Source organism: Schistocerca gregaria, chromosome 2 (assembly GCF_023897955.1).
Source record: "Schistocerca gregaria isolate iqSchGreg1 chromosome 2, iqSchGreg1.2, whole genome shotgun sequence".
NCBI lineage: Eukaryota > Metazoa > Arthropoda > Insecta > Orthoptera > Acrididae > Schistocerca > Schistocerca gregaria.
This window is the reverse complement of record NC_064921.1, coordinates 317093541-317211875: the sequence shown is the minus strand read 5'-3', so window position 1 is coordinate 317211875 and position 118335 is coordinate 317093541. Positions and strand designations below refer to the sequence as shown.

At 41.1% G+C, this 118335-nt stretch overlaps 1 protein-coding gene across 3 annotated transcripts; it reads right to left on the bottom strand.

Annotated features, from left to right (window-relative positions):
• Positions 1-33020: 33020 nt before the first annotated feature.
• On the bottom strand, positions 33021-113563 carry LOC126336943 (tumor protein D54). Of its 3 annotated transcripts, XM_050001119.1 has the most exons (6): positions 57754-59124; positions 55893-56005; positions 50570-50718; positions 36619-36678; positions 34921-35083; positions 33021-34752 (listed from the first exon to the last, which is right to left on the bottom strand). In XM_050001119.1, exons 1-6 carry the CDS (start codon positions 58046-58048, stop codon positions 34609-34611), a joined length of 924 nt encoding a protein of 307 aa, XP_049857076.1. In that variant the 5' UTR covers positions 58049-59124; the 3' UTR covers positions 33021-34608. The 3 variants fall into 3 exon arrangements, with proteins under 3 accessions (XP_049857076.1, XP_049857078.1, XP_049857077.1); XM_050001121.1 differs by lacking the exons at positions 36619-36678; positions 57754-59124 and adding an exon at positions 113226-113563; XM_050001120.1 differs by lacking the exon at positions 36619-36678 and having other exon boundaries at positions 57754-59105.
• Positions 113564-118335: the final 4772 nt, after the last annotated feature.

Genomic DNA, 118335 nt, shown 5'->3' with positions numbered 1-118335 from the left:
CATCTGTCAGGGAATGAATCACAACTCACAAAGTGTACTCACTTGCTTTAAAAGTTCAGGACTATAAATTCGTGTTCTATGTTCTAATCTGATTGGATGTTTTGAATGAAGTTAATTCTTTAAGCAAAATGATATAGTCTGTCAGGTAATACTCAGGTATGCATAATTTCATTAAAGGGTTTGATTAATACAGTCACAGAAAGTCTCATAGATGAACGCATTTGAGTGATTTTGCTGAAAGCTGTCTAAGTGGCACACAAACTAAATATTGAAGTAGATTTCCCTCCAGTAAATTTATTTTATTCAAGAAGAAACCTAACACAATTTCTGTAAGAACATCACGACGACGTTTTGTTAGACCCAAAAATCAATTACGAAGTTAAGTTCTTCTTACAAGTCTAGATAAGACATTAATTTCCATGACAAACAGATTTGAAGAGCTAAAAACTTTAGATGATATATCTGGCTGAATTGATGAAACATTGTAAAGATTTATATCTAAACCTTATAGATGTTTCAAGGACTGAAGCTGATATTGATAGTATTGATTTGTACAATGAAATTAATGCTTTAAAACTACATTTTCTAGATAATCAGTCTTGCAATCTACATAAGATTCTACAATATATTTCTACAAAAAATTTAATGTCACCTTTCCCCAACACAGCAGTAGTATTAAGAATATTTCTTACCCTATCATTTACTGTTGAATCTGGCGAAAGAGAAGAACCATTTCAAAATTAAAAATTATAAAACATTAGGCCTAGTTAATATCATAATACATCAGCCAAGGCTTCCTAGTTTGTTTGTTATTTCAATAGAACATGAGATCTTAAGACAGTTTAGATACTACACCAACAACAGAAGATTTTGCAAATATAAAGGTAAGAAAACTTCAGTCTTAAAGCAACTTTAATTCTCAAACTAAATCAACAAACATACACAAATTAAAATATTCTCAGATTTAGTAAAATGATAGTTTCAGTCACAGATAACACCAAACAGATTATAGCAAACAGAATCTCTGTTTCTAAAATTTTTTTGTTTAAGAAAATTCAGTGTCGTTAACATACTAATAACAGTAAATTGTTTGATAATGAAAAGTGTTTCTTTGCCTTATCTGCAAACTTCTAAATAAGAAAACTGAAAGCCCTTTATGCAGCTCTGGTCTTGGAAAAGAGGTTTGATGGGTGTCGGGGGGATGGGGAGGGGGAACAGACAGCATTATCAGATTACGTCTGTACCCAGGCACCAAAGGGGCTCATGACAGGCCTAACCATGCAAACTGTGTTCAGAGTGGAAAGTTAGGTCCACGTGAGATCAACAAGTGGTGTGACAAATATGGCCAGAAACATAAGGCTCCAGGAACATGGGGATCCTGCACCATAACTGGTCGTTGCTAATGAAAGTGTGCCTGTAATATATAGGCTTAAAAACAGCATTGTCACTGATCATGACGACATCCTCTCAACTTCTCTGATGAGCTGTATGACTGTTCATTTTAGTTCAAACTTTAAATATTGTGAGGCATATCCAGTGGCTCTGAGTGAACTTTATTTCTAAACTAGCCTTTTTCCTATGGCTTCACCTATGGATGCATTAGACACATCTCCTCCCCCTTTTTTCTGTCCACCTCTTTCTCCATATGTCTGTCTACCTCACCCTCACGGTTCAATCTGTCTATCTCCTTCTCCCCTCTCTCTTTGACTATTTTCACCTCCCTTCTCTGTGACAATATCTTCCTCCCTTTTTGTTTCCTTCCTCGTCTCCCTCTCCTCCTTTTCCACCTGCCCACCACACCTCTACACTTTCCACCTGCCTCATGCATCTCCCCCCTCCTCCCTTTTCTCTGTCCATTTCCTCCTCCCCCTCATTCTGTCCATTCCCTCTTCTGTCCATCTCATCCTGTCCCCAGTTGTGCTCTTCAGCACAGGCAATGCTGGAAACGGAAGCCAGGTTACACACCAGGGGCTTGAAAAATCGTTTTTTTTTGCCCCTGATTTACAGGTCACCATGAAAAGCAGGACAATAAAGCAGGATGATACTACTAAAACACAATACACCTGTGATGCAAAAGCAGTCTACACGATGGGGTCTGGGAAACCGTTTCTTTCCCCTGACAAGTGGGCTGCCCTGCAAAGGAGATTGCTTTAACATGCCAATAATGTTCCCATACAACATGCCCATTGTGCAGGGCAGCCTATATGCCAAGGGCTGGAAAAAAAACACTTTTTCCTCATATCCCTGCTCTTCATTGGAGCTAGGAGGTTGTAGACATGACAGCAATGTTACTTGTGAGGCCTGCTGTTACCGTGCCAAATTTGGTTGAAATTGATCCAGGGGTCTGGGAGGTGATCTCAGGCATAAACACATACACTCAGCTTATAAAACCGACAGATAATAGTTGTTACTGCAGCCGTTAAATTTTGTTTCACTGATGTCTTCAGTCTCCTATGTCATTGTCACATTGTCTAGAGTCCCAAACATGTCCTACTATTGAAAACCTGATTGACCTAAATTATTAAAAGACAGTTTTAACAGAGTAATGCTGTCAGTTTTGACTTTCTGTTTAAAACATGATTGAAAGTAATGACACCTTAGTAATTTAGTTATTCTTTTCCATAATAATCAGACATAGTGTATGTTACTAAGACCCAGCTGAAGTAAAAGTAAAGTTAATTTAACTAAAGTATTACTGGCATACTAATATTCAGTCCAAAAATACACATTTTGCACATTTCATTTCATCCTATTTGTCAGAGTGTAATTTTGTGTTGGCTTGCTTGGTTTGTGTTCTAGTATTGCAAATGTGCTGAATGTTTGTCGTTATTTGTACAGTAAATGTGTGTTCTGTACATATAAGTAAATGTTACTGTGAGATTACGTAATCCTTATTATAACAGTGTTTCCACCAGTCTATCATTTCAGAATGAGCATTTACTTTTTATTCCAAATTATTGCCATTGATTTCATGAATGATTTAAAGCAATTACTAACATTTTAATTGTTATTCTGACCATATTGTTGTGCAGGTTATAGGTGGTGTGTGTGTGTGTGTGTGTGTGTGTGTGTGTGTGTGTGTGTGTGTGTGTGTGTGTGTGTGTGTTTGTTTTTGTTTCTCCATCTGTTGCAACACATTTATTTAAACATATGTAATTATTGCTGCTCTCACTATTGATTATATAACAAACAGATCTTGTCCAATTGGATGGGTGACCGTTTAATTTTTCAGATTAATTCCTTTTGATTTTGCTTTGAGCTACTTTTTGTTTTTGTTTCATACTGCATCGTGTGTGACTGTATTGTTTCATATACATTATTCAAAACTGAAGTATGAAGAGGATACCAGAAGTTATTTGTAAGAATACATTGTTATACATTTCTTCCCGCTAATATGTTATCCACTTTGGAAATGGTTGGCTTAAAATTTTCTTGTCGTGATTAGGCTCATGTGATCTCTGCCAATGAATTTGCATTAAGCGATTAATACAGAATGACTAATTTTTTCCTACAGGTTTTTATTTTTACTTTATTTTAACTTTATTTTATTTTAATTTTTTTTTATAATAGATTTGTGGTGTTAACTGTGACTTATGAGCAAGCCAACTACTTCAGGTATTTTGACCTCAGGTTTTGAATAACTGGAAGAAATTTTTTAAACTTTGTAGCTCGCCACATTAATATTAGGTGTTTGATCTATATGGTTTAGTACACAATTGAAATCCCCAGAACAATCGTTGGGGTTCCAATATTATTTGTAAGTTTGGCTATTTCTGTGGCAAAAATTCCTTGTATACATGTTTGGTGTAAATCTTAATAATATGAATTTCTAAAAAGGCAACTGCAATCTGATTCATTAATAGCTAATGGTGCACAGTATGGCCTGTCTCCAAAATCACTGCCGTGCTGGCTTCTCTTGTGAGATTCAGTATTACATTATATTCTGACATTGATTAATTTAGGGGTGGTAATTTCCTCTAATAAAATACAGCTGACATTGTTGGAAATTTATTATCTTCGACACCAATTTGGTTCTCTTTATGTTAACTGTTGTAAGAATGTAGCAACCTTGCATGCCTTTAATTGAACTTATCTTCCATATCATCCACCAAACCTGATCTGTGTTCATGATCAGATTTGTGCTTCTCCATATTTTGCTCCATCACTGACAGGGAATGATTCTGTTCTTTTCCCCTTTTGCTAAGCCACGCCATTCTTAGTGATATTGGTGTCTCTTTCTCCATTTGGTTTGATGGTCAGCCTACAGTGTGCATTGTAATTTCCTTCCTCGTTCTTTATCCTGAGTGTCAGGACACACTCTCACGATGTATTTGGTGCCACTTGTTACCACTGACTTGGTATAGTCAATGTCAGCCATATCATCTAGACACACAACCTGCGAAAGTCATATTTTTTTGTCTGGTTCTCTGATAATTTCACAATCATGTGGGTCTTGTGAAGCGAAAGCTTCAGCCCTTCATGATTATGTTCCCTGCCCAGTTTCCCCTCTTCTATTCACCTTTAATGAAATGTTACCTGTTCCCTGATAACACATCTTCTCCACCTTGCCTGCACACTGTGAATCAGTCTGCATTGGTTTTTGTCAGTATTTACACACATTACATTTCCAGATTTCCAAGAGTTACTGATATGGGCTTTGCATAGCTATACTGTTTACTCCTACTAATTGAAAACTGTACGCTGACTGATGGATAGTGTTGGTTAAAGGGAAAATCTAAATTGTTACCCCGTGTCGTGTTCCTCTTCAAGTAAGTCCCTGTTGTTTGGGCGTCAGTCACATTTCTGATGCCCGAACATCAGGGACTTACATGAATCGAGAATAGAAAATAGTGCATTGAGAATGGCTAGCCACTAGCCGAAATCTGGATTTGCATAATAAAATCTACCAGATGATGACTGATTGTTGCATTCTATAATTTATAAGCCACGTAACAGTTGATGAGTACATCCACTTTCTGAATGGAAGGTAACCTAATGAGAATTGGATATGTTGGCTAATCAGGAAACTGTTGAATGGTGATTGCATAGGTGAGCAAGATTTAGTACTGTCAGCCCTGAAGAGAGAAGGTCCCCACTTTGGCAAGGAGAATGTCTATGGCACTAGTCTGGAAGGGGCCAGTGGCCAGTCTGAGTCCACAGTAATGGACTGGGTCTAACAACTGGAGATGGCACCGAGTCATAAACCAATTGAAGAGGGACTGGACCAGAGACTGGTTGATATCAAAGAGAGCAGCAGGATCTGCATGTTGAGAGGTGTGGGTAAGTAAGCAGAAAGATTAAGCTCTCATATGCAGCTGGTTTTCAGTTGTCAAATATGAGGAAGCCAATTCAGCTTCCTGTCAAAAAGGAGTCCCAAAAATCAGGAATGTGCAACAATGTTCAATTGCTGGGTACCTAAGCACAGTTCTGTGTCCAGTTCATCAGTGGTATGATGAAAATAATGCATGACCCTCACATTTGCAGTAGAGAACTAGAAACCATGGAAAAGGGCCAGGCAGAGGCCCCTCAGATGACACCTTGGAGCTGACATCTATCCACAGCTACAGAGTGGGAGCTGTACCAAATGCAAAAGTTTGTGACACATAGCATGGGGGTGACCAGTGAACTGACAGTTGTCACTAGCCCATTGATGGTGTTGAGGAAGAATGTGACATTCAGTATGAAGGCCAGGGGTAGCCATTCTTTTGGACCAGTGGAGTGCTGATTGAAGTACCAACAGGAGCTCAGTGGGATAAAAACTGTTGAAAGCCCTAGTCATGGAGATTAAGTAAAATGTGATGGCACCATGCCATGTCATATGCCTTACGCAGGTCAAATAAGACTGAAATGAAGTTTTACCATTTAGAAAAAGTCTTTCAGATTGCTGTTTTCAACCTAACCAGACGTTTCCTTTTGGATCATTCCACCCAGAAACCACACAATAGGAGAGCAGAAGGTCCCAAGACTAGAGAACTCAGCATAATCTTAGGCAACTATCATTTCAAGGAGTTTACAGAGCAGCTTGATGAGGCAAGTCGTCTGGAAATTGTTAATGGATTAAGGACTGGAGTGATGATACTACACTCCTGGAAATTGAAATAAGAACACCGTGAATTCATTGTCCCAGGAAGGGGAAACTTTATTGACACATTCCTGGGGTCAGATACATCACATGATCACACTGACAGAACCACAGGCACATAGACACAGGCAACACAGCATGCACAATGTCGGCACTAGTACAGTGTATATCCACCTTTCGCAGCAATGCAGGCTGCTATTCTCCCATGGAGACGATCGTAGAGATGCTGGATGTAGTCCTGTGGAACGGCTTGCCATGCCATTTCCACCTGGCGCCTCCGTTGGACCAGCGTTCGTGCTGGACGTGCAGACCGCGTGAGACAACGCTTCATCCAGTCCCAAACATGCTCAATGGGGGACAGATCCGGAGATCTTGCTGGCCAGGGTAGTTGACTTACACCTTCTAGAGCACGTTGGGTGGCACGGGATACATGCGGACGTGCATTGTCTTGTTGGAACACCAAGTTCCCTTGCCGGTCTAGGAATGGTAGAACGATGGGTTCGATGACGGTTTGGATGTACCGTGCACTATTCAGTGTCCCCTCGACGATCACCAGAGGTGTACGGCCAGTGTAGGAGATCGCTCCCCACACCATGATGCCGGGTGTTGGCCCTGTGTGCCTCGGTCGTATGCAGTCCTGATTGTGGCGCTCACCTGCACGGCGCCAAACATGCATACGACCATCATTGGCACCAAGGCAGAAGCGACTCTCATCGCTGAAGACAACACGTCTCCATTCGTCCCTCCATTCACGCCTGTCGCGACACCACTGGAGGCGGGCTGCACGATGTTGGGGCGTGAGCGGAAGACGGCCTAACGGTGTGCGGGATCGTAGCCCAGCTTCATGGAGACGGTTGCTAATGGTCCTCGCTGATACCCCAGGAGCAACAGTGTCCCTAATTTGCTGGGAAGTGGCGGTGCGGTCCCCTACGGCACTGCGTAGGATCCTACGGTCTTGGCGTGCATCTGTGCGTCGCTGCGGTCCGGTCCCAGGTCGACGGGCACGTGCACCTTGCGCCGACCACTGGCGACAACATCGATGTACTGTGGAGACCTCACGCCCCACGTGTTGAGCAATTCGGCGGTATGTCCACCCGGCCTCCCGCATGCCCACTATACGCCCTCGCTCAAAGTCCGTCAACTGCACATACGGTTCACGTCCACGCTGTCGCGGCATGCTACCAGTGTTAAAGACTGCGATGGAGCTCCGTATGCCACGGCAAACTGGCTGACACTGACGGTGGCGGTGCACAAATGCTGCGCAGCTAGCGCCATTCGACGGCCAACACCGCAATTCCTGGTGTGTCCGCTGTGCCGTGCGTGTGATCATTGCTTGTACAGCCCTCTCGCAGTGTCCGGAGCAAGTATGGTGGGTCTGACACACCGGTGTCAATGTGTTCTTTTTTCCATTTCCAGGAGTGTATTTCGCCACTGTGAAGGAAAGACACCATTGAGCTAAATATGATTGAAGACTCTGAGGAGAGGTAGCTGTTGAGTAACAGTCAGATTTTGTATCACCTGAATGGGAATGGAATATAGGTCCACAGCCGTGTTATGATACGAGGCAAGAGACTGAAGCAGTTCCCAGTCAGTGAAAAGTTGACTATATAATTCGTCATGCCAAGGGAGGAAGGAGAGGTTGATGTCTTCGATTCATTGATTAAACAAGTAGAAGGCATCCACATAAGAAGAGGATTCTGATGTTGTCACACAGTGAGTCACTAGGTGTTCAGCAAGAGCTGGCACATCAGTAAAGAGAGTATATGGGAGGAAAAGACCTGGTACAGATGTGGATCTTTGGTGGTCCAGAAGACTGTGGGTCTTGGTCCAAAAGAGGGATGAAGAGGCATGTATTCCCAGGAGGAAGACATAGCATTCTCAGCATTCTTTCTTACTGTGTTTAATTAGATAGCACGCCTTAACACAAAGTTACTTAAAAGAAATAAAGTTGGTCCGCGGGGGACATCAGTTGAAATTTTTAAAGGCTCTTCAGCAATCCTAACTATCTGCTGCAACATCTTTGGTCCACCATGGCACCAAATGGCAATTGAGGGGACTACCAGAAAGAAGAATAACAGTTCCAGTGGTGTTGGTGATTGTGTCAGGTACGTCTTTCGCAGCATCATCGATGAAATCTGATTGAGAGGGAGTGGAGGTAAGAGCAGAGGCATACAACTACCAGTTGGCTCTATAAAACACCCAGCATGGTAGTTTATCTGTCTGATGGTGGCAAGGAAGTGACAGGGTTACCAGAAAATGGTCACTGTCACAAAAATCGTTATGTAGTGACCAGTGTAGTGAAGCCATGAGATTGGCGGAAAAGATCATTAGATCGATAGCTGGGAGGGCGCCATGCCTAGCACCGAAGTGGGTAACAATACCATCTCTGAAGAGACACAGATTGTGGTCATTAAGAAACTGATGGAGTAGAAAGCTCCTACCAGACGAACTGATACTCCCTGCAGGGGAATGGAGCACACTGAAGTCTCCAAATAGGAGGAAAAAAAGGAGGAAGTTGTTGAGTTAAGGTGGTCTCTTACTGTAAGTAAGTGGCTTGCCTGGAGGTAAATAAATATTACTGGTTCTAAAGAGGTTCAAATGGGAATCCATTCTTTGATGACTTCTGTATGAACCAATGTACAGATCCCTCAAATGCTCACTTGTGGCTAGCATGGTACCGATAAAATGCATGATAATGATGGAGCATTGGGGAATGGGCATCACTGAAGTGTGTTTCCTGCAGAACAACGCAAACTGCAGAAGAGGACAAAAAAAGGTTCTGTTGTTCTGGCAATGATAGTTATATCCACTGATGTTCAGCTGAATGATCATGTTACGGGTGTCCAGGTTAAGTGTGGAGTCAGCAGGTGGACTGCTCACACTTCAGGATCACTGTCCATCACTGATGGGGACGGAACCATGTCAGTGAGCATTGATTCAGAATCAGCTAGCTTTGAGGGATCCAGTGCATCCCGAGGAAACTTGTCCTAATTCTCCTTCTCCTCCTCTTCCTCCTCCTTTGCAGCCTCTTGTGCTTGCAAGGATCTGTCTGTGATCAGCATTGAGATGGATGAAGAGTGGGCAGTCCTGTCACCCACAGGCTGCAGTGTCTTCAGCCACTGGCTGGTTTCAGTGAATTTCCAGGGAGAGGACTTCTGAGAAGGAGTCCTATCACCAGTAGACCCCAGAGGAGGAAGTTGCTCCTCCGGCTGGGTACAAGAAATGTTTCTAGAAGATGATATCATAGAAACCACAAGAAAGGAAGGCCAGGAGGGGTGGGTGGGGGGGGGGGGGAGGACTTGGTATAGAGAAAAATAAGGTGGTAGGGGTAATAAGGGCTGTACCTTTTGCACAATTGGTTGTCCCATCAACAGGCTGTAAGTGTACATATCTTTTTGCCTCAGTATACAAGGGCTTATTAACAGATTTATACCCCTGTCTTTTTTTTTATTTCTTAGAGACTGGGCAAACTGGTGAATGTGGAGAATGGTATTCCGTGCCATTGAAACACAAAGGTGGTTGTTCATAAGCAATACCTTCATGGAATGATCCTCTGCAGTTACTGTGTTAAGGGTTTGCCATGCAGCGGGATAATATGTGATCAAAGTGGTGGTGCGTAAGGTTTCATGATATAACTGTACACCAGGACTTTAAATTTTCACAGGAGCACATTTCCTTCAAAGGCTAAGATAAAGACACGAGTATCTGTTTGATTATCTTTGGGACCTTTTTAGATGGAACGGTAAAAATGTATGACTCAGCACTAAAGACTGACTTGTAGCTCCTTGTCTGTTTGGAGCATAAGGTCTCTGAGGACAATGATTCCTTTGACCACATTCAAAGTGTTGTGTGGGTCAATGGTCACTGATATGTCACCCACATGTTCACATGCCTGAACAGCTGTAGATTGTGCAGCAGAGGCAGCTTTAAAACATTGAATGCAATGTGGCCACCAATGGTCACAGTGGTGGTGGTGGTGGTGGTGGTGGTGGTAAGTTCATATGGGACCAAATTGCTGAGGTCATCGGTCCCTGGGCCTAGACACAACTTAAACTAACGACAACACGCACACCCATGCCCGAGGGAGGACTCGAACCGCTGACAGGAGGAGCCACCTGAACCCTGGCAAGGCACCTCAGACCACGCAGCTACCCCACATGGCACCACAGTAGAATCACACTTCTGATGCAATGTTGCCACCAGGGGCCACAGGAGAGCCTCATGCCTAATGCACTGGGCCTGGTCTGGTAGTGCAAGTTCCACCTACCTGAAGTGCTTACATCTTGTGAGCAAAGTGCTGTACACATTTCCTCTTGCTGCAGCAACCAAAACAGGGCTGTTAAGGGTGATGCTCTGACTGACTGACTGACTGACTGACTGACTGCATTTCTGCATTGACTCATGATTGACCTGCAAAGCCTTACTTCTGATAGTAGTGTCGTCGTCGTCTTCTTCAGTCCAGAGGCCAGTTTGATGAATTCTGTACTAGTTTGTCCTATATGACAATCATCTTTGCATAATTATTGAAACCTACTTCTACTTGAACCTGCTTACTGTACAGTCCCCACTCTTCATTACATCACCAAACTTACTGTGCCTTGATGTCTCAGGATTTGCTCTATCAACCAACTGCTTCTTTTGGTTGAGTTGTGCAACAGATTATTTCTTACTCCCCTTCCCCATTTTATTCAGTAATTCTTAGTTATCTGATCTACCCATCTTCAAAATTCTCCTGTAGCATCACATTTCGAAAGCTTCTATTCTCTTCTTGCCTACACTGATTATCACTCACATTTCACTTCCTTTCAGGGCTACACTCAGAGCAAATACCTTCAGGACAGGCTGCCTAATACTTAAATTCATATTTGATGTTAACAAATTCCTCTTTTTCAGAAATATTTTTCTTACAATTGCCCAAATGCATCTTATATCCTCTACAATTCAGCCATCATAACTTATTTTGGTGCCTAAATAACAAAAATCATCTCCTACTTTCTGTTTCTCATTTCCTTATCCAATTCCCTCAGCATCACCTAATTTAATGTGAAAATTAGAATTTTTTAGTTACATATTTATTACAATAACATATTTTACAAAACATGTGGCTATGGTGCATAGCTTTTAATGACACAATTTTTTTTTTTTTTAATTTGACTGAGTGTGATGTCTGCTAACTGTCTCTGTTATCCACAATCCTTGCCTTCAGGTTTTCAGGAAGCAATTTTCCTTGGTCCAGAGAACTCCAGTCTGGCTTTGATGTGAGTTTTTTAATACTTAAAATATGCACTGAAGAACCAAAGAAACTTGTACACCTGCCTAATATCATGTAGGGCTCCCACGAGCACACAGAAGTGCCACAACACAACCTAACATGGACTCAACTAATGTCTATAGTAGTGCTGGAGAGTACTGACACCATGAATCCTGCAGGGCTGTCCATAAATCCGTAAGAGTACGAGTGGGTGGAGATCTCTTCTCAACAGCACGTTACAAGGCATCCTAGGTATGCTCAATAATTTTCATGTCTGGGGTATTTGGTGCCCAGTGGAAGTGTTTAAACAGAGGAGAGTGTTCCTGGGGCCACTTTGCAGCAATTCTGGACTTGTGGGGCATTGCATTGTCCTGCTGGAATTGCCCAAGTCTGTCAGAATGTACAATGGACATGACTGGATGCAGGTGATCAGACAGGATGATTGCATATGTATCACCTGTCAGAGCCTATCTAGACATATCAGGGATCCCATATGACTCCAACTGCACATGCCTCACACTATTACAGAGCCTCTACCAACTTGGACAGTCCCCTGCTCACACACAGGGTCCATGGATTCATGAGATTATCTCCATGCCCATACACATCCATCCACTTGAAACAATTTGAAATGAGACTCTTGTGACTAGGCAACATGTTTCCAGTCATCAACAGTCCAGTGTCAGCATTTATGGGCCCAGGAGAGGCATAAGGCTTTGTGTCGTTCAGTCTTCAAGGATACACATGTTGGCCTTCGGCTCCAAAAGTGCATATCGATGATTTTTCATTGAATGTTTTACATGATAACATTTGTTGATGGCCCAGCATTGAAAACTACAGCAATTTGGGAAAGGGTTGCACTTCTATCGTGTTGAATGATTCTCTTTAGCCATCGTTGATCACATTCTTGCAGGATCTTTTTCCAGCTTCAGTGATGTTGGAGATTTTATGTCTTCTTAGATTCTTGATATTCACAGAACACTTGTGAAATGGTCGTATGGGAAAATCCCCACTTCATCGCTACCTCGGAAATGCTGTGTCCTGCGCTTGTGCGCTGACTGTAACACCACATTCAGACTCACTTAAATCTTGATAACCTACTATTGTAGCAGCAGTAACCGGCCTAACAACTGTGCCTGACACTTATCATGTAGGTGTTGCCAACTGCAGTGCTATCTTCTCCCTGTTTACATATCTCTGTATCTGAATATGCATCCCTGTATCAGTTTCTTTGGTGCTTTAGTGTATTTACTGTTTCTCAGTAAAAGTAGGTCATATGGCATTGTTAGCAGATCCACTCTTGTGGTTGGCAGGAGAGCCAACACCGTGTTACTAGAGGAGGCCGAAAGGCACGCGATTTAGCTCACGCAGGCTGGCGTGAGGTTTGGAACAGGACAAGGAATTTAGAATCTAGAAACAACGGACGTAGCTGGTGGAATACTTAACTTTAATCCATTAATGACAAACATCGGTCTGGACAGTACATGATTCACAATATCAATAATAACTGATAATGGCGCCTTGCTAGGTCATAGCAGATAACGTAGCTGAAGGCTATGCTAACTATAGTCTCGGCAAATGAGAGCGTATTTAGTCAGTGAGCCATTGCTAGCAAAGTCAGCTGTACAACTGGGGCGAGTGCTAGGAAGTCTCTCTAGACCTGCCGTGTGGTGGCACTTGATGTGCAATCACTGATAGTGGCGACACGCAGGTCCGACGTATACTACCAGACTGCAGCCGATTTAAATGCTACCACCTAGCAAGTGTGGTGTCTGGCGGTGACACCACACCCACCTAATTAGAAAGGTTTCTCTGTTCTTCGCCATACAATAGCACTTCTCCTCTGCTAAGTATGAGAGTTGTGTCTTTAAGAGAATCTGGTAAGTATATATGACTTTAATGTATATTATTTTTTGTGTGTGTGTTTGTGTGGGGGCAGGCGGGTGCACACACACACTCACACCGTGAAGAGATTTGGAATTTAATACAGGATACTGGCACAAAATCTGGTGATCAGGAAATTTATACGTTAAAGGCGAAGAGAAAGATTTTTTGTAAGTGTCTCTACTTTTAAAGTTTTATAAAATAGTTATCATCCATGTGTGGCAAGTTTTGAAGTTGCCTTACAGTGGTTGAACTACGAGTGTTTTGAAACATTGTAGCTTGTGATTTCATTGGGGCAATTACAATGCAGTAAAGAATAGTGGTGCTTAATGAGGCTCTTCCAATCATGTATTATACTAGCAAATCATAGAACATGAGAATATTTTTTACTTTGAGGCAGGCAGTGAAAATAGAATTTTGACTGTTAAATGGTAGAACAGAGAAGGGGTAGTGCAAAAAGTTGACAAGTAAAGGATGAACAGGAAATCATTTTTTTATAAATTCAAAATTCAGGTAAACAATAGATTTCTCCTGCCATCAGAATTCAAGATGCAAGAGCTCCACGCTAATGGGTGATTCCATGTAAAACTAAGCCTGAAAGTTTTTAAATTTTTTCCTGGCAATGGCAAGAAAAGCGTTTCTGAAGAAGAGAAATTTGTTAACATCGAGTATAAATTTAAGGGTCAGGAAGTCGTTTCTGAAAGTATTTGTATGGAGTGTAGCCATGTATGGGAGTGAAACATCGACAATAAATAGTTTGGACAAGAAGAGAATAGAGGCTTTCAAAATGTGGTTCTACATAAGAATGCTGAAGATTAGATGGGTCACTCACGCAACTAATGAGGAGGTATTGAATAGGATTTTGGGAGAAGAGGAGTTTGTGGCACAACTTGACAAGAAGGGACCAGTTGGTAGGACATGTCCCGAGGCATCAGGGGTTCACAAATTTAACATTGGAGGGCAGCGTGGAGGGTAAAAATCGTAGAGGGAGACCAAGAGATGAATAAGCTTGCATGGAGAGCTGCATCAAACCAGTCTCAGGACTGAAGACCACAACAACAATATAGTTAAATTATGTCATAGTTTTCTGAATCTACCGAAGTTAAATTTTACTGTCGTGAAAAAACATTATTGAAGTTTACAAAACTGTGTTTGAAAATATAGCTAAAGAAACAGTACTTCTGTAGATGATGGAGGGCAAAAAGTTTGCTTTTTATATTGGCAGCTATTTAAGTTTAATTTGCAGCCACAGTAGTTTGAATTGTTAATTTTCAACAGCACAACTTCATCTTTAGCACGAACTTGGGGTTTTAAAGAAAGATAAGGTATTAAGTATACAGCTAATTTCCAAAAACAGCTATGCATTTATTGTCCCAGCTGCAAAAAAACATGAAAGAGTTTACTCTGTAACTCAACAATTCTGTTAATTTTTGGTTAGGAGTGAAAAAACTCCATCATTTAAAACTTCTTGTCATTTTAAAGTTATGTTGGTATAATCAGAGCCTTGATGGTTTACAATAATACTGAGGTGTTATTTATTCAGAAAATGGAAAAAACAATGTCAGCATAGAATACAAGAAAATACAGAAAAAAAGTTGCAGGAAGATGCCAGCAAATGCAACACCCACAAAAAAAGAAAGAACTGGGCAGAAAATGAAGGGAAACAAGAAAATAAAAACTTTCTTCAGTCAAAAATTTTAATTCGACATCATAAGAATGAAGCTGAAAGAAAAAGGCTGTGTAGGCTTTAACAAAAACCTGTTTCAACTGAAGATGAGTCAGAGACCTGTGCTTCCTAGATAGGATCTTCTGCCCTTCAGCAAAGCTGTTTCTCAGGTAAAGGAAGTGTTTCTTTCAGCACCTCAAAAAAATAAACAGCAATCATAAAACAATGCTTGTATGGAAAAGCCCGCCTAAAAAGGTCAAAAGCACATTTTCTTATAAGACAAGAAAAAAGTGGTAAAAATCAGCAGGCAATTACCAGTATAAAGCATGTCAAGTACATTCTAGACCCAGCAACTGGGGAAAGAGTTAGCTTGCAGGAATATTAAATGAAGACAGTAAAGGAAGCTTTTTTTTTCACACACAAAAGAACAAGAATATCCAGACACTGAAATCAAGTTTTTCAACTTGCACCCCATGTACATTCCCCCATATATAAAGATTCTGAGATGAGTCATGAACAAAAGAAAGAGATCCTGTGGCCTTGCTGGCCAAGATGGTGTCTGGCAAGCACGAAGACAAGCTGTAAGTACTCCCACTATATGCTGGCGGGTATTGTCTTGTTGTCTTGCCGAAATATAAGCCCAGGATGGCTTTCCATGAAGGGCAACAAAGCGAGGTGTAGAATATCTATGACGTACTGCTGTGCTATAAGAATAATGTGATGACAACCAAAGGGGTCCTGCTATGAAACAAAATGGCAACCCTTACCCTCACTCCTGGCTGTCAGACAGTAAGACAGGTCACAGTCACATTCCGAGGTGGCTCCAGATATGTCTTCAGCCTGGATCTCATTGGCTAGAGAAGAATCACCTTCAGCAACGAGTCCCACTTCGAACTGATCCCTGATGACCAGTGAAGATGTGTCTGGAGGCACCCCAGACAGCAGTGCGATACCATCCCGATTATCGCCCACTGTACAGCTCGACATCAAGGAGTGATGGTCTGGGCTGCCATTTCGTAGCAGGACCTGTTTGGTTGTCATCCGTGGCACCCTTACAGCACAGCGGTACATCAACAATATTCACCCACAAGGTGAGAGAACCTGTAGGTTATTTTCGTGCTCGCCAAACCCTACCTTGGCCAACGAGGTCACCAGAACTCTCCCCAGTTGGAAACATTTGGATCGTTATGGGCAGGGCCCTCCAACCAGCTCAAGTTTTTGATGATCTAATATGCCAATTGGACAGAATTTGGCACAATATCCCTAAAGAGGACAGACAACAACTTATCAATCAATTCCAAGTCGAACAACAGCTTGCATTAGGAACAGAAGTGCACCAACACATTACTGACTCACTCAATTATTGAGGCTCTTTCTTTTGAATAAATCATCCAGTTTTTCTGAAACTGTATTCATTTGTGATTCTTAAGTTTCTCCAGGTGTATTTGATAATCAAGGCCGGTGTGTACCAGATTCCGTGTCAATATGGCAAGTCGTATATTGGTCAGACGATGCGTACAGTCGAGGATCGATGCCGTGAACACCAGAGGCACACTCGGCTGATGTATCCGAGCTAGTCGGCGGTCGCTGAACATTGTTTGTCGGAAAATTGCGCTACGGAGTATGAACGCACGAGGATTCTGGTACAGCATTGTTAGAGAGGCCATCGAAATTTGCACCAATGATGACCTCATAAACCGTGACTGTGTCTACAATCTTAGCAAGGCTTGGGAACCAGCAATTGGGTTAATTGGGAGTAAATCGAGCAAACGTATAGTTGTAATGACCACAGCGGACAGAGCCATCACACCGACGTCATCTCAGACACCGTCACAATCTGTTCCACTGCGTGACTGTGGCGCGGACGGCGGAGGGAGTGCGCTGCGGGCGGAGGGTATTTAAATCGGCTGCCGCCACGACCGAAGCCAGCCATAGCTTACGGATCTCCATACCGGCACGTTCACAGGAGCTCAGTCCATCAGTTCACCTGATGATTGCGACATGTATGAGCGCCGAAATATTGTGCCTGTTGGGCACTGTAGACCGGCAGTACACCCGTGGATATTTTGATTGTATTCATTTGTTTGTACATGTACATCACATCTACCAACTGCCATCCCAGTCTGATAATTCTTTCATGGTCCATTGTATTTTTTGTCTTAGAGTGCATATATTTTCCGTAATTGCTCCAATACTAAGTTAAAGTTAACATCATAAGTATTTTTGATATTTTGTTATTGTTCAGCCTGAAATGTTACTATAACTGGAATAGTTTGTGTTCAGATTAGGAGTGCTGTTACTACAGAATTCTCAACTGCTGCTTCTTGTTTAAACATTCTGACAAACTGTATTTTTTTTGTTAACGTGGACTTTTTCACCACTGCAGCTCTGCCTGTGCAGGGCTCTGAAAACTGTTTTCTATCTTCAACTTCCTACAAAATAACAGAAAGCACTTCTTTGGAAATACAATTTCATTCCTTTTTCAGTTACGGTATAGTAATATTTCATAAAATGTTTGTGTTCAAACATTTCAGTTACTGCTTGATCTATAAATACATATAATAATATTAAATTTTTAACTTATAAAAACAGATTCTACTTAACATAGATTTCACATGTGAAGGTCTTCGACTAGAATTTTCAGAAAGGAAATATTAATATTATGTTACATTTATTGATATTTCAGTATGTAGAGAATTGTTTTAAGAGTGCATAATTCATAGAGTTCTTTTTGCTGGACATTCAATTCCATCTCCTTTTGCTTCGCATGTGTGACAAAGTTTTAAAGGGAACATAAAACATTTTTGTTATATTAACTTCTGAGTGTTGAAAAATGTAGTTCAGTTGTCCTACACAACAATGGAATGCCCCAAATGTAAGGTGCAGCACAACAAGTCTGGAAACCTTCTACATAAGTTGGGAGAAAAACAGAATAGAAAAAGAAGTAGCAACCGAAAAAGGGGCAGGGGTGAATCCCAGAAGCTAAAGGAAAAATTACAGATTTGGCCAAGCTGGAAACAACTTGGCTATAAGTCTAAAATACAATATGGGAGGGGGGAGGGGGGGGGGGCGGGTGTGACTATATAAAATAGAACCAGTTATGCAACACACAAATGGGAGACTTTTGAAGAACCTGGATTTTCTCTGTTGTGAAGAAAATAAACAAAAAATCTGGGATCATTCCATGGGACAGCTGCGAGATTATGTATTGGAGTTGTTCCAGTGGACATATAGAAAGATGGAGATATACTTCTCATGGACTACACCTAAGTAGGACAGCAAAGACAGTTTTTAGCAGACAGCATAAATGGGGTCCACCTGGACCCATTCATCCTAATTGATAATCTGGTGGTAGTCATGCCAATGTAAAAGGCCGAATGGTGGTTACATAATAGCTGGCATATGACGTGTCGTTTCACAGGTGTATCTCCCTTTCATAGTTTGTTTTGCCAGTTACTGGGTTGGTATAGGTGGTGGTAGGATGGTGCATAGGGCAAGACTTGCAGTGGTGACGGTCACAGACTTAGGAGCCATAAGGCAGAGAGATTGATGATGCAAAAGGAGCTTAGGGTCTGACAAGAATTGGAAAGCATGTCTTATTGTAACCTTTTGTATGCATGTTCTGCCACCGCTTGGTGAGTAGATGTTTTATCTATCCAATTAAATTATTTTGTCAAATTTGTTTTCATTGTTACATTAGCCCATGTGGCCATCATTCTTTCTGACGTAACCCTCTTGTCAGTCTTTGTTGTCGTCTGTCTTGTTCAAACTGTCATTGTTTTCTACCTTATAAGCTAATCCATTTGTTTATTTACCTGTATCACCAAGATTAATCAACACTTTGTCCCTACATCTTTTCTGGTACTCACTTCTGTGCACATAGATGGGTCCACAACTATTTGCATATGACAATTCCATAGTTATTTATGAATGTGCATATAAAATTTATGATTCACTACAATGCATGACCTTCTCCCGATAATCTCTCGCCAATTAATTTACATATTTGACAGCTATTTTCTTTCCCATTCTCCACTTATCGTGTTTATACAAACTCCTTTCACGTTTCTGTGCATTTGTTTTTCACCATACCGCTCTGATCGACTTTTGCTGCGGTCTCCTATGTCACTTTAATTGCCAAGCTAAGTAGTTTGGAATTTCTCCTATCACTTTCCTTTTCTGTTTACCCAGTTTTAAAATTTTGTCTTTTCATGACTTGCACAATCAATTTCTTTTCTCTTTTCCTATCTTTTTTTCATATCATACAGATGGCCCAGTCATTACCTCTTATTAACCATTTTATGTTCTCGCACTTTTTGTATAATTTTTTCTGAATTTTTTCGTTGCTTTTCTTCCATGTTTGTCTTTTATCCATCCTCTGCTCATCTTTTTTACCACTCCCACAATTTCTAACACTTCATACAGTCCTTTCTTGCGATGATGAATCCCCCCTCATATTACATAAGTTCTTTCGAAAAACATGCTTTTGGACTATCAAAACTAAGGTCCCAAATTCTGTTTCATGAAACCTGCTTGGCTATAGGAGTTACTCCAAAAGACTTAACATTGGAAGTCCTCTTTCTGAATATAATCCTATTCTACAACAGGCTCTTTTCAGTTTCAAATACAGCAATCTATTGCTCTTACCCAGCTAATCTGTGACCTATATGCCTTATCAGCCAATTTGCACTCCACCAGACTTCTCTGCTTCAACAAAATCCTAAAGTTATCTGCCTCTTATGTTTCTTTGGATGGTACCATTTGCCAAACCAACTTTAAACTGAAAAAAAAGCAAGACCTCACCTCAAAAAGCTATCCCCACCTTCTCCTAAACTACCTGAACAGCTGTGTTTCCCTTCCTGTCACTCTGCAGCTCCCTAAACAGTCACACCAACCACCACAACTCCTCTCCTACAAACCAATTTTATCCAACCTCCTTAACATCCCACAGCCTTAACCACTGCATCACAGGCCAAGAATAGCCCATACACAAGAACCAGTGATAACAGTACAGTGTCAGCAACCTCTCGTCTAAAGCACTCCCCCTCCTGAATTATCTAAGGGTCTCACTTTCAGCCCAAAAACTGCATTTTGTCATGCTGCTTTCGTGAAGGACCTACTTTCTTTCACATATAATATCATCTGGAAATATCACTTTGCAACCCAATCCCAAAACCTTTCCAACAGCAAACCTGACATTTAACCTGTCTTGAACTGTTCCAACTACAACCCCAACTTGACCCACCACCAACACCTCAAAATCATCCCTTACCAGCCTTCCAAGAATTCCTCACATCCAGCATTGTTTCACAAAACATCTTCAGGTCCCTACAACATGACCCTAATCTGTTCTCTGTAGAATGCCAGCCTCTATGTTCTCTAAAAGCTGATGACTCCGTTATCCTCTCTGCAGACACAGGATCTACCAATGCAGTACATGACTGAAAGGAGTACGTTAGTGAAGGTCTATGCCAGCTGTCTGATGCCTCTACATACAGCGTCTGCTATCAAGATCCCATCCCTGTGATTGAAACTGACCTACAGTCCTTAAAACCTGAGGACCCTCACAAGGACTAACACCTCAATCCATCGAACTTCTCACCCGATCCAAATCATGCATCCCATCTTTTATCTTCTTCCTAAGATCCACAAACCCAATCATCCTGGCCATCCTATAGTTGCTGACTTCAAAGCACTCACAAAATTTAGACCTGCCTTAGTTTGTTGGCACCTGCAACCCACAGCACAAAGACTTCCTTCCTGTATCAAAGATACCAATCATTTCCTAAATCGTGTAAAATCTGTGCCCATACCACTCCCAACATACACCTTGCTTGTCACAATTGATGCCTCCTCCCTCTATACCAACAACCCCACGTACATAGTCTGTCTGAACATTACCTGTCACCGCCCGACTGATTCCAAACCTATGACACCCTTCCTACTCACCGTAATTAACTTGACACTTACCGACAACTACTTCACCCTTGAGAGGCAGACATACAAACATATCAGTGGTACAGCCATGGGAACCAGTATGGCTCCTTCCTATGCCAACCTTTTCATGGGTCACTTGAAAGGGGGGGGCTTTCCTGGGACACATAGCTCTTCAGCCCTTGGTTTGGCTTAGATACATTGATGACATCTTTACCATATGGACTCATGAGGAGGCTGACCTGCTAAAATTCCTGGAATCTCTTAATACCTTTTCCCAATAAAATTTCACATGGTTCTATTCTGAATTCTGTGTCACTTTTCTTGATGTTGATTTCGTCCTCACTGGAGGCCAGCTACACACTCCTGTCCATATTAAACATGCCAACAAAAAACAATACTTACATTTCTCAAGGCAAAATTATTTGTTAGGATGCTGACTCTTTACAGCCATACACTACCAGCCAAGTTCAGATTTCCCAGGTCGCCACATCCAATCGTAGTACAGCTGATCCCTCAAAGAAACAACTTTGGAGCACACCACTGGTCACTCAGTATTATCGTGGTCTGGAATGTATTTACCAGATACTTGACAATGCCATGACTTCCTAAAATCATACCCTGAAATGAGATCCATTCTGCCAGATTTTGCCCACCACACCTAGAACAGCTTTTCATCACCTTCCCAATCTCCACAGTGTTTTTGTCTGATGCTATGCTCCTTCTGCACCCATCTCCCTACCATACGGCCTCTACCCCTGTTACTGTGCCTGCTACAAGGCTTTCCCTGTGCACTCTCCTATATCAGCCCAATAACTGGCAGAACATTAACTATCAGAGAGAGCCACCTGTGAAATGACACATATCATATACCAGCTGTTGTGTAAACACTGTTTGTCATTTTACAGCAGTATGACTACCACCAAATTATCAATTAGGATGAATGGGCATGGGCAGAGGATTTCTACTGGCAACACGCAATATTCTGTTACAGAGCACGCTCTATAACATGACAACTGTGACCTCGGGTCTATTTCACCACATGCGCCATTTGGATTCTTCCTCCAAGCACCAGTATCTCAGAATTGAGCAGGTGGGAACTAGCGCTACAGCATGTACTTGCCTCTAGCCACCCACCTGGCCTTAATTTGCTTTAATGCTTTCTGTCTCAGCATTTCTTTAGAGTAACTGCTCTTTTCTTCACTCTATTTTAGTTTTCTTATGTCTATCATTGTCTTACCTATCTATTTTTCACTGTCCCTTCTGTTCCATACAGTACACAATGTTCAAGTAGTAATTTCTGTCTTGCACATCATCCTGTCTTCCATCTTTAAGCTCTCAGGTTTTCAAATCTCATTTGATGCAGTCCACGACAGTCAGTCTTTCTTTCTCATCCTCTCCAGTAGGTGTCCCCTGAGCCATGGTTTTGGATGACTTCCCTTAAATCTACCCCTTTTCCTAGACATCTTCAGTCCTTTCCCTTCCCCTTCAACCCTACTGCCTGAAGGAGGTACTGGCTCCAAAAGCTTGCCTAATTATAACCTTTTATGTTTGTGTTCTGCTGTCACTTGGTGAGTTCTCTATTTATCTGGCCAATTAAATTATTTAATATACAGAAACATGTACTTGTGAGTTAATGTTAGAACTGAAATACATCTTGTTCACAGAAGAATTGTAAAATTTACATGAAAAAGTTATTTTGAGAATTGCACCAATAAAAGTTCACATGGCACTTCTATTTTTTTTATTTTGTCAAACGGCGTGATGACTCCATCACAAAGTCATTGATTTGTCAGTGCAGTTTTTTGTCTGGAATTTAATTACTGCTTGTGATGCTACTGAAATGGTTCACAAGTTGTCTAATTTTGTACAGTCTGCCATTCAGTTGCAAAGAGTGTCTAGAAGTAAAGATATTCAAATAACAACTTAAAACTATTCCTGATCATAATATACACTACCATTAATCAGCATCACAACATCCAAAAGGAATCACTCCAAAATCTGAGGTTGTGTACAAGCAGTGAAATCTTGATAAGCTATTAATTTTGCAGAGAGGGGGGAAAGAGAGAGAGGGGTAGGGGGAGGGGGGAGAGGGGGGAAAGAGAGAGAGGGGTAGGGGGAGGGGGGAGAGGGGGGAAAGAGAGAGAGGGGTAGGGGGAGGGGGGGAGGGGGGAGAGGGGGGTAGGGGGAGGGGGAGAGGGGGGAAAGAGAGAGAGGGGTAGGGGGAGGGGGGAGAGGGGGGAAAGAGAGAGAGGGGTAGGGGGAGGGGGAGAGGGGGGAATGAGAGAGAGGGGGAGGGGGAGAGGGGGGAAAGAGAGAGAGGGGGAGGGGGAGAGGGGGAAAGAGAGAGAGGGGTAGGGGGAGGGGGAGAGGGGGGAAAGAGAGAGAGGGGTAGGGGGAGGGGGGAGAGGAGGGAAAGAGAGAGAGGGGGAGGGGGAAAAGAGAGAGGGGGAGAGAGGGGGGGTAAGAGAGAGGGGGGGTAAGAGAGAGGGGGGTAAGAGAGGGGGGAGTGGGGGAGAGAGGGGGCAGTGGGGGAGAGAGGGGGAGTGGGGGAGAGAGGGGGAGTGGGGGGGAGAGAGAGAGAGAGAGAGAGAGAGAGAGAGAGAGAGAGAGAGAGAGAGAGACAGAGAGGGGGGAAAGGGAGACGGGGGAGCAGAGAGAGGGGGGAGAGCATGTACACAGATATTTTTTCGCACAAAATAGGATGCTGCTATAAGTCAGTGCTATGTCATAAGTATTCAGTGCAGAGTTGTCACAGCAGAAATGTGTAAGCAACTGATGGCATGCCTTGCCTGCATCCAAGGATGTAATATCAGCACGAGTGCATTTGGACATGGTACAATGTCTGTGATAACAGTGTGGGATGACCTCCATATTGTCTGCTTGGCTAAGCACTGATGCATTGTAACGGGTGTGGACATGCTTGTCAATGGTTCAATGCCAATATCTGCTCAGAGCGACAGGTGACACACAAGCTGGTGCTGGTGCTTGTGCTTTTGCTTTTTTGCTGCCACTGGCAGGCTGAGTGACAAAATGCAGTGTGTTTGGATGACTCAAGCTTCAACCTGTTCTACAGTCATGGTCACTTACGTGTTAAATGCTACTTTGGTGAAGGCAGTTGGCAAGACCGTATTCTTGAGGACAATTATCAAGTGTGATGGCTTGTGACACTTTCCTTTCTGCTGGAATCTCCACACACATTTCAGCAGGACAATGCCTGACCATATGTGGTGAGGGATGTGGAAGCTTTCCTAGTAGAATGACTGCTACCACTGCTTCACTGGCCTGCACATTCACCTGATGTGGCCCCCATCAAAAATGGCAGGAGTACAGTCGGCCGGAAACGTGTCTGTTCTGATCCTCCTGCAACAACTGATGCTGCTGCTTTGGGGACACATCTTCAAACCACACATGAGTGTGTTCCCCAGCAGCATATTCAGGTCCTTTTCATTCCACATCACAATGTACAGAATGACAATTTTGAACCATATGAAAAAAAAATATAAATAAATTAGTTACAAACTATGGCATGCACACCCTTTATTCAACAAGTAAACATCATTACACGTATTCGGATTTGGGTTTGACATGCAGTATGCCTGCCATCCTTGACGATGATGGTGACATAGATGAACAGCAAAATTCGGCATGAACAGCGAAGTTCTGCATGACCTGTTGAAGTGTTGGAACACTCATGCTGTCAACGACCTCCTGAATGGCTGTTTTCAGGTCAGCATCATTTTTTGGGTTAATGCTGTACACCTTGTCTTTAATATAGCCCCACAAAAAGGAGTCACATCTGTTCAGATCCAGAGAATATGGCGGTTAATCGAGGCCCTCCCCAGTGGCCTCTGGGTACCCCAGAGCCAGAATGCAGTCCCAAAAGTGCTTCTCCAGGACATCAAACCCTCTCTTGCTTTGCGGGGTTGAGCTCCATCTTGCATGAACCACATCTTGTCAAAATCAGAGTCACTTTGGATAATGGGAGTGAAATCATTGTCCAAAACTTTCATGTACCATTCGGTATCACTGTGCCATCAAACAGTATCACACTCCTTATTCTGTGACTGGACACTGCACACCACAAAGTCACCTGGGTGAGAGAGAAGAGACTTCTCAATCATGAAATGCGGATTCTCAGTCCACAAAATGCGCCAATTTTGCTTACTGACAAACCCATCCAAATGAAAGTGGTCTCTAACACTAAATCAAACCATGCATGCACATACTAATTCCCATCATGCACTGCATCCAACCGTGCCATTTGAATGTCCTAACGCAAACCATTCAGAAGTTGACAGTTTTATTTCCTACAGTTCAATAATTCTGATAGTCAACATGCATCTGCAAAACTGTAGTTCTGATCAGTTGAGTATTGTCATGTCCCTAACCTGTACAGCAAATTTCATCGTAATAACATGTCTTTCAGGTGTTGCAATTTTCACAAACCATAAGGATATGGCAATTTTTTTACTGTAGTAATATTTTACTGGTGATAAACAGCAAAATCTCATATGCAGCAACAGTCTCACCAACCCTCATTTCAACTACATCTGCATCCTTTCACCTCAAGTGTCTCATTTATCTCCACCCACATTTTCCTGTCACCTGCCTCACATACAAAGTGGTCAGAAACAGTCTGAAAAGCTAGTGTAAGTGTTGTAGGGAACGTTTTGCTGAAAAATAAGTGTTAAGAAAAAACTGGATACATTACGCCATTTTCAAGTTAATTAGCATTGAAGTTAGCCAATCAGGTCATTACGCTTGCAAATTCAAGTGGCCTGCCAGACACAGTGTCAGTTGTTCTCACTACATCAATGATAGCACACAAGACTGCTCACCCTTTGGCTCCCGTTCATTCCTTACTACAGTCCCATGTTAAATATATCATTGGGTTTTACGAAATCAAGTAAAGCGCACACTTACTGACATCGTGTCTGGCAGGCCGCTTGAATTTGCACACACAATGGCCTCATTGGCTAACTTCAATGCTAATTAACTTAGAAGATAGTGAAGGCAATGAAGATGGTCAGGTTTCCGTCTCAGTCCTGAATAGACTTGAGGACAGTTACTATGCACTCACTCCAAGAAGTCAAACTAATTCCAATCCGAATCATTCATGTTAATTAGCTGTTCAAGTTTCACACCCCCCCCCCCCCCCCCCCCCCCCCCACTTTTTTTAAACTGGCAATTCTATAAAGAGGGCAGCTCACATGACGGCATGTATCAGTTTATTACCTGCAATGAAGAGAGGAACAGTTATTGACACCATTGCAATGATAATATGAACTAAATTATTGAAAACACACAAACACAAAAACCGGGAACTGACTGCTGACAATTCTTGGCATCTCAGCAGAACTTTTTAATCAATAAGTCAACTTGGAGATTGTCTCAGGTCTCCTGCATGAACCATTTAGAACAGTTTCTGGAAGAAGTTTACTCATTTTTACCATGGCAGTTAACATCTTAATCAGAAGAGAGTTAGTTCATTTTATAATCTCTTTCCCCAGATGATCCAAGCTAATGGTCTATCCAGGTTCAGCCTGTATGTGAACTGGACAAATATTAGCCACAAGAAGCAATTTTAACATTAACGTTTATTTCAGTCAAATACTCACATATGTTATTTAAGGACAATACTGGTTTTGACTGACTGCCATTACCACTAGACCTATAAAACAAAAGTAACAGTATAAAAGAAGACATAAGGACATTTTACTGATGAATTATGTATTACTGACTGACTGTCCTGGAACCCATTAAAAGTTGCAGGTTGCCTACCTAAAAGCTTCTAGGGGCAACATTTCATCTTCAATATTTTTTTTATTACTGACTGACTTTAAATATTTCAAATGGTTACAATCAACTGAGAGAGATAATCTTATGTTAAAAGTTTAACGTAAAAGAGAAATATTACAGTTAGAAACTTTGTGTGTCTTGAGGCAGCATAACTGATGGCACACAGATACCTGAAGTTTATTTCTCCAGTAGTTGAGAATGAGAGCATTTAGCGGCTACCAACAAACTTTTTCTTTATTGACCCCCCCCCCCCTTTCCCTGCACAAAATGTTGATATGAAAAAATTATCATTTACTACATTTTTGCTTCTCACAAAGTAAAACTTCAATACAAGACAGGTTTTAATTTCTGATTTCTTTACTGCTATCTCTGTGTGTGTGTGTGTTTTGTTCATTGTGCCTGTCTGCCGGCGTATATATATATATATATATATATATATATATATATATATATATATATATATATATATATATTAATGATGATGAAAATAAAATAGAAAGAAACTTCCACATGGGAAAAATATATTAAAAACAAAGATTCCAAGACTTACCAAGCGGGAAAGCGCCGGCAGACAGGCACATGAACAAAACACACAAACACACACACAGAATTGCTAGCTTTCGCAACCGATGGTTGCTTCTTCAGGAAGGAGAGGGAAAGACGAAAGGATGTGGGTTTTAAGGGAGAGGGTAAGGAGTCATTCCAATCCCGGGAGCGGAAAGACTTCCCTTGGGGGAAAAAAAGGACAGATGTACACTCGCGCGCGCGCGCCCACACACACACACACACACACACACACACACACACACACACACACACACACACACACATCCATGGATGGATGGATGGATGTGTGCGAGTGTACATCTGTCCTTTTTTTCCCCCAAGGGAAGTCTTTCCGCTCCCGGGATTGGAAGGACTCCTTACCCTCTCCCTTAAAACCCACATCCTTTCGTCTTTCCCTCTCCTTCCTGAAGAAGCAACCATCGGTTGCGAAAGCTAGCAATTCTGTGTGTGTGTTTGTGTGTTTTGTTCATGTGCCTGTCTGCCGGCGCTTTCCCGCTTGGCAAGTCTTGGAATCTTTGTTTTTAATATATTTTTCCCATGTGGAAGTTTCTTTCTATTTTATTTTCATCAGGCGGAAGTACAGAGGCAAAGAAGTTGTTGAAAGACAGGCGAGGTATGAGCGGCAGCAACTTTAAATTAGCGGAGGTTGAGGCCTGGCGGATATAGAGAAGAGAGGATATACTGAAGGGCGAGTTCCCATCTCCGGAGTTCGGATAGGTTGGTGTTGGTGGGAAGTATCCAGATAACTCGGACGGTGTAACACTGTGCCAAGATGTGCTGGCCGTGCACCAAGGCATGTTTAGCCACAGGGTGATCCTCATTACCAACAAACACTGTCTGCCTGTGTCCATTCAAGCGAATGGACAGTTTGTTGCTGGTCATTCCCACATAGAAAGCGTCACAGTGCAGGCAGGTCAGTTGGTAAATCACGTGGGTGCTTTCACACGTGGCTCTCCCTTTGATCATGTACACCTTCCGGGTAACAGGACTGGAGTAGGTGGTGGTGGGAGGGTGCGTAGGACAGGTTTTACACTGGGGGCAGTTGCAAGGGTAGGAGCCAGAGGGTAGGGAAGTTGGTTTGAGGATTTCATAGGGATGAACCAAGAGGTTACGAAGGTTAGGTGGACGGCGGAAAGACACTCTTGGTGGAGTGGGGAGGATTTCATGAAGGATGGATCTCATTTCCGGGCAGGATTTTAGGAAGTCGTATCCCTGCTGGAGAGCCACATTCAAGGTCTGATCCAGTCCCGGGAAGTATTCTGTCACAAGTAGGGCACTTTTGGGGTTCTTCTGTGAGAGGTTCTGGGTTTGAGGGGATGAGGAAGTGGCTCTGGTTATCTGCTTCTGTACCAGGTTGGGAGGGTAGTTGCGGGATGCGAAAGCTGTTTTCAGGTTGTTGGTGTAATGGTTTAGGGATTCAGGACTGGAGCAGATTCGTTTGCCACGAAGGCCTAGGCTGTAGGGAAGGGACCGTTTGATATGGAATGGGTGGCAGCTGTCATAATGGAGGTACTGTTGCTTGTTGGTGGGTTTGATGTGAACGGATGTGTGAAGCTGGCCGTTGGACAGATGGAGGTCAACGTCAAGGAAAGTGGCATGGGATTTGGAGTAGGACCAGGTGAATCTGATGGAACCAAAGGAGTTGAGGTTGGAGAGGAAATTCTGGAGTTGTTCTTCACTGTGAGTCCAGATCATGAAGATGTCATCAATAAATCTGTACCAAACTTTGGGTTGGCAGGCTTGGGTAACCAAGAAGGCTTCCTCTAAGCGACCCATAAATAGGTTGGCATACGAGGGGGCCATCCTGGTACCCATGGCTGTTCCCTTTAATTGTTGGTATGTCTGGCCTTCAAAAGTGAAGAAGTTGTGGGTCAGGATGAGGCTGGCTAAGGTGATGAGGAAAGAGGTTTTAGATAGGGTGGCAGGTGATCGGCGTGAAAGGAAGTGCTCCATTGCAGCAAGGCCCTGGACGTGCGAGATATTTGTGTATAGGGAAGTGGCATCAATGGTTACAAGGATGGTTTCCGGGCGTAACAGACTGGGTACGGATTCCAGGCGTTCGAGAAAGTGGTTGGTGTCTTTGATGAAGGATGGGAGACTGCATGTAATGGGTTGAAGGTGTTGATCTACGTAGGCAGAGATACGTTCTGTGGGGGCTTGGTAACCAGCTACAATGGGGCAGCCAGGATGTTTGGGTTTGTGAATTTTAGGAAGTAGGTAGAAGGTAGGAGTGCGAGGTGTCGGTGGGGTCAGGAGTTTGATGGAGTCAGGTGAAAGGTTTTGTAGGGGGCCTAAGGTTCTGAGGATTCCTTGAAGCTCCGCCTGGACATCAGGAATGGGATTACCTTGGCAAACTTTTTATGTAGAGTTGTCTGAAAGCTGACGCAGTCCCTCCGCCACATACTCCCGACGAACAATTTATATATATAAATAAAATAGAAAGAAACTTCCACATGGGAAAAATATATTAAAAACAAAGATTCCAAGACTTACCAAGCGGGAAAGTGCCGGCAGACAGGCACATGAACAAAACACACAAACACACACACAGAATTACTAGCTTTCGCAACCGATGGTTGCTTCTTCAGGAAGGAGAGGGAAAGACGAAAGGATGTGGGTTTTAAGGGAGAGGGTAAGGAGTCCTTCCAATCCCGGGAGCGGAAAGACTTCCCTTGGGGGAAAAAAAAGGACAGATGCGCGCGCTGCGCGCGCGCCCACACACACACACACACACACACCACACACACACACACACACACACACACACACATCCACGGATGGATGGATGTGTGCGAGTGTACATCTGTCCTTTTTTTCCCCCAAGGGAAGTCTTTCCACTCCCGGGATTGGAATGACTCCTTACCCTCTCCCTTAAAACCCACATCCTTCCGTCTTTCCCTCTCCTTCCTGAAGAAGCAACCATCAGTTGCGAAAGCTAGTAATTCTGTGTGTGTGTTTGTGTGTTTTGTTCATGTGCCTAAAGTTGATTTGACTTACGAAACAAAAGCGCTGGCAGGTCGATAGATAAACAAACATACACACAAAATTCAAGCTTTCGCAACCAACGGTTGCTTCTTCAGGAAAGAGGGAAGGAGAGGGAAAGACTAAAGGATGTGGGTTTTAAGGGAGAGGGTAAGGAGTCATTCCAAACCCGGGAGCGGAAAGACTTACCTTAAGGGGGAAAAAAGGACAGGTGTGTGCGCCCCCCCCCCCCCCCCCACACACACACACACACACACACACACACACACACACACACACACACACACACACACACACACACACACACACACCGTGTGCCGCATTTGCACGCGGCTTAACACAATTTCAAACCTTTTATAACTTTTTCTTGTTTACATGCTTAATGTAAAATATTTGACACTAACTCATTTGTAAAATAACCAGACATTTGATGCTGTTTTATACATGGTAGATCCTATCTTTGAAGAATTTTAGGTTTGTGGTCCAAAATTAAACTACTAATTATGAAAGGTGATCACACAAATACTCCTTAGCCAATGGGACCATATGACAATAGGAACTACTTACCTTTTTTTATCTTTGAAAGTCATTATTTGCCACTGGCTGGGGTTTCTGTGGATGTGGAATACTATACATTCATTTTAAAAGATTTTTTAATCAAACACTCTTGTGTTATTTTATGGTCACCTCATTTTAAATAAAGCACACAAACCAAACTATAATGGTACCCCCACCCCATCTGACTGCCCAAGCAGTTCTCTAATCTGAGCCACATTGGCATGTTGACTCTTGGTACATTCTGACACAGCCATCAGCCAGTCAGTATATAAGGTGTATCCAGAAGAAATTGATTTTTTAAAAAATTGTTTATTCACATTTATGCACAAACCTTCAATCCCCTTTAAAGTACTCTCCACTTGCACTAAACACACTAGTCTAACCTTTTAATCCAGTTTTCAAAACATTGTTTGAATTCATCTTTTGTGATGCTTGACAGCACCTCAGTAATTTTTTTCCACCTCAGTGAAATGCTTTCCTTTCATGTCTTTTCATTCTAGGAAGCAAAAACAGTTGTGCAGGGCAAGGTTGGGTGAGTATGGGGGGGGGGGGGGGGGGGTGAGGGACAGGGGTTCTACCAGTTTTGGTCAATAATTATCATACAGACTGTGCAAGCAGGGGCACTGTCATGATCGAAAATAAACAGTCAGCCGACTGCCATAAATCAGGCAATTTCCATCACACATTGTTGCACTATCTTTTCAAAACTTAAAAGTAGAAAGCCAGGTTAACTGATGGACCCTGCAGAATAGACTCTGAATGGATGAAACGAATCGGTATTGCCTTAATGTTTGATTTCACCTAACAAGCTTTTTTGGGGCAAGGCAAATTTTTAAGTCTTCCACTGGCTTGAATGTTGCTTTGATTTAGGATCTTAAGTGTAGCACTAAGTTTCACCACCTGGGACAATTTTTGAAAACAATGTTTGAATCATTTCAGGACCATTCTTTCAAAGCACAGTGTGCTTCCATGCAACGTTGTCTTTGTTCAGCAGTCCGCAATCATGGCACAAATTTGGCACCCACCCTTTCCACTTGCATTTGCAAATCTTCTATCACAATTCACTACACTGAACTCTAAGTCACTCCCAACAGCTCCACAACTTCTTCCATCATCATCATCATGTCTTAACTGATGATTGCATGAATGTTTTCAACATTTTCATGTGCTCAGGCTGTGGAAGGACGACCAGGAGGTGGTTTATTCAACAATTGACATTTCACTATTTTTGAAACGGAAAATAACACTTGAATTTTCCCCATAGCATCATCGTTGTATGCTATTTTTAACATTTTAAGAGCTCCTGTTCCAATTTTTCTGAGCAGAGAGCAGGACTTCAACACCACACGCTGTTCACAAAAATCAGCCATTGTAAAAACAACAATTACACAAAACAGTTGTCACTATGAATGCTGCCAAAACTAGTCCTGAACTCCATCAGTGATGGTACTCTGTTCACTGTGTCTAGAATGTTTTCTCCATGCGCTACTAGCAGCAAAATGCGGCGCTACAAAAGCTCTGCACACCACCAAAAAAATTTGTTCAGTTTCTTTTGGGTGCCTCCTTACATATGGTATCACTACAATTTTATGTAGTTACATTATGTATGTAGTTAATCAATTTAATACTATGTGTACTTTTATACTGCACTTTTTTTAACCAACTAAAGCAATTAAAGAATTTACATTATCATTAGACTGAAAAACTTCAAACACTAAAGTTGTGTCTGCATATGTCCTCTACCAATAACATGACAAATACGGGGAAAAAAGTTTGATCTCAATCAAGCTAATGTCTAGTTCCCTGGGAAGCCAGTGCTCTTTTTGAGGAACACTATTAGCAAGTAGAGAACCGACATCTGGAGTTGACTGCAGAATGATTCTACAGCCATCAATTTACAATTTGCTTAAGGTCCATGAAGATAAAATATGAGAAATTAGGAAGCATGCAAACAGTTGTTTTTTCCTCGCTCTATTTGCTAATGTAACAGGGAAGGTAATTACTAGTAGCAGTACAGGATACCCACTGCCAAGCTCACAAAGGTACCAAATACCACAAAGACTCCTCCAGTAACACCACACTGATTCTTTCATTCATGTTTACAAAAATGAGTTACTTTTATTCTACATTTGCTATATCCTTATTTTCACATTACTGTTTAAAAAATCTAATGTTGAAAGAGATGTGTCATAGATGTGTGCATTGCAGTAATTTATTTAAATGAAATTTATCCCTGGAGAGATAGTAAACAGTGAAGTATACAGTTCGTGACAGGCAAGAAAAATGAGCAAAAATAACAATGAGTGAATGATTTAATTATATTTATAATTATGTGATCTCCAAAAATTCTCATAATAATAAATAAACAGTCAAGATTTTTCATTACATGTGTGTGACTAGCATGTTACATCATTTTCATACACGAAATACGTTTTTCTGTAAATATAATTTGATATCAAGACTTGAGATGGCATTATTACATTGAAGTTACACATTATATAAAAAAGAAAAAAGTTAATAAGGAAAATATTACTTTTCATGTAACAAAAAGTTATTTATTATAATCAATGTGACAGACAAAACATTAGAATATTTTAACAATCAAAATGTGCAATAAACTTTTTAATATCTAGTTACACTGATTATTTTCTTAAAATATACATCAATACTATCAAATAGAAAACATTTCTTTTCAAAAATTTGACAGTAATTTAGTACGAGATTTTTTGAAAATATTACAGCAAGGCCAAGGTGGATGGAGATGAGTAATTGCAATTTAATGCAAAAACAATATGGTTCCTTTGTCCAGAACAGATCACAATAGTTGCTGCCATAGAACAAGCCCCTATATCACTTAAAATATAATCAACATTATAGTGAATTATTTCCCAGATGGCTACAGATGAATCAGTATGGAAAACCATTTAAGTTTTAACAACTTAAAGAGATGGTTATCAGAGAGAGAAAGACAGCGTCATAAATGTGGGTGAGAGATGACCAACACCAGAAGGCAGGAAGCAGCACAAATGAGTGGAAAAAATTTGTTGTTGGCACTACTATCTATGTGAAGATAATACCTGAAATATCAATCTGTCTAGTAGTCTTCCTTACTGCACACATTTCAGCTATTAATGATGAACAACAGACGTTTCTCATTTTAAGTGTATTATTGTATTAAGTGGTAAATCTAGCAGAATAAGAATTATCTGAATGACACTGTTACACAGAGAACTGACTGTTCAAAATTTTAAATTTTCAGTTACAGGCACAGCCTTGAATATGAAAGCTTCCATTAATTACATATTCAGTAGTTTACATGCAAAGCAGTGTAACAGAAACATAAGCTGTCGTTACAACACAGACAAGCCATCTTTTTCTCACAAAAAGCATTCAAGTTAAATCATGCTGAACTCTAGTGCTGTGACAACACATGAAAGTCACTTCCAATAATTAATCAGCATTCCTTTTAAACATTCTATACAATGTAGTTAGCAATATGGCTATTTTCCCAAGTTGGAGAGTTGATCCTTTCCCTTTCATGAAAAAACTTTAAAGTGATTGATGAATACAAATTGTAAACGACATCTTATTTCAATAAGCATGCCTCTGAAGTTCTCGTAACACCTGGAGTGGACAGTTTAGTCAAACAGTTTATTATGAAATGTTATAGGCAAAAGATACCATTAAATATTGTATTATAAAAATATGTATAGCTACATTTAATGTAATAATTAATAAGTAACCATAACTTCAGTCTGCAGTAAAGCTGTACCAATCCACAATATACCCATTGCATTTTAAGCTGAACTGAATTAACCATTCCACATCAAGAGGTAAGATGCCTAACTAAACCCAGTTTTTGCAGCCAAACAAGTTATTCCTCTAGGAGAGTGGCTTCTCTTCCGGTATGGTTGGTGTTGTAGCAGGTGTCGAAGCACTGTTACTGGGTCTTCGGTTTGCCTCTGCCTCTCTCAGAGCCTCATCAAAACTCTGAGTTGAGTTGGAGCGTGAAGTCACCACTTTTGTCTGTAAATGAATATTGAAAAGTTTCTCACTTCATTCCATCTTATCAAATGCTCTGGCATATTACTATGGAATTTACTTGTTTTAAATACAAACAACAGTTAAATATTTTAAAGAATATAGTTTTATGCTGCTGTTCAGTAGGATCTCATTAGACACTTTTGCACCAACCTTCACATTTTCATATGCTGACCCAACCTTCTCTTCTAAAGAGCGAAAAGAATCTGAATTTTTCAGCTGCCCAATTTTTGTTGTTACACTGGAGCCTAAACCACCTAGAAGAGTAGTAGTTTTTTCAGCTGTAGTTTTAATCACAGATTCAGTCTTCTGATACCTAGAAGCAAAAGAATGAAGAACAGCCAATGACCAAACATGCATTATGAAGGTAAGTTCATCGTAATTACTTGCTATGCATGGAGACAAATGTAATAAATCTTATTAAAAAAACACCACACACACACACACACACACACACACACACACACACACACACACACACACACAGTTACTTGTTGAGAAGTTATCTTCGTTTATCAATGTGAATTAAATGTTATAGTCAATTATTTAGACATTCTGAATTTCAACAAAGAAAAAAAAATTATTGATAACTGGACTGAAATGATAGGTAATACTAATTTTTCTTTAAAGATTAGTTACGTATCTTCTCACAGGATAAACTGTTAAGAGTAAAAGGTAAAATAGTTTAGATAGCTACGTATAATTACAATTTTTTACGTTGCATCTGAAGTAAACATTTTAAAAATGAAGCATTCACTAAACATAGAAGTAGCACTAATGTCATGCCTATAAGCGCATAAAGCAAACATTAGAAAACAAAAAAAATTGAAGGAATTTCATGTATGAAAGTAAATCAGATTGTTTCATAGCTATACTTAAAGGTAAAGTTTGTGGACTGAGATTCCAACAACATGAAACAGTACAGAAGAGGTGAGGAACCATGCACTGTAGGTGTACATTTTTCGATAAATTTTCAGCACTGAAAGATATAGGAATTTAGAAGACATCAAATAATGAAGAAGGGTAAATTGCTGTACTCATCTAAACTAGTTGTCATTAAAGAGCCATCACAAAAACTCAACGTGAATCACACTGGGCTTTCATAGCAAGCCTCTAGGTGATGGCAGGGAGAGGGAACATTGGCTACTCTGGCAAGGATACATTACATGACAAACACCCGCAACAGAGGAAACATCAAACACTGAGGAAACTGACAAGTGACTGAAGGAACAGGACAGCAAGAGGCACCAAAATGTCACAACTTATGTCTCTAATGGCAAATTGTTGACTGCTTAAACTGCAATAGCAATGATGAAGAATAAATCAACCTAAAACATGAGGCACTAAACACACCTACTAACTAAAATGAATTATCAGTGTATGTCCCTACACATAAAACTCAACAGTTACCATGAAGTCAGCTTATCTCATTAATATTTGTAATCAACTGATAATGCATTACCAAGCCACTTGGATCGTAAGTTGCACATTGAAATACATACGAAAGTCCTTCAAGTAATCTCTCCAAAATATTAATGGGGTTTCCTCCCATTCAAATCATCTTTAACTGTTTACAGTCTCATACACAACTTTTTCTATGAAATAAACTCTCTATATACACAGAAAGTGGACAGGCATGGATGAAGGTATATGTAGCAACAAATTCCAATTCAAAATTGATATGTTTACAATCAGGAATTATGCCATCAGGCTCTTGAAACATAAAAACAAATTGATTTCAATAGGTATTATTTCTCAGTTCCAAACTAACTGTTTCCAACTGATCACATTACAGCAAACAACTAAAAATAGGAAAGTGTGCATCATGAAAGTAGCATTTACAGTACTTACAATGGCGCTTCTGTAACAGCCCTGCTGAACTTCCCTAGTTTGTCTTCAACATTCTGATAACTGTTACGATAAAAATAAAAATAAGCAAGTAAGGAGTGCAGAACACAAAATTGAATGTGTGTCCATAATCTATGTGGTATTTTCTCTGAAATGTTATTTTCAATCCTTGCCAATATTTACCTCTATTTTAACAAAGTTCCCTCAATGTATAAGACAGGAGGCCAGGTGACCACTTGCCTGCAAATGAATAGCAATTTTGAGCTTTCACTCCTCTTACAGTTTTGGTGTGTGCCAATACATCCAAATGGTGCAAGAAAGCAAAAAGCTAGTAAAATTATCTGGTCTATGGTTGCACCCCCTACCATTCATCTGCAGATGGGTGGTAACAAGTCTGTATTGTTTCTGTTTCCATCATAATATCACCATCAGTCTTATTTAAAAGAAAACAGTCTTAATGACAAGTATGACAATCAGGTTCTGGATATTCTACTTACAAATAGAAAGTATTTCACAACACAGGGGACGGAGGTACCAAAAAATGTCATGTTTCTTTATTATGGTATCATTTGAAATACATGAAGTGCATTTTGCGACAGTAAGCTTAATTTTTTGTTGTGTCACATTAACTTAAAAAGTCTAGAAAGTCAGCTAATGAAAAAAATTAATTGATATTGGTTTTCTTCCTCCTCTTTTTCCCCTAGCATTTATCCTCTCTAGCACGGTCTGCTTTTTGGGAATTTGGCATTATTATTTAACTATGTGATCAGATAGACTTCCTAATGTCCCAACTGTCAATGCAACCTATGGGATCAGTAGTGCGCTCCATCAGTCTGTGAATCATAAAATTTGTTCTCAGGGTAAGTTAACTGTTTGTGTATCGTATTCTCTGAGGCAGAAGCTAGGGACCAGCCCAGAATTTGCCTAAATGAAATTTGGAACCAGATGAGAACCACCTTCAGGCTGGCCCAGGTAGCATCCCACCACATTAATCCATTGCACACATTCTATATGGAAGTGACCTACCTTCCTGTCTCAGAAGGTAGCACACTGCACAATATGCTGTATGAACTAATCTTTCATGTTTTAGTAATGAATATTTAGTGTTTTTTTATTTTTTTGACTATGGGCTGATGAACAAAGTAATTTGAATTTGATTACACTCTGAACACACTTCTAGGTAATTAGGCTACACGAGTGCACAGAATAACAAAAATTTCCCTACTGGCCGCATTGCTCTAGGTATCCATATACAACTGTTTATGTCTTAACCACAACATCCATTACTGTTGTACCTAATTGCAAGCCGAGGGTCTATGCTGTGTGGCTTTCTTTAGTGAGATAAACGAAGCCACATGAATTTAAGTCAGAGAAATAAGGGAAATTCGGAATCATTATCCACTGTTCAGACACAAACGTGACCACCTGTCAAAATACCTTTTGCAGTGTGGAGCACTGTGAGACATGTAGGAACAGTGTCGACGATATACTGGAAGGTACCAGTACGGGTTTGGAGCCATGATGAGTCCAGTACAGTGGCCAGCTGTGCTAAGTTTCTTGGATAGGATCCATGGCATGAACAGTCTGAGGTTGTCCCATAGATTCTCAACCATTTTTCTCAATTCCATAAATTTTACCAACAACCATATACACTTTAGGTTATTTTATTTTATACTGAACACTACCAGTTTCAGCAATTCATTTTGCCGTCTTGAGGCCCCATACGTCTTTTTCGTACCAAAAAGCTTATTGTATGGTGCCATAAGACTGGAACCATGAGTCCAAATCGTTATGCAACTGATTCATAAGAAAGGGCAACACTGATTCAACTGGTAGCATTTGATATAAAATAATATAACCTTAAGTATATGGCTGTTGGTAAAGTTTATTGAATTGAAAAGTACATATCAGCCGGTGTCCCCTGACCATAACAGACCAACAGAGACTGGAGCTATGCAACACATTGTATTGTCCTGATGGCCAATGTCATCAAGTCGAGGAAAAACAAAATGCGTGTGGAAGTGGACATGGTCCTTAAGAATAGATGTACACTATTGTTGATCCACTGTGCCTTCCATAATTACAAGATCACCCATGGAATCCCCCAGAACATCGAACTTCCTCCTCTGGCCTGGACCCTTCAACCAAATGTTGCAGGGTTATAGCTTTCAGATGTTTTGTACTAGACACTCCAACAGCCGCATGTCTCATGGAGTGAAAAACATGATCCATCTGGAAAGGTCACCTGTTGCTACTCAGTGGACATCCAATTTAACAGCAGTCAGCACTGGCGCACCAACCAGGTGTGTGATTGCGGACGTCAATGAGCGCCAACAATCATTCACTGAATGGTTACTGAGGAGATACTGTTGGCAGCCCCACAGTTCACCTGGGTGGTCAGTTGCTCAACAGTTACACATTTATTTCCCTATACATGTCTCTGCAGCCATCATTCACCCCTGTCACCTATGGTCTGTGGTGTACCACAGCTGCCTTGGCATCGGTTTTGCATGGCACCAGTTTGCCATACACAGTATACTTTAACCACAGCGGCATGCCAACAATTTACAAACATAGCTATTTCGGAAATGCTCCCACCCTTGGCCCAAAAGCCAATGATCGTGCTGTTCTGAAAAAAAAAAAAAAAAAAAAAAAAAAAAAAAAAAAAAAAAAAAAAAACACCATTGCTCCATTTCTGCATTACGACAATGACTGCACTGTTTCCCGCATCCTCTGACATGCTTATGCTTTATGTACTCTCCACTGCTAATGCTGCCATCTGCTGCTGTGAGCGGTTATGGCATGTTGATGTCAAATGGAGCCAGTGGCCATATTAATGTGATTGGAGTGTGTAGAACCTATAATTATCAACACTCATTCAAGGCACCACATTTGTCCCATACGAGGAATGTGACTACAGCACCATACAAATAAGAAAAGTAGATAATTATCAACTGATCACTTCAGTGTGGATGCACACCATTCTCGAACTCTTGATGGAAATCTGTGAAATGCTGTGAGTAATAAGAATAATGGGCAAGGGGCATTATATTAGTAGTGTGTGCCTAAGTTGAGGATTTGGGCCTGACAGGAAGCTTGCTAGGGTAGCCATGCAGCTGCGATGACCACTTTCCCAATTGATTTTAATCAATGCCTACTGGCAACTAATAGCACTAATTTCTTTGTGTCTTCGTAAGACAAGGGTGAAAAACATGCAATTCATTCCATTACTCCATTAATAAATTGCTTCTTTCATCATATGACTTTTCCTGAAAAATGAATGTGTAGTGCAGGTTTTGCATATGACAGTACATTTTACCAGCAATGGAAAAAGGAAATTCAATATCAGGAAGAAGATGCATAAAAGTAATCTACAGATGACTTGGAACATTTGTCAAATGCAACACTGTGAATCACAATAACTTCACCATTATGAACTGCACAGCTGCATAAATTACATTCACCAAAATTCTCAGTCAAGTATACAAGAAGTGAAGGATATCACTCTGAGAAAACAAGTTTATAGCATAGTAACGGTAGATGATATTTTACACAATTTACACTTTTATGATCTTGGCTTGTAATACTAAAAATACCACCACAAAAAAAAAAAAAAAAAAAAAAAAAAACACTTTTCCGGAGAGGTAATTAAGCAAAAAACTGAATTTAGAGATGGATACAAGAAAATATTTCATCCAGTAATGTTGTTGTTGTTGTTGTTGTTGTCTTCAGTCCTGAGACTGGTTTGATGCAGCTCTCCATGCAACCCTATCCTCTGCAAGCTTCTTCATCTCCCAGTACTTGCTGCAACCTACATCCTCCTGAATCTGCTTAGTGTATTCATCTCTTGGTCTCCTATGATTTTTACCCTCCACGCTGCCCTCCAATGCTAAATTTGTGATCCCTTGATGCCTCAAAACATGTCCTACCAACTGGTCCCTTCTTTTAGTCAAGTTGTGCCACAAACACCTCTTCTCCCCAATTCTATTCAATACCTCCTCATTAGATATGTGATCTACCCATCTAATCTTCAGCAGTCTTCTGTAGCACCACATTTCGAAAGCTTCTATTCTCTTCTTGTCCAAACTAGTTATTGTCCATGTTTCACTTCCATACATGGCTACACTCCATACAAATACTTTCAGAAACGACTTCCTGACCATTAAATCTATATTCAATGTTAACAAATTTCTCTTCTTCAGAAAAGCTTTCCTTGCCATTGCCAGTCTACATTTTATATCCTCTCTATTTTGACCATCATCAGTTATTTTGCTCCCCAAAAAGCAAAACTCCTTTACTACTTCAAGTGTCTCATTTCCTAATCTAATTCCCTCAGCATCACCCGACTTAATTCGATTACATTCCATTATCATCGTTTTGCTTTTGTTGATGTTCATCTTATATCCTCCTTTTAAGACACTGTCCATTCCGATTAACTGCTCTTCCAAGTCCTTTGCTGTCTCTGACAGAATTACAATGTCATCGGCGAACCTCAAAGTTTTTATTTCTTCTCCGTGAATTTTAATACCTACTCCGAATTTTTCTTCTGTTTCCTTCACTGCTTGCTCAATATACAGATTGAATAACATTGGGGATAGGTTACAGCCCTGTCTCACTCCATTCCCAACCACTGCTTCCCTTTCATGCCCCTCGACTCTTATGACTGCCATCTGGTTTCTGTACAAATTGTAAATAGCCTTACGCTCCCTGTATTTTACCCCTGCCACCTTTAGAATTTGAAAGAGTATTCAATTCAACATTGTCAAAAGGTTTCTCTAAGTCTACAAATGGTAGAAACATAGATTTGCCTTTTCTTAATCTTTCTTCTAAGATAAGTCGTAAGGTTAGTATTGGCTCACGTGTTCCAACATTTCTGCGGAATCCAAACTGATCTTCCGCAAGGTTCGCTTCTACCATTTTTTCCATCCGTCTGTAAAGAATTCGTGTTAGTATTTTGCAGCTGTGACTTATTAAACTGATAGTTCAGTAATTTTCACATCTGTTAACACCTGCTTTCTTTGGGATTGGAATTATTATATTCTTCTTGAAGTCTGAGGGTATTTCGCCTGTCTCATACATCTTGCTCACCAGATGGTACAGTTTTGTCATGACTGGCTCTCCCAAGGCCGTCAGTAGTTCCAATGGAATGTTGTCTACTCCCGGGGCCTTGTTTCGACTCAGGTCTTTCAGTGCTCTGTCAAACTCTTCCCGCAGTATTGTATCTCCCATTTCATCTTCATCTGCATCCTCTTCCATTTCCAGTACATCACCCTTGTATAAACCTTCTATATACTCCTTCCACCTCTCCGCCTTCCCTTCTTTGCTTAGAACTGGGTTTCCATCTGAGCTCTTGATATTCATACAAGCGGCTCTCTTTTCTCCAAAGGTTTCTTTAATTTTCCTGTAGGCAGTATCTATCTTACCCCTAGTGCGATAAGCCTCTACATCCTTACATTTGTCCTCTAGCCATCCCTGCTTAGCCATTTTGCACTTCCTGTCGATCTCATTTTTCAGACGTTTGTATTCCTTTTTGCCTGCTTCATTTAATGCATTTTTATATTTTCTCCTTTCATCAATTAAATTCAATATTTCTTCTGTCACCCAAGGATTTCTATTAGCCCTCGTCTTTTTACCTACTTTATCTTCTGCTGCCTTCACTACTTCATCCCTCAGAGCTACCCATTCTTCTTCTACTGTATTTCTTTCCCCCATTCCTGTCAATTGTTCCCTTATGCTCTCCCTGAAACACTACAACCTCCGGTTCTTTCAGTTTATGCAGGTCCCATCTCCTTAAATTAGCACCTTTTTGTAGTTTCTTCAGCTTTAATCTACAGGTCATAACCAATAGATTGTGGTCAGAGTCCACATCTGCCCCTGGAAATGTCTTACAATTTAAAACCTGGTTCCTAAATCTCTGTCTTACCATTAAATAATCTATCTGATACCTTTTAGTATCTCCAGGGTTCTTCCATGTATACAACCTTCTTTCATGATTCTTAAACCAAGTGTTAGCTATGATTAAGTTATGCTCTGTGCAAAATTCTACCAGACGGCTTCCTCTTTCATTTCTTCCCCCCAATCCATATTCACCTACTATGTTTCTTTCTCTCCCTTTCCCTACTACCGAATTCCAGTCACCCATGACTATTAAATTTTCGTCTCCCTTCACTACCTGAATAATTTCTTTTATCTCATCATAGATTTCCTCAATTTCTTCATCATCTGCAGAGCTAGTTGGCATATAAAGTTTTACTACTGTAGTAGTCTATCTTGGCCACAATTATGCATCCACTATGGTGTTTGTAGTAGCATACCCGCACTCCTATTTTTTTTATTCATTATTAAACCTACTCCTGCATTATCCCTATTTGATTTTTTATTTATAACCCTGTATTCACCTGACCAAAAGTCTTGTTCCTCCTGCCACCGAACTTCACTAATTCCCACTATAACTTTAACCTAACCATTTCTCTTTTTAAATTTTCTAACCTACCTGCCCAATTAAGTGATCTGACATTCCACGCTCCGATCCGTAGAATGCCAGTTTTCTTTCTCCTGATAACGACGTCCTCTTGGGTTGTCCCCGCCCGCAGATCCGAATGGGGGACTATTTTACCTCCGGAATATTTTACCCAAGAGGACGACATCATCATTTAATCATACACTAAAGCTGCATGCCCTCGGGAAAGATTACGGCTGTAGTTTCCCCTTGCTTTCAGCTGTTCCCAGTACCAACACAGCAAGGCGATTTTGGTTAATGTTACAAGGCCAGATCAGTCAGTCATCCAGACTGTTGCTCCTGCAACTACTGAAAAGGCTGCTGCCCCTCTTCAGGAACCACACGTTTGTCTGGCCTCTCCGTTGTGGTTGCACCTACGGTACGGCCATCTGCATTGCTGAGGCACGCAAGCCTCCCCACCAACGGCAAGGTCCATGGTTCATGGGGGGAGGATCCGGTAATGACCAACATAAAATTGAAGTAATAATTTACAAAAACAATGGAGTAAAGTCCACAAACAAATTACCATGAATACGTTACTACTACTACTACTACTACTACTACTACTACTACTACTACAACCACCACATAAGAACCACATTTTAGTAGTGTATAAATTCTTGATAGATCATTCTTGATACATCAACTAAGTCATTGCTGCTAATAATCAAAACTCAACCTAGTTATAATTAAGGAGAACTACCTACTGAAGTGTCAGAGATTACTGAAAAACTTATTATGCAAGGGAGGGGAAAGGGGGAGGAGTGTGTGTGTGTGTGTGTGTGTGTGTGTGTGTGTGTGTGTGTGTGTGTGTGTGTGTGTGTGTGGAAGGGGGGGGGGGGAGGAGGCTGTCAAGAGTCCTGACAACTGTGGTGCCGAAAGCAATTCAGAAATTATTTGGAGACAAGCTATTAATTTCTACAATAACAAGAGTTTTCTGGTTACTGTCAAATTATACATCCCTAGGAAATACAATTTTTTTAAAAATAATGAAAGTTGCAATTATTAAAGAGAACAAGTGATTAAAGTAGATTGGCTGGGGGGGGGGGGGGGGGGTCACAAACTATATGCTGAGGAGAGAAACAGCAAATATCTATGGCAACTTAGTTTTTCTTACATCACTTCCTTGCTGCCATTTTCCCCAATACTAAAAGAAGAGGGGGCAAGTATAATAAGTATGCTGTTTGCTTTTATTTACATGAAGTGATATTATTTGGACCCGTTTCATTAGTAAAAATTAAAGTTACCTGCAGTCTTTGGTTTCATCTGTACTATCATCATCATCATCATCATCATCATCATCTAAGTTCAAGGCCTGTACTGCGTACAGATTAAGTTTCTGATTGTTGTTTCCCTGCTTACCTTTCGTTAATACACATTGACCAATTCCACATCCCCAAAACAGCTATTGCTCGAAAGCTAGCGTAGGTGCTGTTTTCACACATTGATCTGCTGTTTCCCTTATTTTACATATTTCTCCATCCATAATTTCCATTCTTGTTTTACGTGACAATTTGAAACACCTCCAAAACTTCTTTCCCTACAGTTTATTTTGAAGTCTTTCCTATCACTAAAAAAAGTGAATTGCGTTACTCTTTTTCATTTTCTCAAATCCAGAAAGTAAGTAGTTATTTTCATCATTCACCTTTATGAGAAAACTAGCTAACTCGGCAATGCTTCCCAACTGCTAAACATGCATTGTAATTGGATGCTCAGTATATACTAATCTGTGATACACCTGGGAATTTTGCAGGGGACAAATTTCTGCTCCTTCACCATTTTCAAATTATAATAAATCATATAGAATCTGAATAAAAAGACTCCTTTGTTAATGTTTTTAAGTCTCTGTTTTTAATTTTTTGTATATGATACAAAACTTCATAATATACAACATTTTTCATTTTTTGAATACTGTGTGGTAAGAGTATGAAATGGTTTTTTGCACCACCAGTTCATGAAAGATTACAAATTACTATGCAAAAATGTGTCTAATTGTTTAAATGCCCCACTATTACATTTAACACTGATTGAAGAATAAAACAAAACAGTATATAGAATATAGGTTATTGTTATGAATTAATTGTTGTTTAAAAATATTTAGCACATGCCCCAATATTGTATAGTTTTAATTTTTGGGATACTGTGTGTCAGGAGTTAGTTAAAGACCAGATACAACTGAAAATGGTAAAACACTGATCATAAATAAATTCCAGCGTGTCTGAATGTTGGATCTTGAGCTTGCTTTAGTGTATAACGAAACCTGGATGGGTAAACTGGTTGGGACATCAATATACAGAGTATAAGAGACACTTCTCCACCTGCTGTCTCTGTGAGGACAGCACCTTCAATGACATTGCTTTGCATAGTTTTAATCTGGGAATGGGTAGCGTTACAAAGTTTTGGATGATTGAGATTGCGTAGTAGTATTCTTTTCAAAAACCCGTAAGGTACAAATACAAAATTATTAACATATAGGTTTTCTGTTAAAAGTGGCAAAGGAAGTGATCAAAACAACACATAGTTGTGTACGTAATTTTGTACAAAATTTTATATACAGAAAAGCAAAATGTAAGGGGGGAAAAATCTGTCTAATGGTTTATACACTCTGCTATTGTAGTTACAGCAACTGTGAAAAAGAAAATACACTTTCAAAGCATTGCCCAACATTTTCTTTCTTGCAGTCGATTTTAACAGAATTTTTTTTTTTTTTTTTTTTTTGAGCAATATAGCCTATGCCAGACCGAATGTTCATTAGAGTATTGTGTCAAAATTTGAATTAATTCAGTCACAAACATGGAGATTTTTTGAGACAATATTTCCTTTTTGTATATTAATATGGATTAAAGATCATTGCAGTCTTTAAAGAAAAAAACTGGAGAAAAATTGCTTCTTCCTTCTGTGTAAAATAGTATCTATAAATCATTAGTTTTATAGTCCCTTGTACTACTTAAGGATGATACCATGTACACTCATCAGAAAGAGTCTCTCAGTTCCAAGAGTTCCGGAACATGTACACTAAATTGGAATAGAGAGCAACATAAATGTAATTTCCGCCCTTTTTAATGTTCATGAAAATCACACATTGCGTGTTGTACCACCATACAGCGAGACCTTCTGAGATGGTGGTCCAGATTGCTGTACACACTGGTGCCTCCAATACCCAGTCAGACATCCTCTTGCATTGATGCATGCCTGTATACGTGGTGGCATACTATCCCCAAGTTCATCAAGGCACCGTTGGACCAGATTGTCTCACTATTAACGGCAATTCAGCATATATTCCTCAGAGTAGTTGGTGGGTAACGTAGTCCATGAACAGCCCTTTTCAATCTATCCCAGACATATTCGATAGGGTTCATGTCTGGAAAACATGCTGGCCACTCTGTTCGAGCAATGTCGTTATCTTGAAGAACTCATTCACAAGATGTGCATGATGGGGGCGTCAATTGTTGCCCATGAAGATAATGCTTCAACAATATGCTGCTGATATGGTTGCACTATCTGTCGGAGAATAGCATTCATGTATCGTACAGCCATTACAGTGCCTTCCATGACCACCAGCAGCATACATCGGCCCCACATAATGCCACCCCAAAATAGCAGGGGACCTCCACCTTGCTGCACTCACTGGACAGTGTGTCTAAGGCGTTCAGCCTGACCAGGTTGCTGCCAATCACATCTCTGACGACTGTCTGGTGGAAGGCATATGCGACACTCATAGTAGAAGAGAACGTGATTCCAATCCTTAGTGGTCCATTCAGCATGTTGTTGGGCCCATCTATACCAGACTGCACAGTGTTGTGGTTGCAAAGATGGACCTTGCCATGGATGTAGGGAGTGAAGTTGAGCATCACACAGCCTATTGCACACAGTTTGAGTCCTAACACAGTGTCCTGTGGCTGCATGAAAAGCATTATTCAATATGGCGGCGTTGCCGTCAGGGTTAATCTGTAGGTAGTGGTCATCTACTGCAGTAATGCCCGTGGGCGGCCTGAGCGAGGCATGGAATCGACAGTTCCTGTCTCTCTGTATCTCCTCTATGTCCGAACAACATTGCTTTGGTTCACTCCGAGATGCCTGGACACTTCCTTGTCGAGAGCTTTTCCTGGCACAAAGTAACAATGCGAACATGATCAAACCGCGGTGTTGACTGTCTAGGCATGGTTGAACTACAGACAACATGAGCTGCACACCTTTCTGGTGGAATGACAAACTGTTTGGCTGTCACACCACTTCCGTCTAACAGGCACTGTTCATGCATGGTTGTTTACTACATCTTTGGGAGTGCTTAGTGACATCTCTGAACAGTCAAAGGGATTGTGTCTGTGATACAATATCCACAATCAACGTCTATCTTCAGGAGTACTGGGAACCGGGGTGATACAAAACTTTTTTTAATGTATGTACTACGGAACTTGCTGCATTAAACATATCTAATTGCACAGAACCCCTAATTACCAACAACAAAATACAAAGTACAAACTGATTTACACACTTGCTTCAACTCTTAAGGCAGTCACACTATGAATGGACCCAGCGCACTGCTTTGGATACTACAATGCTCTTTCATATTCAAGGCTATTAGCAAAAGATTTAACAGTTAACTAAGATGACACACACACACACACACACACACACACACACACACACACACACACACTATCATTTCCATAGATTCTACACTGAAAATTATGTTAGGAAATGGCAATGGTAGGTCAACAAGTCATATGTTATTGATCAATGAACCAACAAGGCACACCCAAGTATAGTACATGAAAAAGCTGTAAGAAACATGATTCTTCTCAAATTTGCAGAACAGTTTAACAGCAGGAAGCCCTTTATCCCTCCACACAGTCACATTTTGCCTCAGCAATTGTGCAAGCCAAATTTACTGAAAGAAACCGACACTGAGCAAATACTTAAATGTCCTCAATGAAAAGCATAGATTATGAACACACAAGCAAGAAAAACTAAACTACACTAATTTAAAAAGCAAATATGAGCAATAAAAAGGAAGAACATAACATTGCTTAAGTGCTTAAGATGAATAAGTGACCGCTACAAGTGTCATAGAACGTTAGGTTTCTCTTCATTTTTCTTATGATCGTATTTACGTACACTGTTAATTACAGATGTCAGTTGCTTTAGCTGTGTACTCCCATGTAAAATCACAACCATCAGTAAATGGTATCATTGTTACCTAACTGAACAGCAAACTATCAGCTATCTATCTCAAAAATAGTGATACCCATTGGAAATTGAAAATCGTGTATAAACATAACACATACAACTTTCCTTACATGAAAAAATGCAGTGGTCCTTAAAACAATTCATAGGTTTACCATTAGTGAGTACAACATGTTGCCATGAATTCCCGATCTCATGTGTTACAGACAAAGTAAGTGTATTATTTATAGAAAGGCCTATTGCCCAATTGTTAAGAGGTTTTCATACAAGTGCCATTTTTTTAAAAAAATTTCCTTCTTTGTTCTGTTTCTTATTAAAGAAGGAACGTCCTGATCTAAACTTTGGGACTTGGACTCTACTCTTATTATCAGTAACAATCTATCAATAATTTCACCTCTTGTGAGTGTGATTTTGTTCCTGATTTTGTTAATGTCTTCAATGATATTTTTATTTAGGGACAGAAATATAATTACAGCAGTTACGGAGAAGACTATGATTTTTGGGTTAGGTAATTTAAAATGACTGCATTATTCACGCAAAATGATAAACCTGCAATGAAATACAAGTACAAAGTATGGTGACATCTCAGATTAAAAAGACCTGCAGACAAATTTATTAATAGATAATAAATGCATTTGAATTGTCTGTAACCCTTGCTGGTGGATGACAGGCAGCACCATAAGAAGACAAAAGCAAATTTGAGTTTTGTCTTCTTAAATCTGAAGGACTTCACATGAAACCACAGTAAAATTTCCCATTTTTATTCACCCTCTATTCACCCATTCATTAGTAAGTACTGATTTACTTTATGACAACTGGCCCATCATATACACCTTAAGTCCCATCCCAAATTTTCCAACAATTAATACTGAGCAATCTACTCAATAAGGTATTCAATCGTGAATTTTTATACAACACAGACTGCAGTTTGTGCTTAGATGTCGATCAATAGGCATGAAAAAATACTTCACTATTTGCAAAGCATTTTAGAAATCAGGCTAGCTGATTACATTAAATTTCAGTGATACGGCAGCCTTCCACCTGATCATGACTGTCCGTAATCAGAACTTACAGATTTGAGGCACGAAAGAGATTCATGCCACTACAACTCACCAAATATTCATGTTCTGCGCAAATATTCATGTTCTGCGCAAATATTCATGTTCTGTACAATGAGGGGGCATTTTTTTCTTATAACCCACTACTAAGTATACATGGTAGACATTCAGCTTATAACGTCTAATACAGCAGTTTAATATCACCATGTTCCTACCCGGATGTTTACCAATACTGGAGTAGTACTGGACCAGTCACGTAGGATATTAGGATTTTATTCTGCCTCCATCACTGCTAGTTTAACACCTCTACTTATGTTACTAACTCACCTTTCTTGTAAACCCACAGTAAATGAACTCTGAAAATGTGCATCTCCTACACAACATATCTGATACCGTGTAATATGGGAACCCCACATGAAGAGATGTGGACCACTAGTTGGACATGAGTAGGTAACATGGAATGGCACATATCAACCAAAATTTACTAAAAACAAATTTAATTTGTGGTTCTGTACCATTACACTTTTTGTACATCGGTTCAATACAGAATTATCAAGCTTTACTTTTTGGCTCCCTCTTTCTGAATAATACTGTACATAAATAAGCCACATTTAGATTAAATACGCTGAAGTGATCGTTAGTGAACAGTTCTAAAAATGAACTTCCGTCTTTACATTACCTTATAAAATGAGACAGGTCATGTGTTTTAATGTGTGTGTGTGTATTAATAACGAGAAAAATATTAATGTTTACCAGATATGTTTGGAATTTGAAATAGACTGTACACAACATTCATTTGTTAAGAAGGCCTTTTCCTTGGCAGTAATTATTTGTGAACTTTATGAACTCACTACCTAAAGTTATAGAATTAGGAACACAAAGGAAGCTAACATAAATTAAGGGTATTGCCCTTAATTATGATTCTAAGAAGTAAGTAATTCTGTAGTAACTAATCAATCATGCATCTATTGATGATATGATATATATAAAAGTAACATCTATTGGCAGTCACCTCAGATACTCAAGCACATGCTCTACAGAATATTTACAAAGACAAAGGCAGACCTGTACTAGAGTGCATGATAATTAATAATCTGCTAATAAACTACATTTCAAACTTTAAAAAGTGTATCTGTCATCATAAAATAATCAGTAGATAGGTACACCAGCAAATGTGAACAAATTAATCATTTTCAACCTGTATACTCACATATTTGATTCCTTCACATTTCGAATGCTCTGTGACATATCATCTTGAAATTCCTTCCACACACTTATCCCAAGTTTACGTTTAAGTTCTTGAGAATGTTTTATTTTTGATGCCAAGACATGGCGGAGAGTCTGAATTTCCTCTTCAACCTGAAATGAAGAATGTCACTAACATTTTCAAATAATTGGTCTACCTCACTAAAGGAGATTATGTACTTGCATATTTTTCACATAGATCACATGAACACTAAATTGAGCACAGACATTTTTTATAATCCTAGACGTCAATATATTCATAAAAGGTTCACTATTTAGGTATAAGGACTTATTTGTGCATAAACACATCGTTGTATTGTGTCAATCTGTGACTTCATTCGACTGATAGGAATAATCAGATCGATAGAAGTTTTTTAAATTGTACTTGTACTCTGTATTCTTGCTTTTCGTTATTTAATCACACTGTATTTCAGAATCTATGATACACCTTCAGGTGGTATTCAGATTCTTTTAATGTTTAATGTACTTTAGTTCCTACTGACATAACCGAATTATCTTTTTGTATAGAACAAAAATTCTGCCATTCAAATGTAACAGTGAATTTTGAAAAACAACACACATGATTTTTAAGCCTGCCAGCAGCTGGCAATCTTGCAAATGGCAGGGTGTGCTTGATTTCTTGTCTGAACACTGTTGTTCGAGCTTCAATTTTAAGCACTTGTCAGTCAAGAAAACTTGACACCACATTTGCTTTTGTTTGACAGCTAGACGTCTGACTTTTATGGATGTATTTTTTTTTAACTAGACGTCATGATCATTCAGAACTAACAACCTCGAGTTATGGTATTGTATGATCTTGTCTTCTGGGATATTCTGATAGTGTTATTTGGTGGTGAAAGTGGTTTTTAATGTATACGTATGAACAAACACAAAAAATTACTAACTAGTTTCAGGTAACTTTTCTCACCTTCGGATGGGCTAACGAATTGTGTGTATTTAAGTTCATGGCTAGCACATGCATGATTTTTGGGAGCTTCACAATTCCACACAAAATGACTCATTTCTTAACATTGTTTATTTGGCTTCTGACAAATATCTGTTATTTGTCCTCTTAAAAGGTACAACCACTGACATTTTTTATGCAATGTCCTCTGTTGTAAATCACACTGTCAGTAGTTCTCATTTCAATGCATGTTATACAAGTTATTTAAACTTGAGCCATGGCCCTTCTACACAAGCTGAACAGTATCTTTCAAAATGTGTGGCATATACCGCTAACCAACCCAAAAGAAAAGCAACACCATCCACGAGCCTTATTAGAATATCACAGGGTTTTACTTGACATCATACTCTGAGCTACCTTCCCCTGATCTGACAATTTTCTGTCACTTGTCCTCTTAAAAAGGTACAACCATTGACATATTTTTATGAAATATATTTCATTAAAACACACAATACAAAATTAATAAAAATCACCAGTTTAACAATGGGCTTCCTGGTAAACTAAAGGCAAAAATTGATGGAAATAATATGAAGAGAGGAATAGGATGGTAAACAACAGCATGGAAGTGCAGATGTATCAAAAATAATTATTTGGTAGAAAAATAAAGGATGTGAAAAGAGAATATAATAACAATAAATAATAGTGATGGAACTGCTAAATACAATTTTTACATACAGTTCATTTCACAATAACTGCTGACATAATTCCCAGCAGTGCATTTAATATACAAGGATTCCTTGTTGGCTTGTAAAAATTTTGAAAACTCTTTGTAAACAACAGCACTTGGGTGGAAATTCTACTTTCAGTAGCCTGTTTCTTTCTGACTTTGTGCATGTGAACAGTATGTAGTTAATGTTACCTTCTGCAGACATTGTGTGGTCACAGTATGAGGTTGGCTTGATTTGAATGTAGTGATGGTGTGGTAAATTATAACACAGAACAACAGACTTTCAATTGTTGGTGTGCTGACTAGATGTATATAATCACTTTGTGGGGAGAGGGCTAAGTATTTGTACATATAGTATGAAGTGCTTATGCTAAGAGGATTTTTGTGGTCAGGTGACAAGGTTTAAAATACGTAGAGCATGAACTGCTATAGTATTTTGGTAAATCAAGATGACAATTTGGGTTTTGTCATCAGATGGTTTTTTGAAGTACGTGTTTCCGTAAGTAAGAATTTGCTTGCCAGTACCTGTCTCTGAATATGTAATGGCATTTCTGTAGCTTCAATTAAGACGGCAATTGTGGAGGTTGAGACCACAGCATCCAATCACTGACAAATACATCTAAACTGAAGTATGTATAATTTCCACAGGCTATCCTTGCACCCACTGTGGACTGCCACAAAATCATAGTCCAAACTGTATGGAATCTTGTAGAATCAGTGGTGGTAGGGTGCAGACAAACCAAACCTGGGAGACCAGACGATATTTGATACCTTTTCAAGATTGATAATTTTGGTCTTCACGTGAGGAACCCATGAAAACTACGAATCAAAAACAATTACTAAGTATAAGGACTTGTCTGACACTAGGCATCAGTGATGTAGACGTATCGTTAGGAAGGTGTGGATATAATCAGGAAGGCATGGATATTAAGGCTTAGAAAACACAATAAGGTAAGATTTATCTGTCAAAGCTTACAAGTTGTTAACTCATCGCCAGCTTTTCACTGATGCAGCGACTACATAGTGTCGTTCCTTGTAGCAGAACAGTTTAGCCACTGCAAAGGAAAAATCAAATCTTATTTTCCATAATCACACAGTCAATTCTGCATACATCTTTTTCCATGAAGCCTAATGCCATTAGTTTGTGTAGTAAAATGTCCACATTTACTTGGTCATATGCTCCTTTGATATCCAGGAACATACTTGCAATCATGTCTCTCTTTGAGAGAGATAGCAAGGTGTCAGATGACAAAAGGACAATATTGTCAATTCCACCTTTTCCCTTCTGAAACCAAACTGAGAAGAGGCCGAGACATTCTGCAAGTCCAACCAACACCCTAGTCTTATTTTCCTAATCGCTTCAGTCTTTTAGCAAGACAAGAGGAACATGCAACAATTGGTATGAAATTGCTGCACCATTATGTTTTCCCTTTTTCGAAAGAGAATAATCATTCGAGTTGTTAGTCTTCCAACACTGATTATGTTTGCAAAAGGAGGAATAAATGTTCAAAGGTATGTCATACCATCAAAGCTGGAAGGTATTTCAATGCCAGGGAAGCCATCTGTTGATGAATAACTACTCCCTTAAATTCCTCTAAAATAAAGGCAAAAGTTAAAAGTGTCTTCAAAATGTGGATGTCTGGGTGGTAAAGGAAACAATTTAGGAAGCACTGAAGAGTGATTATCACTGAAAAATTTTAGAGACAAGCTGTTTCTCCATAGCCAGTGTTAACAGAATGTTTGTTTTTAAATACATTTATCTTGTTCCATAACTGTGATACTAATTTTCCTGGTTAATATCTGTTTAATATTTTTTCTCAAATAACTTACTATTTAACTTTTATGGTTATAAAGGAAAAATTACCACACTGAAAGCTAAAAAACTCCAAGATTTATTAGTAATTGTGTATCTGATCTTTACATTTTAGTAATTAACCTAATTTCCTGAAAGAATGTCCAGAATGTGGAACTTCACACACACTTTTCAACTGTAAAGAAACATCTGGTACCTTCACAATATATGAACACAGATGTGTCTACGCACTGGGTTCAATTAAGTAGTGTCGTTAGAAACAGTGGCAGACATTTTTGTCCACTGGTGGGTCAAGGATTTTGGAATATTAAAGCTTCTAAGTTTTTCCTGCTACTTTTTCATGCATCCACCTTCCACTAGGCAGCTTAGTCAAATATCTATGAGTCAGTGTGTTTATATGACCAGTCAATTTCAATGCAATAACCATCTCAATGAAATTCTCAACTCATGCTCAGCTTCTGTCTATCTCAGATGTCCCTACAATTGGTTCATGTCATCTTTTCACTGCTAATAATATTTTCATGATATTATGAATTAAACTGCAATACAAAAGTTACATAAATGAAGAACTATGATACAATTTAAGCAGATCAAATAAACAAGTTAAATGTGTCTTCCCGGTCCATTTCATTATTCACAACATTTTTCTTTCTATAGTTTATTGCACAATTTGCATTTTGTACTTTATTTTATAAAGAAATAAGGGGAAAAATACATTTCACTTTCTTCCAAAAGAGAGAAACTCAGATTTATTATTAATATTCAAATGCAACTGCTGTGCTTCTAAGAGAACACACCTTAATGAGAGCAGCACTCTTGCGTCATCAACAAAAAATGTCCCGCGTATCTCTATCCCAGTACCTTTTGAAGGGTCTCTGCTTCTGAATACAAATATTCATTTTGTCTCACTGGTGTATCACCAGCATTTCCACTCCAACATTGAAACTTCTACTGCGGAACAGCTTCCAATAGCACCTTGAGTACTTCAATGATGTGAACTGCCTCACTGTCTCCCAATCAGAGACCAGCATGCTTCTGGTATTACATCAGCAGCAAAGCTACTCCCATATGTGACTGCTTTCTGTTTGACAGTGGGCCACATAATACATACATATTTTTTCATTGTATCAACGCATTCAGTAAAAATTTTATTTGACTCAATAAATAAACTAATTCTTCTTTTGAGCAATTTTCTTATAGCTCACCTTGGGTTCATCAAACCCCCAAGTTGCCCAATGAAGCTACTGATAACCTTAAATGTTTTCCTTTGAGGATACTGATTTTATATGGTTTTTGTCTTTAAATGTTAAATTTGAGCACTACACTCATACTAATTTGACTGAGTTGTTGGATAACTAGCAGTCAAAACTAACTGAAGATATTTTGAATACAGAATACTGATAACATTTCCTTCTCCTCACAGTTTAAGGATTTTAACACCTCCCCACATATTGGAACATACTTCTGGTGAAATATTATCACCTTATCTAACTCATTCTTCTGTCCTGTTGATCTAATCTCCAGGCTGGCTGTAATGATGGCACGCAATATCTGAACTTGCTGAAAATTACAGCCAACTAGTAGAACTGCATGTTTTGATGTGTTCATAATTCAGTTTTTTTTCTCTTATGATGATCTCATTATGCTTTATGATGCACCTCTAACTATCTGAAGAAATATCCTGTTAACAATGAGGTCATTAGACATATTGCAGTCATGTTTTGTGTAGTGTGGTAAATACCAAACTGCTTCTGTTGAAGCTTACTTGTACGTGGGAGGGGGAGAGAGAGAGAGAGAGAGAGAGAGAGAGAGAGAGAGAGAGAGAGAGAGAGAGAGAGAGATACCTTTACAAGCTCCTGCTGCCATTCCTGTTTCTGTCTCTCTTGTTCCTCAGGACTCAAACCCTGAAGTTCATTGATACCAGAATCAGGTGAGACGTCAGTAGGGGCCTCCTCAGCTGTAAACAGAAGAGGATATTTTAAATCATTTTACTTGTAAAGATTTTAGCTGTCACTCATATAAAATTATTTACACAGAAGCCATCATTTTAGATATGGTTCAAAATTATCATGCACATGGAGAAAGTAACACATCAAAATGACTGCAAATATTCCTGCCCTGTTCTACAACTACAACAACCATATACAGGTAATAAAAATAAAAAGGTGTAACAGTACTCTTTTTTGTACCTGCTCTTTAAATCTCCCACTGAAAGAGATACAGTTAAATAATCACCTTTTTGAAGTGAAAATTAAGGAAGACTGCCAGTGCTGAATTGTCTGCAAAACAAAGGGAAATGTGCTACTTTAACCTTTCCACAGGTTGCTTACTTCTGACAGTTCGTACAACTGTCATTATATTAAATGCTATTAAGATAAAGCAAAAAATACCAGCACAAAACACTAATGTGGATCGAATATTGTAACCACTCAAGGGAAACTTTGCTACCATTTATAGAAGCTATATGAGCTGTAATTAGTGCATGTGAATCCAATATTTATGCATGCATATGAGGAGGAATATTTATCTCAACTTCATCGATCTACTTTGGATTACATAAACGTAAAGAAACTCTACATATTTCCCACACAGCATAAATGTATTATTATTAGACATATAAAAGATGATTTGTAAACTAATAGACACTGTGTAAATTGATGGCAAAAATCAACGTGTTCAGCGTAATTCTATAAAGAAATTCTTAAGTTTCAATAAATTTGTAACAGCTTACTGCAGAAATCCCATCTATAGTCGTGTAGTCATTGCAAGACTAATTTTTCATCTGATCACCTCTAACAAACTGCCATTCACTCGAAACTGTATGAGAACACATGACAACTGGAATGGCCAAATATCCGAACTGTGTGCCGCATTCTTCTGGACCTCTAGCTGAATACTCTGAAGTTAACTGGACACATTATGTGTGGGAGATTATATTTCTATGGACAACCAGAATGAGTACGCTCAATTTCCAAATCTCAAGTGTTTGTAGTGGCTTGCACAATGACCTAAATATTTGGCAATAAAAACTGATTAACAGCTGTGTCTTTTGCCCTAAACAATGAACAGCTGGGAACAGCATTATGCTAGTAAGCAGGACCAGACAATATATTTAGCTAAATTTCTATTATTACACATGAGAAATATGAGTAATTTTCAAGAACTTAGTTGCCACTGCCACATTGTTGCACCTCAATGTGTATCTGTGTGCAGTTCATTTTAACATCAATGAAGGTATACAGCTCTTTACTAATAACATGTACTTTCATTTCAATTTGCTACAGTGAACTAAAAATATGGAGCACAGTCAGTGCCTCTAATATCTGCAATTTAGAGGAAAAAATCTCAATTGTTATTACTTGCAAAAAACATTTTGTATTAATAGCAAAAGTCATAATTAATAAATGCCAATTTTCCTTTATTATGAATATGTTACAATCCCATTAGGATGCAAATTCACTGAGTGAAATGAAACAACATATGATAAGACAATTTTAAAATAAACACAGCTCCCATTTAAATGCAGTGAGAAAAATTTAGGTTGAGTGGAAATATGCTATATGCACAAATTACTGAACACTGTCTGACATACAGATTGCTAAGTAAGTATATACAAGATTGAAAGCAGATGCTACAACATTTTTTTTTTTTTAAATTCTCTTTCACACACTCAAAGATTCGTGCTACATTATAAAAACTGAATACCTTTCACAAGTTGCAGAAAACGCCTGTAGTTTTTGGGGCTGCTGACACGAGCAAGATAGGGCTTTGAAATATCTTGAAATGTTACTTTGACATTATGTGGCTTTTTCTGAAACTCCGTTTCCACACTACACGACTCTGTTTCCAGGGATGATTCATCATGTTCATCAACAATACAGAAAGTACTTGAATCTACATCATCTGGCCAATTATGATCAAAACTTGGTGTTCCCGATCCTGATATGTATGCGTAGTAGCAATCTTCTTCATATTCGAGGGACTGAGGCTCATCATCCATATCTTTGGTAGTTTAAAACATTATAATGTGTTTAAATAATATTCATTTGGATACTACCAATTTAATCAGTGGTTCTCTGTCTATAACCTGCAACTGCATTTACTATGTAATCTGCGATGTTTTATTTATAAATTCACTTACTGGCAATTTCAGCCAAACAAGCTGTGTGTCAACTTTTTTGATTTTGTACTTCTGCAAATAAACTAAGTTCCTTTGGAAATGTGTGTGACGTTTTAAATCTAAGGAAATGAAAATGGGCACACATTACTAGTTTGTGGCATAAGCATTAAGCTAATCCATTATAGTTTATCATATTACATTATATGGGAATTACTCTGTTACGCTTGATTCAAGATGAGCAGTTAAAAAAAACTTTTTTTTAACATACATGCTTCACTGGGGAAAGTCGTTTCATGGCTTAGAAAAATGGACCTCAAGAATAATAAATCACGGAATCTTGGCTTAAGCTCCGACTGAAAACTGGGGGAGAAGCAGAGTTCTGACTGAACCAATTAAAGTTCAACGCCTATAGCTGCACAATTGTTAATAAAATTTGTCAATGTTGGATCAAACACGGTCTGCTGAACATTTTAGAAAGCGGAAATATCATTCAGTGAGCTGATAGTCCTGATCTATTTAATGTCAACAGCATCTTTACATCAAGACCACCGAACTGGGTCGCAATATTTTTTGCTCTATGTTCCGTATTTGTGCCTCTGTCGTGACAAACACTCAAGTAGCTTCACTGCAAGTGATATATTCGCAACGATGTAAAGCGATAACAAGACTAATTTCCAGAGGCCGAGCTATCCCTCCATACGAAATGTATCATCACTGGTGCATAGTGAATTTCAACAGTTCACACGCAAGTGCTATGTAAAACACTTTAAAAGGAAAATCGTTTACTATGCGGCGTTGACACCTAGTGCTGAGCGCCTGTCAGACCGGACTCCGCATTGAATGCCACGTGTAACGGTACACAACGGCACAGACCACACGCGCACTATTCGCAGGTAAAACAAGACTGACCCGGCACGCTGGATCCAGCTGTCTGGCATTCTCCTCCCACGTTTCTTTTTCTCCAGCTAGCAGCCGCTACGTCACCACACAGGTATTCCGCCCCGCCAGCAACTCAACTCTCAATTCGCCCTTGCGTACCCAAACTATTGGAAGTAGTTTTGCTGTAAGAGATTTTTAATGGTGTCCTTTCTGCGTTTCTAACCACCTTCTCTACACAAATTCTGAAAGACACCGTAACCAGGACTGACTTATCCGCGTCAAATGAGGCATAAATGTTGCAAGCAAACGCATTTTTTCTTTTTTTTTTCGTTACGCTGACCCATTGTGCGTTTACATTTTTCCACGAGGCAAGCGCTGTTTCCTCCCTCCAGTCACAGGTACACAATTTACTGCGAAGGCGTTATAATTTATGGGAGTCAACAACAAATTAGTGTGTGTACGATTTTGTACATAAAGTAGAGCGGTCATCAATCAATATTATTCGACCACCACAGGCATTGTCTTGTTGGAGGTGATAGATGGTTGTCTCCCTTCGACATGACCGACCCAGTCATTTATAGGGAGACTACAGTTTAATCCTCGTACTACCGAGGTTTTTTCTCGCTGAGTATCAAATCGCTCTGAGCACTATGGGACTTAACGTCTGAGATCAGCGACCTAGAACTTAGAACTATTTAAACCTAACCAACCTAAGGACATCACGCACATCCATGCCCGAGACAGGATTCGAACGTGCGACCGTAGCGGTCGCGCGGTTCCAGACTGTAGCGCCTAGAACCGCTCGGCCACTCCAGCCGGCCTCGCTGAGTATCACTGAGGTGATACAGACCCCATGGAATATACACCGAATACATTGGCAGTATTTTAATGGTGTAACAAACACGTTCATTACAGTTCTTCAAACTAACAATGATTCTATTTTAATGAACATTAAACTCAAGAAACAAAAGTAAATTTAGGTTGGGGTCCTACTGGCCGCAGTGGTACTCAGTGCAAAAACCATGAATAAATTTAGTGTGTTGTAAACATAAAAATATATGAAACATCAGTGGGTGCAGTAAATGAATGTAATATTTTGCAAATAATAGTTTTGAGAACACGGGAGGTATGTATTTCCAATGTGCTTGTGGGGTCATACTGACCACAGTGGCATTAGGAGCGTTAACGTGGATTCAGCCCTCTAAGTGCACTCAGCGATTTGATACGTAAGTTTATAGTATAATTTCTGCCTACAGGTTCATGTTTTAGTCTCTGGTTGTATGATCTGCAAGTACTGACAGATTCTGAGGGTCGTGCAATAAGTAAAGCCCCACATTTTTTCCTCACAACATATTTATTGTTAAGAGTCAGAATTTGGTGACAGTATATCAACATGTCTCGTCCCTCTCCGATTTTCTAGGTAGTCTCCATCACGTGCTATGGCCGTAGGCCAACGTTGTGGAAGAAAATGTACTCCCTGCTGGTAAAAGCTGTAGTCCTGTACGTGTAGCCATGTTTTCACTGCATGACTAACACACTCGTCATCTTCAAAGTGTGTTCCCTGTAAAGAATTTTTAAGCGGTCCAAAGAGATGAAAGTCCGAGGGTGACAGGTCTGACTGAAGGGTGGCTGGGGCAATGGTGTCCAGCCCTATGTGGCGATGTGTTCCCTGGTTCTCAGACCTGGTTGTGGGCATGAATTATCGTGTTGGAGCAAGATTTCAGCTGGATTCTTGTCTGATCGAATACATCGGAAACGATTCGTGAGTTTATTCAAAGTCTTCACGTATACCTCTGAATTTATGGCTGACTATTGGCATCACACCCACGAGAATGACGCCATCACAATCCCAGAAGACTGTCAGCATGACTTTTCCGGCAGAAGGGGTCGTCTTGAATTTCTTCTTTTGTGGTGAATGAGGATGATGTCACTCCATGGACTGCCTTTTTGTTTCCGGCGCAAAGTGGTGCACCCAGCTTTCGTCCCCTGTAGCGATCCGTGACAAAAAGGCTTATCTCTAGGTCTCAAAATGCTCCAACAATTCACATGAAATGGCCTTTCTTTGAATCTTGTGGTCCGCCATGAGCATTCGGGGAACCCATCGTGAGCACCTCTTTGAATATGCGAGAGTATCATTGCAGACGCACTTCCAATGCTGACCGACAACTTAGAGCCATTGTCGAGTTGTGATGCGCCGATTGGCACGAATAATGGCAAACGCACGATTCAGCATGTCTGAAGCAGTGGCTGTAACAGGACGTTCCGAGTGTGGCTGATCATGGAGCTCTGTTTCTGCATTTCCTGAGGCTTTAACGTCCTTTACCCATCGCCCAACCGTAGTCCTAGGAACTGTAACATCGCCATACACTGCAAACAAACGTTTGCAGATGTTCAGCACGGTTTCTATTTCTACACACAAGAATTCAATAACAGCAAGCCGCTTGTAACATGAGTCGGATGTAGACCCATTTTGACACTACTACGGCTCTGCCACCTGCCAGAACGGTTAGGAACTTCACCGGCGCACAGAACATCAAATGTTAAGCACCAACAAGGACGTTTGTTCATTAATGGCTTTAAAAAAAAAAACGTGGGGAATTATTTATTGAACGACACTCGTATGCTGTTCCGCTGGTGATATCTGTGCTGTTGCCGGTGTTGACGGCGATGCTGTACGTGATGCTATTCCTTTCGCTGCTGCTGTTAGGGGTGGGGGTGGACGATTGATGCGCATGCTGTTTGGGAATAGTTGCTACGATAATGTCGTCAGCCACAAATGCAATACATAAGCCAGCTCCTTCCGGTACTTGCTATTGTTCTTTCTAAGAACTCACTATTACTGTGGCGTCGATGTAGTAATAATATTAGCTGTGAGGACGGGTCGTGGGTCGTGCTTGGGAAGCTGTCGGTAGAGTACTTGCCCGCCAAAGGGAAAGAAATGGCGTTAAAGTCTCGGTCCAGGACACAGTTTTGATCTGGCACGAAGTTTCAATATACTAGATGCTTCCATGTCGTAGACTGGCTATGGGCCATCATGACATGAGGTATTACTTCATTAGATGCATCTTATTCGACTAGAATATAAAGACGTTTTCTGTAATTTGTGAAACGAATTCACTTTGTACAATGTAGCATAAGACGTTTGCAATAAAATGTCGTTAAAAATGCCCTGCAACGTCTGCTCCAATTTTTATCTGTGCACAGGAACAGTACGTAATATATGGATGTAACATGTCCTAGAGTGTGTTCTTTTCATCGAAGGAAAGAATAGATACGTTATCTACGGGTTTGAAACAGTTCTGCTCCAAGTGTTAAGTTGGCAACCTAATCTCAAATAAACTAAAGTTATTTTGTTGCACGTGATGACAAGGAAATTTCATCTGAATCAGACGCACAAGGAAGGTTAAATGGGATGCTATTCCGAAGAATGCAGCATGAAGAAACCAGGTCTCAACTGCTGTTCTTTAGCATCCACAGATTGAACATTCCACGCTAATATTGTTTAAGGTACCGTCAAGGTTTTTTTTATTAACTTAACACATATGATGAAACCGGTGTTGATTCTTATCTGATAATTTGCTTAACTCCGAGGGATGGTAACACCGGTTGTGGAAGGTTCTGCTAATTTGAACAGTCTCATTCTAGCTTTAATCCCTTTACAATTCAGCGCTTTCAGTTTGACTAATCGCAGTAGCAGTTGCTTTAAAAGTTACTAGTGTTAAAGAGTAATTGTTTATGATCGGTTCGACACTTATAAGCACCATGGTGAAGTGGTAAACCACTAGCGTACTGAAACAGAAGTTCACTGAACTGTTGGTTCCACATGACCCCTGGAAGGGGGGGGGGGGGGGGGGTAGGGAGGCTGACGAAAGGCAATGTGTTAGTCGGAATGGGCCTGCCTGTTAGATTTCAACTTAACCTTTACAACGACGAGACAGCAACATTTAAATCAACAAACACACTCTGCAAACCACTGGAGTGCAGTGCATGGTAGAGGCTGATTAGCCAGGTACATGTTAGAGTTTCTTCTGCTTATAATATCTTACGGAGCTCGGGAAGAACGGCTGTTCAAAAGCCTCCGTACGAGCTATAATCAGTCTCATCTTTTCAGTCCCTACGGGAGTGATCGTAGAAGGATGAGGAATATCTCCAGATTCTTCACTTGATATCAGTTCTTCAATGCAAGAAAGCTTTCGTGATATACCTAACTGGTGGCATCTTCAAATGCCTCCCAACTTACGTTTTTCAACATTTCCATGATTCTCGCCTGCGAGTCACACAAACCTGTGACCACTTTCGCCGCTTTTCTTTGTATACGTTCAATGTCCTCTGTTGGAATACTGCTTAAGCGTATCGGGCCAGGACTAAGATGGGACGCACTTGTGATTGGTGAATAGTCTCCTCTGCAGAACATTTGTGTTTTCTGGAGTACCCTGCCAATGAACCGTACTTAGACTGTCACCTGCCTTACCTATAATCGAGCCTTCGTGTCCAATCCATTTCATATACTATACTAAGTATTTGGATGGGCTGACATATTTTGTAGTTATAGGAGCAGCTCAATTTTCTAATTGCATATTATAGCGCAAAAATAAATAAATAAATTAGAAGTACTTGTTGCTTTCTTATCATCTAGGACAACATTAATTATTAACAAACTTTTCGGATGTGAAAATTTATTGTCCGACACACACACACACACACACACACACACACACACACACACACACACACACACACACACAGACAGAGAGAGAATTTCCTAACGAAAGTACCGGTTTCGGCCGACATCGGGCATTATCAGATAATAGAATAAATGCAATGGCTCATGCCCACCACTGCGGAACCCATATTTTCAGTGGTGGGAGTAGACCATAGCGTCTGTTGGAAACAGGTTAACAGCGAGAGAGAGAGAGAGAGAGAGAGAGAGAGAGAGAGAGAAAGAGAGAAAGAGAGAGAATTACAAGGTTTCACTGGACTCAGTTGGTTAATATTTATTGTAAACACATGCCGGTATCTTCTTACTTCGCCGGAAATCAGAAGTGTGTGTAGCGAAACAGAAGTCTCATGAACGAAATTCTCACTCTGCAGCGGAGTGTGCGCTCATATGAAACCTCTTGGCAGATTAAAACTGTGTGCGGGACCAAACTAACTCGTGACCATTGCCTATTGCAGGGTTAAGCCGTGTCTCCGCAATATCCTTTCGTCCAGGAGTGCTATCTTGCAAGTTTCGCAGGAGAGCTTCTGTGAAGTTTGGAAGGAAGGAGATGAGGTACTGGCGGAAATAAAGCTGAGAGGACGTGTCGTGAATCGTGCTTGGGTTGCTCAGTCGGTTGAGCACTTGCCCGCCATAGGCAAAGATCCCCGAGTTCGAATCTCGGTCCAGCACAGTTTTAATCTGGAAGTTTCAGAAGTCTCGTGATGAGATTGTTGGAAGGACGGAAGACGGACAGCAGTACTGAGAATGGCTATGATGTGGGGTCCGAGTGGGGCACAGTTAAATGGCGGGGGGGGGGGGGGGGGGGGGTGGTGGTGCCCCAGGGATCAGTGTTGTGGGCACACGTGTTCCTTATTTATACACTAAAGTGCCAAAGAAACTGGTGTAGGCATGCACCGACATCGCTGCGTCCGGAAAAAGATCCTGCAAGAACGGGACCAACGACGACTCAAGCGAATCGTTCAACATAACAGAAGTGCAACCCTTATGCAGATTTCAATGCTGTGTCATTAACAAGTGTCAGCTGATATGGGCTTGATGACTGCACGACACAAAGTTTTACGCCTCGCCTGGGCCGGTCAACACCGACAATGGACTGTTGATGACTGGAAACATGTTGCCTAGTCGGACGAGTCTCGTTTCAAATTGTATCGAACGGATGGACGTGTACGGGTATGGAGACAGCCTCATGAACCCACGGACTCTGCATGTCAGCAGTGGACAGTTCAAGCTGGTGGAGGCTCTGTAATGGTGTGGGGCGTGTGCAGTTAGAGTGATATGGCACCCCTGATACGTCTAGATACGACTGACAGATGACAGTACGTATGCATCCTGTCGGTCACTTGCACCCATTCATGTCAATTGTGCATTCAGACGTACTTCGGCAATTCCAGCAGGACAACGCGACACCCCACACATCCAGAATTGCTACAGAGTTGCTCCAGGAACACTGTTCTAGGTTTAAACACCTCCGCTAACCACCAAACTCCCTAGATATCAACATTACTGATCATATCTGGGACGCCTTGCAACGTACTGTTCAGGGGAGACCTCCATCCCCTCGTACGCTTACGGATTTATGAGCAGCCCTGTAGGATTAATGATGTCAATTCCTTCCAGCACTACTTCAGACATTAGTCGAGTCCATGCCACTTCGTGTTGCGGCACTTCTGCGTGCTCATGGGGGCCCTGACGATATTAGGCAGGTGTACCAGTTTCTTTGGCTGTTCAGTGTATAAATGATATGCCTTCTAGTATTATTGGTGATTCTAAACATTTTTTGCTGGCGACTCTAGCTTGGTAGTAAAGAACGTTTTGTGCAACGTTCTCACTGTTTCAAATAGCGGAGTTCAAGATATAATTTCATGGCTTGCAGTAAATAAACTAACGGTGAACCACAGTAACGCCCAGTTTTTACAGTTTCTAACCAGCAATTCAAACCTGTCGTTCTTATTACACATAATGTGCATATTATTTGTGAGTCTGTACAGTTCAAATTTCTCGGTGTTCAGACAGACAGTAAACTGTCGCGGAAAAACGACACACGCCCCACGCACGCACGCACGCACACCTTGGATCGTGCTTAAAGTCTTAATGCTGCCATTTTTACTATTAGAACAGTATCTGAAGTAAGTGATAGTTCGACGCGAATAGTAGTCTACTTTACTTATTTTCATTCGCTTATGACATATGGCATTACACTTTGGGTTAAATCTTCTCATTCTCAAAGGGTATTTTTGACTCAGAAACGGGCGGTTCGGGCAATAAGTTGTGTTAGGTTCGCGAACATCTGTTCATTACTCTGGATATTCTGGTACCGGTCTCTCAATATACTTATATCTTTTTTACAGTAGTGTCTTGTTAACAAATTTATCTTATTCCCAAGGAGCTCTCACTCAGTGAATTCTAGGCAGAAATCCAATCTGCATTTGGATCGCACCTGCACGTCTCTTGCATCGCAAGGCGTGCAGTATTCTACTGCATCCGTTTTCAATGAATTGCAACAAGAATTCAAGAATCTTAGCAGTGGTCCTCGTGCTTTCGAATCCAAACTGGTTTCCTCATCTGTCACTCCTATTTTGTCAAGGGGTTCCTCGAAAAATTAAGCTAATTCCTGAATTACATTGTTGATCGAGCTTGTGTAAACTTACAGCTCGTCTTGTTGTTGTTGTTGTTGTTGTTGTTGTTGTCTTCAGTCCTGAGACTAGTTTGATGCAGCTCTCCATGCTACTCTATCCTGTGCAAGCTGCTTCATCTCCCAGTACCTACTGCAGCCAACATTCTTCTGAATCTGCTTAGTGTAGTCATCTCATAGTCTCCCTTTACGATTTTTACCCTCTACGCTGCCCTCCAATACTAAATTTGTGATCCCTTGATGCCTCAGAACATGTCCTACCAACCGGTCCCTTCTTTTTGTCTAGTTGTACCACAAACTCCTCTTCTCCCCAATTCTATTCAATATCTCCTCATTAGTTATGTGATCTACCCATCTAATCTTCAGCATTCTTCTGTAGCACCACAATCCGAAAGCTTCTATTCTCTTCTTGTCCAAACTATTTATCGTCCATGTTTCACTTCCATACATGGCTACACTCCATACAAATACTTCCAGGAAAGACTTCCTGGCACTTAAATCTATACCCCATGTTAACAAATTTCTCTTCTTCAAAAACGCTTTCCTTGCCATTGCCAGTCAAGATTTTATATCCTCTCTACTTCAACCATCATCAGTTATTTTGCTCCCCAAATAGCAAAACTCCTTTACTACTTTAAGTGTCATTTCCTAATCTAATTCCCTCAGCATCACCCGACTTAAATTGACTACATTCCATTATCCTCGTTTTGCTTTTGTTGATGTTCATCTTGTATCCTCCTATCCGTTCAACTGCTCTCCCAAGTCCTTTCATGTCTCTGACAGAATTACGATGTCATCGCCCAACCTCAAACCTTTTATTTCTTCTCCATGGATTTTAATACCTGCTCCAAATTTTTCTTTTGTTTCCTTTACTGCTTGCTCAATATACAGATTGAATAACATTGGGGATAGGTTACAGCCCTGTCTCACTCCATTCCCAAGCACTGCTTCCCTTTCATGCCCCTCGACTCTTATGACTGCCATCTGGTTTCTGTACAAATTGTAAATAGCCTTACGCTCCCTGTATTTTACCCCTGCCACCTTTAGAATTTGAAAGAGTATTCAATTCAACATTGTCAAAAGGTTTCTCTAAGTCTACAAATGGTAGAAACATAGATTTGCCTTTTCTTAATCTTTCTTCTAAGATAAGTCGTAAGGTTAGTATTGGCTCACGTGTTCCAACATTTCTGCGGAATCCAAACTGATCTTCCGCAAGGTTCGCTTCTACCATTTTTTCCATCCGTCTGTAAAGAATTCGTGTTAGTATTTTGCAGCTGTGACTTATTAAACTGATAGTTCAGTAATTTTCACATCTGTTAACACCTGCTTTCTTTGGGATTGGAATTATTATATTCTTCTTGAAGTCTGAGGGTATTTCGCCTGTCTCATACATCTTGCTCACCAGATGGTACAGTTTTGTCATGACTGGCTCTCCCAAGGCCGTCAGTAGTTCCAATGGAATGTTGTCTACTCCCGGGGCCTTGTTTCGACTCAGGTCTTTCAGTGCTCTGTCAAACTCTTCCCGCAGTATTGTATCTCCCATTTCATCTTCATCTGCATCCTCTTCCATTTCCAGTACATCACCCTTGTATAAACCTTCTATATACTCCTTCCACCTCTCCGCCTTCCCTTCTTTGCTTAGAACTGGGTTTCCATCTGAGCTCTTGATATTCATACAAGCGGCTCTCTTTTCTCCAAAGGTTTCTTTAATTTTCCTGTAGGCAGTATCTATCTTACCCCTAGTGCGATAAGCCTCTACATCCTTACATTTGTCCTCTAGCCATCCCTGCTTAGCCATTTTGCACTTCCTGTCGATCTCATTTTTGAGACGTTTGTATTCCTTTTTGCCTGGTTCGTTTAATGCATTTTTATATTTTCTCCTTTCATCAATTAAATTCAATATTTCTTCTGTTACCCAAGGATTTCTAGCAGCCCTCGTCTTTGTACCTACTTTATCCTCTGCTGCCTTCACTACTACATCCCTCAGAGCTACCCATTCTTCTTCTACTGTATTTCTTTCCCCCCATTCCTGTCAATTGCTCCCTTATGCTCTCCCTCAAACTGTGTACAACCTCTGGTTTAGTCAGTTTATCCATGTCCCATCTCCTTAAATTCCCACCTTTTTGCAGTTTCTTCAGTTTTAATCTACAGGTCATAATCAATAGATTGCGGTCAGAGTCCACATCTGCCCCTGGAAAGGTCTTACAATTTAAAACCTGGTTCCTAAATCTCTGTCTTACCATTATATAATCTGATACCTTCTAGTATCACCATGCTTCTTCCATGTATACAGCCTTCTTTTATGATTCTTGAACCAAGTGTTAGCTATGATTAAGTTGTGCTCTGTGCAAAATTCTACCAGGCGGCTTCCTCTTTCATTTCTTTGCCCCAGTCCATATTCACCTACTACGTTTCCCTCTCTCCCTTTTCCTACTACCGAATTCCAGTCACCCATGACTATTAAATTTTTATCTCCCTTCACTATCTGAATAATTTCTTTCATTTGATCATACATTTCTTCAATTTCTTCGTCATCTGCAGAGCTAGTTGGCATATAAACTTGTACTACTGTAGTAGGTGTGGGCTTTGTGTCTATCTTGGCCACAATAATGTGTTCACTATGCTGTTTGCAGTAGCTTACCCGAACTATTTTTTTATTCATTATTAAACCTACTCCTGCATTACCCCTATTTGATTTTATGTTTATAACCCTGTATTCACCTGACCAAAAGTCTTTTTCCTCCTACCACCGAACTTCACTTATTCCCACTATATCTAACTTTAACCTATCCATTTCTCTTTTTAAAATTTTCTAACCTACCTGCCCGATTAAGTGATCTGACATTCCACGCTCAGATTCGTAGAATGCCAATTTTCTTTCTCCTGAAAACGACATCCTCTTGAGTAGTCCCCGCCCGGTTATCCGAATGGGGGAATATTTTACCTCTGGAACATTTTACCCAAGAGGACGCCCTCGGAAAAAATTACGGCCGTAGTTTCCCCTTGATTTCAGCCGTTCGCAGAACCAGCACACCAAGGCCGTTTTGGTTATTGTCACAAGGCCAGATCAGTCAATCATCCAGACTGTTGCCCCTGCAACTACTGAAAAGGCTGCTCCCCTCTTCAGGAACCACACGTTTGTCTGGCCTCTCAACAGATACCCCTCCGTTGTGGTTGCACCTACGGTACGGCTATCTGTTTCGCTGAGGCACGCAAGCCTCCCCACCAACGGCAAGGTCCATGATTCATGGGGGGAGGCAGCTTGTCTTTTAGGATTCATAAACATTTTATTTTATCTATTATTAATTTTCTGATGTAACTGCATGTACTGACACGTTCCATGACCATGGAGATTTGCTCCTCAGTTCTGTCCTACGTAACTAGGCGCGTAAAATAAAAGTTTAACGTCCTATTATGGACGACTTTACCATATACGGAACGGGACTGGTTGTGTAAAGAAACTTTTCTCGGACTAATTTATTTTCTGGAAGAATATTCAAATTCTTTGCCAAAACAGGCTCATATAGCATTATTCCATCAGTTCTCGAGGAACGAATAATTCGAGTGGTAAGATCTTTATCATCTTCAGCCTTTCTATTTTTGTATCTACATACTGTGCGAAGCTGGGACCACCGACCCAATTTATTTTTCTTCAGGTGAAATTACTCTACGACTACACCATCTCGCTCCAACTTTTTTTTTTTATAAAGAACGATATCGGACTCTTGCTTGAGAAGATGGTATTTCCAATGCTCTTCCAATCACCCAGATGTTGGTTTCTCGTGGCTTCACTAAATCTCTGAAGATAAATGTCAGGGTAATCCCGTTAAAAATCACGTGGCTTATGCCCTGTCCCAGTGAAACGATTTTGTTGTTGAAACGTCAAAACAGTCGTAAGATTTTACTATAATACGTACGAGAAATAATACGAAACGTGGTGGCGGTCGAATATTATAAAAAGGGAGAGTGTGTGGCAAATGAATGATGCACGCTTTATTAATGAAGTTATTTTTCACCCCGCTTGACATTTCAACAACAAAATCGTTACACGTTCAACAAACGGGTTTTTATAACCGTCTTAAGTCTTGCTCTTCTCGTATGAAGTGGCGCATGAAGTTACCACAAACAGACAAACTTCATCAGGGACTTAAAAGTCCCTCCAGTAAGAACTGATACACATACTAGTTCAGCGATTCATGCTTTGGAAAGAGATGTTGTCTTTTTCTCTATGCTTAGTCAGATTTTGTTTCGCTAATAAGGCACGCTTTCCTCTTGTTGCTCCGCCTTGCACGTATGATCCCTTTGTTGAAGCACAACTACCTTGCCAGCTTGTAACCTCCGTCGTGTGGCCATGAGATGTTCCCAACGAAACATTGTGAACGCTACAGGGCATAGTAACACGAATACTGAATCAGAGGTGAGCGTTCGAGATCAATAGAAAGAGGAATGATTTCACGGCTACCCGACAACAGGCAATACGAATCACCTAGAGACAAGTGATTTCAGATGTTATACACGAAAGTGTCTTAAGTCTCTACACTTTATGAACGCATATTAATAATAAAGCTGATAATATTTGTCTGTGGATGACGCGGTTATCAATGAGGGAATGTTATCTGATGTAAAATCATTGCAATATCCTGTCACACCTTTATGAGATACAAACGTATTAAAAAATGAAAAACCACAAGCAATCAGCTCTCGATGCTGAGAAATGTAGACTAATGTGCTTTAGAAAACAAAACTGTAGTAGCATTTCCGTAAATAATTGGTGAGTTTCAACTGGAATAAGTGAATTCATCTGGAAGTGAAAATGCGTAAGAACACGAAGTGCGCCCAAGCGACGGAACTACATAAGTTACCGACAGCGTCTGCCACAACTGTGACCAATACAGGTTTAACAAGTGCAACTAAAATAGTTCCAAACTCAGAAAACGTCTGTGGGGAAGCGGATGTAGGACTCCTGCATCGCTGTTCATGGCAAGGTCTTCGTGGAGGTGATCTGCCACTGTCTTTCTCTTAGATTTGTTATGAGTGTCAAGTGTGAATGACATGAATGTGTGTACAGTGTAGCGCTGGGTTTGTGTTATGGATGATGAGAAGGGAAAGGGTGAAACTGGAGACAGCACACAGCTCCCCTCCTCTCTGAAAGTACGAAGGGGGCCGCCGAGGTTAACGTCGTCATTAAGGGAGTCACCATGCTATCACTTCATGAGTCAAGGCAGTGAGGCTTGTTGACCAGCAACTTCAGGCTACCAACCCCCTCTTTTCGTCGTAAGGTCAAAGGAAAAACTGCCAGTAGCGCTTGGCACACCCAAACGGTCACCCACCCAAGTACTGCCAACGCCGGACGTTGCGAAACTTCGGAAATCCGACGGGAATCGTGTATCCGTCGCGAGCTGTTGACCCGCTAAATAATTAATACTCTTATTTACTGTCAGTAAAAATAAGGCCGAGTTTTATTATCTAAATATGCTCGTCTTTCAACTGCTTTGTTGCTCTTTGGATTGTGCAATTCTAAAATAGAAAATGATCAAATGATCCATTAATTTAAAGTCCGCGAGAACTATTCTCGAAGACACCTATTTTAAGTCATTATATCCGAGACCCTTGAAATACTTTTTCGTTGTTCCCATTTCATCTCCACGTTAATTCATGGATTCTGTCCTATTAACATGCTCGAAACCGATTTCCTGTTCATGTGTTTGCCTAGCCATTTCCCGAAGAGCTATAAGTCTATCGTTGCCAGTGAGCAACCCGCAAATATGACGGGAAACTTGTCTTGTGCATTCAGCACATAGCAGTTTTCGTTAAGAGCATGTCTATTTCGGATTATCCGTGCAATATGGGGTCTGCATTACACCAGATAGTCGGGAGCTTGCTGTATGCAAAAATTTCCTCATTGCCCGTCAAAGCTACACGCCGGTATTATCTATTTATCTTTTGCTTTAGCTGTAGCAATAATTTATCGCTCTCATTCAAGATACCAACGTGGCTCACCCAGGAGTCGCACGTTCTCTCGGTTCCGTCGCTCTTGTAGCAAGCGACCCAAGGTTTTAATGGCAGCACTGAGTTAAGTGACAGAGTGATACGCGTACAAGGTATAAAGAGAATCGACCACTGACTGGGGATGCTTAACATGATTCTGGCTAAGGTGAGAACACTGGTGCCAGCGACTCAATTCCTTTACCAGAACACTGTCAGGAGAAATGTCACAGGGGCGCGTCAGCTGAATGGTCGGTGATAAGCACATTCCAGACTAAACCGAGAGATTCGTGAACAGAACACTACAGACACTATTCCTGAGAGCACCCGCGTTCGCTTATACAGAGTGCTTGTGAGCGGAATGGATTTGTCAGGTAGATGCGTATGCACAGTAATCTCTTTAAGCCGAGAATACATTCTGACGAGAGACCCAGAGGCTGCACAGAAATCTCCAGCCCCGAAGTAGGTGCTATGCTGGTTGGATGTTTACGCCCGTACTGCCGTTGACTATTTATTACGTCTAGGAATCTTGTTCGCAGCCGCAACATGAAACTACGAACGATATTCGCTATCCACCTCGTGTCAACTATGGCTAGTCTGCAGTCTGACAATGATACGGTGACGCGTATCATCCAGTTGCCGCCACTTCGCCATCCTGCTTCTTCACGAAGCTATGCTGCATCAAAAGCAATAAAGCACCCAGGCAGTCGGCTACCGGGCCTGGTAAGGATGTACGGGCGTAAAAAGCGTCAGATGTCGAGTTATCACTGAATGACACGGAGATCGGACATGATCACGGCTGGCAGTGTTTACAGGACCTTTGTGACGTACCACTATACCGTCAGACGTCCTGTGTCCTCAAGGGTTAGCTCTCATGTGACAGTATCATGGCGCCATTTTTCAGCAGCAAAATGCTCGTCCACATATTGGACGTGTCACTATGAGCGTTATGTTGAGGTACCCATGTGGCCAGCAACATCCGCAGATCCCTGGCCTATAGAATGCATGTGTGGGACACGTTTGGACATCAGCTTCGTTCCAGTGCCAGTATGCAAGGTATCAAGGACTAGTTGCAACAGTTGTGGGCCAACCTGCCACAGGATATTATAGAACAGCGTTATGACAGCCTTCCCAATGGAATGAAAGCATGCATCTCGACCAGAGTGGGTGAAACGTCGTAGTAATACGTAGCTCATACAGTAAAGCTGACTCAGTTTTGTAATCAATGCAATATAAAGTAATCACTCAACCCGTATAGTTTCACTGTTTCCTTCCCCCATTCTCTGCGATTCACTTCTGTCATGAAGTGTATACAATGCGATGACAAAAGTCATGGGATAGCGATATGCTAACATACAGATAACGACAGTATCACGTATACCAGACATAAAAGGCTGTACATTGGCGGGGCTGTAATTTATAGTCAGTTGATTCATATGAAAAGGTTTCCCACGTGATTATGGCCGCACGACGGGAATAACCAGACTTTGAACGCGGAGTGGTATTTTGAGCTAAATGCATGGGACTTCCCATTTCGGAAATTGTTAGGGAATTCAATACTCCGAAATTGATGGTGTCTAGCGTGTGTCGAGAATACAAAATTTCTGGCCGTTCCTCTCACCGCCGACAATGCAGTGGGCGACGGCCTTCACTTGACTGACAGCAGCGGCGTTTCCGTCGAGCTGCCAGTTCTAACAGACAAGCAACACCGCGTGAAATAACCGCAGAAATCAATATGTGGCACGTAAAACTTTCCGTCAGTACAATGAGGCGAAATTAGTAGTTAATAGGTTATGACAGCAGTCGACCGATTCGAGTGTCTTTGCTACTGGCACGAAATCGCCTACAGTTCCTCTCCTCGGCTTGTGATCATATCGGTTGGACCATAGACGACTGGCCAGGTAGGTGAGTCCTGATTTCAGTTTGCAACAGCTGAAGATAGGGTTCGAGTGTGGCGCAGACCTCGCCACGCCATGGATCGAAGTTGTCAACAAGGCACTGTGCGAACTGGTGGTGGCACCAAACGGTGTCGACTGGGTTTACATGGGATGGACCTGGTTCTCCGATCCACTGACTGGAAAGGGTCATATTCGTCTCCTTGGACCACTGGGAGCCATTCATGGACTTCACGTTCCCACACTATGTCAACTCGCCCCAACTGTCCTCGACCGGTTTGAAGAACGTTCTTGACAATTCGGGCAAATGATTTGGCCACCCACCGCCCGATATTAATCCCAAGAAACATTTCTGGGATATAATCATGATGTTATGTACAGGTTATATAGGCAGCATGACTGCAGGGCATTCTGCAGGGGCTTCCAATGACCGAGTCCATGTCACGGTGAGTTGCTACACTACGCCAGGCGAAAGTATGTCCTTCACAATATTAGGTTTCCAATGACTTTTCTCACCTCAGTTTACAGTGTACAGTGTTCCTAACGCACCCAACACGTTGTCAATATTATTACGCGCGTGCCGAATGTCGTTTTGTTCTTCGTTTGCCTTTTTTTGCGACTGATTTCGATGTACTGTTCAAGATATATGCTCTCATTTCTTTATTCTTAAGATTTAGGCACCATGGTAACTCGTAAGAGGAAGCGCGCGCGCGCACACACACACACACACACACACACACACACACACACACACACACACACACACACAGTACAAAAGGTAACTTCTCTTAAGTTTTTGAAGGCTGTAAAGCTGTGAGGGTGTGACGTGAGTATTGCACGGATAGCACAGCCAGGAACAGAATTGTCCGGGAAAGCTAAGGTTCGGATTTCGTGCCTTGTCCCAGCAATTTTCGCTTCCCAAGAAGTCCCTTAAAAAAACGCACACTCCGCTACACAGTCACAGATTCATTCCAGCTGAGAATTATTTTCTTAGTACGTGTTTTAGATACTGTCTCGTGCCGAATGTCGTTTTGTTCTTCGTTTGCCTTGTTTTGCCACTGATTTCTATGTACTGTTCAAGAAATATGCTCTCATTTCTTTATTCTTAAGTTTTAGGCACCATGGTAACTCTTAAGAGGAAGCCGCAAAATAATGATGATGCGCTCTTTTACTATTAGACAGATGTACCTCATATCTGGTAACAATGTTAGCTTAAAACGAAATCTACTTAATAACCCAAATAGTGCGTCGATCGCAAAAGGTACAAACGATATTTTGTCCTACTCGCAATGCTAATAGAATTCCGTCACAGGTAACAAGCGGTTTGCGTCATATGTGCGTGATACTTTCATTCCTCGCTACAATTCTGTGCGCACGCAACCCGAAACGGCAAGCCGCTTCCGAAAGCGCGTCGCATGTCTTTACAGCAGCAGGCACGTATTTACGGAGAATTAACTTTCGCTATGGATGCATGATTATGCTGTGACTGTAGTTTCCTACATCGACACTTTGCAGCACGGTTTCATCGTGAATACAAGCGCAGCTTACAACGTCTTCTGCAAACAGATAAAAGCTTTCTCGGATGTTCTCTGAAGCTTCAATGCTAACATCTCTCAAATTCTCTGAATTCTGTCATATACTAAGCAATGGAGACTACTTCAAATCAATGACACACTGTGGGAGTCCCAAGTGCCTATTCGCAAATAACTTTCTACTCTTTCCCTTTGCTGCAACATTTGTTTATGTTAACTAATTAACTTCTGCGGTTATACTGATCGAAGGAACCATATCTTTTAGTTAGAGTTTATGTATGTACTTACATACAAACACATCTAAACAGAAACCTGCTATGACGTACTTGTCTGGAGTGTCACACTAAAAATTTCCTCCCAGTTTTGAGCTAACACACTTTCATGAGGTGAATAACGTCCTTTGCTCTGAGTTTAGCTAGGTAACTCCTGCTTTTCAAGTGCATAAAGTTTAATGAGTGGCGCGCGCGCGCACACACACACACACACACACACACACACACACACACACACACACACAAAATTGGCTGATACTAGAATCTGAGACTTTTCGAATCGTTCCACGTGTCCATCTGTATACTTAAGTCTGCCTTGAGTCACAGATGGACAGGTAAAGTGTGTAACTTAATTTCGGAAAGGCATTCAACACCTTACTAGAATTATTTTGACAGCGAAGATACGACTATAACAATTACTTTCTGAAATGTGACGAGCTAAAAATACTTCTGACTGATTTAACTATGACGTACGGGGCACCGGATGTTCAACATAAACGAAAGTAATATCGGGTGAAGTCCAAGAAGTGCAGTACGCCCACTAACATTTCCTGTGTGCGAGGTGTGATAAAAAGTAACGCGAATTTAATTTCGTGGCCTTTATACATTCGATTTTCAGTTTTTTTTATCTTGTCGGTACACATGTTCCTGGCGTATGCTTGCGTTTTCAGCAGTTTTCAGTATTTAGTTTATTGTTGACAGTCGGAAAAGTTGTGTGTGTTTTGTACAGCTCGGAGAACTGTTACTTTCAAAGTAGGCAGATCGAAGAATTTGCATTAGACTTTGTTTCAAAATGGAATAAAACGCAGCTCGGCATTCGAAATGTTTACTGTGGTTTTTGGTGAATCTACTATGAAAAATTTATACCAATCCCAAACTCCTGTCTTACTCAAAGAGGGCCAAGAAGACGTTGAAGACGAATACCGCCCTGGTGGCCCTAGTACAATTGCTGAAGACACTGTGGAAGAACTAATGAAAATGGTTCTGGAAAATCGCCGAATCTCCATCAGAGAGATTGCTGCTGATGTCACTGTATCCTCTGGCTCATGCTAAGCATTTTGTACGGAATGAAACGTGTAGTAGCAATGTTCCAAAAATTACGCTGCGTAGACGTTTTTCTCATTTTTTCTTCGATTACAATCGGATACTGCGCCATAATTTCCTGCCTTGTAATCGTATGGTCAGTAAGGAACACTAAGTTGTCTGTCGATGTGAAGCAGTCCAAATAAAACGAGCATGGTTGTGGCAAAACTACTCGTGGAAACTGGGTCACATTAATTCTTTCGTTCACACGTAAATGCTTAATCGTGATTTTTCGAAAAACGTTGTGCCTCACCCACTGCATTCGTCGGCCATGCCCCCCCCCCCCCCCCCCTGCAACTGCTTTCTATTACTACGTCTCAAGAGAACCACGAAAGGGCGTATTTTTGCCACCATTGATGAGAAGGTAACAGTATCGCTGAAGGACCTTAACACCGTAACGAAAAGAGTTCCAAACGTGCTCCCAAGGCCGGAAAAAGCGCTGACAAGTGTACTGTATCTGAGGGAGGGGGAGCGGGTGGGGGGGGGGGGGGGTGTGGGGAATTACTTTGAAGGGGAAAAAATTGATGCTCATAAATAAATGTTTTTAAGAAAAACTAAAATTTCCTTTCCTTTTTGCCCACACCTAGTATAATTCATCAAATAATTTCAAGTAGCACACTCCGGTTTCTTGTTCACGAACCTGTTGTGTACAGAAAAATATCGTCGCTGACTGGTTGTACGAGCAAACGAAACGACAGCTATAATTGAATGTGGATTAATGCAAAATAATTTCAATAATAATAATAATAAAATATAGTACCTGATTACATGGTTACTGTGAACTTCTAAAGCCAATCACATCGCATAAATAGCCGATGGCACGAGTAACAGCACGAAATGATCTGCCAATGAACATGTATAATCCGTAGTAGCGAAAGCGAGTGGAAGACTTCATTCTGTCAGAATTGTGGGAATATGGCGTGCACCTATTAGTAACACGGCATTCTTGACGTGGGGCCTAATAAAGTCAGACGGACGAAAATATCTAAGAAAACAGCAGCGTGCTCGCTACGATCGCAGCTAGCCGGTGCAGCCCATATTGAAGTGCAACACACACACACACACACACACACACACACACACGAAGAAAGGACACTGTTCACATGTAACACTCTTGGCTGCGTCTAGAGACGCGGTACTCAACTCTAGGTAGACTCCAACAGTTCTATTGCTTCCAAAGGATTTTTGAAGTAATGATCGTGATAAAAGTGTGCATATGGGTGCATACAGCCAGCCATTTTTCTCTAATTTCGTAAAAGAATTTAGTACAGCGTTGTGACTATACTGGTACAAAGGCAATGTTTATGGCACATACACTAAACACTTCGTTTTTGTACCAATACACAATTTAAACAACGGTTGGCTTTGGGGATTTAATTGCTTCGTTGACTACACCGCCGTTTTCTCCTGGCGTGCACACCACCCAGGAGCTGACTGACGAAGCAGTGTGCTGCTTTCGCCAGCTGACCACAGTGCCGAAGTCTGTCGACCGAGACGTATGGGAAGAAAGAAGCAGAGCAAAACTGTAGTTTTCACGAGTTGGCCACACTGGAGAAAGCCCACCCCTTCTTGTATGGAGAAGGTGCGACGAGTTTCTTGTAATTTCGCAGCACCGGTGCCTGTTACAATGCATCCGTAAGTGGCACAAACCATGTAACTGTAGTCTCTGGCGTGGCCAAGTTTTATGGAAAATGTAAGAAGCTAAAGGAAGACCAGCACATAAATTAATCAATCGTCTTTTACTTCAGAACAGTGCCAAAAATTTATGAGGTATTGCACAATGAACATATGGTAGCATCCATTAGTGTTCATTCACAGTTGAAAGAATGACTCATAATGAGATTCCACGTATCAAAACTATTCACAGCACTGCTACAGAAATTGTCAGGTCCTTACTATACTCTGAGAATCACTAAAGAACACTGCCACCTGTCGCGTTCACGTTTGCTAATGGTATTGCACAGTTTGGCTCTAGTGTAATGATCGTCACAACGTATTTAAAGGATAAAAATAACCCCGAAGAACTAGAGTGACACTAACAAATTTTTTTCTCGGTTTGTTCATTGTCCATGATTTTAATGTTCACAATGAGCTCGCAGAATCTACTCATGATTTTTTCAGTTAGATCAGAAGACGACGACTGAATGGGCAGCAAGAGAAACCGAAGAACAACTGACGTCCCGTTGGCGACGAGGTCATTGAAGATAGAAAAGAAATAACTGTAAGAGTAAAACCATCCTGGAGTACTTATGTTGAACTACAAAGTTTTCGAGATATCTGATAATGAAACTTGCTAATAGCATGTGTCACTAGCTTTTACTTTCGATCATGAGACACAAACGTCAAAAACGAAACCCATTAAAAATTTGAGGCGTAGCTCAGGTATTACGAGAAGAGCCAGGTAAAAGGCATGGCTCAGGGAACGTACCCGAGGGGAAAACGTGTGAGAGGTCGGTCTAAATGTAACAAGGGCAATGGATGACAGATGGACCAAATAGCTTCTTTGTTGGATTCCAATGGACAGCAAAAGACGGTGATGTCGTAATCCGGTACGTTCCATCATCAGGAAGCGTGATAGTAGAAGCATTTTCGTTCCTAGCACAATCCGAGTTTAGTCGTTACCTGAGTATACAGGGTGATTTTGGTCACTATTAAGTTGTCCTTTATTGTTCCTGAACTCTAGCGCCACCCGCACTCACAATGAATACCAAGATTTAAATTATCGTCTTTCCGTGTACTGCGCGGATCTCGTATTGTCAGCAAGTAACACGATCTCTCCGGCAATGTCAGGGAAATTTTAAAATATCCTCGTTATGCCTCCTCGCTAGATGAACGAGTTTTTCGTGATTAATGAACTACAACGCAACAACTAGCATCAGAACGAGACTACCAGCCTGGTAACTTGTTCCAACTACAATGAGGGTAAACTTACGATCTTTATACGAAACTACCGGTGGCGAAAAAGTGAAACGACAGAATACTTAAAAACTCCACTGACAACGAGAAGCAAATGGCTGAGTTATACGGGAATAATCTTCCAAGAGGAATGATGTTTTTTCAAGACGAGCCAAGTTGTTTTCTTTGTTCTTTTTGATTTGATTCCAGAACAGTGGCGGTGATAATGTGTTACGGCTGGAATTACACTGCTGTACAAGAATATGCAACACGAAGAAATAAACTACACAAACCCAAAAAAGTTTTACATCACCTCGGCTTCAAGAGTTTCAGAACCTGCACAGAAAATTGGAATAGAGAACATAAACATCATTTCCGCCATTTTTACTGCTCATGAAAATCACACACTGCATGTTTTACCACCATACAGCGAGGCATTCAGAGTTAGTGGTCCAGATTGCTGTACACACCGGTACCTCTAATACCCAGTAGCACCTCCTCTTACATTGGTGCATGCCTGTATTCGTCGTGGCATACTATCCAGACGTTCATCAAGGCACTGTTGGTTGGTTTGTCGGAGTTGAAGGGACCACACTACAAAGGCACTGTTTAATTGTTCCACTCCTCAACGGCGTTTCGGCGTAGAGTGGTTGGTGGGTCACGTCGTCCATAAACAGCCCTTTTCAGTCAATCCCAGGCATGTTCGATACGATTCGTGTCTGGATAACATGCTGGCCACTCTAGTCGAACGATGTTATCCTGAAGGAAGTCATTAGCAAGATGTGCATGATGGGGGCGCTAATTGTCGTCCATGACGACGAATGCCTCGCCAATGCGCTGCCGTTATTGTTGCACTATCGGTCGGAGTATGGCATTCACGTATCGTACAGCCGTTACGGCGCCTTCCATGACCAGCAGCGGCGGGATGAAGAGGATGTCACGTGCAATTTGTACTACAAATAGATTTAATTCCTTTTCGTACCTGACATAAGAATTGAACACACAAGCGTGGCACCACTGGGTAATCAGCTAGTATGTTCCAATATATTACTCCGTCGGAATTGTGTCTAACCGGAAAAACTCGGGAGGAAATGGCAGTCGATCAAAACATTAACAGCAGGTATACGTCACAAACTCATCTAAAAACTGTGTTATATTGTCTGCGATGATATACAACTACCTTCCTACAAATTCTGGGAGGCATTTTGCCTCCGTTCCAGGTTTCAATATTTTCATTACATACGTCATCCGGAACCGGAGTTATGTGGTCATCTAGACCAAGAGATGACCTCTTATCTGAGAACACTGTTTCTATCAGTGTAATATCCTATTCGGCTGACGTGGAAGGTCATAATGTAGGCCAGCAGGCAGACTTTAGATACACGCACGAACCACCTCTGTAAAACGCACAGCTGCCAGGCACAAATAGCGGTTTACTAATGTACACCTGCAGTCTACGCGAGCACCGGTGACTAATGGTAGTTTCGATGCCAACATCAAGCTGTGCCGTCTAACTGAACATGCATGGCATGACAACGTGTCAGTAGCGCCTGTAGTGACCGGGTGTTCTAAGGGAGAGGGCTCGCGTTCCTCTAGACAGGGGCCCGTTGAACAGGTTCCGGTTACCCGAGGAAACAAAAGAGCAGGAGAGCGCGGTGCAGTGTTTCTTGTGGAGACACCGAAGCGGGCATCAGAGCGCGACGACGGGAAAGTGCAGCTCAGCGGGAAACGGCAGGAGGGGGGGGGGGGCGGGGGTTTGGGGGAGCACACACTATTCCTGCATTGCAACTCGTCCACATGTATATCGATCCAGTTACCTGAACGGTCAACTGCACGAAAACGAACCTACGAGAACTCTGGTGGCACAGATTACACCATCTTTACGTGTTGTCGTTGTGGTCTTCAGTCCAAAGCTAATGACGACGACGACGATTTGTGGGGCGCTCAACGTCATTCTAATGAACGCCCGTACAAGTTCCAAATCTTTCCATTTACAATTTCGCTCTTACCGAATGATGAGGACAAGACAAGTCCCCCGGGAGAGAAAAACCCACGACCCGGCCGGGAGTCGAACCCGGAACTCCGTGATCCAGAGGCAGCACCGCTAGCCACTAGACCACGAGCTGCGGACCTGCATACGGTTTAACGCAGCTTTCTACTATGGTCTATGATGTGCGAGCCTCTTCGTCTCTGCATGGCTGTTGTAGCCAAAATCCATCTGAATCTGCTTACTTTAGCCAAATCTATCTCCCTCTACAATTTTCTCCACTCCCTCTCCCCCCACCACCACACAAAATTTCCTCCATTATCAAACTGACAACTCTTTAACACCTCACGATCTGTCCTATCACTCGATTCCTTCATTTAATCTAGTTTTGCCGTGCATTTCTTTTCCCCTCTAATTCGATTCTGCCTTTCTTCGTATGCTATTCAATCTACCCAGCTGATCAGCATCCATCTGTAGCAGCACATTTCAAATCTACTACTGTTATTATCTGAACTGTTTATTTGATTGTCCGTATATCCATTCCGTACAAGCTATACTTCAAAAAATACCTTCGGACCATAATTGGTAACATTTAAATTTCTATTCGATGTCAAAGTGGTGTAGTGAGGCCACGCTTCTTAAAGTGAAGCAACAACAGAACTGGTGTTACGGGTGGTAACTTTGAAATACTTCAAACATTATGTCACTCTTAAGACTTCCAAATTACGTTTATGTAAAGCAACGACCAGGAGCAACCACATAAGGTATGATGGATGTGGTGTCACTGACAGAACGTCCTCCCAAAACTGCTTCTGCGTATGCATCTACCCTGTAGTCAGTATTACGAGACTCAAACGCCTAATTTGGGGCTTTTAAGTATTTTTCGGTTCATCTTCGCGTTTTCCGAAAATATAGTCCGGCTACCAAATGCCATACAGATTCAGCTGTGCACCCAGCAGACATTTGGAGAAATGAAAACATTCGCATGTTAATCGTGTACCGAAGCCTATTTTGCACTATCCCTCACTAACTTTTGTTGGTTTTATTCTATCATTGCAAGGAGGAAGGAAGATTAGGTTTTAACACACTGTCGACGAGGAGCTCCTTTAGAGACAGAACACGATATGTCTCGGGGAGGAAACCGGCCATGATCTTTCAAAGGAACCACCCCGGCAATTGCCTTAAGTGATTTAAGGGAAGACAGGAGAATCAAAATCTCTATGCCCGAACTGGGATTTGAAACATCATCCTCCCCAATAAGAACTTTGTGGCTCATCAATGCGCCACTTCACTCTGCTAGTTTTTGGCAGCAGCCGGGTATTAGTACGTTCGGAAACAGCGGTAACTGTATTTCGTGTGTGAAAAATGGCCAGACGAATCTCCCCTCCCCCCCCCCCCCCCCAAAAAAAACAAATCTAAACAGTTTCCTTTTTAAAACCTAAGAACTTATATATAAAAATTATGATATGCCGAAAATATCGCTAATTTACTTTTAACATGTGGTGGACGAAGACATTCGCTTTACCGAAAATCGATACGTCGATGCTTCAAAAAAAATTGTGTGATATCTATGTCAAAGGGTCCGAAGAACGAGGAGGACGGGGGAGAGGTGGGAGGAGGAAACGATCGCTCTCTGAGACATGGGATGGTCATTCCGTGATATTTCGACTCTTGAAGGGCAGGTTGCTACAGCAGCAGTGCGTGCATGCAACTACCAGTGGAGACGAAAGGCTTGTAAGCAGATACGAGCCGGTACTGGACTACCCAATTTTACTAGCGACGCTGTCAGCATTGCCATAACGGGCCTCATAGCATCGTCCTAAAGTGTTGGCTCGACAGAGGAGCGTGGCAAAATAGACGTGGACCTGTCTGGATTGACAGTTCGATGCCGTCTACTACGGGCTGTGACTGGCGGTGTACACACCTTACATCGGTTTTAACTTCCCTCAAAAACAAACATGCCTGCGATCGTAACGGGTGCACGACCGCAGTTGCCTCCGTGCTCGGAAAATGTAATGTCTTCGGTCCAATACCGATTCAATGGCTGCACACTTGTTACTCGCTACCGCGTTGACTGGAATCTAGCATTCTGTACTGTCGACCAACAGGGGAAGAATGTACACTGTAACTTTTAGGGCCACTGATTCCAACATGCAATCCGAACTCCTATGTACGGAAGGTATTCTGAACAGCAAGTACAACATCAGGGACATTTTAGACACCCCTCCTCCCAAAGATACTGCCCTTTTTCAAGCAACTCCGCATGCTACATTTGAGCAAGACAAATGGCCGACTACAAGTGTCAGAGAATCTGGAAGCCGATCACGCAGAATTATACCTTACATGGCATACACGTTCGCTTGACATGTCGTCCACTGCGAATTACTGGGAAATGGTTGTGCTCCAACTTCATCACTACGGTCTTCCAGCAATCACTGATGTTTCGTGGACTACCATACACACAGTGGAGGGAGGTTTCACAGGAACATTTTCAGGTTCGATTCCATTTCACAAAATTGTGACATTTATTTCATTATCAGACAAAATTGAATTCCCATGCATTTTCGTGCACCTAATCTATTTCATAAAATAGTTTGGGTCACCTACATCCTCAGTGTTGGAACTGTGATAAATGACAGTATACATAGTACGTAAGCCACTTTACATGACAGACGTTTGATCCAAATAAAATGAAAATGTTGTCAACAATGTCTGTATGGTTCACGAACAATTACAAGTCTCGTATGCATCGAACTTCGGAAGGATGAAAGGTTTTATGGATGCTACAGGTCGCCCTACACCAATAAGTGGATCTCCATACTCTCATTTGGTGCAATGCTCGTAGCACCATTCTCAATGACATATGACTGTGGTGCAAAGAGCTCGCATGGCATATATTACTTGTCTTAAACATAAGTATTTCTCAAACCACTATACAATACACGAACGAGATTCATTCACACAATTATTTGCCTATATCCTACATTTATGTTCCGTTCGCTTACTTACGGGTAAGATTATTGCTCATCAGCCTCAATATGTCTTCGTATTTTGGCCTCATATTCCTTACACACCATCTGCGTTCACGAGAGAGAGAGAGAGAGAGAGAGAGAGAGAGAGAGAGAGAGAGAGAGAGAGAGAGAGAGAGAGAGAGAGAAGAAATCACATTCGTCCTAATACAGTGTTTATGTACTTCCCAGCCTTGATGACAGGTCGGTTTCGCTGAGGTATGGCTGGGTCGTGCAAGCGTGTACGAGGTACCAGTGATCACTGCTCCAACTCCCCCACAGGCTTGGATGCCGTCTCCAGCGTTCTTCGGCGCCGTCCCAGACACTCCAGTGCGCTTCACATTTGAAGACTTTACAGGACACATACGTTTGATTACTTCTGAACGCTTTAGTCAGATGGATTGAAGGCCTGTTGACTTTAAAAGCGTTCTTACTATTAGGCCCCTCTTTATGACCATTAAGATCCAGCAGCTTAATACAGCCATTGCGGTCTACGCTGTCACCCACAAAACCCATTTCCGCGTAATTAAACGTCACGCAGTTTTCTCGATTTGGCCCCGCCCCGCACGTTGTCCGCATCTCCGACGGCTTCATTAGATCTACAACCAACACGACGCTATAGTTCAGCTCGACACACCGTTCATCTAAGGTGGTCTGTCCTTTCAGACTTTCACTCTCAATCACTCTTATCCCAATTTAATAGAGCCAAGTGAAGCCACTACCCAGAACAAATAACAAGTCACAGTAGGCCTTGCTCGTATATCGCACAGCATCTCCGAAGGTGCTTTGTACGCTGGGATGCGCGCTACAGCCAGTGAAACCATAGGGAAGTACGCAGCGGTACACCTCAGACATCCATCACACGATGGCCTTCGTTACGCTCTAAGCTGACAGCCCGTATTAGCCACCACATCGCCCTTGCACGCTACACAAGAATTAGCACAGCGCTCTATCATCTCTGATCATACTGAACACTACTCTACAGTTCTCTATCAACTGCCCTCCCCTCATCCCCTTTACCACGTTCTACACCACTTGTAAACAGCTATAGTTATTAGTTTCAATGGATCCTGTAGAAATTTCTGCAATAAATTCACGGAGAAATCAATGAAACAGTTTTACGACCGATATGGCCAATTGCATTTTTCAATTTACTCACCAGTACTTCGCAGGAAAGGCTATCATTTTTCTTATAATTTTGATTTTCGTTTACTCAGCATACAAACAACATTTTCATGCGACTCAAACTGGTATATTTTTGTACTATTTGTAATACATGGTTCTTTGAAATTGGTTATCTACTTATGACCCTTTTTTTGCTGCTACATCACTGCTCAGCAGTGTGCAAAATAGTGTCCCTTCTCATGGAAGCTCTAATGAATCAATTGGTCTAGTTGTAGAGAGGTTAAGTCACGCGCCTATCGGACTTGGCAATCTAATAAAGAAAGATGTTAGGCTTTACAGTTGGGCTCAGAGCGAAGCTTGACAGTGCTTCAGATATTGCACTCTCATCCGCGAGGGCTATAGTTAAAATCCTCTGTCGATGAATTGGATTTAAGTTACCTGCGGTTACTCTAAATCGCGTAAGACAATAGTAGGAATAAATCATTTGGAAAGGACACTGTCGATTTCGTTCCCCGTCCTTGCCCAATCCAAACTTAAGCTTTGTCTCTTTTGGCCTTCCTAACTTCGTACCAATATTTAGCTGTTCTGTGAAAAAACGGGCTAAACGAAAAAAAGAGCACTGGAATGACCGCGACCCACATAGTAGCAATTTCTGCAATTACAAACTAGACGACGTAAACTTCCGCCCCCAAGGTTCTAAGAAACGTACTTTCAGTGCACAGTCCAGTCTGCTTTAGTGATGTTTATGCTTACGAGAAGTCATTAGTTAATGGACATAAAAAGGATCAAAATATGTCAGATAATTACTTTTAATTAGGGTGGGGGGGGGGGGAGGAAAGGAGAGAGAGAGAGAGAGAGAGAGAGAGAGAGAGAGAGAGAGAGAGAGAACCAGATCCTGACGGTTAGGACCACATGTAGTTACCTTTAACTGTATCATCGACGTTGACATGCCCAAGGTGGAAGTATATAGATAACGAATCATTGCATTTATCAGCGTAAACATGCCTAAACTTTTAAAAAGGCTCATTTTTTAAGGCGCATATAACCACGGAAGTCTGTAGGAGTAGTGAGTGGGAATAATCTGCATTAACAGATGCAAAATTAAAGCGTTTGCGTGCGGTAACCACGCCTTTGAAGCCTTTCCCGCCTAGTGTTGCCGCAATCGGTCGATACCACGAACGTCCACCAGAACCAAGAATTTCTCCTTGACCCATGTTTGTGACAGCTCTTCCTACTGGCTTAATACCGGGTCGATCAAGTCTCTAAATACTGTTTGAGAATAACTTAAATCCAATTCCGGGACCTGGCGTTAGCTTCACTGTTGAGACGATAATTTTTCTACTAGTGTGTATGGTAACTTAATCACACTATCTCAGCACGTTGACAGATGAGTGCTTCAATTTCGATTTCGTTGCCGAGGAGCTCTACGAATACATTAATGTAGTTAGAAATCGACGGGCAACGCTGGATAACAACAGGGCACCGTCTGATGGCGACTGTACAGCGAATTCTCCCATGTTGTTGTTGTTGTTGTGGTCTTCAGTCCTGAGACTGGTTTGATGCAGCTCTCCATGCTACTCTATCCTGTGCAAGCTTCTTCATCTCCCAGTACCTACTGCAACCTACATCCTTCTGAATCTGCTTAGTGTACTCATCTCTCGGTCTCCCTCTACGATTTTTACCCTCCACACTGCCCTCCAATGCTAAATTTGTGATCCCTTGATGCCTCAAAACATGTCCTACCAACCGATCCCTTCTTCTAGTCAAGTTGTGCCATAAACTTCTCTTCTCCCCAATCCTATTCAATACCTCCTCATTAGTTACGTGATCTATCCACCTTATCTTCAGTATTCTTCTGTAGCACCACATTTCGAAAGCTTCTATTCTCTTCTTGTCCAAACTAGTTATCGTCCATGTTTCACTTCCATACATGGCTACACTCCAAACAAATATTTTCAGAAATGACTTCCTGACACTTAAATCTATATTCGATGTTAACAAATTTCTCTTCTTCAGAAACGCTTTCCTTGCCATTGCCAGTCTACATTTTATATCCTCTCTACTTCGACCATCATCAGTTATTTTACTTCCTAAATAGCAAAACTCCTTTACTACTTTAAGTGTCTCATTTCCTAATCTAATTCCCTCAGCATCACCCGATTTAATTGGACTACATTCCATTATCCTCGTTTTGCTTTTGTTGATGTTCATCTTATATCCTCCTTTCAAGACACTGTCCATTCCGTTCAACTGCTCTTCCAAGTCCTTTGCCGTCTCTGACAGAATTACAATGTCATCGGCGAACCTCAAAGTTTTTACTTCGCCTCCATGAATTTTAATACCTACTCCAAATTTTTCTTTTGTTTCCTTTACTGCTTGCTCAATATACAGATTGAATAACATCGGGGAGAGGCTACAACCCTGTCTCACTCCTTTCCCAACCACTGCTTCCCTTTCATGCCCCTCGATTCTTATGACTGCCATCTGGTTTCTGTACAAATTGTAAATAGCCTTTCGCTCCCTGTATTTTACCCCTGCCACCTTTAGAATTTGAAAAAGAGTATTCCAGTCAACATTGTCAAAAGCTTTCTCTAAGTCTACAAATGCTAGAAACGTAGGTTTGCCTTTTCTTAATCTTTCTTCTAAGATAAGTCGTAAGGTCAGTATTGCCTCACGTGTTCCAACATTTCGACGGAATCCAAACTGATCCTCCCCGAGGTCCGCATCTATCAGTTTTTCCATTCGTCTGTAAAGAATTCGCGTTAGTATTTTGCAGCTGTGACTTATTAAACTGATAGTTCGGTAATTTTCACATCTGTCAGCACCTGCTTTCTTTGGGATTGGAATTATTATATTCTTCTTGAAGTCTGAGGGTATTTGGCCTGTCTCATACATCTTGCTCACCAGCTGGTAGAGTTTTGTCATGACTGGCTCTCCCAAGGCCGTCAGTAGTTCTAATGGAATGTTGTCTACTCCGGGGGCCTTGTTCCGACTCAGGTCTTTCAGTGCTCTGTCAAACTCTTCACGCAATATCGTATCACCCATTTCGTCTTCATCTACATCCTCTTCCATTTCCATAATATTGTCCTCAAGTACATCACCCTTGTATAAACCTTCTATATACTCCTTCCACCTTTCTGCCTTCCCTTCTTTGCTTAGAACTGGGTTGCCATCTGAGCTCTTGATATTCATACACGTGGTTCTCTTCTCTCCAAAGGTCTCTTTAATTTTCCTGTAGGCAGTATCTATCTTACCCCTAGTGAGATAAGCCTCTACATCCTTACATTTATCCTCTAGCCATCCCTGTTTAGCCATTTTGCACTTCTTCTCGATCTCATTTTTGAGACGTTTGTATTCCTTTTTGCCTGCTTCATTTACTGCATTTTTATATTTTCTCCTTTCATCAATTAAATTCAATATTTCTTCTGTTACCCAAGGATTTCTAGCAGCCCTCGTCTTTTTACCTACTTTATCCTCTGCTGCCTTCACTACTTCATCCCTCAGAGCTACCCATTCTTCTTCTACTGTATTTCTTTCGCCTATTCCTGTCAATTGTTCCCTTATGCTCTCCCTGAAACTCTGTACAACCTCTGGTTCTTTCAGTTTATCCAGGTCCCATCTCCTTAATTTCCCATTGCCTTCCCAAAAATGGTATGCTTTCAACCTTACTTTAAGCTGTTGCAAATACATGAAAATGGCACGCTTCAGTGACGTCGATTCACGTCAAAGTGTAAGTGTCTAACGTGCTCGGTGGACACGTCGTCAACTTCAAGGAAAATGAGGGCACAACCCATAGCATTCTTCCTAGGAATTCAAGGCGCTGTTCAAATACACCTTCGGTTTGATGACTGCTTCATATCTCATCCCGAGAACGTGGCGACAGTAGCCGCATATTAAGCAAGAAGCAAGTTCCGAATCAAGTCAACTTTTCGGCAACAATGAAACGCGATCGAACAATGTTCTGTAACTTTTGTGTGCTGCTTAAACGCGTAATGAATATAAAAACACTCTGCATACCTCAATATTTTCACTATGTGACTTCTTGTCTGAAGCCCTCAATAATGAAAATTCCACTCTTTGAACTTCATGGTCTAGTCTTTAACTTTTATATTGTTCAAATATAACCTTTGCTCTTTTACGAGGTCTGAAAGCAATTTTATTGTTATATTACGTAGACTTTCTCGATCGTCAAAACCTTTACATTATCGATAAACGCTATATAACGCTAGATATTGAACACACTGCTTCTCGATGGTCTATGCTTGACCACCTCTAACGAAAAACATGACAAGTCTCACTTGCAAATAATGATGTGTAAGTATTACAGTAGATGGTTCAAGTGGCCGAGCACTATGGGACTTAACATCTGAGTTCATCAGTCCCCTAGAACTTAGAACTACTTAACCCTAACTAAGCTAAGGACATCACACACATCCACGCCCGAGGCAGGATTCGAACCTGCGACCGGAGCAGTCCGCGGTTCCAGACTGAAGCGCCTAGAACCGCTCGGCCACACCGACCGGCTATATTATAGTAGAATTTCAACTGACTAATGCCAGCTTAATTACTGCAATTCTCATTACCTTATGTACAGTATGTAAATAATTGTTTCTTTCTGGACTTTCAATATTTTTTGGCAGACAGGAGGTAGGCCTTTCGTCTATTGACGGACTTACCTTCAGTTTTAAGCGAAGACGAAGCAATAAAGTAAACTGTTGACATTTTGTATGGCGTCAGGACCCCTACCCAACTTAACTGGGCGATGCTTTAAATGTGTTTTTGGGCGGCTGGCTCATCCTATTACTTCCGCTATCAATCAGCCCTCTTAATACTATCCACTATTTTCTTAATACCGTCCGTGAAATTGAAGTTATAGTGTTTTCCATTTTAATAAGTGCGACTGCTCATACAGCAGTTTCAAAATCTTGAGATAGGGCGCTGGTGAAAACGCTGTTTCGCGCTCAAGTTTTAAATCTACCTATCCATCCACCTACCCTCCCATTTAATTGATATACCAGGTATCTTTTTTGTTTGTTCAACCACAGTACTGTATTATTCTAGTGTCAACGTATTCATTGTTTTGTGCCATCCCGATATTTGTATCTTTCTTACTTTTTCCGTTAGTCTTTAATAAATATTTGTTAAAAGAGTGATTGGATTTATTGAGACTTTATCCACATATTTAGAGATGTAAATAGAGTTTATGTAATTTTAAATGACTAGCAAAAAATATGGTTAAGGTTTCGCTACGTAAGAACAAAAGCCAAAAGCAACATTACGCAATTACGAGCTGCAGCAGTGGGCAAGATTCTCTTCAAAAATCTTTACGGATATGCTCAGAGTGAAAGCAGAATAAAATCTTTGCGGCTAATATACATAGCCTTCACAGTAATGGGTTTGAGGTACTTACGATAACCTACTGCTCCTCCTGTAACGTATTTTCATTGCACCCGTAGATATAACAATTATTGAACGCTGCTCTTACTAATCAATAAATGCCTAAAACCAAGTCAAAACAGTGTAATATTGAAAACTCGGTCATGCGGCAAAATGTAAACAAAGACCGTTATGTCAAAAGTCTCATAACATCTACCATTTGATATTTACGACGTGTGCAACATGTTATGCTCACTACCCATACATTCCTACTCTATGACATGGAAAAGGGCCTCCTAGACAAACGATTTGTTAAAAATCACCTGTTTGTTAAACATCACCTGTTTGTTAAATTATTTGACAGTCTGTCGATAAATAAGTTTGGCCATTTACACATGCGTTTGTCAAACAATAGCACGTTGTTTGTCCGACTATTATTTGTAATTTTGATGTATCTCAGATTTAAAGTATGCTGTATCATGCATCCTGCATCGCACCTCTTACACTGTCCACAATGGTCAAAATATTTCGCGATACGATACGCACAGTGCGGCAGCTGCTTCAGAAGTGAGGTTACGTTTGACGAAATTAGTGGTACGTCTGTGCAATTGTTTAACAAACCCGTTGATAACTAACAGCTAATTTGAAAAATTAGCTTTATCGCTTACAGAGGCGTCTTTAGACGTTCACTGAGAAAACAACGCAACGTTGAAGATAAATGAAGAAAAGAAGGCATCTGTAAATGGTCATACTTGTTCGTCAAATTCGCTATTTCTATCCACCGGTCTTGCAAACAAACGCGCTGAAGTGCCAACTGAGTCTGCCAAATTTAACCGACTTTTGAAGCAGCCGTCACGTCGTGCCTATCGTGTCTTAAGTATTTTGACACTAGTTGGTAATATACAAGGTGCAATCCAGGATGAAAACAATATGCTCGAAATCGGATCCAGTACAGTTCAGATATCTTAACGTATGAGTCCGGCTAGCAGCTGGTTATTGTTTGGCAACACATGTATGTTTTGTCTAACTTTGTGTCAAATCGGCCCTTCGTCAAAATCTCTCGAAACGTTTAACACAGCATAATATGTTCGACAAACAGGTCTAACAAACAACGGAATTGCAAATTATTTGACAAACAAGTAGTGTTTGACAAATTTTTGGTTACAGAGGCCTTAAATGAAGTCCTATATTTAGAATGTTCAGAGACCGTTGTAGTTCTGAAATAGTATTGTGTGTTTGGTGCAGTGTATCGGTGGGTAACAGGGAGACTACGAAGCAACAGGGAGACAAAGTTCCATTTGCAATGGGTGCTACGATTTTTTCCGTCACCTATTTTTGTTTCCTACATTTCTGGCAGTTATTCGTTAACGTGAACAATGTCGAGTTTCACCGTGTTTCAGAGTTCTCTAAAACTGTACGGCCTTTAATAACTTGCTCATTAAGTCGATTCTGTAACTGGAGGAAAGCTAGGGCATACCACCTACAATTTAACATGTTTATGGCGCGTCAAACCAACCCTTATTCATGGTATACTATTCATAATTTTTGAAACGTTTTTGCAGGCAGATGTTAATAAGCTGTCTGCGAACTTTCAATGTTCTTCATGTGACTTGTTCCGTGCTACTGAACAAAGTACTCTAAGTACTCCAAGGACATCTAATAAACTCAGTGTGGCCTTTCTAAAATTCACTGTTTAGACTGCTCCGCAACTTTAGAAAGGACAGAAAACTGATCACTTACAACAAAAATACTATGCATAGAATGTCCCCTAAATCAGAACTCACTGACAGTTTGCAAAGCGCTGTAGCCGTCCTACAGAGTAGAATTAGAAAAATCATAGCAGTAAGTTACATGACCTATCTTTGTGCTCATTATGCCACCTGAAAGAGAATAGAACACACACTACTGAGCTGCGACTGAGGAAAGAAAAACTATGCGTTGTAACAGTCATCACCATACAAATTAACAATTGGAAATATAGTCTGACGAAACAGCCAATTAAAAAAATGAATAAATAACGTATACTGCCGGTTACTATTGAATTATACGTTTGTATTAACGGGCAGAGAGAAAAGCTTCAGTACTCTCTGTAACCTAGCTGCATTAAAAGATTAACTCTCCAAAACAAAAAACAAAAAATGGGCCCTGTTAGTTCCTATGTCATACTAATTAGTATGCCATAACGTTAATATAGAGGTAAAAAAAGAAAAGACTCACCAGCTTCAAGCCAAAAAGAGAATCAAAAGGATGGTGCAACATGGAGAAATGTCTGTTCTTATCAAATTGACACACATGCTTGGAATGACACGGGGTTTTATTAGAACCAAAAAAATTCAAAAGTTCGAAAAAGTCCGACAGATGGCACTTCATATGATCAGAATAGCAATAATTAGCATAACAAATAAAGACAAAGCAAAGATGATGATCTTTACAGGAAATGCTCAATATGTCCACCATTCCTCAACAATAGCTGTAGTCGAGGAATAATGTTGTGAACAGCACTGTAAACCACGTCCGGATTTATGGCGAGGCATTTGCGTCGGATGTTGTCTTTCATCATCCCTAGAGATGTCGGTCGATCGCGATACACTTGCGACTTCAGGTAACCCCAAAGCCAGTAACCGCACGGACTGAGGTCTGGGCTCATGGGAGGCCAATCATGACGAAAGTGGCAGCTGAGCACACGATCATCACCGAACGACGCGCGCAAGAGATCTTACACGCGTCTAGCAATACTTTTTTTGTTCTAATAAAAGCCCATGTCATTCCAAGCACGTGTGAATTTTTACCTCTGTATCTACGTTATTCCGTGGTTTATTAAGTTTTCAAATTTATACTGACTTTTTGATCCCCCAGTAGGTAAAGAGAAATTGCATAGAAGATGCTCTTTTTTACATAATTTACATACTTTTGATTTTATGTCGTATCTTTACATTCTGTTTTTAAACGTAAGTTATTACGTGAGCGAATCATTATGTCTGCACACTAAGGAAGAGGAAAAACATCTGTTTCACTGTTCAAGTTTAACTATTCATCTTTGTAGACACACAAAAAAAGAAATGCCAAAAATACCTACAATATTTTATCTGAGAGTGCCGTTTATTTGTGTTCCCATACACCACGTAAGGCTCGGCCCTAGGATGAACCCATCGCAAAATGAACTAACTCACATGCATAGCACAGCTTCGAACTTCTGACTACTTTGCAAATGAGTTGATGTAGTAAATATTTGATGTTGTGTATGTAGGTGAGATGACGTTCAGCAAAGATCTGAAATTACATGCTAACTCTGTTGGAAGTTGTTAAGAGATCTTTTTTCTCAAATGCTGGATGTATATAGTCTGGGTATTTGCTTGTTGTAAGTTACAGTACCTCAAGACATAGACGCAGATTCTAACATCTCTCTGTGTAACGCTGTAACGCATTATACTCAAATGAGTAGATTATGACGGATTTTTAAATTTTCAAATTCGGTTAAGAATTGTGTGATACTAGCTGTTACCCGCAGTTGCGCTTGCATATGAGTAGTTTTGTTATTAAAATGTTCAAATGAGACCAAACTGCTGCGGTCATCGGTCCCTGGTCTTGCACACTACGAAATCTAACTTATGCTAGGACACACACACACACACACACACACACACACACACACACACACACGAGGGAGGACTCGAACCTCCGGCGGGAGGGGCCACGCAGTTCGAGACAAGGCGCCCCAAACCGCGCGGCTGGTTTTATCAGGAGTGATGGTAAGTAAACTACTGTATGAAATAATATCACCTGCCCTTACATGTCCACCTGTTCGGGTAAGCATAGCTCGTGATGTGCGCCCTACTACCTATCTCCGCATTACCCTCGCCTGTTTAAAAGCGTGTGTAATAGGTCGAAAATGATATCATTTGATGGACTGTAACAGGAGCGGAGTCTTATTTGGAAAGATGGAATTTAAATTTTTAGGGTTTTACGTTCCGACGACATCGAAGTACTCAAGAGATTGAGAACAAACTCAGAATGATGCAAAGATGGGAAAGGGACTATATCCCAGAATCTGCCTGGAGCCCTTTAAGGAAAGTGCGGAAAACCTAAATCCGGAAGGCTGGACGCGTATATGAATAATCGTCCGCCCGAATGCAAGTCGAGTGTGCTAAACACTGCACCACCTCTCTTGGTGAATCTTATTCGGGAGCCGAGTATGACAGAATAAACTGAGCAGTTACAGCAAATACACTAAATAACACTTTTGTGTTACAATTTGTCACGGCAGACTAATTTGTAGCAGAGGTCTATTTTTTTTCCGAGTCATCATCAGTGTTCTGCCAAAAGGCAGGTTTTCACTTTGTAGTTCTCCAGCCTGTCCGATCTTCAGGTCCGCATAATTCTCTCTTCCCTCTATGTTGTCTGTCATTTGTCTTTCCTTCATCCTCTCAGTCTTCTCCCACAAACCAGTCTTTCCAAAGAATCTGCCAGCAAACATTCCGTTCTCAATGAATGTGTCAACCAGTTCTTTTTCATTTCTCTTATAACTTTCAGCAGACATCTCTCACCAACCCCTTGTAACACAAGTTCATTATTCACTCTTTCCATCCAGCTTTTCTCCATTCTCCTCCACATCTCATATGCTTCTAACCTTTATACATCAACCCGTCTCAGCGTCCTTGTTTCTGTCCCATATAGTACCACACTCCAGACAAAACATTTGCCAAGCCTTTCCCTTAGACGTTTATCTAATTGCGACATAACAGACTCCTCTTTCTGTTGAATGCCTCCTTCGCTATGGCAAATCGACGTTTCACCTCTTGGTGACATCTCAAGTCTTCAGTTAATGTGCTTCCAAGATATTTAAATGCACCTACTTGGCTAATGGCAACTTGTCCTATTTTAATATTGGACAGTCTGCGTCTTGTACTGATGACCATACTCTGTTTTTGCTGTATTTATTTGCATCCCATATTCCACGTAAGCTTCATTCAGATCTTTCAGCATGTTATTCACTGTCCGCCCACCTTCTGCCACTAATACCATGTCATCATCAAATCTAATACATTCTATTCTCTTTCAAATCTTTATCCTTACTTTTTGGTGTAAATATAGATTCTGTATCAGTCGTCTCTCTTTCCAATCTACTCCTTTCCTCTTCAAAACATCCTTGAGCTTGCTCCACTGAACTCTGTCAAAGCCTTTTCTAGATCTATAAAAGCAGCAAATATTTCTCTTTTTCCCCTGTAGTTCTTAACAAGCCAATAGCATCTCTTGTTTCTTTTCCTCTTCTAAATGCGAACTGATCCTCTGCAATCCCTCTCTCTACCTTGCCATATGGACTTCTATTCAACAGTTTAGCTGCATGAGAAATTAGACTGATGGTCCTATGCTCTTCACATTTTTTAACGTTTCTCTTTTTCTCTATTGATATCATAACTGCTGCAATGAAGTCCTCAGACCATTCCCCTTGTCAAATATCTCATTACAGAGGAAGACTCTTTTCTTGCCTTGTTTCCTACACTCTGCTGGCATATCTATTCCACATGCCTTCCTATTCTTCATCTTTTCTACTTCTGCTTCCAAGATGGTGAATCCCTTTCCATCTTCCGCCACATATTGCTCCGCTTCAACCTTAATTCCGTTTTGTATTTCATCCCCCTTATACAAACATTCAATTTATCCTTGCTATCTGTTCGAAACCTCCTGTGGTTCTTCTGCTAGAGTACCACCCGATCTTTCTATTTCCACGTTATTCGTCTTTCTTTTACAGGGTGTTTCAAAAATGACCGGTATATTTGAAACGGCAATACAAACTAAACGACATCTGTTGTTGACAATTGTAACTACTGTAATTTCGAAAGTTTGTCCGCCTGAAAATGTACTGTTGTCCCAAGCATGTTGCAACAAACGGTGTATTTCTATCGCTGCTCGTTTAGTTTTTATTGCCGTTTCAAATATACGGGTCATTTTCAAACACCCTATACGAACAAAAACTATCTCATTAGCCAGTCTAAACACATTTCATACTTTCCCTCTTTTTCCATTTTCTCTATTTCGTCGCATTTCTGTTTCATCCATTTTTCCCTTGCTTCTTCAGTTTCTCAATTCATTATTCAGTTTCCTGTAATTCTTTTTACCTTTTCGGATAAAGTTTAATAAGATTCTTGAAATTACAAGCAGCAGCTGACTATGATTTTATTACCTTTGCGGTTACACTAAACAGAGGTTTTACACATTATCCGTAATTACGTAAGTTTCGAATGAGTATTAGATTGGTACGCCTAATTTATTTTTTATGATATGAATGTTCTAAATACAGAAAAAGTAGGTTACTGCGAACTGATACGAAAATCAATCCCGTAATGGTCGAATATAGCATTAGTAGTGTGCTGCTTGACAGTCACATCGATTAAATTTCTAGGCGTGACGTTGCAAAGCAATAGGACATGGAACGTGCATGTAATAACAGTAGTAGGGAAGGCGAATGGTAGCTTACGGTTTATTGGGAGAGTTCCTGGAAAGTGTAGCTGATTAAAGGACGGCATCGAACCAATACAGAGATGTGCTGCTGCCTCATTTGTTACGAGTAGATTCGATCATTACGGAGATGCTTCGTTAACTCAACTGAGGTTCCTTGAAGGGAAGACGACTTTTTTCCCGTAACATTACTGAGAAAATTTAGAGAAGCGTCATTTGCACCTAACTGCAGAATTATTCTTTTGCCGCCAATGTATATTTCGCTTAAGGGCCGCGAAGACAAAAAACAGCTACGATCGGACGGAGGCATATAGGCAGCCGTTTTTCCTCGCTCAATTTGCGACTGTAGCAGGAAAGGGAATGACTGTAGTAGCGGTACGAGCTACCCTCCGCAATACGCTACGGTCTGCGAAAGTATCTAGATATATTTTTCTAGATGTAGAATGGTTAAATATGGAGCGACTGCCGGTTGCCAAGTTAACCCAACTTTCACTCTTTAACCTTCAATCAAAGCAAACTGTGCTGAGGCAGCCCCAGTCTATGCGTCGCTGAGTTACGAGCGCTGAACAGGCACCCCCAAGCTGGTGTCGAGGTTAGACTAACTTGCTAATCCAGTTCTAGTATTCAAAAAGTTATTGGATATTAAGGTTAGTTGCTAGTGAACCTGCTTCAAAAATTGGAATTTTTTTCCGTCTTAAATCAGTATTTAGAGTTTTGTGAACAAAATGGCAGTTCAATGAATCCATTAGGATATCGGGAACATATTTAAAAACAAATTTAAATATAAGTCGGTATGGGGCAACGACCGTGCTTCCGCTGCGGTCGGATGTCAAATGGAGTCCGTATTATTTTGTCACTTCAAAAAGACACTCTGCGTAATCGTTTTTTGAGTTAGCAGCCCTGTTGGCACACACGCTTACCGATTTTCGTTTGTTTTCCTTTGTGTATCTTTGGTTTTCGAGAGCTGCTTGTGTTCAAACTTCTGTACGTGGTTGAGTAGTTGGTGCTGTGTCATTCTCGGAAGCAGTTATACCTCCAAAAAAAGTGTTTTGGAACGGGAATACTTAAGTTTTATTGTAATCGATTTCCTTCGTTGGAAAGTAGACACTGTAATTTCACCCACAAACCAATTGGACGTTATGTCGACTCCCCAAGTGCCTCAATACAGAAGCTAAAACATTTGAGCACCCAGAGAGACATTTCTATAAAATAAGAACAAAACAGTGTAACGGAATGTGTTTCCATAATTGCTGAAGTGAGTGCCGTATGTTCGCTTCTAAATTATGCTGCTTTGTGTGCGCTTTGTGGAAAAGGTGGTATTAAAATCGTCGAAGATTTTGAAGCAGGAAAAGTGTGGTTAGTAAGTTACAAGTGTTTTGTGATTTCTGTGGGGTAACTAAAACTAGGTAGTCTTCTAGATTGTGCAAAAGTAAGAGTTTATAACACAAATATCAGACTTGCATATGGAATGGGGTGTATTGCGAAGGGTAAGAAGGCAGTTCAAACATATTGTGCTATCATGAATTTGCCCCCACCTACAAGATTTGAGAAGTACACAGAGTTACTTCTTGAAAGTCTTGGTCAAATGAGTGCTGTGTCAACGAAGAACGCAGTAGAAGAAACTGTGTTATGCAATGATGGTGACACTAATATAGCTGCAGTCTTTGATGGGACATGGCAGAAGCGTAGTCACCTATCACTGAATGGTGCTGTCACTGCAACATCCCTAGAGAATGGATTGACATAGAATGTCTGACAAAGTACTGCCATGGTTGCTAAGTAAATAACCAGGATCATGTTTGTGTTCAGAATTTTTCTGGGTACAGTGGTGAAATGGAATCTCTACATCTACATCTACATCCATACTCCACAGGCCACCTGACGGTGTGTGGCGGAGGGTACCCTGAGTACCTCTATCGGTTCTCCCGTCTATTCCAGTGTCGTATTGTACGTGGAAAGAAGGATTGTCTATATGCTTCTGTGTGGGCTCTAATCTCTCTGATTTTATCCTCATGGTCTCTTCGCGAGATATACGTAGGAGGGAGCAATATACTGCTTGACTCTTCGGTGAAAGTATGTTCTCGAAACTTTAACAAAAGCCCGTACCGAGCTACTGAGCGTCTCTCCTGCAGAGTCTTCCACTGGAAGTTATCATCTCCGTAACGCTTTCGCGATTACTAAATGATCCTGTAACGAAGCGCGCTGCTCTCCGTTGGATCTTCTCTATCTCTTCTGTCAACCCTACCTGGTGCGGATCCCACACTGCTCAGCAGTATTCAAGCATTGGGCGAACAAGCGTACTGTAACCTACTTCCTTTGTTTTCGGATTGCATTTCCTTAGGATTCTTCCAATGTTACCGACGATCAACTTTATATGATCATTCCATTTTAAATCACTCCTAATGAGTACACCCAGATAATTTATGGAATTAACTGCTTCCAGTTGCTGACCTATTTTGTAGCTAAATGATAAGGGACCTATCTTTCTATGTATTCGCATCACATTACACTTGTCTACATTGAGATTCAATTGCCATTCCATGCACCATGCGTCAATTCGCTGCAGATCCTCCTGCATTTCAGTACAATTTTCCATTGTTGCAACCTCTCGATACACCACAGCATCATCTGCAAAAAGCCTCAGTGAACTTCCGATGTCATCCACCAGGTCATTTATGTATATTGTGAATAGCAACGGTCCTATGACACTCCCCTGCGGCACACCTGAAATCACTCTTACTTCGGAAGACTTCTCTCCATTGAGAATCAGAGGGATCTCCGAATATTTCAAAGGTCAGAAGAGAATTGGTGTACGGTATGTAAAGTTCCTTGGAGACAAACTCTAAACATTTGCGAATGTGTTGGAAAATATGCCTTATGGACAAACTGTAAAAATTGGAAAGTCAAAGTGTGTTGGTCATGTCCAAAAGAGGATGGGCACACGTTAACATAAGCCAATGGAAGATATGAATGGGAAAAAGCTCAGTGATGGCAAACCAATTGGGTCAGGGTCGTTTTACTAAGGAAGAGATGGACAAACTGCAGCTCTTATTACGGTTTAGTCATAAGAAGGAATCGAGAAAATATTGAGACCATGAAGAAAGCAGTATGGGTTACCTTTTTCCATAACACTTCTACAGATGACCATCCACAGCATGCTCCCTGCGACAGTGGTGTAGACACATGGTGTGGATAGAATAAAGCAGCAGCAAATGGTGAGACTTAAGCACACCATCACTCCCTGCCATCTGCAGTATTTGAAGCAATTAAGCCCATATACAGGGACTTAATTGACACTAAACTATTGTCACGGTGGTTATATGGAAGACACAAAATGTTAATGAATGTTTCAGCCATGTGATATGGGAGCACCTGCCTAAAACTGTTTGTTGGTTTCAATACCATGAGGTTAGGTGTATTAGATGCAGTTATTTGCTTTCATGATGGGGCAGTCAGCAGATGTGATGTGTTACAATTGTTAGGACTAACTCCGGGTTTCAATATGAGGCAAGCACTGATGGCAGTTGATTCCTTAAGTTTGGCTGAAGGCAAAAATGGGTTCTTGAGGCAACTAAAGAGGCCACAATAGCAAAGAGGAGCAAGGAAAGGTAGAGAGAAGATGAGGAACACACAAACCAAGAATATTATGCAACTGGAGGGTTTTAAGAATAACAGAGGTGAGTAACAGATGAAATGTACCTTTAAACTGAATTTTCCAAGAAACAAAATTTTCTGACATATTTACTATTCAAGCTAGAGGTCTGAAATTTTGTGACATTTCCAGCTACCATTTGGAGAAAAGTAGACTACAGACACCAGTTTACAATCACCAGGAGGAAAAATATACTCTTATTAATTATAAAAAATTACCTTAATTTTGATTGTCTAATTTATGTATTTATATTATAAAAACTATTGTTTGAAATCATTTGACTGAAGTCTACTTTTTAGATAAGTGTCATAAATGTGTGCACAAAGTTTTAAGCATCTAAGAAAAGTAGTTAATAAGACTACAGAGTTCTAACACAGACTGGCAGGAAAAATTTTAAATTACTGACTGACATAAATGTTTAACTAATATAGTTTATATCAAAGCTGTTCTGGTTATTCCTATACCAAAAATCTTCATCCTTAAAATACTTTCATTGTCCTAAAGTTTCTTTATATTCAGAGTTCACATTATGTAGTTAGACCCTCATAAGCTTTATGAAAATTCTTACTGTTTTTCCAGCCGTTCACTAGCAAGTTACCTTAAAGTTGTTTTAGGACACACACATACTTTGCATAATCTTCATTTATTACGACGCATACAAAATTGAAACTTACCCTCAGGAGCCGATGCACCTCCTTAAGGGTTAACAACTACTGGGGCAGTTCGGCGCCATGTTTTAGTTTGCTCGGAATGTACATTTATCGTTTAAGTCGCGTTTGTTATTTAAATGGAGCCGAAGATGGGTTTTCTAATCTAATAATGTTTCTGTTTTCAATACCGTTAAGCCTGCCCTTTTAGGTAGTGCAGCTGATTGTTTATGGCTGACTATAATAAAGGATGCAGGGGAGTACACGATTATTTAGCGTGTCGACTGCTTGTCTTCAGGAAAGATTGTCAAGCGGTTTTTCTGTTCTTTCCAGATACAGAATTCTGTCGTATTTCGTTTCAAACACGGTTAGAACTTGTCAAGAAACTTGACAATAATTCAAGCAGAATTAGAGCTTGAACGTCGCAAGTTCATTACTTTTTACAGGGTGCTGTTGTCTCTGGCGCTGTTGTCTCGCTCTAGCGACGGAAACCGGTACCTGTGATGTCGAAATCTTAACGCGGCGCGGAATCAAACGCTGCCACACAGCTCACGAGAAAGTGCCATTACACCGCCGCCGTGTCGAAATCGGCAGCGGCAGTAGTAGTTCGAATGAGTATTATGTACTTAAATTTGGAAAGAAGTAATCTGCAGGTAGCTCGAACGTTATGATCCTTTCAAAGAGTGGGAGGGGGGGGGGGGGGGGAGAATTTCGGCCTAGTGCGAGTGGAACTCACGCTTTTACGGTTCCGTACGGAGTTACGTACACAGATAGCTACTATATTTCTTTCATCCCGGGAATCTAGAATCTCTCTTTTTTTCTGTTAACATCTTTTTGCCTGTTATCAACATCGACCTGGTTAGATATCAGTACAAGGAGTTTAAAGACTTTCGAAAATGTTGAGTTCTTTGCGATTTCGTATTTGCCATTTTAGCTCCTGGGAAAATGGGATACAGACGAACAGAGAGGGAGATAAATGACAAAAAAATGACTTTTTCGTGTGATGTAAATACAAATTAACAATTTTCAGATTTTTTCCTTTACTTGTACCGTGAAACATTGCTGCTTACCAAATTTCGTGATCCTAAGTAATCATTTGATGAGTGAGTTTGCGACTATTAAAATATGTGATATAAATTGCCGTATCTTTTAACTGCATTGACTTTGAAGAGTTTCCTTCGTTAAAATTACCGGTTTGTGAAATTAAATTTAGAACCTACTTTACATACACCGCCGGTCTACGTCAGTCGACCACAAGACGCATGAAGACATTTACATTTGTGGGAACATACCATCATTGGAAGATTTTCCCCATTATCAGAATATTCGTAGTGTTGAAAACATTGTTTAACACAACATAATGCTTACAATAACTGTCATATCTACTGAATTGTGAAAACGTACATACTTTAGACTTAACTTCCTGCTCTTCATATCGCTTTCAGTAAGCATCTCTATGCATTTTCTCCGATTTTATCACGTGAAGTTTATTGAAGTCAACTGCTGCTCCCAAAACTTTTTTTATTATATTTTCGTAAGGGCTTAACGCCTAGGCGGCAAAGAGATTATAAGAGATGGTATTGACAATGCTCTGAGAAACGGCGACACGTATCGTCCGTGGCCTTTTGAAGAACAGTCAAATGAAAACACATTCACGCATTGCATTTATTTACCACGAAGAAACATTTAAATATTTTCAATTTAACTCTTCTCCCTGTGACATTCTGTCCTAGGTACCAGTAAATACCAAATGGAATGAACGAACACTGGTTACTTCAGAAACGTACTTTAGGTTTTATAGACAGACATTTCATTTCAAAGGAGTAACCGATCTTACTAGTGTGTGTGGGAGTGGGGGGAGGGTTTTTTTAATGCAGGAACTGTACTATAATCTTTGAGTTTTAGGACGAAGAGAATCTGTATCGGGATTTTCGATCTCTATTCCTTTGGAAACGAGCCCTTAAATGTTAATAATATATCACCCTGGCCAATACTTTACAAGATTGCATGGTACTGCACTTGACCAAGGAATCCCATAACGGCTATTATATTTCAGTAACGTGACAGATACGATTAGTTAATACAGGGCTCTCCTGAGCCATGGACCTTGCCTCGGCGATACAGATAGCCGTACCGTAGCGGCAATCACAACGGAGGGGACTGACTGACTGACTGACTGACTGACTGACTGACTGACTGACTGACTGACTGACTGACTGACTGACTGACTGACTGACTGACTGACTGACTGACTGACTGACTGACTGACTGACTGACTGACTGACTGACTGACTGACTGTCCTGTAACGTTAACCAAAACGGCCTTTTTGTGCTGGTACTGCCAACGGCTGATACCAAGGGGAAACTACAGCCGTATTTTTTCCCGATGCCATTCAGCTCTACTGCATGGTTAAATGATGAAAGCGTCCTCTTGGGTAAAATATTTTGGAGGTAAAATATTCCACCATTCGGATGTCCGGGCGGGGACTACTCAGCAGGATGTCATTATCAGGAGAAACAAAAGTGGTTTTCTACGGATCAGATATGGAATATCAGATCCAGGAGGAACAGAACTTTTGATCAGGTGAATACAGTGTTATAATTGTAAAATCAAATAGGGGCAATGCAGGAGTAGATTTAATAATGAATAACCAAGCAGGAACATGGGTAAGCTACTATGGACAGCATAGCCAAATTAGACACGAAAGCCCACACCCACCACAATAGTACAAGTTTGTATGCCAACTAGCTCCTCAGATGATGAAATGCATGATGAGATAAAAGAAATTATTCAGGTAGTGAATGCAGACGAAAATTTAATAGTCATGGGTGACTGGAATTCGAGAGTAGGAAAAGGGAGAGAAGGAAACAGTGGGTGAATATGGACTGGGGGGAAGAAATGAAAGAGGAAGCCGTCTGGTAGAGTTTTGCACAGAGCATAACTTAATCATAGCTAACACTTGGTTCAAGAATCATGAAGGGAGGCTGTATACATGGAAGAATCCTGGAGATACTAGAAGGTATCAGATTATATAACGGTAAGACACAGATTTAGGAACCAGGTTTTAAATTTTAAGACATACCAGGGGCAGATGTGGACTGACCACAATCTATTGGTTATGATTAAACTGAAGAAACTGCAGACAGGTGGGAATTTAAGAAGATGGGACCTGGCTAAACTGAAAGAACCAGAGGTTGTACAGAGTTTGAGGGAGAGCATAAGGGAACAATGGACAAGAATGGGGGAAAGACGTACAGCAGAAAAAGAATGGGTAGCTCTGAGGGGTGAAATAGTGAAGGCAGCAGAGGATCAAGTAGGTAAAAAGACGAGGGCTAATAGAAATCCTTGGGTGACAGAAGAAATATTGAATTTAATTGATGAAAGGAGAAAATATAAAAATGCAGTAAATGAAGCAGGCAAAAAGGAATACTGACGTCTCAAATATGAAATCGACAGGAAGTGCAAAATGGCTAAGCAGGCATGGCTAGAGGACAAATGTAAGGAGCTAGACGCTTATCTCACTAGGGGTAAGATAGATACTGCCTACAGGAAAAGATAACCACTTCCATGAATATCAAGAACTCAGACGGAAACCCAGTTGTAAGCAAATAAGGGAAAGCAGAAAGGTCGAAGGAGTATATTGAGGGTCTATACAAGGGCGATGTACTTCAGGACAATATTATGGAAATGGAAGAGGATGTAGATGAAGACGAAATGGGAGATACGATTCTGCGTTAAGTGACTGACAGAGCACTGAAAGACCTGATTCGAAACAAGGCCCCGGGAGTAGACAACATTCCATTAGAACTACTGTTGGCCTTGGGAGAGCCAGTCCTGACAAAACTCTACCATCCGGTGAGCAAGATGTATGAGACAGGCGAAATACCCTCAGACTTCAAGAAGAATATAATAATTCCAATCCCAAAGAAAGCAGGTGTTGACAGATGTGAAAATTACCGAACTATCAGTTTAATAAGTCACAGCTGCAAAATACTAACGCGAATTCTGTACAGACGAATGGAAAAACTGGTAGAAGTCGACCTCGGGGAAGATCAATTTGGATTCCGTAGAAATATTGGAACACGTGAGGCAATACTGACCTTACGACTTATCTTAGAAGCTAGATAAAGGAAAGGTAAACCTACGTCTCTAGCATCTGTAGACTTAGAGAAAGCTTTTGACAATGTTAACTGGAATACTCTCTCAAATTCTGAAGGTGGCAGGGGTAAAATACAGGGAGCGAAAGGCTATTTACAATTTGTACAGAAACCAGATGGCAGTCATAAGAGTCGAGGGGCATGAAAGGGAAGCAGTGGTTGGGAAGGGAGTGAGACAGGGTTGTAGCCTCTCCCTGATGTTATTCAATCTGTGTATTGAGCAAGCAGTCGAGGAAACAAAAGAAAAATTTGGAGCATTTATTAAAATCCATGGAAAAGAAATAAAAACTTTGAGGTTTGCCGATGACATTGTAATTCTAGCAGAGACAGCAAAGGACTTGTAAGAGCAGTTTAACGGAATGGACGGTGTCTTGAAAGGAGGGTACAAGATGAACATCAAGAAAAGCAAAAAGAGGATAACGGAATGTAGTCAAATTAAGTCAGGTGATGCTGAGGGAATTAGTTTAGGAAATGAGACACTTAAAGTAGTAAAGGAGTTTTGCTATTTGGGGAGCAAAATAACTGATGATGGTCGAAGCAGAGAAGATATAAAATGCAGACTGGCAATGGCAAGGAAAACGTTTCTAAAAAGAGAAATTTGTTAACATGGGGTATAGATTTAAGTGCCAGGAAGTCATTTCTGAAAGTATTTGTATGGAGTGCAGCCATGTATGAAAGTGAATCATGGACGATAAATACACTCCTGGAAATGGAAAAAAGGACACATTGACACCGGTGTGTCAGAACCACCATACTTGCTCCGGACACTGCGAGAGGGCTGTACAAGCAATGATCACACGCACGGCACAGCGGACACCAGGAACCGCGGTGTTGGCCGTCGAATGGCGCTAGCTGCGCAGCATTTGTGCACCGCCGCCGTCAGTGTCAGCCAGTTTGCCGTGGCATACGGAGCTCCATCGCAGTCTTCAACACTGGTAGCATGCCGCGACAGCGTGGACGTGAACCGTATGTGCAGTTGACGGACTGAGCGAGGGCGTATAGTGGGCATGCGGGAGGCCGGGTGGACGTACCGCCGAATTGCTCAACACGTGGGGCGTGAGGTCTCCACAGTACATCGATGTTGTCGCCAGTGGTCGGCGGAAGGTGCACGTGCCCGTCGACCTGGGACCGGACCGCAGCGACGCACGGATGCACGCCAAGACCGTAGGATCCTACGCAGTGCCGTAGGGGACAGCACCGCCACTTCCCAGCAAATTAGGGACACTGTTGCTCCTGGGGTATCGGCGAGGACCATTCGCAACCGTCTCCATGAAGCTGGGCTATGGTCCCGCACACCGTTAGGGCGTCTTCCGCTCACGCCCCAACATCGTGCAGCCCGCCTCCAGTGGTGTCGCGACAGGCGTGAATGGAGGGACGAATGGAGACGTGTCGTCTTCAGCGATGAGAGTCGCTTCTGCCTTGGTGCCAATGATGGTCGTATGCGTGTTTGGCACCGTGCAGGTGAGCGCCACAACAGGACTGCATACGACTGAGGCACATAGGGCCAACACCCGGCATCATGGTGTGGGGAGCGATCTCCTACACTGGCCGTACACCTCTGGTGATCGTCGAGGGGACACTGAATAGTGCACGGTACATCCAAACCGTCATCGAACCCATCGTTCTACCATTCCTAGACCGGCAAGGGAACTTGCTGTTCCAACAGGACAATGCACGTCCGCATGTATCCCGTGCCACCCAACGTGCTCTAGAAGGTGTAAGTCAACTACCCTGGCCAGCAAGATCTCCGGATCTGTCCCCCATTGAGCATGTATGGGACTGGATGAAGCGTCGTCTCACGCGGTCTGCACGTCCAGCACGAACGTTGGTCCAACTGAGACGCCAGGTGGAAATGGCATGGCAAGCCGTTCCACAGGACTACATCCAGCATCTCTACGATCGTCTCCATGGGAGAATAGCAGCCTGCATTGCTGCGAAAGGTGGATATACACTGTACTAGTGCCGACATTGTGCATGCTCTGTTGCCTGTGTCTATGTGCCTGTGGTTCTGTCAGTGTGATCATGTGATGTATCTGACCCCAGGAATGTGTCAATAAAGTTTCCCCTTCCTGGGACAATGAATTCACGGTGTTCTTATTTCAATTTCCAGGAGTGTAGTTTCGACAAGAAGAGAACAGAAGCTTTCGAAATGTGGTGCTACAGAAGAATGCTGAAGATTAGATGGGTAGATCACATAACTAATGAGGAGGTATTGAACAGAATTGGGGAGAAGAGGCGTTTGTGGCACAACTTCGCAAGAACAAGGGATAGGTTGGTAGGACATGTTCAGAGGCATCAAGGGATCACCAATTTAGTACTGGAGGGCAGCGTGGTGGATAAAAATCGTAGAGGGATAGCAAGAGATAACTACACTAAGCAGATTCAGAAGGATGTGTGTTGCAGTAAGTACTGAGAGATGAAGCAGCTTGCACAGGATAGGGTAGCATGGAGAGCTGCATCAAACCAGTCTCAGGACTGCAGACCACAACAACACTTCGTTTAACACTAATGAAAGAAGATTGTGTACGTGGAAAAGACCTGGAGACACCGGAAGGTTTCAAATTGATTACATAATGGTGAGATATTTCGGAACCAGGTTTTAAATTTTAAGGCATTTCCAGGGGCATATATGATCGCAGTCCACAATTTATTGGTTATGAACTGAAGATTAAAATTGAAGAAACTGCAAAAGGGTAGGAATTTAAAGGGATGGGACATGGATAAACCGAAAGAACCGGAGGTTTTGGAAAGTTTCAGAGGAAGAGTAAGGGAACGAATGACAAAAAAACGGAAAGGAATACAATAGAAGAAGAATGGGGGTGGGTGGTGGTGGGGGTGGTGGCAATATAGTTGGGGTGGTGGGGGTGGTGGCAATATAGTTGGGGTGGTGGCAATATAGTTGGGGGATAAAATGGGATATATGATACTGCGTGGAGAATATGGAAGATCACAAAGACCTACGTCAAAACAAGCCCCAGGAGTAGACACCATTCCGTTAGAGCTACCGACAGCCTTCGGGGAGCCAGCCATGACGAAACTCTTCTGTCTGGTGAGCAATATGTGTAAGACAGGTGAAATACCTGCGGACTTCAAGAGGAATATAGTAATTCCAATTCTAAAGAGGGCGAAAGTGCTGACAGGTGTGAAAATTACCGAAGTATCAGCTTAATTAGTCACAGTCGCAGAATACTAACATGAATACCTTACAGACGAATGGAAAAGCTCGTGGACGCCGACCTCAGATAGGATTAGTTTGGATTCCGTGGGTATGTTGGAACATGTGAGGCAATAATGACCTTACGACTTCTTTTAGATATATGTTACGGAAAGAAACATACATTTATAGCAATTGTAAGACTTAGATAGATAGCATTCCAATCAACGTTGTCAAAAGCTTTCTCTAATTCGAAAGGTGGTAGGGGCATAGGAAGCGAAGGGCTATTTACAATTTATACCAAAACCAGATGGCAGTTATAACAGTCGAGGGGCATGAAAGGGAGGCAGTGGTTGGGAAGGGAGTCAGAGGGTTGTAGCCTCTCCCCGATGTTATTCAATCTGTATATTGAGCAATCTGTATATTGAGCAAGCAGTAGGGGGAAACAAAACGAAAATCTGGAGTACAAATTAAAATCCAGTGAGAAGCAATAAAAACTTTGAGGTTTGCCGATGACATTGTGATTCTGTCAGAGATAGCGGAAGACTTGGAAGAGCAGTTGAATGGATGGACAGTATCTTGAGAGGATACAAGGTGAACATCGATAAAAGCCTAAACGTAGGCAATGGAATGTAGTCAAATTAGATTCAGGCGATGCTGAGGGAACTATTACGAAATGCGACAAAGTAGTGGATGAGTTCTGTTATTTGGGAAGCTAAGTAACTGATGATGGTCGAAGTAGGCTGGCAACGGCAAAATAAAAGCAATTCTGAAGAAATGCTTGTTGATATCGAGTATAGATTTAAATGTGAGTGAGCCCTTGCTAAAAGTATTTGTATGAAGTGTAGCCACATATGGAAGTGAAACATAGACGATAAACAATTTAAACAAAAAGGAATAGAAGCTTTTGAGATGTGGTACTACAGAAGAATGGTGAAGAATAGATGGGTAGATCATGTAACTGACGAGGAGGTACTGAATAGAACTGGGGAGAAGAGAAATTTGTGGTTTATCCCGACTAAAAGAAGGAGAAGAAGGGATCGGTTGGTAGGGGTCTGCCAGTCTGAGGCATCAAGGGATCACCAATTTCGTACTGGAGGGAAGCGTGGGGTGGGGGGATCGTAGAAGGATATAGAGGGATACCGGGAGATGAATACAGCAGGCAGATTCATAAGGATCTTTGTAGCAACAGTTACACAGAGATGAAGAGGTCTGCGCAGGATAGAGTTGCATGGCGAGCTGCATAAAACCAGCCTTTGCGCTGAATACGAACAACGAACAACAGGGCTGCATTTAGAATGAAGTGATCCATAACACAAATGAAAACTATATGTCAAAGATATTTAAATACATGAATCCTGACGTAACATTTAAGTAAGTTCGTAGTGATGGTCGAGTGCCATCTGATTTACTAGAGGATTTAACAAGACTATGCGAGGTTACATATTTATCGCTTTAATTCAATCAATTTCTCTGTATATTCGAAAAATACTTTTAATTCACGCAATGCTAGTTCATATATTACTGTCATAGCGTATTTGTATGTGAAAACATACAGCGGTCCGTTACAACCGATACTAATTATCCTGTACTCCATTTTTCCTACGTATTATTTCACTACACATATTTGAATATTATGATTAAGGTGAACATAAAATCAATTAGAGTACTGAAGAGGTAGCGCTGGCGTAATTCCTGTGCGTATTACGACGTTACTTTATTCAAAGGTATGTCTGTAGCAAATGGAAACTTTTCCTCCATCGACGGACAAAAAACCTAACACATGGAAGCCACGCAAACACAGCTTACAGTCGCCGCAACACTGGCATCCGTACGCTGGCGCGCTCTGTGGTGCCACGAGGAACTACGTCCGCCTACGGCGTACTGTCGGGCAACACCGCAAGCAGTTTTCTAACGCGCATACCCACGCTACTGTTACATCTGCATCTTCCCCTGTACAGTACGAATGAAGTACCCCAGCATTCGGGAACAGAAAGTTAACACCTAAGATTACGACGTCCCACATTAACTAGACAGCGCAAAATCGAAAAGACTGTCGCCAACGTTCGATGGAACAGAGCACGAAAATTAACACACGTTGGGATTAACCGTGGAGATTTAATACTGAGCAAACGCAACAACTAGTGGACATAGAACTCAGATTTAAAGTTGTCCATAGTAGAAGCAAAAAAAACAGCGTGAAGTGTCCGACTAAAATACGATTAATTACGAATACTGTCTCCCTGTTTGATTTATCCGCATCCGTCCTAAGTTTTAGTACAGTGTGACAATGGCCACCGTTTACAATGAAAGTTTGGCGGTAATACTGGGTTTCTTCTGTTTCTTTTCTGGTGAGGATAAATACCAACATTTGCGGTATCTGTGGAACGTGGAAAAGTGGAGTACGTACTTTGAAAACGAGCAGCAGTAATGCAGTTTCTTTTTGTTAGCAATTATTCAGTTATCACTGCTCAAAAGTAGTTTCGCCTTTCGTTTAGTGAAGTGTATGACGTCCTCTATGAAGTATGCGGCATGTTAAATCCCAGAGAACACCAGCAGTACAATTGATGATAAATGTAACAGGGCATACTGTTGGTAATTAAGTATTGAAAGGGCGACAGCCATAATCACGAACAGCCCAAATAAATGTGCAAGGAGCTTGTCACAAGAAATGCACATTCTTTCAGTAAGACGGTTCAACAACCCCCGCCTTGGTCTTGAAGCAAGGAAATTACAGCAACAAAAATTTTCCAATCACATGTTTTTCGGGTTTCGGTGACACTGAATGGTCTCCCCGTTCCCAGATGTAAATGCTACAAATTTGTATGGGGGTGTCTAAAGTTTATATCAATCTGAAAGTGACAGAAACAAAAGTCACACTTGCGTAAAGTTATAGATGAACTGCTAGTTCGTAGCCAAGAATGCATGTCTATATTCAAAATATAGACAATATTTGTTACTTTTCCGTATTTTCATTACTTACAGTTTCAGTTTTGTAGCTAAAAGTTTAGCTCGAATTGCAGTAAATATAAATGTGATCATTGATGTATTGTGACCCTTTATTGGATCGCGTTGAAGTCCGCCACATCCTATGCAGTAACTACAATGGCCATTCGATAGTATATAATGGAAGATTATCCGTAGGCTTGAAACAATTTGAAATTGTTTTTACAATATGCAACTTAGACAGGTCTTTTATGCACTCGAGTCCTCATTTTAACGATATGCTAACAGTCATTTATTTCTCTTGCTTCAAACACTTAGCCGCGCCGAGTAGTCGCGCGTTCTGAAGCGTCTTGGTCACCTCACTATATCTGCTATTTTTAAGTAACAGTGCTAGACAAAGCAGGAGCAATCGCAGTTTTTTGGGCACATTAATCAAACGAACCGATACAACATAGCCCCTGACATGAGAAAGCGTTGAATCGAAAGTCGTTACTTGGCAACAGCTGAACGTCAGCACAGCGACAGCTCACAATGTCATGTGTACACGACTCACCGCTGTCTCAGATTAGTGCGTCCACTGTGTGAACAACGGCGCAGTGGTTGATGAACCTGCGCTAGCTACCCCGCAATACGTCTGTCGCTGAAGCGCCCTTACCTGGTAAAACTACATCGACCAGGTTCTGGTTCTTTCGCTCCCGTTGCGACGCCTTTCTCGCAACAGTGCTGTCTTGAGAAACGGGCGAGGGCAATTGCGCAGACATTCGCTAATGACAGTACTCAGCACTTAGCGTTATTTTTTCCCTCTGCTGCTCGTTATGCAGCACTGAAAGCTACTCCAGGGCTTCGGATGCAGCGGATCGCATCAACACTGTAAAGCAGTAGTTTCACTCGCCGCACACTGAAAATATCATTCGACGGCCGACTGGCAACGTGCCATCTTGTCCGCTCGTCAAGCCCTACACATGCACGCCCCTGACTCCGCTAAAGCTAACTGGAACCGCGCATGCGCATCGCTTTCAATCATCAGTATGGTTTCACGACCTTTAAAGCTGGAGGCGGGGTCAGAGCAAGGAGCAGAACATTAACCCTTAAATTTTGCCAAGTAAGGTCATGTGAAGCTCCCACCACGCTTCCTACAAATTTTTAAGTGCCGCCACTGAAAACAGTCTCGCTACTGTTGTATGGAGCATTCAACATATCGTATAATAAAGTATAATACAATATACTATAATATAGTGTAATAGGAAGCATAATAAACATAAGTGAAAAGATTGCGTTTTCAGACTTGTACCTTGACTTACGTTAAAATTCTGTTACAAAATATTACGTATGCGTCAAGAAGTCTTTAATCTTTTCATTTCAAGGAAACTTAAGACAGACTTCACTTCATATGAAATCATATCTAAGTTCTGGTCACATTACGACAGTTTTTCCTATTTTCCTATCACATAACCAGTGCCGGTACCAGAACACTTCCATAAAAGCGATTAATTTAGAAGGCTCTCCCATTTGGATTAGACATATTTTTCAGATGGTAGAGATCTTATGAACATGCAGACTACTTAATACCCTGGACGTGAAGTTGTACGTACGAAGAAGAATCCGCGTTGACTTCGACCTCATATCACAAAGGCTCGGAAGCTTTCAAACTCGCGTTTGAAAAAGGTGAGACAATTCACTTCGACTTCTGATGGCGTTACGTGACGGGACGAAACGAAAAACTTAAATCCACCGCTACACGCTGGAGACAAAACTGAAGGGAAAACAGCGCCTTTGCGATGGTGCAAATGCACCGAGAAAGTGGAAACGTTCGTCGGCGAGGTTTTTTTCCTTAACAGGGTGTCACTATTTAGCGAATGCTCAAACGGAAATTTATCTTGAGTACTTTGACAATTCCTGTACCTTCAGCATCAATCCACTATCAAGGAGCTAAAGCTATCGCACCCAATTCCTCTGTTGCAATGAAAAATGGCACAAGTCAGGTTCCAATGAATTTCCTCCCCCAGTCTTTTCCCAGACTGTGGTTTCTTCAGGTTATCTAACCTAACGAGTCATTCAGATAGCACAGATTCTCGACAAAGGAAAGGTGCAAGAGAGTGTTGTACATGTATCGAGGTGCAATATCTTCCAAGACGACACTGGGAGGTAAGTGAGAAAGATGCATACGCGATTCGTGCGAAAAACCTAAACTGATTACAGGTCGAACACTAATCCTGACTGATTTAGATAAATGGGGATCAGCATTGTCACCAATTAACTGTAACTTTTCTGTCAAAAGATCTCAATTTGCTTTTCAGTGAACTTGTAGCAGTTACTCTGTTTTATAAATGCAATATTTTTTTCGAAATCCAAAAATCTTGAAAATATTTCTGTACTTAAATCATTTGATAGCCCCTCCTCAAAGAAGTAAGCATTTTTAAACAATAGAGTTATTTCAGACAAAGGAGTAGGTCAAAATACGTCGATAAAGACAACTAATTCCCAACACAAGATGACAGTCTAATTTGTGATAACTAAATAAAATATGAATAAGAAAATAGGTTACTTTTCAAACAAGTTGCTGACAAAATCGGATTCCGGTTCCTTTTGTCAGATCAAATGCTACCGATTGATATGAGAGTAATTTTCCATTCCATTTTAATTTCGGTAATATATTAGCTTTTGCTCTTATGTTGTTTCCACTTCAATCCTTTCGACCAATATCTTCTAAACATGGTTTTTATGTTCTCCGAACGAACACTCACTAAGGAACTCCAATTTTTATTATGATGCAGTGAATCACACAGTAATAAATTATGTAAACACGAATGGGTTTAATTCATGACGTCAACGTGAGATAGTTCGTTTGGCGCTTTATCAATGACCACACAAGTCACTATGCTACAAGAATCCGTTTCAGCAGAGGGTGTCTAGATAAGGTAGTGTCACACAATACAAGTCACACCAGTTTCGTCGGTGTCTTCGCGTGTCATCTTTACTGTGGCAACACAGATTACAGCCACGTTGAATTTTCAGCCAATATGAGTTGGTACGTTTCTTGTCTGCAACGTTCCTCAATTTATTCAATGTCAACACAAAAATTCTCAAAACCTCACGAGAAGTCTTTCACCATCACCTGTAGATGAAATGGCGAACTCAAAATTAAAAAGGTACGTACATTCACGAAAATGATATGTTTTACATTCACCGAGACTAGAATACTTGCCAGCAAACGACAGATCACACAAACCACCCTCTTAAGGCCTGAGCGCAAAAATCTGAAAATCCGGGACCGAGCGATAACATTATCAGCAGCAGTGTGCAATGGATGGATATGGTACAGCAATGAGTGTTTGTGAATAATACGTTCGGACGAACCATCAATACTGTTCGAGTTTATCGCAGGCTAACCAAAGAAACAAGATTTCCTTCAAGATGACGGTGGGTGTGTGATGGGGAGGGTTACCGTTTCACGCTCCTTGTCAAAGTCGGCCAAAGTACATTCTTCACTTCGGATGTTGGTTAATTAACAATTATTATTATTAATCTTAACATTTCGCCAGTTACATGTATTCTTTCCGGAATCCGTTTCACTCGTATTATTGTATGTATCGCCATTAGAAAACGTTTAACTGTTTACGCTATTTTGGTAATCGTCTGTTTGTGATTGCGATGAGTATGTGTGGTGTTTGGACGTGCAAAATTTCAACATATGTGAGACTTTTCCTGAAAATAGAACCTATTTACAGAAACGTTAATCGTAACTTGGGGAATATTCCGCGTGAAATGAAAAGAGTATATTGAATTTACTATACTGCAGTAATATTTATCCCTATGGAAAAAATCGACTTACAGGCGTATCCGGATCGCACATGGAACTTAGATATCCTAGTTCCCTTCAGTTTTAGAAAATTCATCTGTAAGCTGAAACAAAGTGACACACAGTGAATCATAACCTCTCTTCTTTCTTCGAGGAACTTCCTGTTACAATGACCTTTGGTGCCACCAAGAGCTTGTAATGCCACAGAAGCCCAGAGTGAGCAAACGCCGATCGAATCTACACATTGGCTTATCGCTGCACTATCCTAGCTACAGAAGCAGCTACACGGCTTCTGAAAGCAATGTATTACAAGCCAGACAGTGAGTTAAAATCACTGAGCTGAGAATATAAAATGCATGAAATTGTAATATACTTCGACGATTTCACAACTGGCAAGAGGTGCTTTTCTTGTTTGAAGTGTTTGTACAATACTATTTCTTGCATGCAATACAACACAGTTGTGTTTAAAACCTACGCCAGTACGTATATCTGCAACCGTCGACATTTTTTCGTTTTTCCGCATACAGAACAGCCCGCAAACTTCTCTCTTAAGCCTTTTTACGGGGGAAGTGGACTCTCAACCCCATCCCCGCCTCCATGGAAAAAGCATTGAATTAACTTTTGTTTAGGCTCTCGCGCCTCATCGGGAATGGTGTCAGGTAGGCAGCACTTCTCGCTTTTACATGTCACTATTCAGAGTACTCAAAGAACACCTTTACGACTTGCTAAACTGGACTTTCTACCCACCTTCAATACTTCACCACTGTTGTAGCCAACACTTATGAAAATGTATCGTGATAATTCATCGTAATCTTTAACTTAATTAGGTATACCTTCCGTACATAGATGCCCCATTTCTCGCGCAGAGAGAGAGAGAGAGAGAGAGAGAGAGAGAGAGAGAGAGAGAGAGAGAGAGAGAGAGATAGAGAGAGAGAGAGAGGAGGGGGGGTGGAGGAGGGGTGGTGGTGGTGGTCTGGTTTCTGGTTTCCCAGACTATAACAAATATGCCAGACATAAAAAGTGAAGCTTTAAGAGTTACTCTTCTGTTCTGCGTAGCTTCATTAGTTGGCATGCTCACTGCATTTCATGAATGCATTCTATACGTAACGGATAGCTGTGGACTGATATGCTACACATCAATCGTGGTTTACGTCTATAATCGTGCAATGGGCAGCTGTGCGACGCACCGCAGTTAGTGGCCACTCAAAAGCGGTGACAGACAGCGCAGAACGAGCGCTATCGATCTTCTGGCTATAGGTCACGCGTTACATATGTACTTATGCTGCGATGTTTCGCGTAGCCAGGACAGTCTACTGTAGATACCGAAAACATTACTTTGTCGGAGCGCTGCTAGTCAGAATAGAAACGAGGTAAATGCGTTGCAGCGACAGCACAAAACCAGTAAAAAGACGAGACTTGCTACATCATATATTCTTCAGAATATACGTTACTGCGTTTCCTTTAAGATTTTCTTTGTTGTTGACAGTTAAGTCTCTACAAACTGAAGAGACTCACAGATCTGCCAAGTAGCTGAAAGACGTTGCTACATTGACGTGTAATTAACTATAACTGCCTAGTTAATTTAGGAAAACCACCAAAAAATTTGTGAAGGCTGAAAGTGTGAAACTTTAAACTGAATCGGGAATCGAATCCGGACCTCAAACTGTAGAGTTTGGAAAGTACGAGAGTAGTAGTATCAGAATTAAAACTGGAGGCAGGTAATGATTACAACTGTATAATTCAGTTGTTACGCGGATGCTCGCGAAAGACATGGTCTGGGTTCGTCTGGGTTCGCGTCCTGGCCGAATACTTCGTTTAATCCATCGTCATTAGTTTCACAATTGCGTATACACCGCTACGGTGTCAATGATTCATACTGGCACCTGATGATTGACAAGGAATTGACAACAGTGTCCCCAAAATGCCAAGTAACGATTTGCAAAGGTATTTTCCTTGCCGTTTTAGT

Bases quoted from the DNA above. Each gene is read 5' to 3' on its own strand.
- LOC126336943 (XM_050001119.1), bottom strand. From the start codon at position 58,048: ATGGATGATGAGCCTCAGTCCCTCGAATATGAAGAAGATTGCTACTAC. The intron at 36,679-50,569 runs GTGAGTATACAG...TTATCGTAACAG, and splicing joins AATGTGAAGGAATCAAATAT to TTATCAGAATGTTGAAGACA. The intron at 34,753-34,920 runs GTTGGTGCAAAA...ATTCATTTACAG, and splicing joins CAGCATATGAAAATGTGAAG to ACAAAAGTGGTGACTTCACG.